This window comes from Cucumis melo, chromosome 12, assembly GCF_025177605.1.
Source record: "Cucumis melo cultivar AY chromosome 12, USDA_Cmelo_AY_1.0, whole genome shotgun sequence".
Classification (NCBI taxonomy): Eukaryota; Viridiplantae; Streptophyta; class Magnoliopsida; order Cucurbitales; family Cucurbitaceae; genus Cucumis; species Cucumis melo.
In genome coordinates this window covers 7,467,756-7,604,231 of record NC_066868.1, presented here as the reverse complement: position 1 = coordinate 7,604,231, position 136,476 = coordinate 7,467,756, and the positions used below count along the sequence as shown (strand labels likewise).

Below are 136,476 nucleotides of genomic sequence, written 5' to 3'. Positions count from 1 at the left end.
CATACTTTTTGAAGTACTAAAATACCCTCATTGTCACCAAGTGTAATTATTTCAATATTTGCACTTATGATATTGTAATTAATTGCTATAAGATGTGCCTCATTAGTACTGTAGTGTAATTAATTCAATTTATGCACTCATGAGACTATAATTAATTTTTAATTTTTATGACGTCTTCTATTAACTTTTTCCTAAGATCTCAAGAATTAACAATTTGTTTCAAGATCTAAACAAGCTTAGTAGTTCTTTTTAATTTTAAAATAACATGTTATATTAAGTATCATTTATATTTATTATGGATTCAATTAATATTAACAAGGGCTAAATCTCAAGAGTTAATATTTTGAAAATTAAAATGAGTTTTAGTAATAGATTTTAAGTTTTGAATTTTGAATTTTTAACTCGTAGTTTAGCTTTCTTCATTCCTTTACCGAACAATCTCTTGTCATGGATGTTAAACATTTTAAAGTTTTGTTTAGTGGTAGTTATGATGAAAACACTATAACCATTACTTCTATTTCACTAAGGCTTGTGTTCTTTCGTACACATCTTTCAAGCAATTTGTTGATCAAATCCAATATAAAGTTTTTCCCTCTCCTGAATATATAATTTATCGGTTGACATTGTATCGTAATTGTTGCAGCAATTCTAATGTTATTAGGATCGTCAAGGACCAAGATGTATTATGGTTATTGTCGTTTTTCTTAGATTCCTCATCTAATGATGTTTCTGTTGTTATCGACCATGTCAAATCTTGTTCATTAAATTCTACTATGCTACTATATTCTAGGTCCAAAAACAATTAAATGGGTTCCTCATCGAGAAGTTCTAATTGCCTCTGAGGTCATTGACTTAATAGATTTGGATTCGTGTGATGTAGACTTCAACATAAAAGAAGGTTCAATGTTTAACAACAAAGACGCCCTAAAGAAAGCTATGTGTTTGTTTGTTTTTAAATTTGAACTTTCTTGTAAAGACACTTATTGTAGATGGTTTTTTAGATCGTCTTTTATAAAAAGGGTGGTTTGTGGATTGTTAAGAAGTTTAAGAATGTTCATAAATGAGCTATTGACCTTGTTAAGGATGCTCATAGTTAAGCTACTTCGTGGATAATATATGCGTGTATAAAGTCATTCTTCGATATGAGTTCCACGACTCTATGTCGTCCATGTGATGTAATAAGTTTTATGAAAAGGAAACATGAGGTTTATGTCAGTTATGTTAACTTGGAGAGGTCATGAGCTTAGCTTGCATTAAATTCAGTTCATGGGTCTTTGAAGTCATCATATGTTTTGCTGCCTACCTTCTCTAATGCTTTGATTTAAAATAATTCAGGTAGGTTTTAAATTTTAATTACAGTGTACTAATTAAATCATACTTATATAGTCTATCATCCATTTTTTGACCAATGGTTACATTTGTATTTAACTTTTGATAAGTACATATTGGCATATTCAAGTACTATTTTATAGCTCTTGTTACTTCAATTCATACATGGAAGTATTGCTTTTCGATCATTTCAGTTGATGGTGCAACCTTAAAGAACAAATTTTGTGGTAGTATGCTTGTCATGCCCCGTCCTGCAACAGGTCCTAAACCTTACATTGTGGCACGTGACGCGACTTAAGCATCCCTGATGCCACACAATAAAATGTCAATATACTCGACTTAAGTCCTTGAACTTTAGTTTGGTCGCCTAATTCCAACTCAAATGACTAAACACAACTTGAAACTTAACTATTAGGCGATAGGAAATATATTCACAACACAACATAGAACAAACTTGTTTTTATTAACTTTACAATATGCATTCTATATAGATGTTACTCACTTCCTTAGTACATGAACTATAAACTAAAGCTTAAAACGCCTTGCACTGCTTCCCAACTTTAAACATCTAAGCTATTAGCAGCTTATCTTACCTTCCATACTTGGCCTCAACATCTGATCACTTGGAAAAAGAAAACTTAAAACCATAAGTCAAATACTTAGTGAGTGATATTTTGTGAAACCTTCTGGACAAAAAAATACTTGAAATCGTTTTCATAAAACAAGCTTCAATGTCTTATTTCAAGAAAACACAAACACACATTAGCCTTTTATATTCCTTTCACCAAGAACACGAACCATACCCACACATAGACTATAGTGATGGCCTTTTCATTAGCAGCATCCCTTGGATAATTTTCTGGTTCATTTCTCGTTGCTCTATCCGCTAAGCTTAATAGGCTGCTTTTACACATTGGCCAACTTCATTCCACCTTGCAGTCCTTTTCTACATGGTTGCCTTTACTCATTATGTGCACATAATAGCTAGCCCATTGATAGGAATAAGACTAATGATTTACTTACAAACATAACATACATTCATTCAAACGTCAACCGACGTGAACACAATACAAACATTAACGTAAATTACAACATTACAAGTCAACAAGAACTTTAGAAGAAGGCTTTAAAACAATTCATCTTTAGAAAATCACTCACAGACTAATTCCCTTCTCCAGAATGCCTAGTCCCTCAAGAATCTTCTTCTCGCCTAGTGTTTCTTCTTTTTAGCAGATCAATTTTCAAGAATTTAGCATAACATTTCTTCCCTATTTATACTACTCCAAAACGAAATTAGTTATCCTTAATTTCCTTTACATTCGTCAGCTTCTACTTGAAATAATACACGTTACACCTATCAATTTTTTCAAAACATGCTTAGCTTAAATTCTTACATGTGGCCCATTAATTAAACAAAATTGAAAAATTTCCCAGTATTTTCCTAACTCTCCTCGCTTGGCTTCATCTTGTGCTGACCCTCAAACGCTTACTTCATCTTGATCGCCCATTTCCTTCCTTGTGTGGCCTTCCTTAACACTTTCTTCTCAAAACGTCTTCTTCAAAATCCTTCAATCAAATTCCTTTTTTTTTGTCATAACAGGTCTCATAGTACTTGTTGCAAGTACATTGGTTGATAACTAAAAGATTATTCCCCTTGCATTTTCTATTGTTGATTCAATGAACGATGATTGATGGTGTTGGTTTTTCCAAAGTTTAAAAGTTACATTTAGTGAGTGTAATGATATTGTAATCATATATGCTGGCCACTAGAGTATTTCAAAGGCTATAAGTACTGTTGTGTATAATTCAGTTGATCATAGATTGTGATTTTTTCACATATTTAAGAATCTTAAAGAAACTTACAAGTCAACTTCAATTGAAGAACCATTCTATAGTTGTGCTAGGGCCTATATAACTATTGACTATGAATATTACATGAGACAGATGAATGGTATTTTCCCTTTGATTATGCTTGAATTAGAAGAATTACGCAAACATAAATCGTGCATGACATTTTGTACAAGAAAAAGGTACAATTTGATGATAGAAAATATATATCTAAAAGTTTGGTCTTCTTGAATTTATTTGAAGTTTGATTGAGGGATAGTTTTATGAACATCGTAAGTCATTCTAGTTTCCAACATTTAGAACTAACCTCATATGAAGAAGATGTGCTACAAAAAGCGTTAAAGAATAGTAGGTCGATGGATGTGAGTGATTAGTTGTTTGTATATTTAATTAATTTATCATGTGTATATTACACTGATTTTAATTTTAAAAACAACCAACATGAGTTTGAAGTCCATAATGGGACTAAATAGTTTTTAGTCAACATCTACACCTACAATTGTTCGTGTCACCATTAGGATCTAGACGATATAGCATGTTCTCATGTTGATAGTGCATTGTGTTTTTAGAGCCTTGGATTGGAATCATAAACACATAATGTTAATTGCATGTTGTATTGTTAGAAAAGCTAATTAAAATTGTCCTAAATAACATATTTGTTTAATTAAAAAAGATGAAGCAATGGATAGTTGAATTATCCAAATTGCATTAAAATTTAGGGCATGTTAAGCAGAATAATTAGCTTACAAGCACTTAGCTAATTATTCGATCGATTTAATCCTAAGTTGGTTAGATCAATAATACTTACCTAATTTAACTTGCAAACCAACCTAACTTATGGCTTCACAAATCATGTATTTCGCATATAATCAATCACAAATCATGAGTTAACCAAAGTTAACGACAAAACTTTTTATACTAAACTGAGGTCGTTACTAAAAAGAAATAATGACAAGAAACACTTTTTTTGAAAGAAGGGAAACTAAATTTTCATTAAAAAGGAAATATTGAAACACTAATACATAAACGTGGAAGCAAAACTGAGTCCCCATATGGCATGACACGGATCCTTCTCTGTCGCTCGCCAACTTTCCTCTACCTTTACCTTTGCCTGAAATATTAAACATAGAAAGAGTGAGTATAAACATATACTCAATAAGGGACCTACTACTAGTCCTAGGGTCCTGAAAAGTGGTATCCAATAATTGGCACGTTCCCGAACACGTGCAACATGTGATCCCGAAGGAACATAACTGATCTTCGGTGATCCCAAAGGAACACCTAGGACAAATTGGTCTGTAGTGTACTCGGAGGAAACACTAAGACAATCAGACTGCGAGCGATCCCGTCGAATCACTCGAATCATGTCTATGTCAATGCCAGACTGGCGGTTCCGTCGAACTACAAAGTCCTAAAAAGGTGGTGATCCCGAAGGACACCTATGTAGGTACGACTCTAATAGATAAAGTTAACAGAACACTCTATCCATAGCATGTAGCATAACATAACATTATAACATGGCATGAATATTAATCTTAACATCCTTAATCATGTGATTAATATATCATGCATCAACATCAACATCAACAATTGTCATCATCAACATACATATAATGACAGTCATCATCAATAGCATCAAGTTATACATTTTAGCTACCATCAATGCATAATCATAATTATATGGAGTCTCTTAAATTCAGTTCGAATGTCTAGTAGAAGAATCTCTTACCTTGAGATTTTAGCCAAACAAAGTACTCCCTAGCTGACGGTAAAAATTCTCCAATTAACTTGATCTTAATCATAAAAGGAAAACTCAGTATCTTTATTAATGAAATTAGCAATTGGCTAACATCCAAAAATTCTCCCAAATTAATTAACTTCTCAAACAAAACGGGTTGAAACCAATTCAACATTGATTGGGAAGAATCCAAGATTTAAATCTAAAAAAAATTTAGCCAATTGAACCCTTAAAAAAACCCAAATAGATCTAAATTCAATTAATAAAATATTAACATAATTTCATTGACTTACCAAGGTTACTTAGATGGAGGTTGAAAAATACTCTTATCCTTGATGGAAAAATGCATCACTTTAAATCCTTAAGCTTCCAAAGAGACCAATCTTAATTACAACTGATGAGGCGGCAACAGCAGAGAATTATCTTAGAAAAGAAGATGAAGAACCTTTTTCTTTTTCCTTTACTTTCTAACTTAAGCATTCCAATGTTATTTATAGACCCAAATAATAACAATAATATTTATTATTATTATTTCCTTTTCCTTTTAGGATATATAGATATAATACCAAAAAATATACATATATCTTTATTCTCATTATCTTTTCTCAGTAAATGTCTTAAATGCACAAAATCTTAGGCATTTATAACCATTAGTAATAATAATAATACTTCTTTATTATTATTATTTTTCTCTCACCAAAAATCTACAATAAACATATATATTTATTTAAACAATTATTCTCTCTTATAAATAAATATATATCTTTTTCGTCCAACCCAATCAACCATCTCTCTTCTCATGGATTATCTTCTTTTCCAAACAAATATAATTATATTCCATAACATAATTAACGACACTTTTCCAAATTATTAATTGAATATATATATCCATATTTATAAACTCAATTAAATCCAATTCCACCAAAACCAACTTTTCCCTCCAAAATCTCAAATTAACTTAAATCCTCAATTATTTTAATCAATCAATTCTTTTCCAATAAATCATAACTTATAACTTCCAATATGAATTATCTTAACTCAACCATAACAACTTCACTGCAAAATCAATATTTATCTTTCTGCAAAATAATTAATTATTATTTATCTTTCTCTAAAATAATTAATTATCTTCTACAATAATTAATTATTATTTATCTTTCTCCAAAATAATTAATTATCTTCCACAATAATTAATTATTATTTATCTTTATGTAAAATAATTAATTATCTTCCACAATAATTAATTATTATTTATCTTTCTCCGAAATAATTAATTATCTTTCACAATAATTAATTATTATTTATCTTTTTCCAAAATGATTAACCTTTTACAAATAATTATATTTTCCCAAAATATAATTATTTTACTTTTTCTCCCTTGCTAAATATTCTTTCTCCAAAACTACAATTATCTTTTCCTTAAATAATTATATTTCAACAAATATAATTATCTTCTCCTTTAACATAATAATTATATATATATTTCCACATATACATATAATTATTGAATCTCCAACGAACTTTCCACCCCACAGTTTAATTAAATAACGTCCATAATTATTTAATTAAATTCAAATTCCACGACACTAAAAATACACAACTTTACTTAATTCTCTTAACTTACCATTTAATCAAAAACTCAACAAACACCACATGCCAAAACCTCTAATTAATTAAATATTCATCCAACAAATATTTAATTAATTTCAATTCCCACATAAATCAAATAATTCTCATTAAATGAATTCAAAATAACCTCCAATAAATTAAACCTAATTAAACAAAATTAAGATAATTAACTCCAAAATTATCTTAATTTTGGGGGCGTTACAACAAAATCCTCAATCGTTCAATAATATAATAAAACATCTATTAAAAACATAATTGAATTAACAATACAACATATAACTTTCAAAGTCTCACAAATACATTGAAATAGGGAAAGAATTCTAAATACCCAAGCTAGCCAGAGATGATTACCTTACTCCCATTATCGACATATTCGACACGATTGTTTGATTACAGGACTATGATGGAAATAACTCTCAAATCTAATGTGGTAGTTGAATCATGGGTGAAAAAATGAAGAAAGTAAGTGGTAGTACGCTCAAAATAGCTACCTAGATCAAAAGTTATAACAGAAAAACCAAAGGTTATAGATTTATATTCGTGCAACGACGTCGCAAGGTACAGGGTGTTATCACAAAAACACATATTTTGCACCCATTTTAGTGTAATATTTTAGTCTTTTGGCCTAATTTCTTTGTCAGGACTCCAAAGTGGTCCATTTAAAATCTATTTTCTTCTTAATACTCGATTCTACCTCTGTGGCTCATAAGACCTATAAAATAATACAATTTAAATATAAAAATTACAAAACGATTCCGAATTAATCGGGATTAGATAACATATTTTCGATGCTATCAAATACTTGTACTAATTTTTTTTATTTTATATTACTACTATAAATTAAATAAAAACACAAAGTGTTAATACACTAACAAAGATTTCTTTTCCAATACATTAGAATCTTTATGTAAAGACCCAACTCTTTATACTAAGCTGAGGTCATTACTAAAAAGAAACAATGACAAGAGACACTTTTTGAAACGAGGGAAGACTAAATTTTCATTAAAAACGGAATACTGAAACACTGAAACATAAACGCAGAAGCAAAACTGAGTCCCCATATGGCATGTCACGGATCCTTTTTTGTCGCTCGCCAGCTTTCCTCTACCTTTACCTTCGCCTGAAATATTAAACATAGAAAGAGTGAGTATAAACAAATACTCAGTAAGGGACCTACTACTGGTCCCGCTAGGTGTCTGTTAACTTCCCATTAGAGTCTTGAAAAAGGTACCCAATAACTGGCACGTTTCCGAACACGTGCAACATGCGCTCCCGTAGGAACAATCTGGTCTTCGACGTCCCGAGGGAGCACCTAGGATATACTGGTCTGTAGCGAACCTGGAGGAAACACTAAGACAATCGGGCTATGAGGACCCCGTCGAATCACTCGAATCATATCTATGTCAATGCCATACTGGCGGTCCCGTCGGACTACGCAATCCTAAAAAGGTGGTGATCCCGAAGGACACCCATGCAGGTACGACTCTAATAGACAAAGTTAATAGAACACCCTATCGATTGCATGTAGCATAACATAACATCATAACATGGCATGAATATTAATCTTAACGTCCTTAATCATGTGATTAATATATCATGCATCAACAATCATCAACAGTCATCAACAACATACTACCGGTCATTAACATAACATGACATTAGTCATCAACATAATGTCAGTATAATGACAGTCATTATCAATAGCATCAATGTAACGCTCCGAAATTTAAGGTAAAAATTTTTTTCGTTTTATGTAAAGTGCAAGTTGATATAATAATAATATAATATTAATTATATTATTATTATTAATATTTATTTTATTTGTTATAATATTAATATTATAATTATTATTATTAATTAATATTATAGAAATATTATTATTCCTAAAACAATAAACATTATTATTACATAATAATAAATTATTATTTATTTAATATTAATATTATTAATATATTATTATTATTATTTTATTATTATTATTATTATTTATATTTAATATATATATTATTATTTAATTTAAATTATTAATATTATATATTTATTAAGAATTATATATATATATATAATAAATTTTTTTAAAACAAACCCTAATTTGCGCGCCGCCTACCCCCCCCCCCCCCCCGATTTTTCGTTCTTCGTTTTCGCTTCCTCCTTCTTCTCCACCGCGCGCCGCCCGTCCATTTCCTCTTCTTCCTCCATCCTTCGCCCGACCACCGCCGCCGCTTCTTCTTCTTCTTCGTCCGTCGTCTCCGCCACCATCTCTTTTCCTCTCCGTCTTCATCCGTGGGGTAGCCACCAGCCACCGACGTTCGCCGCGGCCTCCATCCATCTCCGTTTCGCTTCCATCCGCCGGCAGCCGATATCTCTTCCTCTTCCTCCGTTTCTGTCACCGTCGACGGCTCCACTTCAATCGGTGTTCCCGACGCAGCACTGAACGCCGAGGAGAGCCACCCACGTCCGCCGTCGACGTCTCTCACTCGAGCGTTGTCGGGCGGAGCAAAGAAAAAGGGAAGAAAACCCGACCCGAGCCACGGATCCGATTCGAGCAACCCGACCCGAGCCACGGATCCGATTCGAGCAAGCCGAGCCGAGCGAGCCGAGTGAGCCGAGCCGAGCGAGCCGAGTGAGCCGAGCCGCGAGCCGCACTGAGCCGAGCCGCGAGCCGAGCAAGCCGAGCCGAGCCGAGAACCAAGCCGAGCCGAGCCGAGCCGAGCCGAGAACCAAGCCGAGCCGAGCCGAGCCGAGTCCAAGCCGAGCCGAGCCGAGCCACCTAAGCCTTCCTTCCTCCACTTCGGTTCACGGTGAGTCTTCGGTAAGGATTGTTTTGATGAATTCCCTAATGTTACCTCGTCCGATTCGAGTTTGAATGTTGGATTAAGATATGGCCCTACTTTTCTCCCTTGAAGGTAGTACAGAGTTGACGCTTAAGTTCTCGGGTTCCGCGGCAGACCTAGTTGGAGATAGCTTCCTTTCCTTGGGTAAGTCAACGGATAACCTTTTAAAACAACTGCTACTAAAGTCACCAACTAAAACTTTCGTGTTTCGTTAGGTAGATCTGTCGAGCGTGGATTTCGATCGAGGGGCATAACCGAGTTTCAGGTAAGGGTTTTCCTACTACTGGACCCTGAATCCAGACTGAAAACGTAGTAATCCACAGGGGATTACACGTTAGTGACTGTACTGAATAACTGTATGCGTGTCGACTGTTAAGTACTGATATTATATTCTGTCTGATGTAAATATACTGTGACTGCTATTCGTGGATTGAGAATTTATGTTGATGGACCTTAAAGTTACGGTTCAGTATGTAGTAAAACACTGGTCTGGATGTGGTTCCTGGAGTTTGGACGAGGAAAGACAGTGAGACCGGTTTTTGGTTGGTTAGTCGATTGGATTTAGGGTTTTTCCCTAATGGTGTGCGAGTGGGTAATGCATATAGCAACTGAGGGTGTAGATGTTTAAACCTATACTATCTGACTGACAAAGCCTATGGCGGGACTGTGATATGAATGCCGTTGGGATGTGACTGATGTAGACGGTTTAGTTTGGACTGAGGGGTAACGGTTAACTTCATCTATGGGGTAGTGTGCCTTACGGATATGTGCGTCCTTCGGGAGCACTAGACTGATATGTGCATCCTTCGGGAGCACTAGACTGATATGTGCGTCCTTCGGGAGCACTAGACTGATATGTGCATCCTTCGGGAGCACTAGACTGATATGTGCGTCCTTCAGGAGCACTAGACTGATATGTGCATCCTTCGGGAGCACTAGACTGATATGTGCATCCTTCGGGAGCACTAGACTGATGTGTGCGTTCTACGGAACCACTAGACTGTTATGTAGGGTACCCCCGAATAGGAAGTTAACTATTGTCCCCTAACGGGCCCAGTAGTGGGTCCCTTACTGAGTATGTTTATACTCACCCTTTTCTCTTCTTTAACTTTTCAGGTAGGGGTACAGCGAGGGGCAGACCGACGAGAGGCAGGAAGGATGCGTGAAGGCCATATGGACGCGTCTGGTTTTCTTTTCGCTTCCGCTATGTATTTTGTTAGAATATTTTGACTTGTGATTTTGGACTGGTAACTTGACATTTTATTTTGTGACTTTTTTGAATTATTTAAAATAGGGCCCGAAATTGTCTTTTGTAAGGTTTATAATGTTTTAATGAATCATATCTGGTCCGTTTTAAATTTTATGTCGAATGGTCGAGTTTTGGTATTTTGGTAGTGACCTCAGCTTATTCCGGAAAAGTTGGGTCGTTACAGTTGGTATCAGAGCCTAAGTTTTAGGTTCTGTAGACTGACTTATAATGTGAGTCTGTGTTTTGTGTCCTTATGGCTGAAACGATCCTTGCCGCTCGTCAGGTACGCTCTCATGAAAGTATATGTATAACTCTACATGCATTACCTTACCTAAGTTAAACTGCAAATCCAATTACCATTTGTGACTAAAGGAATCGTTGGTGGTTGTTAGGGAAATGCCACCAAGGAGAGGTGCACGAAGGGGTGGCCGAGGAGGCCGAGGAAGGGGAGCAGGACGCGTTCAGCCTGAGGTGCAGCCTGTAGCCCAAGCCCCTGACCCGGCCGCGCCAGTTACTCATGCGGACCTAGCCGCCATGGAGCAGAGGTTTAGAGATATGATTATGCAGATGCGGGAGCAGCAGAAGCCTGCCTCGCCAACTCCGGCGCCAGCTCCAGCGCCAGCTCCAGCACCAGTTCCTGCTCCAGCTCCGGCTCCGGTACCAGTTGCGCCCCAGTTTGTGCCGGATCAGTTGTCAGCAGAGGCTAAGCACCTGAGGGATTTCAGGAAGTATAATCCCACGACGTTTGATGGGTCTTTGGAGGACCCCACTAGGGCTCAGATGTGGTTATCTTCCTTGGAGACCATATTCCGTTACATGAAATGCCCTGAGGATCAGAAGGTTCAGTGTGCTGTTTTTATGTTGACTGACAGAGGTACTGCATGGTGGGAGACTACAGAGAGGATGCTAGGTGGTGATGTGAGTCAAATCACGTGGCAGCAGTTCAAGGAGAGTTTCTATGCGAAATTCTTCTCTGCCAGTTTGAGAGATGCCAAGCGGTAGGAGTTCCTGAACTTAGAGCAGGGTGACATGACAGTGGAGCAGTATGATGCGGAGTTTGACATGTTATCCCGCTTCGCTTCCGAGATGATAGCGACCGAGGCGGCCAGAGCTGATAAGTTTGTTAGAGGCCTCAGACTGGACATTCAGGGTTTGGTCCGAGCTTTCAGACCCGCTACTCATGCCGATGCACTGCGCCTGGCAGTGGATCTCAGTTTACAGGAGAGGGCCAACTCGTCTAAGACCGCTGGTAGGGGTTCGACGTCGGGACAGAAGAGGAAGGCTGAGCAGCAGCCTGTTCCAGTGCCACAGCGGAATTTCAGACCAGGTGGTGAGTTTCGCAGCTTCCAGCAGAAACCTTTTGAGGCAGGGGAGGCTGCCAGAGGAAAGCCGTTGTGTACCACTTGTGGGAAGCACCATCTGGGCCGTTGCTTATTCGGGACCAGGACCTGCTTTAAGTGCAGGCAAGAGGGTCATACAGCTGATAGATGCCCGTTGAGACTCACGGGGATCGCGCAGAATCAGGGAGCAGGTGCTCCACATCAGGGTAGAGTCTTTGCTACCAACAGGACTGAGGCTGAGAAGGCAGGCACAGTAGTGACAGGTACGCTCCCAGTGTTGGGGCATTACGCCTTAGTTTTGTTTGATTCGGGTTCGTCACATTCTTTTATCTCTTCCGCATTTGTGTCGCATGCCCGCTTAGAGGTAGAGCCCTTACACCAAGTCCTGTCAGTATCTACTCCTTCCGGGGAATGTATGTTGTCGAAAGAAAAGGTGAAGGCATGCCAGATTGAGATAGCAGGCCATGTGATTGAAGTAACGCTGATAGTTCTGGATATGCTGGACTTTGATGTAATCCTGGGTATGGATTGGTTGGCCGCTAACCACGCCAGCATAGATTGTTCACGTAAGGAGGTAACGTTTAACCCTCCCTCGATGGCCAGTTTTAAATTTAAGGGAGGAGGGTCAAAGTCGTTGCCTCAGGTAATCTCAGCCATCAGGGCCAGTAAACTGCTCAGTCAGGGTACTTGGGGTATCTTAGCGAGTGTGGTGGATACTAGAGAGGCGGATGTATCCCTGTCATCAGAACCAGTAGTGAGGGACTATCCGGACGTTTTTCCTGAGGAACTTCCAGGGTTACCTCCGCACAGAGAGGTTGAGTTTGCCATAGAGTTGGAGCCGGGCACGGTTCCTATATCCAGAGCCCCTTACAGGATGGCCCCCGCAGAACTGAAAGAACTGAAGGTACAGTTACAGGAATTGCTTGATAAGGGATTCATTCGACCGAGCGTGTCGCCTTGGGGTTCGCCAGTTTTATTTGTTAAGAAGAAGGATGGATCGATGCGTCTATGCATTGACTATAGGGAATTGAATAAGGTAACCGTAAAGAACAGATATCCCTTGCCCAGGATTGACGATCTGTTTGACCAGTTACAGGGAGCCACAGTGTTCTCTAAGATTGATCTTCGGTCGGGATACTATCAGCTGAGGGTTAAGGATGAGGATGTACCGAAGACAGCATTTCGTTCCAGATATGGACACTACGAGTTTATTGTGATGTCTTTTGGTTTGACGAATGCTCCGGTAGTATTTATGGACTTGATGAACAGAGTGTTTAGGGAGTTCCTAGATACTTTTGTGATCGTGTTTATCGACGATATCTTGATATACTCCAAGACGGAGGCCGAACACGAGGAGCATTTACGTATGGTTTTGCAAACACTTTGGGATAATAAGTTGTATGCAAAGTTCTCGAAATGCGAGTTTTGGCTGAAGCAGGTGTCCTTTCTGGGCCACGTGGTTTCTAAGGCTGGAGTCTCTGTGGATCCAGCTAAGATAGAGGCAGTCACCGGTTGGACCCGACCTTCCACAGTTAGTGAGGTTCGTAGCTTTCTGGGTTTAGCAGGCTATTATCGACGGTTTGTGGAGAACTTTTCTCGTATAGCTACTCCTCTTACTCAGTTGACCAGAAAGGGAGTTCCTTTTGTTTGGAGCAAGGCATGTAAGGACAGTTTCCAGACCCTTAAACAGAAGCTAGTTACCGCACCGGTTCTTACTGTACCCGATGGTTCTGGCAGTTTTGTGATTTATAGTGATGCTTCCAAGAAAGGTTTAGGTTGCGTTTTGATGCAGCAGGGTAAGGTGGTCGCTTATGCGTCTCGTCAGTTGAAGAGTCATGAGCAGAACTACCCTACACATGACCTAGAGTAGGCAGCAGTGGTTTTCGCTTTGAAGATATGGAGGCATTATTTATATGGTGAAAAGATACAGATATTCACGGATCATAAGAGCTTGAAATACTTCTTTACTCAGAAAGAATTGAATATGAGACAGCGAAGGTGGCTTGAGTTAGTGAAGGATTACGATTGTGAAATACTGTATCATCCAGGCAAGGCAAATGTGGTAGCTGATGCTCTTAGTAGGAAGGTGTCACATTCAGCAGCACTTATTACCCGGCAGGCCCCATTGCATCGGGATCTCGAGCGGGCTGAGATTGCAGTGTCAGTAGGGGCAGTTACTATGCAGTTAGCCCAGTTGACGGTACAGCCGACTTTGAGGCAAAGGATCATCGATGCTCAGAGTAACGATCCTTATCTGGTTGAGAAACGTGGCCTAGCAGAGGCAGGGCAAGCGGCTGAGTTCTCGTTATCCTCTGACGGTGGACTATTGTTTGAAAGACGCCTCTGTGTTCCGTCAGATAGTGCGGTTAAGACAGAATTATTAGCTGAGGCTCACAGTTCCCCATTTTCCATGCACCCAGGTAGTACAAAGATGTATCAGGACCTGAAGCGGGTTTATTGGTGGCGTAACATGAAGAGGGAAGTAGCAGAATTTGTTAGTAAATGCTTGGTGTGTCAGCAGGTTAAGGCACCAAGACAGAAACCAGCGGGTTTATTACAACCCTTGAGCATACCGGAATGGAAGTGGGAGAACGTGTCCATGGATTTCATTACAGGGCTACCGAGAACTCTGAGGGGATTTACAGTGATTTGGGTTGTGGTAGACAGACTTACTAAATCAGCGCACTTCGTTTCGGGTAAATCCACCTATACTGCTAGTAAGTGGGCACAGTTGTACATGTCTGAGATAGTGAGATTACACGGAGTGCCAGTGTCGATTGTTTCTGATAGAGATGCCCGTTTCACTTCCAAATTTTGGAAGGGTTTGCAGACTGCTATGGGCACGAGGTTGGACTTTAGTACGGCTTTCCATCCACAGACTGACGGTCAGACTGAGCGTCTGAACCAGGTTTTAGAGGATATGTGGCGAGCGTGTGCATTGGAAATTCCAGGTAGCTGGGACTCCCACTTACATTTGATGGAATTTGCTTATAATAACAGTTATCAGGCTACTATTGGCATGGCACCGTTTGAGGCCCTGTACGGCAGATGTTGTAGATCCCCGGTTTGCTGGGGTGAGGTAGGTGAACAGAGATTGATGGGTCCTGAGTTAGTTCAGTCTACTAACGAAGCGATTCAGAAGATTAGATCACGCATGCATACCGCTCAGAGTAGACAGAAGAGTTATGCAGATGTGAGGCGGAAGGACCTTGAGTTTGAGATAGGGGATAAGGTGTTCTTAAAGGTAGCACCTATGAAAGGTGTCTTGCGTTTCGAAAGGAAGGGAAAGTTGAGTCCCCGTTTTGTTGGGCCGTTTGAGATTCTGGAGCGGATTGGCCCTGTAGCTTATCGCTTGGCGTTGCCTCCATCACTCTCGACAGTCCATGATGTGTTTCACGTTTCTATGTTGAGGAAGTACGTGCCAGATCCATCCCATGTAGTGGATTACGAGCCACTAGAGATTGATGAAAACTTGAGCTATGTTGAACAACCTGTTGAGGTGCTTGCTAGAGAGGTGAAGACGTTGAGAAATAAACAAATTCCCCTAGTTAAAGTCTTATGGCGGAATCACCGGGTAGAAGAGGCTACATGGGAGCGTGAAGACGACATGAGATCCCGTTATCCCGAGCTGTTCGAGAAATAAAACTTTCGAGGACGAAAGTTCCCTAAGGAGGGAAGAATGTAACGCTCCGAAAATTTAAGGTAAAAAATTTTTTCGTTTTATGTAAAGTGCAAGTTGATATAATAATAATATAATATTAATTATATTATTATTATTAATATTTATTTTATTTGTTATAATATTAATATTATAATTATTATTATTAATTAATATTATAGAAATATTATTATTCCTAAAACAATAAACATTATTATTACATAATAATAAATTATTATTTATTTAATATTAATATTATTAATATATTATTATTATTATTTTATTATTATTATTATTATTTATATTTAATATATATATTATTATTTAATTTAAATTATTAATATTATATATTTATTAAGAATTATATATATATATATATATATAATAAATGTTTTTTTAAAACAAACCCTAATTCGCGCGCCGCCTACCCCCCCCCCCCCCCCCCCCGATTTTTCGTTCTTCGTTTTCGCTTCCTCCTTCTTCTCCACCGCGCGCCGCCCGTCCATTTCCTCTTCTTCCTCCATCCTTCGCCCGACCACCGCCGCCGCTTCTTCTTCTTCTTCGTCCGTCGTCTCCGCCACCATCTCTTTTCCTCTCCGTCTTTACCCGTGGGGTAGCCACCAGCCACCGACGTTCGTCGCGGCCTCCATCCATCTCCGTTTCGCTTCCATCCGCCGGCAGCCGATATCTCTTCCTCTTCCTCCGTTTCTGTCACCGTCGACGGCTCCACTTCAATCGGTGTTCCCGACGCAGCACTGAACGCCGAGGAGAGCCACCCACGTCCGCCGTCGACGTCTCTCACTCGAGCGTTGTCGGGCGGAGCAAAGAAAAAGGGAAGAAAACCTGACCCGAGCCACGGATCCGATTCGAGCAACCCGACCCGAGCCACGGATCCGATTCGAGCAAGCCGAGCCGAGCGAGCCGAGTGAGCCGAGCCGCGAGCCGCACTGAGCCGAGCCGCGAGCCGAGCCGCGAGCCGAGCAAGCCGAGCCGAGCCGAGAACCAAGCCGAGCCGAGCCGAGCCGAGCCGAGAACCAAGCCGAGCCGAGCCGAGCCGAGCCGAGCCGAGTCCAAGCCGAGCCGAGCCGAGCCACCTAAGCCTTCCTTCCTCCACTTCGGTTCACGGTGAGTCTTCGGTAAGGATTGTTTTGATGAATTCTCTAATGTTACCTCGTCCGATTCGAGTTTGAATGTTGGATTAAGATATGACCCTACTTTTCTCCCTTGAAGGTAGTACAGAGTTGACGCTTAAGTTCTCGGGTTCCGCGGCAGACCTGGTTGGAGATAGCTTCCTTTCCTTGGGTAAGTCAACGGATAACCTTTTAAAACAACTGCTACTAAAGTCACCAACTAAAACTTTCGTGTTTCGTTAGGTAGATCTGTCGAGCGTGGATTTCGATCGAGGGGCATAACCGAGTTTCAGGTAAGGGTTTTCCTACTACTGGACCCTGAATCCAGACTGAAAACGTAGTAATCCACAGGGGATTACACGTTAGTGACTGTACTGAATAACTGTATGCGTGTCGACTGTTAAGTACTGATATTATACTCTGTCTGATGTAAATATACTGTGACTGCTATTCGTGGATTGAGAATTTATGTTGATGGACCTTAAAGACGGTTCAGTATGTAGTAAAACACTGGTCTGGATGTGGTTCCTGGAGTTTGGACGAGGAAAGACAGTGAGACCGGTTTTTGGTTGGTTAGTCGATTGGATTTAGGGTTTTTCCCTAATGGTGTGCGAGTGGGTAATGCATATAGCAACTGAGGGTGTAGATGTTTAAACCTATACTATCTGACTGACAAAGCCTATGGTGGGACTGTGATATGAATGCCGTTGGGATGTGACTGATGTAGACGGTTTAGTTTGGACTGAGGGGTAACGGTTAACTTCATCTATGGGGTAGTGTGCCTTACGGATATGTGCGTCCTTCGGGAGCACTAGACTGATATGTGCATCCTTCGGGAGCACTAGACTGATATGTGCGTCCTTCGGGAGCACTAGACTGATATGTGCATCCTTCGGGAGCACTAGACTGATATGTGCATCCTTCGGGAGCACTAGACTGATATGTGCATCCTTCGGGAGCACTAGACTGATATGTGCATCCTTCGGGAGCACTAGACTGATGTGTGCGTTCTACGGAACCACTAGACTGTTATGTAGGGTACCCCCGAATAGTAAGTTAACTATTGTCCCCTAACGGGCCCAGTAGTGGGTCCCTTACTGAGTATGTTTATACTCACCCTTTTCTCTTCTTTAACTTTTCAGGTAGGGGTACAGCGAGGGGCAGACTGACGAGAGGCAGGAAGGATGCGTGAAGGCCATATGGACGCGTCTGGTTTTCTTTTCGCTTCCGCTATGTATTTTGTCAGAATATTTTGACTTGTGATTTTGGACTGGTGACTTGACATTTTATTTTGTGACTTTTTTGAATTATTTAAAATAGGGCACGAAACTGTCTTTTGTAAGGTTTATAATGTTTTAATGAATCATATCTGGTCCGTTTTAAATTTTATGTTGAATGGTCGAGTTTTGGTATTTTGGTAGTGACCTCAGCTTATTCCGGAAAAGTTGGGTCGTTACAATCAAATTATGCATTTTAGCTACCATCAATGCATAATCATAATTACATGCGGTCTCTTAAATTCAATTCGAATGTCTAGTAGGAGAATCTCTTACCTGGAGATTTTAGCCAAACAAGGTACTCCCTAGTTGACAGTAAAAATTCTCCAATTAACTTGATCCTAATCATAAAGGAAAACTCATTATGTTAGTTAATAAAATTAGCAATTGGCTAACATCCAAAAATTCTCCCAAATTAATTAACTTCTCAAACAAAAGGGGTTGAAACCATTCAACCTTGATTGGGAAAAATCCAAGATTTAAATCTTAAAAACTTAGGCAATTGAACCTTTAAAGAAACCTCAAATAGATCCAAAATTAAATTAATAAAATATTAATTTAATTTCATTGGCTTACCAAGGTTACTCAAATGGAGGTTGGAAAATCCTCTTATCCTTGATGAAAAATTCTCTGAGAGACCAATCTTAACTTCCAAAGAGACCAATCTTAACTTCAACTGAGGCGGCAACAGCAGATGGTTATCTTAGAGAAGAAGATAAAGAACCTTTTTCTTTTTCCTTTACTTTCTAACTTAAGCATTCCAATGTTATTATAGACCCAAATAATAACAATAATATTTATTATTATTATTTCCTTTTCCTTTTCCTTTTAGGATATATATATATAATACCAAAAAATATACATATATCTTTATTCCATTATATTTCCTAAATAAATGTCTTAAATACACAAAATCTTAGGCATTTATAACCATTAATAATAATAATACTTCTTTATAATTATTATTTTTCTCTCATCAAAATCTACAATAAACATATATATTTATTTCAACCATTATTCTCCTTGATAAATAAATATATATCTTTTTCGTCCAATCAAATCAACCATCTCTCTCTTCAAGGATTATCTTCTTTTCCAAACAAATATAATTATATTCCATAATATAATTAACTTCACTTTTTCAAATTATTAATTAAATATATATATATATATCCATATATATATATACTCAATTAAATCCAATTCCACCCAAACTCAAACAATTTAATTAAATAACGTTCATAATTATTTAATTAAATTCAACTTCAACAACACTAAAAATCCACAACTTTACTTACTTCTCTTTAACTACCATTTAATCAGAAACTCAACAAACACCACATGTCAAAATTTCTAATTAATTAAATATTTATCCAACAAATATTTAATTAATTTCAATTCTCACATAAATCAAATAATTCTCATTAAATGAATTCAAAATAACGCTCAATAAATTATCTTAATTTTTAGGACGTTACATTTTAAGTCCACCAAAGCAAACATAGTTTTATTGATGTATTAGTATATGCTATCGATCAAGAGTTCTGCGATTTAACTCTTTAAGCACATATGACAATAAAAAAAATAAAATACATAATTAAAAAAAAAAAAAAAGTTGATCCACAAATTTTATAATGGCATAAATTCCTCTAATTGGATAGGTCCATAGTCTATTTGGATTCTCAATTATTTATGATTTATATTTTCAAATGGGAGGAGGCTTCATGGACATTACCTCTTATCTATGGAAGTTTCCATGAAATTTCTCTCTCAAACATAAATTCCATAATAATTCCCACAAATTTCAAATGCCAGAATATAGGTCATTTCCACCTAGACTCCTCTATTCGTTTTGTCAATTTTTTTTTCTATTTAAATAATAATAAATTAAATAAAATTTCATTTTATTTCATTTTGAAATTTAAATTGAAATATTCATTTGTTTCTATAGTTAAACAAAAAAATGAATTTTCTCTAAAAAAGACAACGAAATCAATTTTTTGTTCATTTTTCGTAATTTGTCTAAAAGAAATAGTAAATGTACATTTAAATATACAGATGTATTGAAATTATTGCCTCCTTTTGATAGTACTAATATTAATAAATAATGAAACAAAATTAAATTAATATTGCATATGGAATCTTTTTAAAATATCAAATTGACATAAATTTATATTCTACATGCTAACAAATGAAATAGTATAGTTAAATTGATAAAACAGTAGAATATACAAGGAATGCTTTTCTTTTCTTTTTTTTTCTTTTTTTTTTTAATAAAAATATTAAATGAATGTCGACATAATGTTTTATAAATTTAAATTATTCCAAACTTAATAATCCTAACAATTGATGAGGACATTTATGAGTGTAATACATAATCATGAGATTTTCTCATGCACAAATGGTGCAATACAAGTAGACCTTCTTAAATATAAAAAAAAACAAACGAAAAAATATTTATAAAATATTACAAATTTGATTGATGATAGATATTAATAGACATTTTTTATTAATTTTTTTTAATAATGTTATTGATAAAAAACTTATAGAAGTATATTAGTGTATATTTACAAATCTTTTGTAAATTTACATAGAAACTACTAAAATTTTGCTATATTTTACGACATCTACAAATATTTACGAATCAAATATTTACAAATATTTTCAATAATTTTATTATAGGGCAAAAAAAAAAAAAATATCATCATCGAACATTTCGGTTCATTTAATTCTTTTATCAATACATCACCTGCAAAGGGAAAAAAAACATATTTTACAGATTATTTATTCAAAACAAATATATTATCTAAAATGACATAATTTAGCTACATCAGATTACTTAAAATGTCGAACTTTAAAAATTTGTGAACATGAAATATATACTCTATTTGGAGAATATCTCATAATTATGTATTTCTTTTCCTAACAAACGTAAAAAACGGTATGTTTGTTTAAGTATAAAATAAAGAAGGGATTTTTTTTTTATAAAAATAACATTAAAATAAATAAACTATTTACCTTCAATTTTCTTGAAATTTATACTTGACTTTTCTGGTAAGAATAAATATTTTTTTTAATTTTGTTATTTTTTACAATTTCACGATACCAAGATAGTTAGTTTTCATAAATATAACAAAATATAATAAAAAAGGGTAATTATAATGGATAGCAATTTTTAGAATAATTATTAAGTATGCAGCAATAATTATTAAGTCTATCAATGATAGACTTCTATCATTGACAGACTCCTATAGTTTATCAGTGATAGACCAACATTTATTACATGTCTATCAGTGATAGACTTCTATCATTGATAGATTTTGACAAATTTTGCTATATTTGTAATTTTTTAAAAATGTTGCTATATACTTCATTATTTTAAATATAATTGTTACATTTGAAACTATCCCATAAAAAAGCCTACCAAGTCAGTCATTTTTGTAAATATTAAAAGTTTGACTTTTCTTTCCATCTTCTTTATTCTCTTCTTCTTTTGCAATTTTTCTTTTATATTTTTTTGAAATCATGATTTTTGTTTTCAATTAATCATAAATTTTGTATTATTTATTTCAAAGTGTTATTTGATTCAAGATCGTGCAACAACACACAATCTTGAACAAAAATCGTTGGAATATTGATACAAGATTGTTTAGATTTTGCTACAAACAAATACATAAAAGATTTTGAAAAACGATCATCTAATAAAGAATGTCAAATCTAAAAAGGAATCTTGAAAAAAAATTGTTGGGATATTGGTACGTGATCATTTAGATTTGGGTAGAATCTGTAGTCAATTCTAAATAAATAATCTTGAAAAAAAATTGTTGAGATATTGGTACATATTATTTAGATTTTGGTCCAAATCTAAACGATCGTATAACCAAATCTAAACAATCGTATACAAAATATAAAGAATATACATGATCATGTACCGATTATAAATCTTTTACATTAGAATATTGGTACACGATCGTTTAGATTTGAGTATCCAAATAGTCAAATCCAAGATTACGGTGTACAAAATCCAAGATTGTCGTGTACAAATGTATTACGGTGTGCGAGTGGCCAATTAATCACGTGTTAACGGAGACATCTTTGATATTTTCCATAATACACCTATTCGCTTTTTTCGTTTTCGAAATTGTTCTATAGAGTGTATATATTTTGTCGATTTGTTATATTTTTGAGAAAAACCTAAAAAAAATTTAAATAAATGAATTATGCCTGAGAAAGAAATTATAGTGCAAAGTATAAAGCTCAAATTTATCAAAACCACAGAAGCATAGAAGTAAATTGAATTTGTTTGCTTAGTAGAGAAATGAGAGAGGACACTATTTCTTCACTCCCATAAACAAAAAAGGAATTATGATTTATAATGTATTTGGAGTTTAACTTTAAAAAAAAAAAGGACTATTTTGAAAAATACATTTTTGATTTTTATTTTTTCCGTCAATGGGGATGCTTAATCACACAAAAACCAATCACAGGACAATGAAAAAGAAAAGCTGTGTGCCCCATGAGGAAATAAGGGGCGATGGAAACCTCCTTTCAAATTAAATAATTAAACAAAATTATGAATTCCAAAGTTCTCAAGACAACCTTAAGATATTCCATTCCTAAAGGAAACTACTGCAAATAAATCCCAGAGGTCACATACACTAAAATCACGTGGCGTCACAAAATTGGAGTGGCTCCTCAAAATTTATATCCTTTATTCGGTTTTAAAATACAATTTTCATTTAAATAAAATATTATATAGTTTTTGTAACTGGATGTACAAAAAAATATTTAAAATATTTTGTTCACGCTAATTTTAAAAACATAATATGTAAATATTACATATATTTTTTTCAAGGAGTCTTTTCATATATATAATAAAGCGGCAAAATGTAACGACCCAACTCCTTATACTGAATCGAAGTCATTACTAAATATAGAACAAGTGGTTTAAGTCATAAAATTTATTAAAACGCATACGGTTTAAGAAATTTCATTTATGAAAATTTAACAAGGTAGTCATGCAAAAAGTGTAAATGCGTTCTGAAGTCCTACTCGGGCCCTATCTACATAAAAGATGGTAAGTAATGAAAAGTACTCAAACTCAAATGCGAAAGTCTGAAATAAAGAGAAGCGGAAGCGGTAGTCCCTATGGCCCTCCACGGTCTCACTTCGGGTCGCTCGCCAGCTTGCCCTTGCCCTTGCCTCGTCCCCTACCTGAAAACGTAAAATGAAGGGAGTGAGTATAAAAATACTCAGTAAGGGACCCACTACTAGTCCCACTAGGTGCCTGTTAACTTCCTGTTAGAGTCCTGTAACTGGTACCCAATATCTGGCACGTTCCCGAACACGTGCAATCATGCGCTCCCGTAGGAACGTAACTCTGGTCTTCAGTGCCCCGGGGGTCACCTAGGACAGTCGGGATGCGAGGACCCCGTCGAGTCACTCGAGTCATATCTATATCCATGCTAGACTGGTGTCCTGTCGGACCACACAGTCCTCAATAGGTGGTGATCCCGAAGGACACCCATGCAGGTACGACTCTAACAGATTAAGCTAACAGGTACCCTATTTGCAGTACACATACACATGGCATCAGCATATAACATGTCACAGAAATCATCTCTACACTCCCCGTCCCGACATTCGCGTATAGCCATAACAGCTCTTGCCACACACAACAGGCTATAGTATAACTATATCGTCATTTGCATCATACTATCATTTATCTCAGGCAACGTACTGTCTAATCCTTAACATGAAAAGTCGGGGCATACATAGTCTCATACTTCTAAACATGAAGCTAGTAGTAGAATCTCTTACCCGGAGATCTACTTGTCGAGTCCTAACCGCGAAGCAGTACGCTTTCCAAGCGACGAAGTCCTAACTGTTTAATATGCCAAAATTTGTAATTAGGTCGCCAACGACTATCGGTTCAAGACTCATTTGAAATAACTTACCCTAGAGAGAGGTTGCAGTGCTCGAGCCCCCCTGCTGAAGAATTCCCGCGCTGCAGCAATTACTTGGTCCAAGACGTCCCTTAAGGAAAATAACTTAATTTTAGTCCCAAATTAATTTAATTAATGTCCGAAGCATGGAGTCTTACTGGGAAATGCCACAATAATTAATTAAATTACCAAAATTTAGGTGGATGGAGCCAATTTAGTCTTGGCGGCTCGGCTGGAAGAAGACAGGGACCGGCTCGGCTTGGCCCAGGCGCGGCTCGGCTCGGTACAGGAAGCTACGCGTGCGGCTCGGCTTGCAACAGGGAGGAGATGCGGCTCGGCTACGCGGAAACGCGTGGCGCGGCTTCCCACGCGGACGCGGCTCACACGCGGAGAGGGCTGGACGCGGCGCGGCTGCACGCGGAGAGGGCTGGACGCGGCGCGGCTTCGGCTTCGGCTTCGGGCTTGGGCGCGCGGATGAGGAGCGGCTCCGGGTTGGGGTTCGACGGCTGGAGGCACGCTCGGCGTTGGCTGCTGGGCTTCAGTCGATGCGACGGCGCGACGGCTGACGACGTTCCGGCTGCGCTGCGTCGGATCTACGCGGCGCGGCGTGGCTGGCTGCAGACACGGCGCTCGGCTGCGCGGATGAGGAGCGGCTCCGGATTCGGCTTGCAGACGCGGCTGATTGGCTTCGGCTGTCTCGGCGAGCTCCGGCTTAGAGGTTTGTGTTGAAGATGGCAGCGGCGTGCGGCGGCGTGCGGCGGCGGCGCGGAGAGTGGCGGCGGCTAGGGTTTTTTTTTCTTCTTCTTTGGGGAGATGAGGAGTCTCACGTCTTCCAATGACTCCTTTTTAAAAGAATTTCCAAAAATAATAAAAGAATTTAATAGCCCTCTTTTCTCTCTCCACCCTTGACCCTTTCCAAGGCAAATAATTAATTTGCCAACCCATTAATTGACTATTTTACCCCTAACTTCAAAAATTAATATATAAAAAAAAAATACAACTTTAGTTTAATAAGAATAATATTAACCACACTTAATATTAATATTAATGGTCAAAACAACAAAGGAAAACCGAAATGTTGGGCGTTACAATCTTCCCTCCTACAAAAACTTTCGTCCTCGAAAGTTCTAATCCTCGAACAGCTCGGGGTGCTGGGCTCTCATGTCCTCTTCTTTTTCCCACGTGGCCTCTTCCACTCCATGGTTCTGCCAAAGGATTTTGACCAGTGGAATTTCTCGACTGCGAAGCTTCTTGACCTCCCTTGCCAGGACCTCGACAGGCTGCTCCTCGTAGCTCAAGTTCTCGCTAATCTGCAGTGGCTCGAAGTCCACCACATGTGTTGGGTCTGCGACATATTTCCTCAGCATGGAGATATGGAATACGTCGTGCACTGCAGCAAAAGATGGGGGTAGCGCCAAGCGATAAGCCACGGGGCCAATCCGCTCCAATATCTCGAACGACCCTACGAAGCGTGGACTCAGCTTTCCCTTCTTCGCGAACCTCAGAACACCCTTCATGGGTGCTACCTTCAGGAAGACCATATCTCCCACTTCGAACTCGAGGTCCTTACGTCGTACATCAGCGTAACTCTTCTGTCTGCTCTGGGCTGTCAGCATACGAGCTCGGATCTTCTGTATGGCTGCGTTGGTAGTCTGTACTAACTCGGGGCCTAGCATCCTCTGCTCTCCAATCTCGCCCCAGCAGACAGGGGATCTACAGCACTTGCCATACAGAGCCTCGAACGGTGCCATACCGATAGTAGCCTGGTAGCTGTTGTTATAGGCAAACTCCATCAGATGCAGATGGGAGTCCCAACCTCCTGAAAACTCTAGTACGCAGGCTCGCAGCATGTCTTCCAAAATCTGGTTCAATCTCTCTGTCTGACCATCAGTCTGAGGGTGGAATGCCGTGCTGAAGTCCAACCTCGTACCTAATGCAAGTTGATGTCCTTTCCAGAACTTCGATGTGAAACGAGCGTCTCTGTCTGAAATGATGGATACGGGTACTCCATGTAATCTCACAATCTCTGTCATATATAACTGCCCCCACTTACTGGCAGTGTAAGTGGATTTCCCTGGCACGAAGTGGGCCGACTTCGTGAGTCTGTCGACCACAACCCAGATCACCGTGTAGCCCCTTAGGGTCTTGGGCAGTCCCGTAATAAAATCCATCGACACACTCTCCCACTTCCACCCTGGCACACTCAAGGGTTGCAGCAACCCTGCTGGATGCTGCCTAGGTGCCTTCACCTGCTGGCACACCAAGCATCTACTGACAAAGTCTGCCACATCCCTCTTCATGCCCCTCCACCAATAGACACTCCTTAAGTCCTGGTACATCTTCGTACTTCCAGGGTGCATGGTAAACGGGGAACTGTGAGCCTCGGTCAAAAGCTCCGTCTTAACTGCACTGTCTTCCGGCACACACAGGCGTCCCTCAAACATAAGGCCACCGTCAGAGGATATGGAGAAGTCTTCACCTTGCTCTGTCTCTACCACACGACGCTTCTCTACCAAGTAAGGATCATTCAGCTGAGCAGCGATGATCTGTTGCCTCAAGGTTGGCTGGACTGTCAACTGAGCCAACTGTGCGGTAACCTCACCTACTGAGACTGCAATCTCGGCTCTCTCAAAATCCCTGAGTAAGGGGGTCTGCTTGGTGATTAGCGCTGCTGAATGTACAACTTTCCTACTCAGCGCGTCAGCCACTACATTTGCTTTACCTGGGTGGTATAGGATCTCGCAGTCGTAGTCTTTCACCAACTCGAGCCACCTCCTCTGCCTCATGTTCAACTCCTTCTGAGTGAAGAAGTACTTCAGGCTCTTATGGTCGGTGTAAATCTGAATCTTCTCACCGTACAGATAGTGCCTCCATATCTTCAGTGCAAAGACTACAGCTGCCAACTCCAAGTCATGGGTAGGGTAGTTCTGCTCATGGATCTTCAACTGGCGGGAGGCATAAGCAACTACCTTACCTTGCTGCATCAGGACACAGCCCAGTCCCTTCTTGGAGGCGTCACTATAGATTACAAAGTTTCCCGAACCATCGGGCACTGTCAGGACCGGTGCAGTCACTAGCTTCTGTTTGAGCTCCTGAAAGCTCCTCTCGCATGCTGGGCTCCAGACAAAAGGGGTTCCCTTCCTGGTCAACTGGGTCAACGGGCTGGCTATACGTGAGAAGTCTTCCACGAACCTCCTGTAGTAACCTGCCAAACCCAGAAAACTTCGAATTTCACTAACCGTGGACGGTCGAGTCTAGTTGGTCACCACTTCAATCTTTGCGGGATCTACTGAAACTCCCTCACTGGAAACCACGTGGCCAAGAAACGTCACCTTCCTTAACCAGAATTCACACTTGGAGAACTTGGCATACAACTTGTTGGCTCGAAGGGTCTCCAAAACCTGGTGTAAGTGCTCCTCGTGCTCAGCCTCAGTTTTTGAGTAAATGAGGATGTCGTCAATGAAGACTATGACGAACGAGTCTAGAAAGTCCTTAAACACCCTGTTCATCAAATCCATGAATACTGCAGGAGCGTTAGTCAAGCCGAAAGACATCACAACGAATTCGTAATGTCCGTACCTCGATCGAAAGGCCGTCTTGGGAATGTCACCGTCCCTAATCCTCAACTGGTGGTAGCCTGATCGCAGGTCGATCTTGGAAAAGACAGTGGCTCCCTGCAACTGATCGAACAGGTCATCAATCCTGGGCAAGGGGTAGCGGTTTTTGACTGTCACCTTGTTCAGCTCTCGGTAGTCAATACAAAGGCGCATCGACCCATCCTTCTTCTTCACGAACAATACTGGGGCTCCCCAAGGCGACACACTGGGCCGGATGAAGCCTTTGTCCAGCAACTCCTGCAACTGGACCTTCAACTCCTTTAACTCGGCTGGAGCCATTCTGTAAGGGGCTCTCGAGATAGGGGCAGTGCCCGGCTCTAACTCGATGGCGAAGTCTACTTCTCTGGGAGGCGGAAGTCCTGGGAGTTCGTCTGGGAAAACGTCGGGGTACTCCCTTACCACTGGTTCGGAAGATAGGGAAACTTCCGGCTCTCTCATATCCACTACGCTTGCCAAGATGCCCCAAGTTCCCTGGCTGAGTAGTTTACTAGCCTTCATGGCTGAGATGACCTTGGGTATACATACCATGCCTGCCCCCCTGAATTTGAAGCTAGCCTCGGAGGGAGGGTTAAAGACAACTTCCTTGCCAAAACAGTCTATATTTGCATGGTTGGCTGACAGCCAATCCATGCCTAGTATCACGTCAAAGTCCTGCATGTCTAACACTAGTAAGGTCACGTCTAACATACGATTCGCTATCTCTACCCGACATGCCTTTATTTGTTCTTTGGACAACAAGACCTCCCCAGATGGAGTAGAAACCGACAAAACACTACCCAAAGGCTCTACCTCCAAACCCACATGCTGAACGAAAACAGAGGATATAAACGAGTGGGATGACCCAGAGTCAAATAGCACAAAAGCATAATGCCCCAAAATTGGGAGCGTACCTGTCACCACTGTGCCAGCTCGCTCGGCCTCCTGCCGGGTAGTGGCGAAAACTCTCCCCTGCTGGGACGCAGAAGGCTGGGGCGGTGTCGTCTCAAAGGGTTTCCGAGGACACACATCAGCAGTGTGCCCCGGCTGTCTGCACCTGAAGCAGACTCCACTTCCAGCCAAGCAACGACCTCCGTGAACTCTCCCACAGGTAGTACAAGCAGGTAGCTCTCTCAGAGTCCTCCCGGCTGCTGCAAGCTCCCTTCGGTGTCTCTGGAAGACACCTCCTGACCTCAGTGTTCGCTGCGGTGCTACGTCAGGCTGCGTCTCAACCTTTCTCTTCTGTCCCAAGGCTGACCCTCTGCCGGCAGCCTTAGACGAATCGGCTCTCTCAGGCAGGCTCAAATCCAGTGCTATACGTAGTGCATCAGCATGCGTGGCTGGGCGGAGAGCTCTAACAATGACCTAAAGTTCTAGCCTGAGTCCTCTAACGAATTTCTCCGTCCTGGCAGCCTCATCCCTCACCATATCGGGAGCAAAGCGGGACAGCATATCGAACTCGGCGTCGTACTGCTCCACCGTCATGTCGCCTTGCTCCAAGTTTAGGAACTCTTGCAGCTTGGCGTGCTTCACATTGGCAGAGAAGAACTTAGCATAGAAGTTCTCCTTGAACTGCTCCCAAGTTATCTTGCTGACATCGCCCCCCAGCATTCTCTCAGCGGTCTCCCACCAGGCGGTGCCCCTGTCCTCCAAGAAGAAGACTGCACACTGCACCTTCTGGTCTTCTGGGCACTTCATGTACTGGAAAATAGTCTCTATGGACGTCAACCACATTTGGGCCTTTGTGGGGTTGTCCATGGATCCGTCAAAGGTCTTAGGATTATACTTCCTAAAGTCCCGTAAGTGTTTCGCCTCGGCCGATAGTTGAACTGGTACTGGTTGAGCTTCCTCGGGGGCTGGAGGAGCGACGGCCTGGGCCTGAACAGGGGCGGCCTGGTTCTGCTGGGCGGCAAGGAAAGGCGCCAAAGCAGCTTGCAGCATGTCCTGATAACGCTGCTCCATCGCGGCGAGATCCGCCTGAGTGACCGGTGCGTTTAGGTCGACTGCCGGTGCAACAGGTGGCGCCTCCGGCTGGCCACGACCGGCTCCTCTGCCTCCCCTACCACCTCCTCGGCGAGCACCTCTACGTGGCGGCATTCTCCCTAAAATTCACCAACAAACTTTTCACCACAAGAACTTAACACCCTATATCTAGGTCTTAGACTATTCAGGCAAAATTGTAATCTTAACATTAGCAAGGCTTTAGACATACCTGGCGAGTGCCGAAGGACCGTATAGCCATAGGGTGAAGTAAAACCAAAACAAAAATGACTTACATCGTAGGTCAGTCTACAGAACCTAAAACACTGTGCTCTGATACCAACTGTAACGACCCAACTCCTTATACTGAATCGAAGTCATTACTAAATATAGAACAAGTGGTTTAAGTCATAAAATTTATTAAAACGCATACGGTTTAAGAAATTTCATTTATGAAAATTTAACAAGGTAGTCATGCAAAAAGTGTAAATGCGTTCTGAAGTCCTACTCGGGCCCTATCTACATAAAAGATGGTAAGTAATGAAAAGTACTCAAACTCAAATGCGAAAGTCTGAAATAAAGAGAAGCGGAAGCGATAGTCCCTATGGCCCTCCACGGTCTCACTTCGGGTCGCTCGCCAGCTTGCCCTTGCCCTTGCCTCGTCCCCTACCTGAAAACGTAAAATGAAGGGAGTGAGTATAAAAATACTCAGTAAGGGACCCACTACTAGTCCCACTAGGTGCCTGTTAACTTCCTGTTAGAGTCCTGTAACTGGTACCCAATATCTGGCACGTTCCCGAACACGTGCAATCATGCGCTCCCGTAGGAACTTAACTCTGGTCTTCGGTGCCCCGGGGGTCACCTAGAATAGTAGGGATGTGAGGACCCCGTCGAGTCACTCGAGTCATATCTATATCCATGCTAGACTGGTGTCCCGTCGGACCACACAGTCCTCAATAGGTGGTGATCCCGAAGGACACCCATGCAGGTACGACTCTAACAGATTAAGCTAACAGGTACCCTATTTGCAGTACACATACACATGGCATCAGTATATAACATGTCACAGAAATCATCTCTACACTCCCCGTCCCGACATTCGCGTATAGCCATAACAGCTCTTGCCACACACAACAGGCTATAGTATAACTATATCGTCATTTGCATCATACTATCATTTATCTCAGGCAACGTACTGTCTAATCCTTAACATGAAAAGTCGGGGCATACATAGTCTCATACTTCTAAACATGAAGCTAGTAGTAGAATCTCTTACCTGGAGATCTACTTGTCGAGTCCTAACCGCGAGGCAGTACGCTTTCCAAGCGACGAAGTCCTAACTGTTTAATATGCCAAAATTTGTAATTAGGTCGCCAACGACTATCGGTTCAAGACTCATTTGAAATAACTTACCCTAGAGAGAGGTTGCAGTGCTCGAGCCCCCCTGCTGAAGAATTCCCGCGCTGCAGCAATTACTTGGTCCAAGACGTCCCTTAAGGAAAATAACTTAATTTTAGTCCCAAATTAATTTAATTAATGTCCGAAGCATGCAGTCTTACTGGGAAATGCCACAATAATTAATTAAATTACCAAAATTTAGGTGGATGGAGCCAATTTAGTCTTGGCGGCTCGGCTGGAAGAAGACAGGGACCGGCTCGGCTTGGCGCAGGCGCGGCTCGGCTCGGTACAGGAAGCTACGCGTGCGGCTCGGCTTGCAACAGGGAGGAGATGCGGCTCGGCTACGCGGAAACGCGTGGCGCGGCTTCCCACGCGAACGCGGCTCACACGCGGAGAGGGCTGGACGCGGCGCGGCTTCGGCTTCGGCTTCGGGCTCGGGCGCGCGGATGAGGAGCGGCTCCGGGTTCGGGTTCGACGGCTGGAGGCACACTCGGCGTTGGCTGCTGGGCTTCAGTCGATGCGACGGCGCGACGGCTGACGACGTTCCGGCTGCGCTGCGTCGGATCTACGCGGCGCGGCGTGGCTGGCTGCAGACACGGCGCTCGGCTGCGCGGATGAGGAGCGAGTCCGGATTCGGCTTGCAGACGCGGCTGATTGGGTTCGGCTGTCTCGGCGAGCTCCGGCTTAGAGGTTTGTGTTGAAGATGGCGACGGCGTGCGGCGGCGGCTCGGAGAGTGGCGGCGGCTAGGGTTTTTTTTCTTCTTCTTTGGGGAGATGAGGAGTCTCACGTCTCCCAATGACTCCTTTTTAAAAGAATTTCCAAAAATAATAAAAGAATTTAATAGCCCTCTTTTCTCTCTCCACCCTTGACCCTTTCCAAGGCAAATAATTAATTTGCCAACCCATTAATTGACTATTTTACCCCTAACTTCAAAAATTAATATATAAAAAAAAATACAACTTTAGTTTAATAAGAATAATATTAACCACACTTAATATTAATATTAATGGTCAAAACAACAAAGGAAAACCGAAATGTTGGGCGTTACACAAAATATTTTCGGTATAAAACAATTCTAAAAACAAAAAAAACCCATCGGTCAACAATAGAAAACATAAAAGATATCCCGTCAACCACGCCATCAACAATGCGCTTAATATATTTGATATAGGATCGTTTAGATAGTATACGATCGTTTAGATTTGGATAGTCAAATCTAAACGATTTATTTTTTCAATTCTATCGTTTAATTTAGTTAAACGATCGTTTAGGTTTGATTATTTAGATTTGAGATTTTATTTTATTCAAAGTTTGGTACACAATCATTTAGATTTTGTTAAACGAATTTTTTCAAGATTCTTTTGATACATGATCGTTTAGAGAAAATAGACAATTGTTTATTTTTTCAAGATTATTTGTACACGATCGTTTAAATTTGGCTAAAAATGTTTTTATTTTTTATTTTTTTTGGTATACAATTGTTTATTATTTTGCCAATCTAAACGACCATAATCTAAACGAGTTTTTTCAAGATTTCTTATACATGATCTTTTAGATTTTACTATTTTTTGTATACGATCGTACGTAAAAAAAGGAAAAAAAGAAAGACAAAGAAAGAAATCGCAGCAAAGAAGAGAAGAAATACATAAAGGACGAACCTGAAATATTTAAAAAATAACTAACTTCATGTACTTTGTTTTACGTTAAGGGTAAATATTTGAGTGGTTTGTTACATTTATGAAAATTTTCTTTTTAATTCATATATCATAATTTTCGATGTCCATAAATAGAGTTGTGTCATGGTGTGTGTATATATAAATGGGCTGGTAAGGCAAAAAAAAGTCTACAATGTCGCACATTAAATGTCGGTTATCAGTTTATCACATTGGTATGCTTGCTAACTTATATGTTGGTCACAAAACGTCAATATAACCTAATTTTATCAATCGATCATTTTGTTATATATACATTTTCTTTTATTGACACAGAAGACCTAATTGGTAATGATGATTGCATTACCAATTAAAACATTTGAAGTAACGACAAATAAGTCATACGTATAAAAATAACTTATCACAAAAGTGTGATAATCTCGAACCATCGCGAGGTAGCTAGGCAGAATCTTTGAAGGACCACCTATATACGTAGTTGCATGTGAAAGAAATGGTACGGCAGCATTTTGTTTCTAATAACCATTAATTATTTATGTATATGTGATGACGATGTAGTTGCCGATTGCCTTATTTCTCCCTATTTTCAAACTTAGTTGAAATTGACTATGGAAGGAACTCAGAAGCTTCAAAATCTTTGCATTCACACTTCCAAGTTTTGGCATTATAAATACCAAATTTTTTGTTCTAAAAAACCTACAAACCAAAAGAGAAGATTGGCTTTGGTTGATTATACAAATAAATTATATACATAAAAGAAATCAAAGTCTTTAATTAGAAGATGGAGAAGAAGCAGAGTTTTGATCTGTTGTTTTGCTCATCTTTCTTTGCCTTTCTTTTGGTTTTATGGCCTGCAATGTCTCAAGAAGTTGGTAGGGATTCAAGCTTATTATTTTTAATATGAGTTCTTTTAGAATTAGTTTCTTTTCGGTTCAAAGTACATTAAAGATTCATCGAGTTTGATTTTTTTGTTTATCTCTAAAATTTGAAAATAAACACTTTCCATTTAAGATGTTTTAAAAAATAGTTTATAAAGGGTTAACCATATTTTTTATTTTCGAACTTTAAAGATCATATAGATATTAGTCCAAATTTGATAACGAATAATGTATTTTTGTCTCTTTTATTTTTATTTTTTACTTTTTACTTTTATGTAAGTTTCCTCAAAGAATAACATCTCTTTATATAATTTAAATGTTGCTATAGTGTGTTTTTATTTTTATCATTTTATCTAAGTTTCCTTTTGTAATAACATTTTTATATTTAATTTAAATATTGACGTTGTTTGTATGTGTGCATGTTATCTTGTTTTTTTGTTAGGTCAGTTTTTCGTAGGATTTGGTTTTAAAAAAATTATTTTAAAGGATAAAAGCTCTTGACAATATTTATAAATATAATAAAATAACATAGTCTATCTATAATAAATTACAATAGACCATTATCTATGTCTTATAAATAACAGTCTATAGAATACATATAATAATTTATCTTAGTATATCTTCAATATTTGTTATATTTGTAAATATTTGATATTTATAGCTATAAAATTATCTTAATTAAGTAGAAACAATGCACATTTATTTTTAAAGAAATTTATAAATTTGTTTTAAATGCATGTTTATTTTTAAATAAATAGAAACAATTTGTCACACAAGCTAAAAATACAAGCCGTCTGTGCTCATTTAAGAAAATTTTGTCAATATTTTTTATTTATAGTATATATGTAAGTATGGAAATTTTTAGCCCAATTTTACCCTTTCATTATAACTTCTTTTAGTTTGCTTTAGTGGTAATTTTATCACTCACATAGATTTAATGTTTGTGGTCATTTTTATTATAACTTAATGTTTGTGGTCATTTTCATTATAACTTTTAATGTTTGCTGTAGTGTAAATGATTTTTTCTTTTAACTTTTTTCAAAATTTAAAAATTTTCTCTCCAATTAATTATGTCATTTGATTTATCCAAATCCATTCATATTTCTCTCTTCCTTAATCAAATCTCCCAACTATTCATTCACATTTTCTTCTCTCGTATTAACTCTTTTGTATTCTTTCCAACCTTTCAATTTCTTCATTTGGGTGTAAATATCTCGTTCATTCATGTTCAAAAGTCACAACAAAATGTTAAGGGTGGAGAAGAAATCAATATCACGCTTTTCTATGTTTTTTCTAATTTTTTTCTTATTTTGTTTCTATTTTGTTTATATATATAAGTATGCTTGTGTATACTCCTTCATCCACCAACTTTAGACATATATATATATATATTTATGCTCTTTATGTTAAAATCATGTAATATTGAGAATTTTTTTTAATGTAACCATAGGAAACTTGCTCATGTTTTTTTCATCATTTAATTTTTTTATTAAAACTATTTTATTAGTGAAATAGTTGAGTGAGTTCTACAAAATCAAAGTAAATATTGTTGGAATTTATTAAGTATACGTAAAGATAATAAAATGTGCAAAGAAATAAATATTAAAGTCTTTCCTTTAATTTTTTTACCTACAAAATCATTAAAAATATAATAAGAATTAAGTTGTTCAGTACTAATTAATGATTTACCTAATGACATCTTTTAGCAAAAAAAATTATAATATAACTATAATATTTATTTTATTGAATTAATAGCCCATGTGTATATGGTTGAAATATTCCATTTCAAATTTGTATTAAAAAAGTACACTTTCATTTCTAATAGTAATTAAAAAAAAATATATATTTTGAGATAATATATTACGATATTTCTAAATTTACTATTCATTTTTCACTCAGTACGATGTGAGATATTACGATATTTTTAAATTTACTATTAATTTTTCACTCATTACAATATCAATATAAAAAAGATAAAAATATGAAAATATTGAAATGACTGTTTCAATTATATATAGTTATGGTAAAACTATAATTTTTCGTGTGTGATTTTCGTCGTGTGATGCACATGTTGTTTACTAGTAGAAATAAATTTATATAGGTAATTATAGTCAATCTTAATGAAATTAGGCAAAGATAGTTGTAACTAAAAGATCGAAATGGAGTCAAATTCGAAAGTTTAATGTTTAAGTTCCCAGCTATTAGTTTTTTTTTTTTTTTTTTTTTTTTCATTTTAATGAATACAGAACTCTATGTTTGAAATATAAATTGATTGTTTTCTAACAACCAAAATGAAAATTTCTTATATACGGAAAAATAAAAATAACTTTTTTTTTTTGGAAAAAGTCAAACGAAAAATATAAAAAACTGATTGGATGATTGCATTTAATTTGTAGATTTCGATCTTCCTCCAATGAAATAATGGTTAATTAGACTTCAATATTTGTGGAAGAATTTACTTACCAACCCATTTGTTTTTGTCTGGCATGTACGTAGAAAATCAAAGAGAGTTCGATTACAATACAAATGGAACGAGAGGACCTGCACATTGGGGAGATATTAGACCAGAATGGCATACCTGTAGGACTGGACAAATGCAATCTCCTATCGATTTGTTGAACCAAAGAGTTCGTATTGTGTCTCATTTTACGGACCTCAAAATCAACTATAGCTCTTCAAACGCAACTCTTAAGAATCGAGGACATGATATAATGGTAATCCAAATAACATCTCTTAGCGTTTTTATTTTCTTCAAAACGTATAGTTTTTGTGAGTTAAATTATGTAAGATACAAACTTTCAAAATTATTATATGAAACATGATGATAATATTTAGCTAGTATTATTAACATTTATTGTGATGAATCCATATGCAGTTACAATGGAGTGGTAGTGCTGGATATATGGAAGTAAATAGAAGTCGATATTTTCTAAGACAAATTCATTGGCATTCACCATCTGAACACACTATCAATGGAAGAAGGTTTGCTTTAGAAGCTCATTTAGTTCACCAAAGCCAAACAGGAAATATTGCTGTCATTGGAATTCTCTATAATATTGGACAACCTGACTACTTCTTGTCTACGGTAATGTTTTAAAACTTTTAACCACTAGCTCTTTTAAAGATTACGTTTTCTCTCTTCCACATCTTTCTATTAATAAAACATGGGTCTTTAAAATCAATTTTCTTTTTTTTTAGAATACTTTTGGTAAGGCAGAGTTTTCTTTGAAGTTGGATTGCATAAATGGGTACCATTCTGTGTTTATGACAATGATCGAAGCATTTATCATTCGAAATTTTTCAATAGTTTGTAAACATTTTCAATATTCCTGTCTTTTTCAATAATTTTTCTTCCATTTTTTCAAATTAGATTTATTAAAAATATATAATCTAATTCACAAAGTTCTAAAATTTGTACTATTTATTTCCCTTTTTTAGATGAGACAACATTTTATAGACATATCAACTACACAAAGAGATAAATTACTGAACGTGGTCAATCCATCGCGGTTAAGGATGCGAAGTAGTTTATATTATAGATACATCGGCTCTTTAACGGTTCCTCCATGTTCTCAAAATGTGCTTTGGACCATAGTAAGAAAGGTATTTTTCAATAACATCTCTATTTCAAATCTTATATATATAAGCTACTTAACTATTCTCTAATAACTTATCTTGTTTTCGTGCCTAAACAAGTCTTATGCATTTTTCAGGTTAGGACGGTTGCACCCGACCAAGTAAACTTACTTCGTGTGGCCGTCCACGATGTAAGTGAGATAACTTCATCTAAAACAATATTCTTTAGTTTTTAGTTAAATTACATAGTTCGAATCTAATCTTTTTTATCAAAACGATATGATACATAAAGCTAAAATTTCATAGTTTCAAGATATAATCTAATGAAGTTTAAAATTGATTTATATGTGTAGGACTCGAACACTAATGCAAGGCCTTTGCAACCTTTGAATAATCGAAATGTTCAACTTCGAATAAAAGCAAGCGTAGAGGGAGCAGAATGATTGATTCATAGACACACATACGGGAATTATTTCTTCATTTTTCTTTCTCAATATCATATGGTTATTATCATATATAACTTGTTTAATTTCTTTGTTTAATTTATATATGATATATGATATGTGTTATGATTTTTATAATATATACTCAATAAAAATGTTTTTCTTTATTTAATATATTGGATTTTCATCAATTTAGTTTGATGATTATGGTATAAATGGGTATATCACAATCTCAGACTTACGAGGGAAGTATTAAAGAATTAAACTTTAAAAATAGAAGCTTAGATGAAAACATCATTGCAAAGCTTAAATACAAGACAAATTGATCTTCCAATTTTAGATACATCACGTCTTTTTCTTATATTTAATCTCCTTAGTTTCTTCTCCTTTTATACGAAGATAAATGAATAACTATGTTTCCTATATCAAACTCAGTAATAATCAAATAAATTGTATTTGGAATATGAAAAGTTTTAGTGATGTGCAACCGAAGTAACTTCAGTTGTGTAAGGAGTAGTGAGCATTAGAGACAAACAGAAATACACAACACAACAAGGTTTGTTAACCTAGTTCGATGAAATTACATCTACATCTGGGGGCGGTTTGCCCGGGATAGAAGATTATATTAATCACAAATATAATGGTTGTTGAATACATAGTTATGACTATGAGAACAACACTTTGGACCTTTAGTTACTGTACTGTTCTAGGACTGTTTACAACAGAACTCAATTATGAAACAATATGATAATTATAACTAAATAGCTAATGGGTTGAAACTCCCCCTCAATGGTGGCACTAGTTGAGTGTGCATTCAACGTCAATTTTTGTTCAATGGTAGAACACTTCTATCCAACTTTCTTTTCTTTTTTATCTTTCATTAGCTACACAAGGAACTTACCAAACTTCGTTATTTATGCTTGATGAATCCCCGTGCACTTGACTTCCTCAAGAAGTAACTGATATATATAACAAATAATCTTAACAACTTGAGAACAACTGAACCCTATTTTTATGGAACGAATCTTAACCAGTTTGTTAAGAGAAATAGAAATAATCATGTGGGACCATTTTGCTAACACTATTCATACTTTAAAACAACAACTTCTTCATTACATCATATCTATGTATATAATATAAATAACTTATATAGAAAACACTACAATGTCTCTATTCCTTCGGTTAACAAAATTTCTAAGTTTCCACATAAACAAAATTTTGAAGGAAACAAAAAGTTGGGCTCGTTGTAGCTGTTTCTAAACATTGGTTGGTTGATATAAGTAATAATAGATACAGAAAAAGAAAAAACAACAAAAAAGATGCCTCATGAATTTAGATGACATTTTTACACCCTCTAATTACCTGCACAGAAGGCACGAGATGAGCTACCATTGACAAGGATAAACTGCATGAAATGTAAAATCTCCACATAAACAAAATAAAACCTAGAAGATAAATAGGCATCACTGCAAACCACATAAAAAGCAAGAACATAACCGATTTTAGGATATAAAGGATTTTTGGGAACAAATCTTAGGGCAAAATTTAAATTTAGCTTAAATAAATTACTTATCAAAAGAGATAAGGCCAACATCAATGGAGGCAACACTAACGGGGTAGGCGACAAAGACGGCGGTGGCGTGGTAGCAAGAGCGACGGTGGTGGGTTTCATTTCGTTCGTTCTTTTCAAATTTCCATTCTTCACAAATCTGTTAAATGCAGATTGGGGGAGGGATTTTAAAGGCAAACTCTTAACATAGCTTGATATGAGTCGGGAGTTTTCCTTAACTACTGATACTTTACTGGTGGCGGAAACAATTATCAAACAACTCTCGACATGTATTGTCAGGAGTTTGCTTCTATCTCCCAATGCCACAAAACATGATGTTGGGAGATGGCAACTAACTTCCAATGCAGATTTTAGGCGTCGGAAGATATAGTATCTCCCAATTGTTGAGCAAGGAGATGCCCTATCTCTCGGCATCATTTCTCTCGACGGTGTTAAGTTACGTTAGGAGATCTGGAATTTCTTCTCGTGGTGTCAAAAAAATTCATCTTCTTCTCCTATAAAGAAACCCAAGCACTACCACATACTTCTAGATTCGACAAGGTCATCGCCTCTAGCTGTTGCCTTTGTCGTCTGACGATCAAAGTCGCGCGACCACACACTTCAACTAAGCCACAAGCTCTCATTTACCATTCGTCGTTGAAAGCCAATTTTGAGGGTTGTTCCTTGTTTGTGTTATATTATATTCTTGTTCGCGTTATCTCTCCATTCATAGTTGAGCCAAACTTCTTGTACCGGTCTTTCATCTTCCATGCGCGAGTCTACCCAGGCGATCTTTTACGCTTAGGTGTTCCTTCTGTCCTAGCAAGTGAGCACACAAGCTAGTTCGAGTCTTCCTTCGTTCGAGCCGCACGAGCCACAGGTCTTCTCTTCTCCTAGCCTCACGAGTTTCCTTTCCTCCCAAGGCGAGTCATCTTTCCTCTCTGCTTGAGCCAACCCATGTTTTGCCTTTCTTTCTAACTAATTCCAGCCACGTTTTGGTTAGTTTGGTCGGTATTCGATTTTGGATATACCCAAAAAATTGTTGGGTTTTATGTTCTAAAACTCGTAGATAGTAAATGTAATTCATTAACAGTTATTAATAAAGTGTTATTATTATAATTTCAATAAGTGTTATTGATTATATTATTAGTTTTGTCTTAATAACTTAAATCCAATAAACTAACATCCTAAGCTGTTTGATTAGTTCTGAATAGTATGTAATGACACATAGGGATCAATGTTCGAGATCAACTTAAATGGTCTATTAATATTAGGGATAAGGCTGAAATCTTATTCTAATAACACCATGGATACAACTCACTTTATATTTGATAAAAACGCAATGATCCAAAGCATTTGTGCAGGTGACATACGAGTTGGGGTATCCTATGCAATGAGTTTGCATAAGACCGGACCACGAAATAGTAACCATTAGATGTAACTCCATTAACTAATTAGGTCTTCTATTTCATTAGGATGACTTCGATAACTTAATCTTAACTTGAGTGTATTATGAACTCCTATTTGAGAGGGATTTTCCTTTGATTTATACATGTGAAAGTGGCCAAATTGTCGACTCAATATGCTTATTATTTTAAGAACAAGACCGAGTAGAGAGCTAGGAACTTAATCACAAAAGAGATGGAATTCATTATTTTCAACTTTAGGGTAATTAGATGAGTGTTCCCTTAGATAGTGTCTCTAGGACTTGAACAAAGGGTCATATCCTCTCTATCGCACGAGAGGGGTTTCTATTTATTGGTTGGACCATAAACAAGTTGTTCATTAGAGGAGCACCGATATTTAAGGACTAGAAGTAACCCATGGATAAAACGATAATTTGACCTAGCTAGTGTTACGATCACTTGTGAAGAACTAACGTATTGTTATTGGTTTATATCAATGGACACAAAAATATATCTACAATGAAAAGAGTTCAATTGTGAGTTTTTAGTGGAGTGTACACGAAATTAATAAATATTGATTAATGTGGCTAATGAGTTTAGCCAATTAATCTCGTATTGTTGTAGCTTATGATTTGTAGGCCATTAGGTTCGCTTCCTAGCTCGTAAAAGGTAATGAGATTTATTTGTATTGATTGTAACTTTAAATGTTCAAATTTACTTTGGGAATTAATATAATGTATGGTAATATGTTATAGTATAAATTTATATTTTAATTAAACTTTATTATTTTAATTTTGGACATGATTCAAAATTAATGTATGAGAGAATAAAATATTTGGATGAGTTCATATATTAATTTAATGTGAATTAGATTCATATTAAAACTATAGGTTAAAATTTAATGTGTATATGATACACATTAAAACTATAGGTTATGGGAGAAATTTATATTTGAATATGATTCAAATTTGGATTAAATTAAATATAAGATATTTAATCTAAAAATTAGTTAATTGGAGAATTAATTAATAGTATAGTTTAATTTGATTTAATTAAATTAATTAAATTAAAACAATACATTAGGTGAGAGATATTCATTTAAATATGATTTAAATGAAATATTAATTAAAATGATTTAATTAATTATTATTTTAATTATTTATTTATTTATTTTAATATTTTTATCAATTTAATTAATAGGGAATGTGTGTGGTTTTTTTTTAAGGGATGAAAACCCTTTACAGCGGAAAAAATACAGAAACTCAATTTTAATTGGAACCTTAAAAATACCAATACATTGGCAAAAAAAAAAAAAAAAAAATAGAAAAACAATTTTTATGGTTAAACATGCTTTGAAAAAAATACAAAGAAGAAAAAAAAACTTACGCTCGTTGACGACTCTGAATCTACCAATCACCAAATTTTGGGGCACCACCACTTAGAAACCTTCCTATTCTCTGATTGAGATGATTTGTTGGAACCAAAATTGGAATAAGGGAATGGAGAGATTTTTTTAGAGAGAATGGATAGACTTCTTCGCATAACTCACTCCTGTAATTTTTTGTTACGCAAAAAAATTCTCTCTTCTTCAGTCAGAAGAAGAGGGAAGTTAGAGAGAATAACTGGTAACGTGGGAAAACCACCCACATTCCTTATTAATTTAATAAATTAATATTAAATTAATATATATTAAATTAATTAATTAATTAAATCATATTTAATTAATATTTCATTTAAATCATATTTAAATGAATATCTCTCACATAACCTATAGTTTTAATTTAATTAAATCAAATTAAACTAAACTATTAATTAATTCTCCAATTAATTAATTTCTAAATTAAATATCTTATATTTAATTTAATCCATAATTTGAATCATATTCAAATATAAATTTCTCTTATAACTTATAGTTTTAATATGTATCATATACACATTAAATTTTAACTTATAGTTTTAATATGAATCTAATTTACATTAAACTAATATTTGAACTTATTCAAATATTTTATTCTCTCATAATTTAATTTTGAATCATATCCAAAATTAAATTTATATAATAAAGTCTAATTAAAATATAAACTTTATATTATAATGTATCAATATAAATTATATTAAGTCCCAAAGTAAATTTGAACATTTCAAATTACAACCAATATAAATAAATCTCATTACTCTTTATGAGCTAGGAAGGGGACCTAATGGACCTGCAGATCAGAAGCTACAACGATATGAGATTAATTGGCTAAACTCATTAACCACATTAATCAATATTCGTTAACTGTGTGTACACTCCACTAAAGACTCACAGCTGAACTCTTCTCACTATAGATATATTTCTGTGTTCACGAATATAGACTAATACCAGTAAGTTAGTCTTTCACAAGTGTTTGTAACTCCAGCTGGATCAAATTACTATTTTACCCCTGGGTTACCTCTAGTCCTTAAATACCAGTGCTCCTCTAATGAACAACCTGTTTATGGTCCAACACAAAATAGAAACCCCTCTCGTGCCATAGCGAGGGTAAGGCCCTTTGTTCAAGTCCCTGAGACACCATTTTAAGGGAACACTTATCTACTTACCCTAAAGGTGGGAAAGAGTGAATTCCATCTTGTGTGATTATGTTCCCAACTCTCAACTCGGTCTTGTCCCCAAAATGATAAGAATATTGAGTCGACAATCTGGCCACTCTCACTCGTACAAATCAAAGGACAATCCCTTGCAAACAGGAGTTCATAATACACTCAGGATTAAGACTAATTTACCTAGGTCATCCTAATGAAATAACAATTCAACTAGTTAACGGAGTTACATCTAGTGATTACTATTCCGTGGTCCAGTCTTATGCAAACTCATTGCATAGGATACCCTCACTCGCATGTCACATACATGAACGCATTTGATCAATGTGTCTATATCAAATACAAAATGAGCCGTATCCATAGTGTTAACAGGATAAGGTACCCAACCTTAACCCTTTACTATAGACCCTTTAAGCTGATCTTGAACATTAATCCCTGTATGTCTCTACATACTGTTCAAGACTCATCAAACAGCTTAGGATGTTAGTTTATTGGATTTAGGTTATTAAGACAAAACTAATAAAATAATCAATAACACTTATTGAAATTAAATAATAAAACACTTTATTAATGACGATCAATTGATTATATTTACTATCTACGAGTTTTAGGACATAAAACCCAACATTTCCATGTTCCCATATTCTCTCTAACTTCCCTCTTCATCAGCTAAAGGGCTTATGTTACTCTAGCACTTTGCAATTCTCTCAAAAATTACTTCTTTGTAAAAAAAAAATTCCCTATCCAATTTTTGTTCACATAAACCAAAATCTCAACCTAGAAAATATGGAGGTCTCCAAGTGGTGGTGTCGCACTTTGGCATTTGGCAGATACAGAGTCGTCAACGAGAGTAAGTGCCTCTTCTTCCTCTTCTCTATAATCTCTATTTGTTTTATTGAAAGCATGCTTAGCTTTTAGGTTATAGAAAATTAGATTTTGTAATCTTTTTGGCAATGCACTGGTATTTTTTAGGTTCCCAATTAATTTGAGTTATGATTCTATTTAATTATTCTGCTGCATAGAGCTCTTCTCCTTTCAATTGGTATCTAAGCCATCTCCATTTTTAATTGAGAATTTTAAATATTTACATTTATTTGGTAGGATCCCTGCATTTTGAACGAGAGTTATACTTGCCTGTCCGTTCTTTAGAGCCTTGCAAGCACTTGACACAACGATGTAAACATTGGTGGGCCATGAAGCACAAGACTTATTTTGAGGATAACATACACCATTTGGTGAGTTGTGTCATTCTTCTCCGATCACAACCCAAACTACCCAATAACCGAGGGAGCAACTGGGGTGGTAAACAAATTTGCTTGGTTGAATAAATGACTCATATCCTCGAGATGGAGGTGAAGGAGCACAAATATGAGGTGATAGCAGCAAAAGCAATAGTCATTGGAAGAGACCATCAAAGAAAGGGAAGATATTATGTGATGATTCTTGCGGAAGGGGGCTCAAGTGCTACGGGAATCCCTAATGTTCTAGCACCTTTGGTTTGCACATTTTCCTTGCTTAATTTTTTTTTATTGTTCATCTTCTTGATGAGTGATTTATTTATTACTTATTACTGTAGTCACTTGTAACGACCCAACTTTTCCGGACTAAGCTGAGGTCACTACCAAATATCAAAACTCGACCATTCAACATAAAAGTTAAAACGGACCAGATACGATTCATTAAAACATTATAAACCTTACAAAAGACAGTTTCGGGCCCTATTTTAAATAATTCAAAAAGTCACAAAAATAAAATGTCAAGTCACCAGTCCAAAATCACAGTCAAAATATTCTGACAAAATACATAGCGGAAGCGAAAGAAAATCAGACGCGTCCATATGGCCTTCACGCATCCTTCCTGCCTCTCGTCGGTCTGCCCCTCGCTGTACCCCTACCTAAAAAGTTAAAGAAGAGAAAGGGTGAGTATAAACATACCCAGTAAGGGACCCACTACTGGGCCCGTTAGGGAACAACAGTTAACTTCCTAATCGGGGGTACCCTACATAACAGTCTAGTGGTTCCGTAGAACGCACATATCAGTCTAGTGCTCCCGAAGGATGCACATATCAGTCTAGTGCTCCCGAAGGATGCACATATCAGTCTAGTGCTCCCGAAGGATGCACATATCAGTCTAGTGCTCCCGAAGGATGCACATATCAGTCTAGGGCTCCCGAAGGATGCACATATCAGTCTAGTGCTCCCGAAGGACGCACATATCAGTCTAGTGCTCCCGAAGGACGCACATATCCGTAAAGCACACTACCCCATAGATGAAGTTAACCGTTACCCCTCAGTCCAAATTAAACTGTCTACATCAGCCACATCCCAACGACATTCATATTACAGTCCCGCCATAGGCTTTGTTAGTCAGATAGTATAGGTTTAGACATCTACACTCTCAGTTGCTATATGTATTACCAACTCGCACACCATTAGGGAAAACCCTAGATCCAATCGACTAACCAACCAAAAACCGGACTCACTGTCCTTCCCCGTCCAAACTCCATGAACCACATCCAGACCAGTGTTTTACTACATACTGAACCGTAACTTTAGGGTCCATCAACATAAAATCTCGATCCACAAATAACAGTCACAGTATATTTACATCAGACAAAATATAATATCAGTACTTAACAGTCAACACGCATACAGATATTCAGTACAGTCACTAACGTGTAATCCCCTGTGGATTACTACGGTTTTAGCCTGGACTCGGGGTCCAGTAGTAGGAAAAACCCTTACCTGATACTCGGTTATGCCCCTCGATCGAAATCTACGCTCGACAGATCCACCTAACGAAACACGAAAGTTTTAGTTGACGACTTTAGTAGGAGTCGTTTAAAAAGGTCGGAAGCGACATCCGTTGACTTACCCAAGGAAAGGAAGCTATCTCCAACCAGGCCTGCCGCGAGACCCGAGAACCCAAGTGTCAACTCTGAACTACCTTCAAGGGAGAAAAGTAGGGCCATATCTTAATTCAACATTCAAACTCGAATCGGACGAGGTAACATTAGGGAATTCATCAAAACAATCCTTACCGAAGACTCACCGTGAAACGAAGTGGAGGAAGGAAGGCTTAGTGGCTCGGCTCGGCTCGGCTTGGACTCGGCTCGGCTTGGTTCTCGGCTCGGCTCGGCTTGTTCGGCTCGCGGCTCGGCTCACTCGGCTCGCGGCTCGCTCGGCTTGGGGCTCGGCTCGGACAAGGATGGCGGCTCGGGTACGGCTTGGAACCGGGTCGGGTTGGACGAAAAAAGGCAGCACGGTTCTGGGGCTTCTTCCTTCCGGCGAACGACGGCGTGTCGGCGTCGGAAACACGAGCTGAAGACGGAGAGGTTGACGGTGGTGGCAGAAACGGAGAGAGAGAGGGAGTTATCGGCTGCCGGCGGTTGGTGGCGGAACGGAAATGGATGGAGGCCGCGGCAGACGAACGTCGGCTGTCGTCGGTGAGGGGCTGTAAGGAAGAAGAAGGAGAAGAAAAGAAGGAGAGATGGGCTGTGCGCGAACGGCGGCGGTGGTCGGGCGAAGGATGGAGGAAGAAGAGGAAATGGACGGGCGGCGCGCGGCGTGAGGAAGGAGGAAACGGGAGAGAAGAAGAAAATTTCGAGGGGGGGGTAGCGGCGCGAATTTAGGGTTTGATTTTAAAAAAAAAAATTATTATATATATATATATATATATATATATATATATATATATAATTCTTAATAATTATATAATATTAATAATTTAAATTAAATAATAATATATATATTAAATATAAATAATAATAATAATAATAATAATAAAGTAATAATAATAATATATTAATAATATCAATATTAAAATAAATAATAATTTATTATTATGTAATAATAATGTTTATTGTTTTAGAAATAATAATATTTCTATAATATTAATTAATAATAATAATTATAATATTAATATTATAACAAATAAAAATAAATATTAATAATAATAATATAATTAATATTATATTATTATTATATCAACTTGCACTTTACATAAAACGAGAAAAAATTTTACCTTAATTTTTCGGAGCGTTACATCACTTTTGGACAATCATCTTTAAAGACTTAAAGAGCTAGGAAGTGATGAATCTTTGATAGGGCTTCATGTTGTGGATTAGGCCATTGAAGAAATTGACACCTCAAAGACGCCAGTTGCCAAAACAACTGAACAATCCTTACGTACTTCTGATCTTTTCGAGGAGATTTGTCGAGGTTGTAATGCGCCAAAATTTGAGGAATTTAATTTTATTATCTTAAGTGTAATTTTGAAGTTTTGGGTGTTATTTAAATGTTGAAGTATTTTACTTTATGGAGATTTGATTCTATTGGATGTTTGAAAAATATCTAATTGTTGTTAAGTTGGATTTTATGTTTGTTTTAGTTGGTTAAATTAGTGAAGATTAATTACATTGATTGTATAATTATATTATGGGTAATATAATTATTTAAGATTTGTTTATTTCATTTTTGAAAAAAAATAATAAAAAGGTGATGTGATTGGTTGAGGAGAGAGAAAATTGATTTATTTTTGGTAAAAGGTAATGGTGATATTTTATTTGGTAAAAGATTAAGGAAAGAGGAAAAGAGGAAAAGGAAGGAAAAAAATATATACCCTTTTTGTATTTAACTGGCCTTGAAACCCGTGAGGCATTAATTGTATCTTCTTCCCCATCACAAACCTTAAAGGAACCCTAGGAAGTCTTCATAAGGAAACCCTCTCCGCTGCCACCATCGACAATCGTTTCCTTGCCAATCGTTGTCCTCGCCGCAAGCCGCCACCATCGTCGTGCAGTCCTCGCACGCCGCTTCTGTGAGTCGAGCCGTTCACGTGAATCCAAGTGCCGTCAACCATTCGAAAGCCAGCGAGCCAATCGTCTTCACGTCGTGCTCGCCAGTCATTCACGTGGACCCCCTCCGCATCGTTTCGTCGAGAAGCAGCCGCGGACGTTGTCAAACGTTAGCTGCAAACCGTGTGAACCACAGCCTCGCCGCCTCTACATGCGTTCGAGCCAAGTCGCCCTTCAAGCTGCTGACGTCATCCCTCCATTCAAGCCACGCGAGCCGCCTCTGCTTTTCAAGCCGCGACCTAGCCGAACCCTGGTACCCGAGCCGTACATGAGCCACCTTTGTTTTTCCGAGCCACACCTGAGTCGCACGCGAATCCCCTGTTTTCCAAGTCGTTTGAGCCGCCAAGGTCAATTTTTGGCCTTTTCCTCTAATTTTGGTAGGTATTTAATGGATTTTTTGTTATTTCCCCATCAAGGACTAATTTGGACCTTAAATATCTTAATTCTTGATTACTCCTTCATGAAGGATCAACTAACTTTAATTGGAAGGAACTGAGAACCTTTTTTCGTCATCAGTATGGGTTGAATTGGAATTCAACCTCAGCCTCGGGTAAGTTGAAATTAATGGGATTTGTGATCCTTAAATCGCAGTTTATTTAGTTACTGAATTTAGTATTTCCCTTCACATTTAGAACTTCAATATTCGGAAAAGCTCGACTACCGCTACCGGGATTAAACCTCCTTATTTAGGCTAATCTCCAGATAAGAGATTCTACTACTAGACCCTCGAGTTTAATTTAAAGAGAATGCATGTATGAATGGTTATGTACTGATGATAGCTAGCTGCAGAACTTGAGGTTACAGATAGAAACTGATATTGTAATTTTGACTGCGGGAAGATTATGTGTTAGAGCTGATAATGCATGATGTTATCACCTACGTTTTATTGATACAGTATTGTGATTGAGCATGATATGACATGATATGATAGAATAGGTATGGTATGGCATGTTATGGCATGATATGTTATGATGTGATTTGATGATGTGTTATATGCATGCTATGGATAGGGTGTATATTAGCTTTACCTATTAGAGTCGTACCCTCATGAGTGTCCTTTAGGATCACCACTCTTTTTGACGACTGTGTAGTCTGACGGGATCACTAGTCTGACATTGAAATTGACACGGACATGATTTGAGAGATCCAATAGAATCGCTCACATTTATGACTGTGTAGTCCGATGGGACCACCAGTCTGACATTGACATTAACATGGACATGATTTGAGTGATTCTACGGGATCACTTATAGTCCGATCGTCTTAGGTGTTCCCTTGGGTTCACCAAAGACCAGCATGTTCCTCGGGATCAAAGATTGCACGTGTTTAGGGACGTACCAGTTTAGGGGTACCACTCTTCAGGACTCTAATAGGAAGTTAACAAGCACCTAGCAGAACTGGTAGTGGGTCCCTTACTGAGTAATTTTATACTCACTCTTTCCATTTCTATTTTTCTGGCAGAGGCAGAGGTAAGAGCAAAGGCAAGCTGACGAATGACCAGAAGTGACCGTGGCAAGCCATAGGGATACGTTTGCTTCCACTTACATCATGTGTCGGGTTTCAAAGTTGATATTTCCTTTCATTTTATTCTATTTTATTTATTTCTTTGTTTTTCTTTCCCTTTAAAACTAGTAGGGCCCGAGATAGGATTTGTTTTAATGTATTTCCCTACATTCTATTTATGATTTTAACGACAATTCGCAGTTTTGTTTTAATTTCTATTTACTTTAAATAAATTTTAATTTTTTTCTTTTAAAGTAAGTCCTCAACTTAGTATAAGAGGTTGGGTCTTTACATAAGATGAAAGTGATTAGAAAAGACATTGAGAATCCTCTATCCAACGGCGATGTCTGCCTTAAAGTGCCTTCAGAGAAAATCATATCCATACATGCTCCTCTCAAGATTTTTGAGCCATCTTTAGACACTTTTAAGATGCAGATAGCAGGACACTTTGAAGCTTCTCAGTAGGTTGCTGAAAATGTAGTTTCAAACTTCTTTCAGAAAATAGCCTTATGCAAGTGGGAGGACATTCAAGACAAGATCATACACACTCCTTTTGAATATATCCCAAGACTTAGGCTAGAAATAGCAACAATCTTTTCGAAAATTACAAAGATCCATACAGATGGCTTGACTCCTCTTGAAGAGTAGTTGAATAGTTGCCTTAAGAGGGTAGACAGTTTCAACGACGTACAATCTTCATATTCTTCACAGTTGTTGTAGATAGATAAAGCTTGTCAATTAGACGAGAAGACATCTGCCATCAAAGAAGCCTTAACTTTAATGGACAAACTAAGAGGAGATGCCAAAGTCATTTAAGAGAGAGTCGCACAATTATCTTCGGAAAAGAAGGAGCTGGCGAGTTGACTTCAGAGTATCAACACCGAGTCTGAATAGTCATCGATCTTATCTTGTGAGAAAAATGAGACCATAAAAAGGAAAGAACTAGAAGTTGCCAACTCTAAGATGAAGTCAACACCTTTGAAAGCACCCTTGCTATTATCAAAGAAGCCATCGAGACCCTAGCTATGGTTCACAAGAGCATGGAGGCTGCAAGTGAAGAATTCAAGTACTTCAAATGGATGCTTTGATTTTGCCCCCTTTGGCCTTTTTTTTTTCTTCTTTCGTTCCTTTTTTATTACAATTCATATAAATGCCAGATTTTTGTTGAATGATAATGATCGTTTTTTTACTTTAGTGTGTATGCTTCTGAATTTCATTTTCTACTGCTTAGATATACTTTACTATGTGATTATATCATCATAATGATTTTTTTTTGGCATGGAACTAAACTTAAAATAAATTTTAAGCTGCATATGTACCTTTTTTATAATATAGGAATCAAGTCATAACGTAGATGAACTGAAACATATTTTTTCATGGAAAAATTAAGCATAAAATTTCTTAAGAAATTTGCTGTTGATTGGGCCAATTCGTAATCCATCTTGATCAATGGTTTTGTATGCCCCACTTGTGAAAACTTCCTTGACGATGTAGATGATAACTTGTAGAAATACAAGTTATTATGGTATTTCATGTAAAATAATGAAGTCTTATTGTATAAGAATAGAAGAAAACAATGCGTAAAGTAGACGATTTGATTAACATGTGAATCGCATTGTGCAAAAGAACCTCATCCCTATTTTATTACATTTTTAGTGTCTTTATTTCAGGATTATAGGTAAAAGAAGTAGAGCTTGGTGATAGAATGTCTACTTGAGGAGACGCGTCCAACAAACACATGGATAAACAATCAAGCTAGGTGATATGATGCACTAGTAGACAAATTTGGTTGGCGCAAATTTTAGACAAAGGACAAAAGGAAGTCTGCATGACGTTGATGCAGCTTTTCAGAGGCATTAATGAGGCGTGGGATGCCTTGTTAACATCATTCCCACCTATAAATAGAGCTCGTCACTTAAGAATTGATGGTGCACATTTGTCAATAGTGCAAGCTTCTATATCGTATATTTCTCTTCTTCGCCTGAGTTTTATGTGAGAGCTTAGAACAAAAGACAGAAAGATTTCATCCCCTACCAATTTTTTCCTCACATATAAGTAAAAATCAGAGTCAAGGAGTATGAGAAATCATACTCTATGGCGTAACACTCTTCTTTGTATTGTTTTGTAATATGTACATCATGGCTGAAAGGCCTAAAGTGTTTTTTATGAAACGAATACATTTCTTCTTTCATTCTCCCATCTTTCTTTTAATTGTAGCAATACAATTTTGTCACCAAGTTCGTCCTTCGTATACGTTGTAGAGATGCTAACATGTGAGGCAAAAACTCCAAGAGATTGACCCCCTTAATCAAGGATAAATGGAATATAAAGAAGAGTGTTATCTTCGCATACATTGTAGAAATGCATATATTGTAGAGATGCCAACGTTCTTCTAGGTATGGCGAGCAAGTATAGCAAAGACGCTAAGAGGTCGTTGCCCTAATTCAAAGTTAATATATGCTTTGTATCGCCTTGAACTATTAAAACACAATTCATTGGGATTAGATGATTAAAATTTCCTTCCTCGCCATGCCTAGAACTGAGTTCGCATTCCATTTCAAGTCATTGCGATGTTTACCTTGCATCGCCAAAGCACCATAATGAAAAAAGATAGTATAAGAATATACTGTTCATAACAATACTGTATAGAATACACCACATCATTTTAGTTGTGCAAGAAGACATTTAGGCAATTCCATGTGTTCGACCCTAGATTTACCATAAAATCTCTTTTCGCTTACACTTGGTCAATAAAGAGAAAAATTTATTCTACATGCATATCTTTAGAAGTTGTAACACATGAATAAGATTGCATCTTTTATCGTATAACCATGTTTAGTCGCTTAATACTCGCTTACTTAGAGATTTAACATGACATATCCATGAACAAAAACATAAGCATATAAAACAACAAGCAGTAGGGTCAGTCCCATTTAGGTGTGAACTTATTTTTCGTATGTCTCGTTTTGATGATAGGTCTTCTTATTGCAAATATTAAATCACCAACTTGAAATGATTGGGGCTTTACATGTTTGTCAAAACCCTTAGACATTTGTGCTTTATAACATTCCAATGCTTGTTGAGCTTCTAGTCTCTTTTTGCCAAGTGCTTCTGACTCTTGAAGGCGTAATTTAGCATTGTCTTCAGTTGTTATCCCCTTTTGAATTGCTACTCTCAAGAATGGAATTTAATTTCTCTCTCTAGTAAGAGAACGTCTTCTACTAAGTAAACCAAAGAATAGGGTGTAACACTTGTAGGAGTACGATAGGTCGTTCAATAGGCCCATAATGCTTTCCTAATCTTTTCTTGCTAATCTCTTTTTGTCTTGGAGATTACATTTTTTAGAAGATTGCACAAAGTTTTGTTGAATGCCTCTGTCAATACATTTGTTGCAACATTATACATAGAAGACTTGTACTGTTTAAAGTTAAATTTCTCACACAATTTGTTTATTAAGGTGTTAGCAAATTGTCTTCAATTATTAGTCACGATACGATGAGGAATACCATATCGGTAAATAATGTGTCTCCAAACAAAATTTACGATGTTTTCCTTCTTTACTTCTCTTAATGGCACAACTTTAGTCGATTTAGAAAAATAATCAGTTTCTGCAAGGATGTAAGAATGACCAACCGATGACTTAAGTATGATAGGTCCAACCAATCCAAGTCCCTAAGCTTTAAGAGACCATGAAGCTATTGTTGGATGAAGAGACGCTGGTGGTTGATGTATAAAATTTGAACGAAATTGACAGGATTCACAATGCTTCGCATTATGCATTGAGTCATGGATGATAGTGGACCAATAGTAACCCATTATTTTCGATTAGTAATGGAGTTTTGGACCAGATTAGTAAGCACCAAAGATACTTGAATGTGCTTCTACTAAGGCCTTTGCTGATTTCTCTTTTCCTTGGAACCACAGAAAAAGACCTTCATATGAGCGTTAATAAAGTGTGTCATTGTAATAAATAAATCTCGTAGCCTTTCTTCGTATTTCAGTTTGATATCGAAGATCAACGGAAAGTTTTCCAGGCTCCAGATAGTCTATAATAGGCTAATGCCAGTTTAACATGACATATCCATGTAGAGTGTGCATTCCTTACCCTTATTATTTTATAGTATGAGTAAGGTTCTGAGCAAACTTTCAAGAGCTACAATATCCAATCTCAATGATTTTCCAACTGCAGGCGCAGTTAAGACAGGCTGGTTGAGCAAATACTTCTTTATGCTATAAAATCTATTTTGGCTTGACTGATCCCAATCAAAGACTACATCCTTCCTCATCAATCTCTAGAATGGCTGACATCGGCTTGCGAGATTAGATATAAATCTTCATATGTAGGCTAAACGATCCTGTAGTCATCTCAACTCATGCAGGTTCTTCGACTTGGCATCTTCTTGATGGCGTCAATTTTAGAATGAGCAACTTCAATTCTACGGTGCCTCACAACAAATCCTAAAAACTTTCCTAAGGTCACGACAAATGCAAAGTTAATAGGGTTTATTCTAAGTTGGTATTTCCTTAGGCAATCAAGGACAAGTTTTCCTATAGCTTGGCTAAGTGTAAGCGGAACGATAGGTTTTCTGGGTAAGCCGGGGTCAACCAGAGGGAATTTCTATCAAATCTTAGTTACAAAGCTTACTTCTTATCTAGGCAGTATACAAACTCTATACAATATAAAGTAAAGTATGTATATGTACCAAATCTAGTATGTACCCTAGAGATTCTGTAAAGGTGGCAAGAAGTGGGATAAAAGTGGAAAGTGAACTAACTTATGTTAAAAATGTGTGAAGGAACGTCTCCACATTATACGCGATTAAGCTAAATGACATGCCTTTATGCGATAGAGAGCAATTAACTATCTTTTAATTAAGGCGAACACCTTTTAATCCCTTAAATGCCACACTTGTTCGCTTCTCAGGATGCAAATGATAAGGCTTAGTTAATTGATAGCTATCTAGAAGTTATTACTTAATAGGCTCATATTACCTCTCTTTTAAGGGTGGCAACCTCTCGGCACCAAGTCACCACACTTGTTATCCTTTCATAACAGAAATGATGGAGGTTTAATAGCCAAGGTGGAGTTTGTCTCCAAACTCCCACTTGCACGTGTTAGCTATGTCTTTGCTACTTACTCTCTCGAGTAGGCCAAGCTATGGGATTAAGTTCAACTATGACGATAAACCTTATAAGTTAAACTTCTTATCAAGAACTTATCACAAGCCCAAACTACCTATAACACTATGATAGATTGTAATGCCCCAAAAATTAAGATAATTTTAAATTTAACTATCTTAGTTTGGTTTGATTATGTTGGAATAATTGGGGTATTATTTTGAGTTATTTGTTGAGAATTGTTTGATTTTGTGGTAATTAGAATTTATTAAATATTCGTTGGAAGAATATTTAATTCCTTCTTTAAATTAGATTTTTGTGTATTTCAAAGAGTTAGTTTAAGTTGAATGTTGTTGTTTAACTAAATTGGTGGTGGAATTTAAGGAGTTATGAATAATTATGTATAAATATAATATATATATATATATATATATATATATAATTAATTAATTAATTTTTGGAATGAAAAATAATTAATTGTCATAATATAATTATTGAAGGAAAATATATTATTATTTTGAGAAATATAAAAGTTGGATGTGATGAAAAATTAATTAGGAAAGAGAATGATTTTGTTATTTGAAAAGGAAAAGGGGAAAAGGAAAAAGGAAGTAATTAGGAAAATAAAAAGTAGTAGTAATAATATAGTTATTATTATTATTTTATTATATTAAATAGAGCTCCTCGATCCTCAGACAATACTATTCATCTTCTTTCTCAAAGAAAACCTAGGTACCGCCGTCGTTCCTTCTTCGATCTTCTTCTCCATCCACTGTTCACACTGCGAAGTCTACCACCATCGAGCTTCTGCTAACGTCTCTTGTCGTCTCTCTATTGCAAAGTCTCCCTCTGTTTTGTTTGAAGTCCAGTTGACCCATTGCTCTTGGTTGATATTTCGGCTTGATATGGGTACACTCTACATTTCACTTTCTATAATGTGTCATTTGATTCAAGATCATTGCATGCAAAATGCTCCTTATGAATCTCTTGATTACATAGTTCTAAGTCCTTGTCGTGTGCAAGTTTTCCTATTGCATGCCCAAATATAAACGAAACAATAGGTTTATCTGGGTGATCCATAGTCAAATGCAGGGAATTGATATCAAAAACTAGGTCTAAGGTTCACTAGGTGTTTATACAGTATAAAAGAATAAGTTATACAGTGTAATAACTGTAAGTTTAAACTATATATACTTATCTACACTAGAGACTTTGCAATAGGGACATAGGATTGATGCGAGACGAAATTATAAACTAACTTGTATGAAAGAAGGGGTGAAGGAAAGTCTATGCATTACCAGGTGATTAAATTATCTAAGACTTTCGATACAATATAACTTAGTTAACGTGCTTATGATTTAGATGCGTTCCTCTCGGAGTCGTTAAATGCCACACATTGTCACCTTTCGGGTTTCAAATAACCAAGCTGCGTTAAGCACATTATATCTAGAATGCTTCACTTATAAGACTTATAGAGCTTCACGTTTAAGGGTGGCAACCCCTCGACGCCTAGTACCCATGCTTGTTCTCCTTTCGAGATAAAAATGATGGAAGTTATCTCATTAAGGTGGAGTTTGTTTCCAATCTCCTCCTTGCGCACATTAGCCATATCCTTGCTACTTGTCCGCTCAGGTAGTTGGAGATATACACTGGCCAAGAGATGAAACTAGCTGAGCTAGTGCGATAAGAAATATAAACTAACTTTCTTATCAAGAATTTATCATAAGACTTAAACTACTAATGACACAAAAATGGGTGAATAGTAAAGAAATGATTGAACTTAAGAGGTATAAATATACATTGTATTAAAGAATATAGGCCTTTGACCACTATATAATATGAATAAATACAATTTAAAGAATTCAAAAATGCAAAGAATAAAGATGCCACTACAAGTTAGGGAAAAGATAGGAATGAGATCTTCTTTACTCAGGCTCAAGCTCCCACTCGTAGACTAACTGAAAAAGATGAAGAAAGATATTACAGATGATGAAAAGGCTACTCCTTCCTACCACTCTCTAGGGTTCAACCCATTTAGGTTGACTTTCGCCTATACCGGCCTCATTTTCTTGATGGTGATGGATTCCTTTGTATAGACAAATTTAGACGAGAAATCTAGTCTTCTGAGCATGTCAGCGTCCAAAGCTGCTTTTATTCTAAGTCACATCAACTCCATCTGCCACTTTTAACTTCTAACGAACTTCTTCTCGCCTACTGATATGGCCTTCTCGCTTAATCTTCTTGTAAGTTTCCTTGCGATTCGCCATCTTCTTCTTTTATTCACAATCCTATGTGTAGAAACTAAAAGTAGGGTGAAACAGGCATGAAGGGTTATGTGAAGTGTATTTTATAATATTTATGAACTTACACCATAAGCTACGTGTTTTGACACATTTCTTACACATTTTGGCCACATTATTCTAACTAAAAGGCTACAATAACTTGTACTTCTACAAGTTATCATACCCCAAATTTAGAATAATGCTTGTCTTTAATCATCTGTTCGTATTATGTTTGTCCTCATGCACCATTCCTCCTAAAAGACTCATCTTCCTGCTTACATTTCTAAACTTCTCAAAATGCGATCAAGTTTTATTCGTTATTCACCGTCTACTCTCATCGCGTATTTCTTGCTATAAAAGCACTTCTAGGTTCAAAACGTTGCAAGCTTAATACTCAAAATACCCTTGTTCAAGCCCCACAAAAAAATTATTTTCAAATTTTTAGAAATGGCTAAATTTTTTGAAAACTTTTGAATCCTTTGTTTGGCGAAAGAATGCTTTTTATTTACTTATATACTTACTGTTTGGCATTAGGTGGGAATTTATAGGCACTCTATGAGTCCGTTCCTCTCCTCAACCATAACTCTTATTGCTTTTCATTACACAACTCTCTACTTTTACTTTTGATGTTTTGCTTAATGGTTTTGGCGAGAGGAGACAACATAGGCGTTTTTATTTTTGATTGAATGAAAGAATGACAAAAATTTATATTTTGAAACTTTTTACACGTTTTGGCTTTGCTTTAACTTTTGCTAAAACGTCTTATTTTCAAACACCTTGAAAGGATTTTCAAAAAGTTTCAAAAACTTTAGCTTGGACCTCTCACACCCCCAAATCTAGAGGTTAGCGATGTCCTCCTTGCAATAAATGAATGGTAAGATTATTCACAGAAATATCTTACAAAAGAGGTTTGAGGTAAAGCTTGCTCGCTTAATAAACTTTAAAATTGTTTCCTAGTGAGTTTCCTTAACAAGTTAAATGCCTAAATAACAAATGAAACTTTATTTCACATGCTTAATTTTACTGAAGTTATCATTGAGAAGCAAGAGAAAATTAAAGTACTAAAAGGCGATAAGCTAAGCTTGGGACAAGAAAAACTAGATGCATAATAATTGTGTCAATGTATGTACTCGTATTAGAAATGTCATAAATACAAGGAAATAAAATTTACATAAGTCAAAATTAAAAAAAAAAAAACACAAAAAGAAAAGATAACAAAAATACAGAACATCCCCTTTTTAAGGATCTGGTGGTGGAGGTGGTTGTTGTGGTTCTTCTAGTGGTGTTGGAGGCTGTTGATTTCTCCTAGCTCAAGTATGAATCAAAATGCATTAGGGGTCTTGCACAATTTTGCGGAGTCTGAGACACTGGAATGGTACTACAAAACAAAAGGTGCTGATATCTTAATGCTGTGTCGAATTGCGTATAACACCTCTTAGCCAACTGCTCTACCAAACTAGTCAATGTTTCAGTCTGTTCCCTCTTTGTCTCGCTTTGCTCCCTCATTGTAAGAAGTTGCCTTTGGAACTTCTGATTCTGCATTTTGAGTCCCGTCATTTTCCTTTTTAGTTGATGTAATTATGCCTCATTACTTGCATTTGCGTTGTCCATCTTTAACTCTAAATCGCTTAATTTTCTTTTGGCTTCGTAAATACATATCTTGTAGGTTGCTTTGGCACTGGATTATATCTTCAATTCCACTCTTCAAAGGTTTGCATATAAAATTGTCCATGAACTTGAAGATATAGTCCTCATCAACTTTGTCTTGTCCTCGTCTTATTGTTGGAATTTGTGTCCTAAACTCATACTTTGTTATTTTCAATAAAATTTATTATTGAATGCTATAATCTAAAAACCAATAAATTTAGGTCCTGAGGCTATTTTACTGAGTTTGTCAAATACACTTGAACTTTATGTATAGACATAAACATGGATTAAGTTCAAGTTAATAGCCCAAATAGTCTATAGTGTATGAATAAGGTTGGACACCTTATTCTGGACAAACACTATGGATGTGGCCCGCTTCGTAGTTAGTATAAACGATGTAATCCTGAATCGTTCATGTAGAGACATGGGAGTGGGGGCATCCTATGTAAATGGTTTGCATAAGACTGGAACCACGAAGTAGTCACTTTTAGTTATAACATCGTAAACTATAAACTGACTATTTCAATTATGATGACCTAGGTAACTTGATTTTAATCCTGGGCTAACTATGAACTTATGTTCATTCGATAGTTTCCTTAGATCTGTATAGGTGAGGGCAGCTCAACATCGCTGGCCCAATAAGCCTCCCATTTCAGAGGTAAGACCGAGTGGATACCTGGGGACATAGGATGCAAGATGAAATTCACTCCTACCTACTTGTGGGATAGTAGATAAGTTGTTCCTTTAAGAACTGAATCCAAGTCTTAAACAAGGGGCCCCACCTTCTCATTGGCCCGAGAAGGATTCAGCTTTATAGGTTGGACCTTAAACCAATTGTTCAATAGTGGATCAGTGGGTCTTAAGGAGCAAGATGTAATCTCAGGGGTAAAACGATATTTTGACCCAACCAAGGTTACGAACAACCTGTGAAGGATCAACTTACTCATTATGGTTATATCAGGTGGACAGAAATATATCTATAATGAGGGGAGTGCAACTAAGAGTCTTTAGTGGAATGACTATTTAGTTAACGAATGTTGATTAACTTTCGTCTAAAAGAGTTTAGCCAGTTAATCTCGAATCATTGGAGCCCATGATCTATAGATCCATTTGGTTCCCCTGCTTGCTCATATGGATTCAACTAAGAACAAATATGTTGAAGTAATTCGACTTGTTCGAATAAAGATAAGAGAGAGAAACCGACAAATATATAAGATATAAGTCGGTAGAAATAAACTTTAAGTTTTGTATTTAAATATGATTTAAATAAATATGAATATAAATTCATATTTAAAAGCTTGAAAAGTTTAGAAAATGGTCAAAAGTCAACATGTTTGATTTTGAACTTTGACTGGATTTATATTCAAATATGATTTGAATTTTAGAGACATGAATACGGATTCATACTCGGGAGGTTAGAATTAGTCAAAAAAGGAAAATTAGTAAAATGTAAAAAAAGTTGACTTTTGACTAAGAAAAGTTAAAGTTTGACTTTGACTTAAATTGGTCAAATGACCAAAATGCCCCTTTCACGGGAAGGGTCCTACTTCGCGAGGATGCTTAACCCAAGCTATTATATGCTTACTTATTATCTCGCCTATGTTCATCAAAGGATGCTCCATTATGCAGTAAACCAACATTATTTGCTCCATGGAGATAGTTCTAACATGGCGAGTAGGCATAATTTTCTTCTTTACAAAAGAACACCATATACTAGCTTCTATATTGAGGTCATGCAAGAAGAGCTGATACTTTTCTATTGGCACTATGTCCCATCTTGTCTCTGACCATGCTACTCTCTTCAACGCGTCTTCCAAATCTCACTCTTGTGGGTTCTTGAAAATCGCATGTCCTATCTCATTTGCCTCTAACCCAAAGAGTTCATTGATCGTGTTTGGCTCAAAATCAACCTTTTGCCCTTTGACCATGGCATAATGTTCTTCTTTATTAATGTATCCTTTATAGAACATCTTCACTACGTCAGGTCTTATTGTGATCACCCCTTAGAAAAATGTCTTCTAGATGAACGCTTGAATGAGTGTTGTGAGGAACCCTGGCATGACTCCTTGATATGGATAGAGCTCCTTCTCTATCTTCAATTGCTTACTAACTTCGACAAAGGAGAGTGGCCCTTATGAGTCATTTTCCTTGCCCTCTTCCCGTTCATTATTTTGAGGCTTTCTTTTCGCCTTCTCAGCTTGCCTCTTTCCTAATTGCGCCTTCAAGGTCTTTTTTTCATTGTGTTCTTTATTTTTTTATTTGGCCTTGGTGCTTCCTCATTCAAAGGACTTAGATTTTCTATCTCCTTCTCAAACTTCTCGTAGTGCTCTTTATGTGTCTTTTCCTTGTCCTTGTCCTTTTCTGCTATTGGGCCAACTTCTTCAACTCGCTTTATCGCTCATCTCGCTCATTTTTCTTTACTTCTTTATTTTCTTCCACTAAGGCTTGATGCCTTGTGCTTTTGCTTTTATTTTTAAAAGCCCAAACTTCACCTTCTCGATATTCTCCTGGGTCTTTTTCTCCAATCTCTCAAATTCGGTTTTAATGATAGGCGAGGAGGTACTCTCTGTTGCGTTTTGTGTCTCTTTCACACATCTTGCCTTCCTTTCTTGTCTCTTCTCATTTATTTTTCCTCTTATCTTCTGCCCTTTTCTTCTTTTGTTCTTCTTTCTTCTTTTCTTCTTCCTTCTTCTTTTCTTATTCTTTCTCAATTTTTTCTTTTCTTCTCATCCTCTTCCTTCTTCTTTTCTTCCTTTTCCTTTTCCACTCTATCTCTCTCCGCTTTTTCCTCTTTTTCTTTCTTTTCCCTCTCTTCTTTTTGTTTCTGTTCTTTCTCAGTCATCTGTTTTTCGACCTTTTCTTTTTCCCATCTCTCTCGCTCATCTTGCTCTTTCCGCTCTTATTCTTTTCGTGAAGTCTCCTTAGAGATGATGGCGAGTAATTCTCCTAATTTATCCTTTGGTAATCAAAATTTCAGTCTCTTGATCACAATTGTTCTAAGTTGTGTTTCTCCTTTTCGTTTATTCGACACAGGACTGTCGGATGGAGAATGCTCAACTACTACATTGGATGGACTTGCTTTTTCAATAGAGGCCTAGTATCTTTTTAGGGCTTTGGTAAGGGATTGTTCTCTAGACATGATTGGCAAGAGATAAAAGAAATATGATCTTAAGGTTCAAAATGGAAGAAGAAAAGGAGAAATACAACATAAAATGATGATGATCAATGAAGAAGGATGCTGGTAACTTAGTGATGAACTTGCTTGAAGCTTAAGTGAAGAAAGCGTTAGTATAAAAATTTAGAAGTTAGGGTTTTTGGTAGGTTTAAATAGGCATTCTTAACTATGGCTAGCGCTTGGGTTACCACATAGTTAACGCCACACGTCAATAAATGCGAAGTGACAACTTGACATGGACGGTTCGTTTCTCAAGGGCGATGTAATCATTACTTTTAAAATTTGACTTTTAAAAGCGATGAGACGGTTGAAATTTCCCATAAACCCTAATTATTTAAAATGAAATCCTAAGCTAAACCATCTTGCGAGAAGATTGGAACGCCTAATGCTTTCTGACACGAACCTCCTTACGAGATTGTTTCATCGTGCAAAAACATAAATCTCAATAGCCTAATGGTTCCGCGAGATGACTCGCACTCCCCAACTTGAAAATAATGAAAAACTAAAACTAAAAATACAAAATAATTTACAAGTATAAAAAAAAATTACAAGTATAATATACACATAAAAGAATACAAAATTTTGGGATGAAAATGTCGAGTAAAAGGAGGAAAAGGTTATACGTTACAGATGCATCCTTGCGCTTAGGATCTTTTGGCGAGAAAGAGTTGTGTCTCATCGCGTGTTGCTCCTCATAGCTTTCCTTGCTGCATTACCCTCTCCTGAGCTTCCCTTGATCATTTGCCACATGTCTCTTTGCATCTTGATTGCTCTTCACAATAATACTCAACTCCTAATCAATCATAGCAATGTTCAAATGGTATTTCTTGGTCCTTATTACATAGTTAGTAAATATATAGATCTTACTAATCTAACCATATGGACCCTTTCTCTGAAGTCTTCCTTTCAGTTATCAAATTTCAATAGATTAGACATTTAAGATCTCAGATGTTTGAGAATTTCGGCAGTTGCATGAATTTAATTCATTCTGACTTTTCTGTCTGTTGAAATGATAACTATCCGAAAGATAAACTTAACCTTAAGACCGATAAAAAGCAATCATAAATTACTCCTGGTACCTTAAACCTCTTCGCACGTTCTTTGCCTAATGGGTGATTCAACAAAGTTAAGTGTTTTGCCTAAAGTCAAAGTAAATGCCTACTTTAGAATTTGAAAAATCAATTCTGTTTTGCCCAAAGTCAAAGTAAAACCCTACTTTAGAATTTGAAAAATCAATTCCTCAGTAACGACACCAAAAACTTGCTCTTGGTTGAAATTTAGGCTTGATATGGGTGCACTTTAAATTTTACTTTCTATTGTGTGTCATTGATTCAAGATCATTGCATGCAAAATACTCTTTATGATTCTTTTCATTACATACTTTTGAGCCCTTGTCGTGTGCAAGTTTTTCTATTGTTTGCCCAAGATTAAGCGAAATAATAGGTTTATTTGGGTGATCCAGAGTCGAACACAATGAATTGATGTCAAAGCTTAGTTGTAAGGTTCACTAGTCGTTTAGGCAGTATAAAAGAATAAGTTATACAGTGTAATGAGTGTAAGTTTAAACTATATACTTATCTACACTAAAGGCTCCACAAAAGGGACATAGAATTGATGCGAGATGAAATTATGAACTAATTTGTATGAAAGAAGGGGTGAAGAAAAGTCTATGCATTACCAGGTGATTAAGCAGTCTATGACTTAGATAACGTGCTTATGATTTAGACGCACTCCTCTCAAAGTCGTTAAAAGCCACACATGGTCATTTTTTGGGATCAAAATGATCAAGTCGCCTTAAGCAAGTTATATTTAGAATGCTTCACTTATAAGACTTATAAAGCTTCACGTTTAAGGGTGGCAACCTCTCAACGCCTAATACCCACACTTGTTCTTCTTTCGGGATACAAAAGATGGAAGTTATGTCGCTAAGGTGGAGTTTGTTTCCAATCTCCTTATTGCGTGCATTATCCATATTCTTGCTAGTTGCCCTCTTCAGTAGTTGGTGATATAGACTAGCCAAGTGATGAAAATAGACAGCTAACGCGATAAGAAATATAAGCTAACTTTCTTATCAAGAACTTATCATAACACTTAAACTACAAATAATATAAAGATGGGTAAACAATAAAGAGATCAATGGATTGAAGAGGTATAAATTTTCATTGTATTAAAGAATATAGGTCTTTGGCCACTATATAATATGAATAAATACAATGTAAAGAAATACAAAAATGGAAAGAATAGGAATGCCATTCCAAGTTATAAGGAAGATGGGTATGAGATCTTCTTTACTCAGCCTCAAGCTCTCACTCATAGACTAACTGGAAAAGGTGAAGAAAGACTTTACAGACGGTTGAAAGGCTACTCCTTCCCACCACTAGGGTTCAACTGATTCAGACTGGCTGTTAGGACAAATATTGACTCGTTTACAAATAGCTTATTCTCAATCCATATCATGCATATGTTCATTATTTTGATATTTTTATGCAGGATATGAAAGAAGACTATGATAAAAACCCAAAGCAATCAAAGTCACTTTAAACGAAGTTCAAACGAAGGAGAACGGTCAAATTGAAAATCAGGAGAAAATTTATAAATATTTAAAAGTCGTTTTGACCCCTCTTTGTGCCCCGACGTTATAGGTTCGATCTCCAGCTGATGAGAAAATAAAATCAAAATTATTCAAAATGTTCGCACCCGCATTGATCCGTCTCTTTCGTCCGCCCTTATCAGCGTTCGCCATGTGTCGCCTCCTGAATCTGCTTGCCTCTCTATCCCAACCGAGTTCGAATCTCAGCCGACATAAACTCCTTTTTTTGCATTTTCTTCAAGGGAAAACACGTAATTTTTTACCAACTTTTCAAAATTTCTCCCCCTTTTCGTGAATTGAAAGGTTTTTCAGCCTAGAGGTCATGGTTTCGAGTCTATTTGACGGTTATTTCCATTATTTTCTATATAAACCCCTAAATTCTCATATTTTCATCATCAATTCACCATTTTATCTGAAATAAACCCCAAAATTCTCCCAAAACTCTCCTAATTTCCAAAATCCTATCCATCATTCTACCATTTGTTCTCTCTTCAATTTAATTTCCAGATTCTTGATGATGGAGTGGTAAATTCTTGAGGTAAATGGGCTTAGGATTAATCATTTCTTTGAGAATTTATCTTTTCTTTAGTTTTTCATGTAATTAGATTTTGATTCAATCTTGATTTTGATGTAATTTTTTGTTAGAGTCCCTAATTTTTTGTTGTATCAAGAATTAAACTCTTGTCTCAATTTCAATAATTCTTGTCAAATTCATTATTGATTTTAATCTTGATTCAATCTTTGTATGCAAGATACTTAGGTATGACAATTAATCCAAGATTAATTGGATTACTTTTCTCTACACAAAAATATGCTTGATGAATTTTCCTTGTTCTTGGCATTTTTCTTTGAAATTTATTGCATTTTTTTAGTGCACAATTAATTCCCGATTAATTCTTGATTTTCCAAAATTGTGAAGGAAATTTCACTTTTCTTTAAAGAAAAAGTTAAGTACTTTAGTTAATATTGCAAGAATTAAACTAATTCTTTATGGAAATCATCTCTTTTCTTGTCTTGATCAAAATTCTTCCAATATCAAACAAGTTGATCTTGTGAAGAATCTTTTATCAAGAACCCCTCTTAATTTAGCATGATTCAATTTTTAATCATCTTTGATTCAATGATAAGAATAGATTAATAGCCTAAGCTCATTCCTCATTTTTCTTATTGAGTTTCAATCTTTAATTTCTTTTTCTTGTGAATTGACTTGCAATTCAAAATTTCCTTTAATTCTAGGTCCTTATTAATTTCCCCCAAATTGTTTTCAATGGTTTTCTTTTCTTTTCGTTACTAATCTCATCTCTTTGAAGCTTTTATTCAAAAAATTTTACTTAGCCTCACTCTCTTGGGTACGACACCCGTGTTTGCACCTATCTACTTTAAAAGTAAGGGTACATTACAAATATTTTTTTTGTCAAAGTGAATCTAGGTAAGCACTCTTTTTTCAACAATTTTAATTTTCAAACTTACTTGTGTTTAATAACAACGTTACCTATATTGCATAATTCTTTACGAATACAAGTTTATCTTTGTAAAAAAAATGGCGATGTTGCCAGGGAGTGGCATGACATAGCATTTTTCTTGAATCATTGCTTACATATTTTTTGTTAGTATTTTTAGAAAATGATATTAGATTTTAAGTCTTTCTTTGATATATATATAAAAAAAATGCATTCTGTTTTCTTTTTCTTTGCTTTCTTTAAGTGCATGACTAGGTAGTCCAGTGTATCTAGATTAGAATTTGTTAAAGACATAACCTTGCATGAAAGAAGACTAAGTAAAGAAAAGAAAAAGTTAGTTAGTTCATCTTTAGAATCTCATATTTACACATTTGAACCATCCTATGAAGAACCTTTAGAGCCTTCCTTAGAGAACAATTTGAACAATCCAATGGGAGAAGAGGCACTCGAAAGAACCCTTACAGAACTATATGAGCCTGATGCCCATCAAAGGCCAATAGGTATAGTGATTCCACATACCACAATAACCTTTCACCTTAGGTCGGATTTGATCTCAAATTTACCTATCTTTAAAGGATCTAACGGAGAAGACCTACATAAACAAATTTGAGATTTTTCTTAGGCATGTGATCTCCTTATGCCTCATGGGGTAGTAGACCTTAGGGCATTTTCCGTTTCGCTTGCTGATAGTGCCAAAAGATGCTTATAAACATATAGGCCCAAACAATAACTTATTGAGAATAACTTAAGAAAAGGTTCTTAGAAAACTTTTTCCCAATTACTAGAGCTCAAACGGTTTTAAAAGAAATCTATGGTGCTAGACAATCTAATAATGAAACATTATTTGAATGTTGGGGGAGGTATAATGAACTTTGTGCTAGGTTGCCATATAATCAATTGACTGAAATTGAAATTGTGCAATATTTTTACTTAGGATTGTTGCCATCGGTTAAGGACTCAATAGATACCACTTCGGGAGGGACCTTGATAGATAAAACCCCCTCCAAAGAAAGGAAGTTGGTCTCTTGAATGGAAAAAAATTCTCTCAGTCTCTAGAATGGCCAAAAATTCTCAAAACTTTTCTAATAGAACACTTGATTCTAATTCTTCTTCATCTTGTGATAATTCTGCTAAAGAACAAGTGAATTTACTAACTAAACTTTTTGTGGAATTTGTGGAATTTGTGGCATTTTAGGCCATCATAATGATCAATGTTCTAAGATTAAAGAAGTAAGTGCCAAGGGAGGTTTCAAAAGAAATGACAGAGTAACACCTACAACTCTAATTAGAGGGACCATCCAACACTTCTTCCTCATCATCATCACAAGGTACGTATGAGGAGATCGTCTCCAAGTTAGCTCTTAGCTCAAATAGTTTTAAAACTGATTTTGTGAAAAACATAGTTAAGTTGAGTGAGCAAACTGTTAATTCAACTAGAGCTATGAAAAATGACATAGAAATCATGAAAGAATACATTTTTTAGTTAGGAGATAAGCTTAACCAATTATCAACACACGTTCTTAAAACGGAAGTGAAAGACAAACTTTCCCTGCAACCCAACCATGCAAATACAGTGAATGTTGATGCCTCTTTAAGAAGTGACAAAATTTTGAATAAGAATAATGATGTCTCTTTTTCTCAAAATGATCTTAACTTAGAGAATGTTGATTCAAATGCCAAAGAAGAAAAGAAGGTAAACTAACCCCTCTTTTTCTAATGTTTCTTCTTCTAATAATGATTCGAAGAATATTGTTAATAATCCTCTACCTTAAGTTATCTCAACCAAGGAAAGAATTCAAGAATGATGAAGAACTCCTTGGAGTTTTCAAGAAGATAGAAGTGAACCTACCTCTCTTGATAGCCATCAAAAGCATACCAAGGTACGCAAAATTTCTTAAGAAGTTATTTACTCATAAGAAGAGGAGTAGAAGCCAAGAAAAGGTAATGGTTAGTAAAAATGTCTCTTCACTCATAAAAAAGAATCTTCTAGAAAAATGTGTTGATCTTGGAATGTTTTCACTTCCTTGCACTATAGAAAATAGAGACATATCTAGCGCCATTCTTGATTTACGTGCTTCAATTAATGTCATGTTTGACCTTTGTAGGAAAATGGGATAGAGCTTAAGGTTTTTCCTTCTCAACTGAAACATGTGTTCTTGGAAGAAAATAACACATATCCTGTCATAATTTCGAAGGAACTTATCGAAGAACAAGAGCAAGGTTGCTTGAAACCTTGAAAAGACATAGGTAAGTCATTGGTTGGAGTCTTGAATACTTGAAAGGTATCGATCCATCCTTTTGCACATATCATATCCATCTTGAGATAGGGACAAAGAACAAGGTTCAACCATAAAGGTGCCTTAATCTTACCTTGAAGGAAGTTGTCAAGAAAGAGGTCTTGAAGCTTAAAAGACACCGGCATCATCTATTTGGTATTGCATAGCAGTTAGGTAAGTCCTATTCATGTAGTGCCCAAGAAGAACGCTATGACCATTGTAACGCCCCCCAAAATTAAAATAATTTTGGAGTTAACTATCTTAATTTTTTTAATTATATTTGAATTCATTTAATAAGAATTATTTGATTTTGTGCGGATTGAAACTAATTAAATATTTGTTGGATGAATATTTAATTAATTAGAGGTTTTGGCTTGTGGTGTTGTTGAGATTGAATTAAATTAAATTAAATAATTATAGATGTTATTTAATTAATTTGTAGAGTGGAAATAGATTTGTTAATTATATGTATATGTGAAAATATATATATACTTATTATGGGAAAGGAAAAGATAATTATATTTGTTGAAATATAATTATTTCAGGAAAAGATAATTTGTATTTTAGAGAAAATATATTTATTTAGGGAAAAAAAAGGAAACTAATTATATTTTGGGAAAATATAATTATTTATAAAAGGATATTTATTTTCGAGAAAGATAAATAATAATTAATTAGGGGCCTTTTAAAAAATATAACAAAATCATAAAGTATTTACACTGCATAGAACAATTTTGAAAATGGAAAAAGTCTAGAGGCCCACCGTCTAAAATACCAAAAATGCCCCGTCAACCATGTCGTCAACAACGCGCACATAATATATTTGCGATCGTTTAGATTTGGTTATTGTTTGGTACGTAATCGTTTAGATATGGCTACAATTTATCTTTACAATTCTATCATTTAATTTTATTACACAATCGTTTAATTTGGTTACGTTTAAATTTGGTTACATGATCATTTAGATTTGATCGTTTAGATTTGAGGACCCAAATCTATACGTTTTTTTTTTTCAAAATTTGGTACACGATTTTTAAATTTTTTTTGGTACACGATTGTTTAGATTTCTCTAAACAATAATTTATTTTTTTTACACGATCATTTACTTTTTTTACATGCTCATTTACATTTGGCTACTCCAATATAAATAATTTTTTTTCAAGATTCTATATACACGATTTTTTATTTTTTTCTACACGATCGTTTACATTTGGCTACTCCAATCTGAATGATCTTTTTTTAAGATTCTTTATACATGATATTTTTTTTACATAATCGTTTACTCTTTTTACACGATCGTTTACATTTGGCTACTCCAATCTAAATGATTTTTTTAAAAAAAAATTATACTCGATCTTTTAGATTTTGCTATTTTTTGTATACGGTCGTTTAGATTTGGTTACCCAAATCTAAATGACGTAAAAAAAAGAGGAAAAGAAGAAATAGGATGGGAAGATTAAATGACGTAAAAAAGAAATAGAAAAGAAGAAAGATGATGGAAAGAAACCGTAGCAGGAAAAAAGAAGAGGAAAAAAAAAGAAATACAATGGAAATAAATCACAATAGAAAAAAAGAACGAAAAGAAGAATGACAATGAAAGAAATCGAAAGAGGAAGACAATGAAAGAAATCACGAGGAAAAGAAGAAAGATGGAAGGACAAACCTGGAATATTTAAAAAACGGCTAATTTTATGGACTTTGTTACACGGGTCGTAAATAGTTTGGTGTTTTGTTACATTTATGAAAGTTTCCCAATTAATTATTACAGAAGATAATTAATTATTTTGAATAGAAGATAATTAATTATTTTGAAGAAAGATAATCAGAATAATAATATGGAAGTTTTTATGAAGGTAACAAAATACCAAACTATTTACGGCCTGTGTACAAAAGCCAATAAAATTAGCCATTTTTTAAATATTCCAGGTATGCTCTTTCGTCTTTCTTCTCCTCCTCGCCGCGATTTATTTTATCGTCTTCCTCCTCGCTACAATTTCTTTCGTCATCTTTCTTCTTTTGCTCTTCTTTTTTTTTTTTTCTGCTGCGATTTCTTTCCCTCGTCTTTTTTCTTTTCTTCTTTTTCTTCGTTGCGATTTCTTTCCATCTTCTTTCTTCTTTCCATCGTCTTTCTTCTTTTCCTTTTCTTTTTTTCCTCTGCGATTTCTTTCCATCGTCTTTCTTCTTTTCTTCTTCTTCTTTTTAACGTTGTTTAAATTTTGGTAACCAAATCTAAACTATCGTGTACAAAAAATAATAGAATCTAAAAGATCGTGTATAAAGAATCTTGAAAAAAATCATTTAGATTAGAGTAGCAAAATGTAAACAATCGTGTAAAAAACAAACCATCACGTAGATGAATCTAAACGATCGCATACCAAATTAATTAAAAAAAATTGCTTATCCAAATCTAAACGATCGTGTACTAAAGAATCTTGAAAAAAATAAATGATCATGTAAAAAAATAATCTAAACGATCGTGTAAAAAAGTAAATGATCGCGTACAAATTTTTTTAAAAAAATCGTTTAGTCAAATCTAAACGAGCGTGTAAAAAAAACGATTTGCCTACCCAAATCTAAATGATCGCGTAACCAATTTTAAACGTAACAAAATTAAACGATCGTGTAACCAAATTAAATGATAGAATTAAAAAAATAATTGTCAAATTAAATCACCAAATCTAAACGATCGTGTACCAAACAATAGCCAAATCTAAACGATCATGTACTAAATATATTACGCACGTGTTTTGTACCAAATATATACACGCACAGTGTTAACGGGCCACTTTTGGTATTTTACACGGTGGGGTTGTGGGCTTTTTTTCGTTTTCGAAATTATTCTACATAGTATAAATATTTTGCCGCTTTGTTCTATTTGTAAAAAAACCTCATAAAGATATATGTATATTTTGGTATGATATATATATATATCTTAAAAGGAAAAGAAAATAATAATAATAAATATTATTGTTATTATTTGGGTTTATAAATAGCATTGGAATGCTTAAGTTGAAAAGAAACGAAAAAAGAGAAAGGTTTTTCATCTTCTTCACTAAGATAACCTTCTGCCGCCGCCGCCTCACCAGTTTTAGTTATGATTGGTCCCTTTGGTAAAACTTGAAAATTTAAGTGATGAATTTTCTCGTCAAGGTTTAGATAATTTTTCAACCTCCATTTGATCAAGTTTTATAAACCAAAGTAATTAAATTAATAATTTGTTAATTTAATTTAGGATTTAATTGGGGTTTCTTTAAAGGTTCAATTGGATAATATTTTTAGATTTAATCTTGAATTTTTCCCAATCAAGGTTGAATTGGTTTCAACCTTAATTTTTTTATAAGTTAAATTGGAAAATTTTAAATACTAGGCATTGGTAAATTTTATTAATTAAGTTATTGATTTTTCCTTACTGTTTAGGATCTGCTTTAATTGGGAAATTACTGTCAGCAAATAAATATTTTTAGCTAATATCCAGGTAAGAGATTCTACTACTGGACCTTCGAATTGAATTTAAGAGGTTGTATGTATTTACAATTATGCATTGATGGTAGCTAAGATGCATAATGTGATGCTATAGATGATGATTGACATTATGTTGATGATGATGATTGATATTATAATTGATGATTATGACTGATATTATGATTGACGATGATGACTGGTATGTTTATGATGTTTATGATACATGATATATTAATCACATGAATAAGGACGTTATGATTAATATTCATGCCATGTTAAGATGTTTATGATGATGTTTCATGCTTTGGATTATGGTGTGTCTGTTAACTTTGTTTGTTGATCTTTTTACCCCACCTGTATTGTGATCTTATCTATGGGGTCACTCGCACGACTAGGGATGTTCCTACGGGATCACTCGCACGATTTAGAAGTGTACCTACATATCACATGCACGGTTAGGAGACAGTTATATTGTGTATACAGGGTCACTCGAACACTAGGGTGTTCCGATGGGACCACTCGCACGATTAGGGGTGCACCTACGTATTACATATATATTTATGGAGTGTGTACCTGCGATCACTCGCACGACTAAGGGTGTTCCCATGAGATCACTTGCACGATTTAGGGGTGTTCGTACGGTCTCACTCACTCAAGTGTGCTCCATTGGACACATGACGTTATAATTATGTTTCTAATGGAAAGTTAACAGATCACCTAATGGGACTAGTAGGGGGTCCCTTACTTAGTATATTATAAATACTCACTCTTTTCTATGTTTAATATTTTAGGCTAAGGTAGTGAACTTGAGAAGCTGACGAGCGACAGAAAGTGATCCGTGACATGCCATATAGGGACACAATTAGCTTCTGCGTCTATTTATATATTTTTCAGTATTTTAAATTTTTACCATTTTACTTAAGATTTTGTCCTATTTATTTGTTTTTTAGTTCTTTAAAATTGTTAGAACCCACAGGTCACGTTTTCAAATTATTTTTATTAATTTTGATAATCTTATGTTTTTGTAAACATCTTGATATTAATTTTATAAAGATTCTAGTTATCCTCTTTTCAAGAAAGTGTCGTTTGATATTTATCTTTTGAGTAATGACCTTAACATAATTTAAAAGTTTGGGTCGTACAACCATTGTGGAAAATAGCCAAGGTGAGTTCGTTCCTACTCATGTTTCAAATAATTGGTGCATCTGTATTGATTATAAAAAGCTAAATGAGGTAACTCTTAAAGATCACTCTATTTTACCTTTTCTAGATCAAATGATTGAACAACTAGAAGGGAAATCTTACTTTCTCTTTCTAGATGGATTCTCTGGATTTTATCAAATAATCATTGCATGTGTAGACCAACATAAGACCATCTTCTCATGTGAATTTGGACCATTTTCTTTTAAAAGAATGCCCTTTGGACTATGTAATGCTCTTGCAACATTTCAAAGATGCATGTTAAGCATATTCACTGATTTCATAAGAAAATGCATAGAAGTGTTTATGGATGATTTCACAGTTTATGGGAACGATTTTGATTCTTTCTTGAATAGTTTAAATTTGATTTTAAAGAGATGCATTGGTACTAACTTGGTGCTTAACTTTGAAAAGTGTCATTTCATGGCCTCTCACGGTATAATACTAGGACGCTTAGTATCATCTAAGGGAATAGAAGTTGACAAAGCTAAAATTAATGTAACTCAAAACTTACCCTACCCCATTTGCTTAAAAGATATTAGATCATTTTTTAGCAGTGCCGGATTTTATAGAAGGTTCATAAAAGACTTTTCTAAGATAGCTTTGTCTTTGACAAATTTACTTCAAAAAGATGTCTCTTTTGTAATTGATGATAAATGCATGCATGCTTTTGATACTTTGAAAGATAAATTGACTTCTGCATGCATGCTTTTGATACTTTGAAAGATAAATTGACTTCTTCTCCTATCTTGCAAACACCTTTTTGGAACTTACCCTTTGAAATATTGTGTGATGCAAGTGATTACGCATTAGGTGCAATGCTAGGACAAATAGTAGATAACAAATTCCATGCTATATATTTTGCATATCGAACTCTAAACTCTGCTCAAGCTAATTACCCCTCAACTGAAAAAGAGTTTTTGACTATAATCTTTTCTCTTGATAAGTTTCGTAGCTATATAATTGGATAAAAAATAACAGTGTATACTGATCATACAACTATAAATTATCTTTTAAACAAAAAAGAGAGTAAGACAAGGATTATTAGATGGGTACTCTTACTTTAAGAAATCAACTTGACAATCATAGATAGGAAAGATATGGACAATCCCGTTGCCAATCATCTAGGCATAATTGTTCAAAAACAAGATGAAAATCCGGTAAGGGAAAATCCGGTATGCTGACATTGTTAATTACATTGTAACTGGTAAACTTCATTCTCATTTCTCTTATAATCAAAAATACAAATTGAAAAGTGAGTCAAAACATTATGTTTGGGAGTCTCCTTATCTTTGAAAAATAGGAATAGACCAAGTAGTTAGAATGTGTGTTGCTGAAAATAAGTATGATTCTATTTTGTCTTTTCGCTATGAAAGAGCATGTGAAGGACATTTTGGTCCTAAACGTACTACTAGGAAGATTTTAGACTCTGGATTCTACTGGAAAACATTTTTTGTTAATTCTTATGCATATTGTAAAGCATGTGAAAAATGTCAAAAATTTGGCTCTATTTTCAAAAAGAATGAAATGCCATTGAAACTGATTCTCCTTTGTGAAGTTTTGGAAATTTGAGGAATTGATTTCATGGGTCCATTTTCTTCCACTTTTGGATATCTTTTACATAGTTCTTGTAGTAGATTATATTTCCAAGTGGGTTGAGGCAATCAAAACTATAACTAATTCTTCCTCTATTGTTTCATCTTTCTTTGTTGCAAACATTTTCTCTAGGTTCGGTACTTCCAAAGCCATAATAAGCGACCAAGAAACCCACTTTTGCAACCGGACCATCGAGACGTTGATGAAGAAATATGGGGTTCAACATCGAGTTTTAACTCCGTATCAGCCTCAAACAAATCGCAAAGCATAAATTTCCAATCGAGAGGTAAAGTTCATTCTTCAAAAATTTGTTGATCCCAATAGAAAATATTGGAGCATTAGACTGAATGATGCACTTTGGGCTTATAGGACAGCTTACAAAACACCCATAGGCACAACACCATTTAAATCAGTGTTTGGTAAAGCATGTCATCTTCCTGTAGAATTAGAACATAAAACTGTTTGGGCTATTTAAAAGTGCAACTTATCCCTTGATGAAGCCGATAAGAATAGATTGTTAGAACTTAGTGAGTTAGAAGAACATAGACTTGATTCTTATGAGAACTCTAAGATCTACAAGGAAAAAAACCAAACTTTACCATGATAGAAAGATCCTTAAAAAAGAGTTCGAAGTAGGGGATAAAGTCCTTCTACTCATCTTTAAATCCATGTGGATTGACCCATTTGTTGTTTCTAATGTCTTTGACTATGGTGCAGTTGAGATTATAAATGAGAAAATAGGAAAACTTGGCAAAGTAAATGGGCATAGACTCATAATCTTTATTGAAGGAGAACCCATATCTTCTCAAGTGTGTAAGAGCACACTCTTCCATCCCACCTACACTTGATTTGTGGAAAGAATAAACGGTCGAGCAACCAACCTAAAAAATTGGCGCTTCCTAGAGGCAGCCAAGTGTTAATTTTACTTACTTTCTTTAAATTTTGTCTTTTTCTTTTTTTTTTTTCATTTGCTTTCTAATTCCTAGTTTTTACCTTCCAATAAAACTAAGAAAGTTTTCTTTCTTTTTTTAAGAATGATCTTACCCAAAGAAAACTTTACACACAAATAAGGATTTAATACTTTCTCCATGCAAGCTTTCCACCGAGCAAACATCAAGATACATCCACGGAGTACATTATTTCCCTTTCCTCTCTCTTTCACTTTACTTTAATTTTTGAAAGCTTTGAAGACAAAGCAAATTTTTAAGTGGGGGGTGGATAGCATGTTTCTTGATAATTAGCTTAGCTTGCATGTGTATGAATATATGGGGTATATTTTTTATTCTGAATATTCTAAATAAATTGAAAATAATGAGTTGCTATCTTCCTTTTTTTTTTCATCCCTTTTTAACCATACCATATTAAGATATGAATGATTGAATGTATTATACAATGAGTGCATAGATACATTTCTAGCATTTTCTTCTTTGTTGCGTTATTATGATGTGTCTATGATACATTTAGTCCAAATCTAGCCTAGATAGAGTCAAAAGTATAAGAGCTTCTCTTTATAAGTTGAGAATGCCTTAACACTTTTTTTTTTGTCAACACGAAATAGGAACCTCTTATTTAGCCGCATAGAACTAGATCCCTTTAGAAAAGATTAGATGAAACGTGTTGTCACCTCGAAAGGAGCAATCATACTAGAAACTAAGTTTAGCTCCATAAAAAGGTAGTCCATTAGTTCTAGCAAGGCCTAGTTACCGCACTGCATACCAAAGAAAAAAGAAAGAGCAAATGCATAAAAAAAATGGTGAGGCAACCAAGAATTAAAAAACTAGACAACCTTCGGGTAGGTCAAGTAATTGTTTTGGCTTCTCTAACTATCAGAGCTTTTGGGGAAAAACTTCACTTTTGACCTAAGAAAAACTAGACAACCTTCTCTTAGTGTTCTAAACATAGCATCTAGTTTGACCAGGACTTTGAAAAGAGCAGGAATCCTTCCCGATCCATAAGTAGGGAGAAAACGAGTCTAAGGTGTTTTCAATCTTTTCATAGCATGTCTAGCATCCGAGTAACAAAACTTGAGCGTCTTTCTAAAACGTACTTATTCCGGACGAACTTAGTTAAACCCAAACCTTAATTGATAATTTGTAATCTTTTTGATAATTTGAACTAGGTTTAAGCATAGGTTTGGATAGACTGTTAAGTCATTGAGTAACGTCGCTTGGATGACTTGTTAGAAATGTATCACCTATATACTTACATGATAGTTTATTTTCATCTTAAGTTAATGTTTGTTTCCCGTGCATGCTGCTTGACTGCTTGATATTATATATTACTTTGCTTGGGATGAACAAAGTTTAAGTGGGGCATAATTTGTTGAGACAAGTATTGACTAGTTTAAAGATAGCTTATTCTCAATACATATCATGCATATGTTCATTATTTTGATATTTTTATGCAAAATATGGAAGCTGACTCCAATACAAACCCAACATAATGAAAATCATTAAAATGGAGTTCAAACGAAGGAGAACGATCAAATTGAACATCAGGGACAAATTCATAAATATTCAAAAGTTGTTTTGACCCCCTTCGCACGCCCTAGAGGTCACAGGTTCACTCTCTAGCTGACGTGAAAATAAAATCAAAATTATGTTCGTGCATGCGTTAATTTGTCTCTTCCGTCCACCCCGTATCAGCGTTCACCACTTGTCACCTCCCGAAGCCGCACATCTCTCCATCCCATTGGAGTTTTAATCTGAGTCGACGTAAACTCCTTTTTTTGCATTTTCTTCAATGGAAAACTCGTAATTTTTTTACCAACTTTTCAAAATTCTCCTCCTTTTCATTAATTGAAGTACTTTTTCGCCCTAGAGGTCATGGTTTCGAGCCCACTTGACGGTTATTTCCATTATTTTTAATATAAACCCCTAATTCCCATATTTTCATCATCAATTCTCCATTTTCTCTCAAATAAACTCCAAAATGTTCCCAAAACTGTCCCTATTTCCTAAATTCTATCCATTCTTCTACATTTTTTCTCTCTTCAAATAAAATTCCAGATTTATTGATTATGGAGGGGTAAATTTTTTAGGTAAGTAGGCTTAGGAAAATCCTTTCTTTGAAAATTTCTTTTCTTTAATTTTTCATGTAATTCAGTTTTGATTCAATCTTGATATTGATGTAAATTTTTGTTGGAATCTCTATTTTTTTTTTGTATGAAAAATTAAATCCATGTCTCAATTTCAATAATTCTAGTCAAATTCATTCTTGATTTTAATTTTGATTCAACCTTTGTATGCAAGATACTTAAATATGATAATTAATGCAAGATTAATTGGATTACTTTTCTCTACACAAAAATTTACTTGATTATTGATTATCTTTCACCCATTCTTGAAATTGAATAATGCTTAATGAATTTCCCTTGTTCTTGGCAATTTTATTTGAAATTAATTGCATATTTTTTAGTTCAGCTCATTCAGGCTGAATTTGGCCTATACAAGCCTCTTTTTCTTGATGGTGATGGAGTCCTATACAGGACTATGTAGGTAGATTTAGACGAAAAATCTAGTCTTCTGAGCATGTCAGCGTCGAAAGCTGCTTTTATGTTAAGTCACATCAACTCCATCTGCCACTTTTGTCTTCTAGCGAACTTCTCGTCTACTGATCTGGCCTTCTCACTTTATCTTCTTGCGAGTTCCTTTACGATTTGCCACCTTCTTCATTTATTCATAATCCTGCGTTTAGACACTAAAAACAAGGCGAAACAGACATGAAAGCTTATGTGAAATGTACTTCCAAATATTTATGAATTTACAACATAAGCTTCGAGTTTTGACACATTTCTTATACATTTTGGCCTCATTGTTCTAACTAAAAGGCTATAATAACTTGTGTTTCTACAAGCTATCACCCATTCCCTCCTTCTTCCGCTAAGCCTCCACGTGCAAGGTTCCGTCTCCTCCATTCTCCGTCGTGCGCTGGTGTCGTTAAAGATCCAAGCTATGTTCAGTCTTTCATGTGAAGTTCGGTCAATACCTCTTTGTTCAAGCCCCGTCCATTACCGCCCGAGCCACACATCCGTGTTATCCAGCCTACCTACTCATGCACGAGCGGCCTACCCATCTCTCCACAACATTTTCTTTTAAGCATAGCTACCTCTCCTTGCTCTTTATCTTAGTCGAGCAGCCCAACATCATCTTATTGTCCTTCAACCTATTTTGTGCAAGTTTGTTGAGTCTTTTTTTTTTTTTTTTTTTGGATTTTGGATATACACATCAAAGGTTAATTTTTGGGCTCTAAATAAACTAATGTTGGATTTAAATTGTAGTTCAAGTAATATTAATTTTTTATTAAGTTGGATTACCTTTCTTAAAATTCGATTATTTTCTTGAAGGATCACTTGGCTAAAATTTTGTTGGTATGTTTGGAAGCCCTAAATACATATTTGAATGATATTGGTTGACAAAATTATTAATTTAATTTTATCTATGTTTAGAATTAGGTTATTTAAATTTCGACTATCAGTCGGGATTTTAGCTAATCTCGAGGTAAGAAATTCTACTACTAGACCTCGAAAATGAAATTAAGAGCTTGCATGTATCTTTCGTTATGCATTGATGTAGCTAAGGTGCATCATATGTTGATGTTGATGGCTGCTATTGATGGTTGATATTAACGACTGCTATGTTTATGAAACGTGGTATACTAATCACATAATTAAGGACTGTATGATTGATATTCATGTCATGTTATGATATTTATGATATGCTACATGGTATGAACTGTGATGTTCTGTTAACTTTCGCTATTATGGTTGTACTTACATGGGTGTCCCTCAGGATCACCACCTTTCATAGATTTATGGCTGTGTGAGTTCGATGGGACCACCAGTCTGTCATACCATGTTTATGAGTAGTATGGTAGGATCACTTATCGTCCGATGTCTTAGATGTTCCTTCGTGTTCATCGATAGACTAGATGTATTCCTATGGGATCACTAGATTGTGTGTCTTTGAGAGCACTATAGTTTTGGGTACCTCCTTACGGGACCCTAATGGAAAGTTTACAGACACCTAACGAACTAGTAGTGGGTCCATTACTGAGTATATGTATATGTTCACTCTTTCTATGTTTAATGTTTCAAGTAAAGGTAGAGGCAGAGCAAAGCTGACGAATGACAAAAAAGATCCATGACTTGCCATAAGGAAATTATGTTGCTTCCACCTTTATGTGTTCAATATTTTGATTTTTAGTATCTTTATTTGAATTCATCGAAATTCATGAATTATTTCTATGTTATTTTTCTTTCAAAGTTGTATAGATCTCGAACTAGGATTTTATTTTCTAGCTTTGATTTCTTTTTACTAAATTATGATTTATGAAAGAATATTGAAATCATTTATTTAAGAATTTAATCTTCCTCTTATCTTTTAAATGCAAAACTTGTTTTTTTTTTTTTTTATTTTAATAGTAATGAAGCTTAGTATAAGGAGTTGGGTCATTATACAGATAAATAGTAAACACATGATGGATTAATTGAAAAGGAATAAACTTGGGATGTATTAAAGTATGTAGGCCTTCGACCATTGTACAACATGAATTCATACATTATGAAATACAAAAATGGTAGGTAAAGAGATGAAAGACAAGTCGCAGAATGCCTTATAAGTTAGGGGAAAGAATACAATGGACTCTCTTTCTAATCTCTCTCTAAGCTCACACTTACATGATTGACGGGACAATAGAACGAAAACTATTTACAGAAGGTGGAAAGGCTAGTCCTTTGTACTTGCTCTAATGGAGCTCTCTAGGTTTTGGTCCATTCAAACCGTTGTTTGCATGGTAGAGATGAAGCCCTTTCAAAGGCTACTTTCGACGAAAAACTTTGATTCTTCTGATTGTATCAGCACCGATTGCAGCTTTTGTCAAGTCACATCAACTCCAACTACCATTCTTGTCCTCTAGTGAATCTTCATTGTGTGATGATGTGGTTCATCACCTAGAGATGTTTTAGTTAGCAGACAAACTTCTTATCGTGTAGCATGAGCTCCTCTCTCATTCACTGTCTTTCTTATTTTCTTTATAAACTTGTGATAGAACACTCAAAACAGGGTAAAACAAGCATGAAAACTTATGCAAGTCGTATTCTCTTATATTTATGAGTTTACGATAGAATTTATGTGTTTTGACACTTTTATTCTGTATTTTGGCTTTATTGTTCTACCTAAAAGCTCATAATAACTTGTATTTCTACAAGTTGTTATGTCCAAGATTGACTTCCTTTAGCTCATTAATCGTTGATTGACCTCATCCTCGAGTTATAACAAAGTGGCTTTGACATCTTTAAAATTAACTAGATCAGTATACTTAGCTATTTCTCTCGTTATTTACTTTAGAATTAACTAAAGAACTTTATCGATTATCTCATAACATTTTTAGAGCGTAAATAGTTTGTCATTTTTATATTTTTTAACAAACCCCTAATTTTTAAGAAGTAATATTTTAATAATACAACATTATAGTTTGTCAAACTTATATATTATAATATCTAAGGTACACCAATATAAATGAGCTGGTAAGGAAAAAAAGTGTCGAACATTAAATGTCCGTTATTCATTGATCACTTTGGTACTCTTGGCAACAATGTCGGCCATAAGACATCATTATAATCTAAACCATGCATCACTAACCTTTTGTCGACCGTCATTGCTTGATTAAAAACACATGTTACGTGCATGAAAGTAGTCAATAAGTCACCTAGAATAAGAACAAATAAGTGGTACGGATGAAAATAACATGTCACAAAAGTGTACTGATCTCGAATCATCGTGAGGTAGAAAGAATCTTGAAGGACCACCTATATATGTTGTTGTAAAAGAAATCGCACGGCAGCATTTTGTTTCTAAGAACCATTAATTATTTACGTATATGTGATGATGTAGTTGCCCATGAATTTATTTCCTTATTTCTCTCTTTCTCAAACTTAGTTGAAATTGACTATGGAAGAAACTCAGAAGCTTCAAAATCTTCGCATTCACAATTCCAAGTTTTGGCAATATAAATAGCAAAATTTTTGTTCTAAGAAACCCACAAACGAAAGAAGATTGGGTTTGATTGGTTATGCAAAGAAGAAATCGAAGTCTTTAATTAGAAGTGATGGAGAAGAAGCTGAGTTTTGATCTGTTGTTTTGTTCATTTTTCTTTGCCTTTCTTTTGGTTTCATGGCCTGCAATGTCTCAAGAAGTTGGTAGGGATTCATGCTTATTATTTATAATATGATTTTTTCTAGAGTTAGTTTCTTTTCGGGCAATTACGTTAAAGATCAATCGGGTTTGGCCTTTTATTTGTCTCTGAAATTTGAAAATCAATTCACATGATGTTTAAAAAAATAGTTTAGCATGTTATTATTTTGTTATTATTTCTCTAAAATTGTCCTAACTATGTGGAAACAAATTATAATTTTTTGTTAGAAATTTATAATCTTCTGCACATATATTTATTTTCTTTTTCCTTTTCTTTATCACAAAATGATCAAATCAACGTGGGAATAGAAGGAATTCTGAGATTGATAGTACAAGCACTATACCAATTCACCTACTTGCATTTTAACGTAACCTTGCATGTAGTGTGTTAGTTTTCTTTAAAGTCAAATAGTCTAATATTAAAAACAATTGTTCAAATTAAATTAATAATATCATTTGTTTAAAAATTAATACAAGTAGTTTTCACATAAACTAATAACATAAGTAGTCCCTACTCATTTGAAGAAATTTTCATAATATTTTTTCGAAATATATTTTTTGGATAGAAATACTTATACATAGGAAATTTTAAGTTGAACCTTAATGCAATCAAATGAAAATAGTCATAAATCAATAGATCTAAACGGATTCAAATATGAAAATTTTAGCTGTGTTTAAATTTATTCCTCTAACTATTAGTTCTTTTTCATTTACATATATTTTTTATTTTAATGAATAGAGCTTTATGTATTGAAATATAAATTGATTGTTTTCTAAAAAACAAATGAAAATTTCTCATCTAGGGGAAAAAAGAATAATTTTTTTTAGAAAAGAAGTATATTATTAAATGGAGAATAAATGATGAGGAGTTTGTCAACTGGTAAAGGAAATAAAAAATTGATTGGATGATTGCATTTAATTTGAAGATTTCGATTTTGCTCCAATGAAATAATGTTTAATTTGACTTCAATCCTTGTGGAGGAATTTACTTACCGATCCATTTGTTTTTCTTTCGTATTCATGTAGAAAATCAAAGAGAGTTCGATTATAATACAAATGGAACGAGAGGACCTGCACATTGGGGAGATCTTAGACCAGAATGGCATAACTGTAATACTGGACGGATGCAATCTCCTATCGATTTGTTGAACCAAAGGGTTCGTATTGTGTCTCATTTTACGGACTTCCAAATCGACTATAGATCTTCCAATGCAACTCTTAAGAATCGAGGACACGATATGATGGTAACAAGAATAACATCTCTTACTTTTTTTATTTTCTTAAAAACATATATTTTCTTCAAGTTAAATCATGTTTGATACAAACTTTCAAAATTATTATACGATAAATTGACGATAATATTTAACTAGCATTACTAGCAGTCTTTTTTGCCAAATCTAAATAATATTTTTAAAAAAGTTCAAACATCTTTTAAAGTTCGCACATCTTTTAAAGTTCGCACCTCATTTAAAAAATTCAACTAAACTTCCAAAGTTACGATTTTTATTTCTTAATTGGTCAAAATTTGGATAAATATCCTTAATCTCTACGAACAAAAGCTGAGTTAAAAAATGTCAATGAGGTTAGTCTATATATCACCGATTATACCGTTTATCTATAACTTATTTCGGCTTCATATTTAAAAATCTTTAACGTTATCATGCATAGAATTAAAAGAAAAAAATGATTTTAACATATAGGTATATTATTGTGATGAATGCATGCAGTTACAATGGAGTGGTGCAGCCGGACATATGGAAGTAAATAGAAGTCGATATTTTCTAAGACAAATTCATTGGCATTCACCATCTGAACACACTCTCAATGGAAAAAGGTTTGCTTTAGAAGCTCATTTAGTTCACCAAAGCCAAACAGGAAATATTGCTGTCATTGGAATTCTCTATAACATTGGACAACCTGACTACTTCTTGTCTACGGTAATGTTTCAAAATATTTAACCATTCTTTTAAAGATTGTGATTTCTTGTTTTCCCCATATCTTTTTCTATAAATAAGACATGGGTAATCCAATTTTCCATTTTTTTTTAAAAAAAAAAATTGGTATGGCAGATTTCTTTACTGAAGTTTGATGGTATAAATTTATATCATATATGTCTATGGTCGGTACAGTCTAAAATTTTGTAATATTTTGTAAACATTTTTAACATTTTTGTCTTTTACGATAATTTTTTTTTCAATTTTTTCAAATTAGATATATTAAAATTATATAATCTAATTCACAAAGCTTTAAATTTTGTACTATTTATTTTCCTTTTTAGATGAGACAACATTTCGTAGAAATATCTGCTACACAAAGAGATAAATTACTGAACATGGTCAATCCATCTCTGTTGAAGATGCGAAGCAGTTTATATTATAGATATATTGGCTCTTTAACGGTTCCTCCATGTTCTCAAAATGTGCTTTGGACCATAGTAAGAAAGGTAATTTTTCAATAACATCTCTATTCCCAGTCTTACATATATAAGCTACTTGATTATTCTCATTAGATATCCTGTTTTTGTAGCTAAATTATTCTTATAAATTTTTCAGGTTAGAACTGTTGCACCCGAACAAGTAAACTTACTTCGTGTGGCCGTCCATGATGTAAGTGAGATACTCCATCTAAAATAATCTTCTTTAATTTGTAGTTAAATTACACATTTAGTTCCAAATCTAATATTTTTATCAAAAAGTCAAAGAGATATGATGCATAAAGCTAAAATTTCTTAGTTTAAGGATATAATTTAATGAAGTTTAAAATTGATTTATATGTGTAGGACTCAAACACTAACGCAAGGCCTTTGCAGCCTTTGAATAATCGAAATGTTCAACTTCGAATCAAAGCAAGCATAGAGGGAGCTGAATGATTGATTCATAGACACATACGAGAATTCTTTCATAATTTTTCGTTCTCAATATCATATGGTTATTATCATATATACCTTGTTTAATTTATACATGATATACACATGTGTTGTGATTTTTATAACATGTACTCAATAATGTTTTTTCTTTATTTAAAATATAGGAGAATTGTAAAAAAATGTAAAATGGACAAATTATATACACTTTATTTCATAAAGTGTCATGAGTTTTTGTCCTCGAGTGATTTTTTGTCATAGAGCGTAAATAGTTTATATTTTTTATTATTCTTGAAAGAAAGAAAACATCTTCAATATCTTGGATTTTCATCAATTTAGTTAGATAATTATGGTATAAATGGGTATATCACAATCTCAAACTTACAAGAAACTTATAAAAGAATTAAACTTTAAAATAGAAGGGTACCTGAATTCATTGCAAAGCTTAAATACAAGACAAATTGATCTTCCAATTTTAGATACATCACGTCTTTTTCTTATGTTTAGTCTCTTTAGTTTCCTCTCCTTTTATACGAAGATAAGTGAATAACCATTTCCCTTGTATCAAATTCAATAATAATCAAACAAGTTCTAGGTCATACATTCAAAGCAACACCTTCATTCAAAGCAACACCTTCTTCATATATATAAATAACTTATATAGAAAAAACTTTAATCTTTCTATTCCTTCACTCAACAAAATTTCTAAGTTTCCATGTAAACAACATTTCTAAGGAAACAAAAAGTTGGGCTTGTTGTAGCGGTTTCTAAACATTTGGTTGGCTGATCTAAGTAATAATAGATGCATTAAAAAAAAAAAAAAAGATGCCTCATGAATTTAGATGACCTTTTTACATCCTCATACATGCACAGAGAGCATGAGATGAGCTGCCCTCGATAAGGATAAACCACGTGAAAAATAAAATCTCCACATAAACAAAATCAAACCTAAAAGATAAATAATAGCCATCACAAGAAACCACAAAAAAAACAAGAACATAATCGATCTTAGGACACAAGATTTTTGGTAACAAATCTTAGGGCAAAATTTAAATCTACCTTAAATAAATTCCTTACCGAAAGAGATAAGGGCGACAACGGTGGAGGCGACAAACTAATCTCCTAAATTTAGATAGATCATGTTTTTTTTTTTCTTATGTTAAATCTCTCTAGTTTCTTCTCCTTTTAGAGGAATATAAATGAATTTTTCTTGATGGAGGAGAGAAAACAACGTAAATATCCATATTTTCCTCCTTTCTTAAGCTTTCTTCTATTTTTTCCATTGTTAAAAAGAACTATACGACCGTATATAATTTCCTACATGACTGTGTATCATTTCCTACATAATTGTGTATCATTTCCTACATAATTGTGTATCATGATCATTTAGAAGAAGAATTACACGAAATATTTTTTTCATCGTTACAAAGAACTACATGATCGTGTATCATTTCCTACACGATCGTGTGTATCATTTCCTATACGACCGCGTATCATGATTGTTCAGAAGAAGAATTACAGGAAGCATTTTTCTCCATTGTTAAAAAGAACTACACAATCGTGTATCATTTCCTACACGATAGCGTATCATGATCGTTTAGAAGAAGAATTACACGCGCGATTTTAGTCAATTAATCATGTGTTGACTAGGAAATTTTTTGTCATACACGATCATGTGTATCATTTCCTACACGACCGCGTACCATGATCGTTCAGAAGAATAATTACAGGAAGCATTTTTCTTCATCCTTAAAAAGAACTACACAATCGTGTATCATTTTTTACACGATAGCGTATCATGATCGTTTAGAAGAAGAATTACACGCGTGCGTGTGGTCAATTAATCACATGTTGATTGGGGAATTTTTGGTATTTCTCATTATTGTGGACTTATAGGTTGTTTCCGTTTTCAAAATTGTTATATAGAGAATAGTTGGCTCGATTTGTGTGCCACTACCTTTACATTACCGTGAACTATCGAGGTCGTGGTAAGGGTGAAATGTGTGGAATCGTGGTTGTTTTCATTGCCATTGTTTAAGTATTGATGTTGTTTTATTTGGTTGGCTTATTGTTTATATCCTTGAAGGTGTTGGAGCTCGAGTTCTTGGAATATACAACAAGTTGGTTTGAAGTTCGAGTCTCCATTTACTTGGGTAAGTTAGGGAATTCACGTTTGGATGAATTGAATGGATGAAAGTGTTTGAGTTTCTTAACTTTATGTTCATTGGTTTGGTTCATTGGACATTAATTTGATCAAGGAGTAGGTAAAGTTAAGGTAAGGGGTTTCTACTATCGAACCCTATATTGAATTTAGAATGGAAGCTGGAATGTATTGACTACAAGGACTTTACTGCTAGACGTATATTAGAATGTGTTGGTTGTTTATACTGAGCTGAGATGGTTTGACTGTTATGCGTAGTTTAAAATGTATTAATGGCTCATACTGTTGACAGAACTGTGATATGCATTAGTGTATTTGTATCTAGAAGGCTATATGTAGAGGAGGTGTATTGTTGATAGTTTTAATTGTACTTGATGTGATTGTCTTGAACTGTTTAGCATGGACTGAGGGAAAACTGTTGATAGTGTGCATTGCTGGACCGATGTCCTACGGGATCACCATATGTTATGTATCCTCTGGGATCACTAGACTATTATGTGCATCCTACAGGATCGCTAGACTGATATGTACCGGATCACTAGACTGATATGTGCATCCTACGGGATTGCTAGACTGATATTTGCATCCTATGGGATCACTAGACTGATATGTGTATCCTACAGGATCATAAGACTGTTGTGTTGCAAGGTACTTCCTAATAGGAAGCTAACATTTTTTCCCTAACGGGACCAATAGTGGGTCTCTTACTGGGCATATTATATACTCACTCTTTTTATGTTGAACTTTTTCAGGCAAAGGTAATACGAGAGGTAGACTGGCAAGGGACAAGAAGGACTCGTGATCGCCATATGAGAAATCTTTTTCAACCGGTTCTGCTTAACATTTTTTTTACTGTTTTCTTTTTTAGTTTTGAGTATTGGAATGAGTTTCATGTTTCGAACAACTGTTTGTTTCTTTGTGACTTTATAAACGATGTTTGTGAACTTTTATTTTATTTAAAATAGGGCTCAAAGACATTTTTTCTTGTTCTTGATGTCTATTTGATTTTAAACAGGCTTTACGAACTTTTATGTTTAAACGAAGGGTCTTTATGTTAAAATAATGACCTCAGCTTAGTCTGAAAAGTTAGGTCGTTACAGTTGATATCAGAGCTTAAGTTTTAGGTTTTCTAGACTACTTATAATGCAAGTCTATGTTTTGTGTCCCTATGGCTAAAACGATCTTTTGTCACTCGTCAGATACGCTTGCATGATTTATATGTATGGTTTTATTTGTATGAGCTTCCCTAAGTAAAACTGTTTAAAGTGATTTATTGTTTAAGACTAAAGAAGTTACTAGTGGATATTAAGAAAATGTTGCCAATAAGAGGTACACGTAGGCGTAGTCGAGGAGGTTGATGAAGAGAAGTAGGGCATAACCAACCTGAAGGTTAGCCTACAGTGCAAGTTGCCAACCCTGCTGCATTGGTCACTCAAGCGGACGTTGTTGCAATGGAGCAAAGGTTTAGAGACATATTAACACACGTGTTGGCACAACAGTAGCCTACCAAGCCAGCCCTTGTTCATGCTCTAGTTGCACCTATTTAGGCCCTAGTTGTACCTCAAAACGTACCATATTAGCTGTCAGCAGAGGCTAAACACTTGAGAGATTCCATGAGGTATAATCCTCAAACATTCGATGGATCATTGGAAGACCCCACCAAGGCACAAATGTGGTTTACTTCTGTGGAAACTATTTTTCGTTGTATGAGGTGCCTTAACAACCAGAAGGTACAGTGCGTCGTGTTCTTATTGAGGGAGAGAGACATAGCCTAGTGTGAGTTCATAAAAAGGATGTTAGGTGGGGATGTAAATCCAATTACTTGGGAACAGTTTTAGGAGAATTTTTAAGTCGGATTCTTCTCAACCAACCCGAAAGATGCCAAGCGTCAAGAATTCCCAGAACTCAAGTAAGGTCATATGACTGTGGAGCAGTATAACCAGGAAATGAATATGTTGTCCCATTTTACCCCAAAGTCAGTAGAGACTAAGGCTGCTATATCATATATATTTGTTGATTTCTCTCTTTTTACCTAATTTGAACAATTTGAATTATTCCAACATATTGTTCTAAGTTAATTCCATATGAGCTAGTAGAGGAACATAATGGAATATAGATCATGGGCTTCAACAATCCGAGACGAACTGGTTAAACTCTTTTAGACCAAGCTAATCAACATTCATTAACTAACGACTGGTCATTCCACTAAAATCCCATAATTGCACTTCCCTCACTATAGTTATACTTGTGTCCATTCGATATAACCATGATCACTAAGTTAATCCTTCATAGGTTGTTCGTAACTTCGACGACATCAAAATATTGTTTTACCCCCGAGACTACATCTTGTTTCTTAATCAGTTTTATACAGTTAATGGTGTTATAACTTAAAAGTGACTATTTTATGGTTCTAGTATTATGTAAACTCTTTACCTAGGATGCCCCCACTCCCATGTCTCTATATGAACGATTCATGATCACATCTTTTATACTAACTACAATGCGGGCCACATCCATACTGTTCCCCAAATAAGGCACCCAACCTTATTCATACACTATAGACTATTTGGCTTATATACTCAAACTAGATCCATGTTTACGTCTTTACATAAAGTTCAAGTCTACACTAGATAACCTCGAAACTTTAGTTTATTGGATTCATGATTATAGTATTCTAATTTCATTAATAAGTTTACAATAACTACTTCATTGAATAGAATAAAATTTAAACTACAAACTATGAGTTTTAGGACATAAATTCCAACGCGAAAGACATAAACCGACGAAACCAATAACAAAAATTTGAAAACATCACCAGCGGGGTTCTTACAATTTCGAAGAAAACTAAAATAAATAAATAAGACAAAATCTTAAATAAAATGTCTAAATTTTAAAATACTGAAAAACTTGTAAATAGATGCGGAAGCATAACTGAGTCCCTATATGGCATGTCATGGATCCTTCATCTCCTAACCAACTTTCCAGATCCTCCACCTATGCCTGAAATATTAAACATAGAAAATATTGAGTATATAAATATACCAAGTAACCCATTACTAGTCTTGCTATCTGATCTGTTAACTTCTCGTTATGGACATAATCATAACATCGTGTGTCCAATAGAACACACTTGAGTGAGTGAGACCGTATGAACACCCCTAAATTATGTGAGTGATCCCATAGGAACACCCCTTATTGTGCTAGTGATCCCAGGTTACACAATCCATAAATATATCTATGATATATAGGTACACCCCTAATTGTGCAAGTGGTCCCGTCGGAACATCCCTAATCGTGTGAGTGACCCTCTATACACAGTATAACTATCCTCTAACCGTGCATGTGATCTGTAGGTACACCCCTAAATCGTGTGAGTGGTCCAGTAGGAACACCCCTAGTCGTCCGAGTGACCCTATAGATAGGATCACAATACAGGTGGGGTAAAAAGTTTAATAAACAAAGTTAACAGATAGATGCACCACAGTTCAAAACATGTAACAATCAACATAACATGGCATAAATCAACAATAACGGTCCATAAAGCATGAAATCCATAAATCATGCTTAATCATATAACATCGTAACATCTACACAATATCGCATTATGTATTTTTAGCTATTAACAATGCATATTCCATAAACACATGCAATCTCTTAAATTTAGTTCGAAGGTCCAGTAGTAGAATCTCTTAACTCGAGATTATAACTCGAGATTAGCTAAAAAAGTTTAATCCATATCTGTCACAATCAAAGCTTTCCAATAGACTAATCCTAAGCAATACAGGAAAATTAAAATAGCTTAATTAATAAATATTAACAGTTGTTGGCTACGGTCTCCAAAATTCTCCAATTAATCAACTTACTCAATTTGAGGTTGAAACCAATTCAACCTTATTGGGAAAAATTTCCCAAAGTTAGTTCTTCCAATTTAGCCCATTAACCTTTAAGCGAAAAATCCAAAATAATTTATTTTAGCACCAATAATTACAACTTGATGGGTATACTAAAAACCCAAACAAAAATCACCACAAATTGACCAAAAAATACCAAAAACAACAACTTGACTTGGGAAAAGGTACGACTCTGCTAGGCAAGAGGAACACACGCACAATTGGAAGGAAACTAGGCACACGACTCACAACTTGAAGACGGAAGGAAACACAATGCATGGAATAGCGGAAGATAGCTCTCGAATGGAGGACGACGAAGAAACAACATGGGCATTCCAAACAGGGACTTTGCGTGCGACAAGCAGCTTGGACAGAGACTTCAAGCGGCATGGTCAAAACACAGATGACTGATGCAGACAAAGGAGGCACGAATGACTCGGAGCTTCGTCTAGAGAAAGAAAAACGATGCTGATGAAAACAACATATGATGAACACTTCGCCTAGGTAACTGGAAGGGGGAAACGCGACGTTCGTTGGCGAAAAGGAGAATCAGACAGACTGAAACTAGCACTGTTTAGGGTTTAAGAGAAAGAAGGAAAAAGATTAATAGTTGCATTGTTTTTTACTTCACTCAGATCGAGAGAGAAATTAAATCTATTATAATAATAATAATAATAATTATTATTATTATTATTATTATTATTATATATTTCTAAATAATTATATTATCTTTGTAATATAATTATTTTAACTTCAATTTAAATTAATTATATAACCATAACTATAATTAATCAAAATTCCTTTACATACAATTCTACCGACCACACTTTTACTTAAACGAACAATTCCAATCATTAATCCAAATTCAATTAATTACATATTTTCTCAAAGTATTTAATTAATTCTAATTTTTACAAGCGAAAGATTTCCAACAATTAAATCAATAATACCCAAAATTATTTCAACGATTGTCAAAATTAAATTTAAGATAATTAAGAATAAATGACCTTAATTTGGCACGTCAATAATTAATTATTATTTATGTTTCTGCAAATTAATTAATTATCTTCTACAATAATTAATTATTATTTATCTTTTTACAAATAATTATATTTTCCTTTTTCTCCCTTAATAAATATCATTTCTTCAAAATACATATTATATTTTCTTTAAATAATTATATTTTAACAAATGTAATTTTTTTTTCACATAATATATATATATATATATATTTCCACATATACATATAATTATCAAATCTCGAACCAACACTCTACAACTTAATTAAATAAGATCCATAATTATTTAATTTTATTCAACTTCAACAACACTAAAAAATCTCAACACACAACATGTCAAAACCACTAATTAATTAAATATTCATCCAATAAATATTTAATTAATTTTAATTTTCACATAAATCAAATAATTCTCGTTAAATGAATTCAAAATAACATCCAGTAAATTAAATTTAATTAAATAAAATTAAGATAATTAACTCCAAAATTATCTTAATTTGGGACATTACACAGACACCATTAAAACTTTTTTCACGCCCATTTTCGCGGTTGTTTGTGTTTCAATCCTTCTATGTGTTTATCTTTTCTAGGAGGTGCTTGTTGTTCTATTGAATGTGCCATGTTTCTCCGGTGCATGCCTGATGGACAATGTCTTTCATAGCACAAGGCTTGCTTCTTATGCTTCCCCTAGGTACTTGCCATGTGTAATGGTCCAAGATTTCCTTCATTTAAGCGCATTTAGTGATAAAAACAATCTTCATAGACCATCTTTAAACGTAACAACACATTACCAAGATGTTATTGAAAATTCAAATAATCTTCGTCTTTTCATTTAATATTTCTTGACATTGATTTTCTTCTCAATATAATATAATGGTTGATTATATTTGATTCGATTCCAAGTGGTTTTTTTCGAACTATTAATAGATTGCAAAGGCCTAGCATTGGTGTCAGAGTCCTTAACATGCATATTTAAATCAATTCACACTATGTATATAATAATAATAAAAAATAAATAAATAAACAATAAAGAAATTGTGATTTGTGATTTGTGACTGAGAATAAATTTTCAAACTAGTGACCCCCTCTTCTATTTTATAATACATGTCTTTATATATGCGTATATATAGATACATATATGCATATGTACCTATACATATACATGGGAATATATATATATGCACACACACATATACATGTGCTTCATAAATATATTCTTCCACCATTTATGCTTTACATCCTTTGCCAAATTAAATTTGAAACATAAAATTGAAATCAATCCTTTTTTAAAATTAAGGTTGATTAATAATCATTTCGTCTTTTTTATTTTTTGTTTTTAAAATTTATATTTATTTTCTTTTAATTTCTTATAATTATTTTTAATTTGTTGTCATTATTCTATTGACTTCTTGTTTTAAATATTTGAAAACATTGAAAGAAAATGAATCACAACATAAGAAATTTAGAGGAGAGAGATCTTTATAAGCTTAATTTTCAAAACCATTTTAATTTTTGTTTTGGTTTCTGGAAATTTAGTCATTTCATTTTCTTATCATAGTTTGATCAATCTAAAATAGAAGAGTTACCTTCTTAACAATTTTTTTTAAAAAAAGAAAATGTTTCTAAAAGATATTTTAAAAAATTGACTTAATTTTTAATAATATAAGTAAAAAAGTATATATCCAAAGTAAAAACTAAAAAGTAAAATAGTTACCGAAATATGTTCTAAGTGATTAACTACCAAACACATGTAAATTATCAATTACTTTGGTTATGAACAACAAAAGGTTTAAAATATTTATGATATTAGATTTTTTGCTTTATTATCTGCCATTTAAAATATATGATTTCAAAAACCGAATAAAAGTTAAGAAAAGAAAAGTGTGTTAATACATTGGATTTTTGTTTTCAAATTTTTGTTTAAAAAAAATTCAAATGTGATTGTGAGGAAAGTGAAAAACATACCATGAAATAATGTGAAAAGAAGCATAAGTTTGTTTATTTATTTATTATTATCATCATCATCAAATAACAAACAAATTCAACTGGAATTTTGAAAAATGAGATAGGAAAGGATTATTAATAAATCATTCAGAAACTGCGACCAGCAACAACTTCCCATGTCCAATGTTTATGTACAACATTGAGAACTAGAAAAACTTGTGAATTTCAAAACAAGTAAGAAGTATATATAGAGAGATTTTTGATTGAAAAGTGTCGATGTGGTCCAAAGTATATTTTGAGAACACAAAAGATTATAGACTATTTCGTATCTTCAACAATGATGAATCAATCAATATCAAATACTTTACCTTTATGTGTATCCATCTCAAATTTCCTCTGAATATTCCTTCATCTAAAAAAGGTATTGCATAAAAAGAGAGTTGAATTTTGGATAGGAACGAGAGGAAAAATGTTGAATTTTAAAAACCCAAAAGCACTACTCCCAAATAAATAAAATTAAACCAATTTTTTCATAAATTAGGATTTAGTGTTATTATAGGGTTCTCTTAGAAAAATATTTGTAAATTGAGTATGTAAGATTATTATTGAAATATTTTCTTGTGTGTTTACATCAAGGAGAAAATAACCTTTATGTTTTTTAAATAGTTTCTATACTACCTATTTTTACAAATAATATTTTTCAAAAGAATAATCCTCTAATAATATTTAATCCTATGAGTTATGAGCAAGCTTTGAATGTTTTCTTCCTAGTATATTATTTATAACTCAATTTCTTAACCTAAGTTGAGGTCCTTACTTTAATCTAAATAAATTGTTAAAACACAAAAGATATTAAAAATCTGTTTAAAAAAATGAACATCAAAGAAAAATTTAATTCGAAATCCATTTCAAACAAAAATAAAATTACAAAAGTATTTGTGTTTTAAGTCAAAATGAAACATTCAATAGTTCTGAACGTATGACTCATTTGAATCATCAAAACTTAAAAAAAGTAAAACGTTAAGTGAAATCATTTTCCCATATGCCATTCATGAGCCCTTGTCCCTCGCCAATCTGCCTCTCATATTACCTTTGCCTGAAAAAATTAAACATAAAAAGGACGAGTATAAAAGTATACCCAGTAAAAGACTCATTACTGGTCCCGTTAAGGGTAAAACCTATTAAGTTCCTACTAAGAGGTACCCTGGATCATAGCAATCTTGTGAACCTATAGGATACACTTCAATTAGTTTAGTGATCCCGTAGAATGGACATAATCAGTCTAGTGATCCCATAGGATGCACATAATCAATCTAGTGATCTCGTAGGAACACAATGTGTGGTGATCCCGTAGGAAACTATATCTACAAGGTACACACTATCTCATAGCTAGCTAACAGTTTCCCCTCAATCCAGATAAGTTAAATCCAATCTAAATAGTCCAAGACAGACACATCAAAACATAATTAAAACTATCAACAGTACTCCAGTTCAACACATAACTAGTCAAAGTAACAATGCTAGTACATATCTTAGTTCAGTCAACAACGCAATAAGCCATCAATACATTTTAATGCTATGCATAAACAGTTAGGTCATCTCATACAGTACATCTGAACTTCAATCTAAGGTTTGGTAGTAGAAATCCCTTATCTTAAATTAACCTTAATTCCATCAATTTCTTTAAGACTATTTGTCAACAACCAAAGAAAAATACTAAATGGCTCAACTAGCATAAAAGAAGGGCATGCGGCTCGACAGCTTAGTTAGGAAGAGGGGATTGGCTCACTCGACTAGCAGAGGCTTACATTTGGACGTCAACTCGGACACTAGTGATAGGCGCGTGCGTCACTCAGGATAGAGGATTCAACTCAGATCGAGGGAAATGACTTAGGACGTGCGAGGAGGAACGACTAGATGCTCGCCTCAGCAGAAGACGAAACGACAGTGAAGCTCGAACGAAATCAACGAAGAGACTCGACTGGGCTTAGGGTCCTTGTGGAATGGCTTGGAAATCTAGTGGAAAATGGATCAATGGCAAGAAGACCGACGTCCTCATATGATAGCGTGCGACGAAGGAAGATATCGAACGTTATGGTTATGCGTCGTTCGACTCGAGCGAAAGAGAGAGGCTTCACGAAAGGGACTCGATTGGCGTGGCAGACTGGTGCAGCGGATAGACACTTTGCAAACGTTGGCTTCGTCAGATAGGAGTGGCGGTCAGACATTGTTAGATGGTGAACATTAACGGATGGTGGTGGTGGGTTAGGTCACAAGGAAGGAGAGGAAGATGAAAAGATGGTGAATGGAGGAGCACGAAATTTGATGTTTAATTATTATAAAATAATAGTCATGATAATAATAATATCATTATTTCAATTATTATTTTTTCTTTTCCTTTTCCTTTTATTTTTCCTTATTGAATAAAATTTCTCTTTTCTTACCAAACTTAAATAAACTAACACCTAAAAATTTAAAATCTTAATAAAATAAGACAAATAGGTTGAGAAAAAAACTACCTCAAATTTTAGGGTGTTACATTATTTATATATGGTTTTATATGTTTAAAATCATATGCTTGTTTGAAAACAAGAGCTTATTTTGCATTAGTTTTTTCATGCTAATTTGTACTAAGAAAAATCCTAATTTTTCATAGCTTAAATCAATGTATGTTGAGGATTAAGAGGTCTGTGGTTCAAACTTTTCCACTCCAATTTGTACTAAGAAAAATCACACCACTACAAGACTCACATCATACCTAGCGAGTGACGAAGCACTGTATAGCCATAGGGACAAAAATCAAAGACGCACATCATAAGTCAGTCTACAAAACCTAAAAACTTAGACTCTAATATCAACTAAAACAACCCAAACTCTAAACGTAAGTGACGTCATTAATCAAAAGATAAAATAGCATTTGACATTTTCTTGAAAAGAGATAAACCTTAATAAGAATAATATCAAATATATGTTTGAAAAAACATATAGCTGAAAAATCAGTAAAAATAATGTGAAAACATAACTCGCAGATTTTACAAATTTTAAAGAAAATAAAGATAAATAATATAAAACTTTAAATAAAATGTCTAAAAATTAAAATACTAAAAACTAATGTGAAAAATGCAGAAGCAAGATGAGGTCCCCATATGACATGTCAGGAGCCCTTTATGTCGCTCACCAGCTTTCTAGATCCTCCACCTTTAGCATGGAATATTAAACATAAAAAAGAGTGAGTATATAAAAATATACCTAGCAAGGGACCAACTACTGGTCCTGCTAAGTGATCTGTTAACTTTCCGTTAGGAACTACTAATAATGTTGTGTGTCCAATGAAACACACCTAGATGAGTGAGGTCGTATAAACACCCCTAATCGTGCGAGTGATCTTGTAGGTACACCTCTAGTCGTATGAGTGATTCGTAGGTACACGCTTCTAATCATGTATGTGATCGTAAGTACACCCCTAATCATAAAACTTATAGTTTATAGTTTAAAATTATATTCTATTCAATAAAATGGTTATTGAGGACTTATTAAGTGAAAATAGAATACTATAATCTTGAATCCAATAAATTAAGGTCTCGAGGTTATCTAGTGTAGATTTGAACATTATGTATGAGATATAAACATGGATCATGTTCGTGTATATAGCCCAAACGATCTATAGTGTATGAATAAGATTGGGCGCCTTATTCTAGGAATCTTATGGATGCGGCTCGCTTTGTAGTTAGTACAAACGATGTGATCCTGAATCGTTCATGTAAAGACATGGAAGTGGGGGTATCCTATGTAAAGAGTTTACATAAGACTAGAACCATGAAATAATTACTGTTAAGTTATAACAATGTTAGCTATATAAAATTGACTATTTTGATTATGATAACCTAGGTAACTTAATCTTAATCCTGAACTAACTATAAACTTATGTTCACACGAAATTATCTTTAGATTTGCATAGTTGAGGGCAGCTCAATGGTAGTAGTCCAATAAGCCTTCCATTTTATGGGTAAGATTGGGTGGATGGCTAGGGACATAGGGTGCAAGACGAAATTCACTCATCCCCGCTTTTGGGTTAGTGGATAGGTTGTTGTCATAAAGTCTGAATCAATTCTTGAACAAGGGGCCTTACCCTCCCATTGACCCGAGAGGGATTCAATTTATAGGTTAGACCTTAAACTAATAGTTCAATAGTGAATTAGTGAGACTTAAAGAGCAAGATGTAATCTAGGGGATAAAACAATGTTTTGACCTAGTTGAGATTACGAACAACCTATGAAGAATTAACTTATTGATCATGGTTATATCAAATGGATAAAAATATAACTATAATGAGAGGAGTCAACTACAAGACTTTAGTGGAATGACCCATTAGTTAACGAATGTTGATTAGCTCGATCTGAAAGGTTTAGTTAGTTAATCTTAGATTGTTGAAGCCCATGATCTATAGGTCCATTAGATTCCCCTACTAGCTCATATGGTAACTTAGAACAATATGTTGGAATAATTCAAATGGTTCGAATAAGGTAAAGAGAGAGAAACCGATGAATATATGTGATATAGGCATTGGTTATAAGTTTGAGATAGAACTTTATGCTTAAATGTGATGTAAATATTAAAAATATGAATACAGATCATATTCGGAAGCTCGAAGTTTATGGAAATGGTCAAAGTTATAAAAAGTAAAAATGTTGACTTTTGACTTTGAAATGTCAAACTTTGACCAGCTTCATATTCAAATGTGATTTGAATTTCAGAAAAATGAATACGAATTAATACTCGAGAGGTCGGAATTAGTCAAGACGGACAAATTGGTAAAAAGTGAAAATGTTGACTTTTTAACTTGAAAAGTTAAAGTTTGACTTTGACTAGAATGATCAAATGACCATTTTGCCCCTTGACTAATGTTAGTGGAAAAAATCCACATTTTGTTGAACAATCCCACTAACTCTTAGTGGGCTAAATGAAAGCTCATGTTGGTGATACCAAACCTGCTAAGAGAAATTGGAATAGTGATTAATTCCACTAATTGTAAGTGGAAAGTGAGATGTTGAATTTGGGTGAACTAATTACATGCAATAGTTGAAATTTGAATTTGGGTTATTTAAAGACAATTTTTCAAATATTGAAAAACTTTAGAAATTTTGGTAATTTTTATTTTTACAAAATTTTACCAAAGTAATTTTTTCTCTCTCATATCAAAATCTCACCTCCATTTTTCATGTCTCTCTTCTAAGCTCGAAGAATAGCGAGTCAATACTAGTAGTGGTCTCGAGTTCGTGTTCCTGAAGAGATTTTGAGATTTCAAGAAGTTACAAAGGTATGATTTCTATAATCCATAATTTAATTTAATTAAGGTATGTTTTTGCACGTTAATTTCTAAAATAGTTTAGATGCAATTATAGTAGAATTTTGATTTGTATTGTCACAGTGTTTGTATGCTTTCCATCACGTAGGAATACCCCTAGTTGTGACAGTGATCCTATAGATAGGAACACAATACATGTAGGGTATAAAGGCCTAATAGACAATGTCAACAGACACAACATAGTCAAAAAGCATGTAAAAATGAACTTAAACATGACACAAATCAACAATCGTATCAGTCCATAATCATGCAATCCATAAAACATGCATAATCACCACAATACATCAACCAACATCTACACAACTCAACTATGTATTTTAGCTACCATTAATGCATATTTCATAAACAATTCAACTTTGATGGGAAAAATGTCCAAATTACTCGTCCAAAAATTTATCCAATTGTCCCTTCAAGCAAAAACTTAAATTAAATCTAAAGTTATTTATTTTCAAGCCAAAAATTAGATTTGATTGGTATGTCCAAAACCAATCAAAAATTACATTTGGGTAGAAGACGGAACGATGGGAGGTGGCTCGACTTCATCTGAACGTGCAACTGGTGACAAGGCGAACAAAGATGCTTCCCGAAGTGCTGCATGGGACGGAGAGGGGTTGACGGCGACAGTGGGCTAAGGCTTGAAAGGAATGAAGAAGAAGAATTTTTCGAAGTTCTTTTTTCTTTTCTTTTGAACCTCACGTAAACGTAGGCACTATTTAATAATAATAATAATTAAAAAAAAACTTTCCATGCTTTTAGTTTTAGAATATTATTTATATCTTAGTAATGAATTCAACTTAATTTGAAAAAATTTAATCGTTACAGTTTTAAAATGAACGTGTGATTTATATAATTTATTTTAGTAGGTTTAATATATTTTACCAAACACAACACTTGGTTAAGATTCTTCTTAAATAACTTGTATGCATGTCTTCAAATCAATTCAAACGTGCCATTAATTAGATAAATGAACAACTTCACTCACTCTACATTAATTTTGAAATAAATCCTACGTTGTTTAAATTGATATTAGAGTCTATGAAGCCCAATTAAGCATTTGTTTTGTAAAATAGGATGATTGCAATTGATAACATTTTTATGGCTATAATAATCAAATGTGTAGTCACAATTTAAAAGAATTGCAAAGATAGCAAAACTTATCAGGGATAAGCTTTATCCACAAACTTTTGTCAATAATAGACTCCTATCAGTTAGATGATTTAACATTGATAAACTTGGAAAGTTGAATCTAAATTTTGCTATATTTGTAATTTATTTTTCATTGTACTATATGTGCAAATATTTTGAGTTTGATTTCCATATTTGCAAGTTTCACTTAAAAAATAAATTTTAGCATATGTTCCAATAATGGTGAATTCAAAGAGACGTCATCTTGAGAGAGTATATGGAAAAACCAAGAGACCTCATTGATAAAAAATAATTGGTAATGAATAGGCTTTATAATTCTTTTGAAAGCTCGAGACAATGATTACAAATTTGCTCTACAAAGAGACCCTTAAGATTCGAGGACGAATATTCTCGAAGAACGAAAGAATGATATAAACAAACTATAATTGTTAATGATTACGTCAAGCATTAAATGAGTAGCTTTCTAGCTAAACTTCACAATAGAGTTGAAGAGTTGTCTCATTTTTCATGCATCAAAAGGCAACTTTTCATCTAAAAGTTAGAATAATGAATCTAAAAATTTAGATTAATTCACATCTTTCATGAATTATGTACCAATTTAATTTAAGGCATTTATATTACTAGTTGGTAACACGTGCTATGCACGTTAATTTATCATTTTATTTAACTAAATAAAAAAGAGTAGTTAATTATACAAATAGTATGAAGTTATATTTATTTACTCATGAATAATTAAATTTAAATGAAAATATATTATTGAAATAATGCAAATAGATAAGACAATTTTTTTCCTTTGATCCCTTAATTATAAGATCCACAATATACTATACTACCGTGGTAAGCACATGCTACATCTTTACATCGAAAACATACTTAATTACAAAGTAGTAATTAAAAATTAAAAAACCTAGTTATTTGACGTCCTCATGGCACTTTGTTATTGTTTGAAAAGGATGCTTTTCTCCCACTTTTACATTTTTCATGTTTGAATCATCATCCATTTCCCTGCATCTTTTTTACTTAATTGACTGCTTGCGCCAAAAATATGATGAAAGTTTGTGGGGTTTTGTAGCCTTGCATGATTGGCTAACAAATCTTAATTTAAACTTGTTGATAGGCTAATTGAAAAATGATTGATTCAATTGTATAGTATGTATTGAATATGGTGCATGGACTTGAAAATGGATCTAGTTGAATGTGGATGAAAATGTATGGAACATAATTTTTTATTGATAAAATATAAATTAAGAATGATATAGTTTTTATTGAGTCTTACTTAAATTTTTTAAAAGTTGTAGAGGAGGAAAAAGAAAACTAAAAGATTGAATAAATTTTGGGACTAAATTAAAATTAGAATATAAAATAAGTGCATAAATTGTCAAATTTTAATCTTATTTCTCTATTTCAAAGAAGCCCAGCCTACTGGACGTAGTAAAATGAAATAAAAATAGATAGAAAAGAAAATGAAACCCTTTTTCCATCTTCTTCTCAACCTCGCTGGTTCTACTTTTTTATTTTCTTATCATTACGCTACTTCTTCCATTTCTGCATCCTCACAATCATTTATCTGTCATAATACAAAAATTAAAAATCGCAACCCTCTTGGGTTGGCTATTGTATTGTTTGTTTATTTTTATTTTTTTCACGTGCAATGCTTGCAAAATTTCAGGGAACAAAATAAAAATAAGAGAAAAGAAGTAGAAGAGAATAAAATGTATTATTTGATTTTTTTCTTCACATCCTTTAACTTTTTATTAGAACTTGTGAATATAAATAGAAAAGAAAAAGAATGGAATATTTATACTCAAACATATGAAAAGGGAAAAAAATTGAAAGATTAAAATAGATACAAAATAGTTAATACAAAGAAGAGAACGTGAATAGAGAGGTAAAGGGATCCGAATGATTTTAAAGAAATTTTAATAATATAATTAATTGGTGAGAAAAAAATAAAATTATTATTTTTTAAGTATCTATTAATAATTAATTTCAAATTTAAAAATAAATGAAAAACAAATTACAACAAAATGAGAGTAAAAAACAAATAAATCTACTAGGATCGAGGATAAAATTGGAAACAAGAAGTTTCTCCTCATCTTTACTTTAGTTAAAAAGATGTTAACATGAATTTAGATAATTAGGAGAAAAGAATAATGTGCCATTTGAAAGCCTGTAATTTTGACATTTTAAAAGAAGACTTTGAATTTGAATAATCTTTTCTCGTAGTTTATTATTTGTCACTTTGAGTTTTTCTTTGTATTCTTACTTTTAGAATGCATATTTTAAGATTTTTAATATAATTTTATCAACTAGATTGGGGAGAGTTTGAAATCTTAAAGTTAGGTACAAGTTCTCATATCTTCCAGATTTATGATGTCAATTTTAATTTCCAAGTTAAAATTGTTTTAATTGACTTTCTTGGAGATTATTATTCAATTTGTTTAATCAAGGTTGTTCTTATTATTATTGGTGTGAGAATCCACATGAAAGAATAGACGTTCTCACACGTGATCGAGGTAGTTTCTTTTATCCATCATAATTCTAATAAGAATAGAAGTGTGTGGAATGGTATATAAATTAAGTTGGAAGAAAAAGAGAAAGTCAATGTGAGTTATTGGCAAGTTACACATATGAAATAGAAATACATACATATTTAATGGACATTGGAAAAAAAATGCTGCCGTGCAGTTTGTTTTGTGAAAATAGAGAGGGTGGTCCGTAGTTGAGAAAACTCTACAATTTTGAATAAAAGTTATCATTTCCTTTTTCTATTCTTGTTTTATAGATACGGTGTTGAAATTTTGTGCAATCAAATTGAGAAAAGCTATCAAATGAAGAGGACAAAATATAATTAAGGATCCCTCAAACATTCACATTCAAATTTAAACAACACAAAAAGCAGATTATCATTGATGTGAGAAGTGAGAACGACACTTTCGAAAAACAAGATTGCAAAATAAATTAAATGGTCAATGTTTGAAGAAAGTCAAATTTTAGTTTATATAGTCTTTAGATAATTTCATAAAAATAATTGTAAATGGTCTTATCATTAATTTAATGAAAGCTTCCTGAATAGTTTTTAATACTATATTTGGAATACATTTATAAGTTTTTAATTCAAAAATTAGTCATTTTAGAGAAAAAAAAAATTGGAGGGTACAACAACCATTCAAAATATATGTTAGAAGTTTATTTTAAATAACTTTCTATTAGAAAAGATTAAACAAAATGAGTTTTTTTAAAAATGTACTTTTTCTTAAATCAATCTCAACTTACCCAAAATTTTAACTAATTATAAGAACTAAAGAGGATTATTTTCAAATATTGCAAAATGAACTAAAATATTTACAAAATATAACAAAATATCACATTCTATTTATGATGGGTCACGATAGGCCACTAGCTTTATCATCATATATATAGTAGTTTATCTTTGTCCATTATGACCTATCACTACAAATAGATTGTGATATTTTACCATATTTGTAAATATTTTTAGAACTTCTCTCATTTAAAACAGTTTTCCAACTAAGTAAGCATTTTAATTTTTTTTTTATATATAAATCTCTATTTTACCCTAAACTTTAATAATTTTTGTATTAATATACATTACTACAAATTTTATGTTACATGGGACTTGCAACTTTTAATAACTTCAACACTTTTATGGAAAAGTTTTTAGAATAAAATTGATAACTTGTAGAAATAAAAATTATTATGGCCTCTCAGGTAGAACAATGGAGCTACAATGCATGCTAAATGTGCCAAAACGCTTAGCTTCTATCGCAAATTCATAACTATTAGAGAATACAACCTACATAAATCTCCACGCTTGTTTTACCCTGATTTTCAGTGTTTTATCGCTGGATTATAAAGAAAGAAGAAGTCAGTGAATCACAGAAGAGCACATGTTATGCGATAAGAAGCTCGTCTAGCTACTAAACATCTCTAGGTAAGAATACACATCAACCCGCGAGGAAGTTGTGATCACTAGAAGACAAGAACGGTAGTTGGAGTGATGTGACTTGACAAAAGGCTACAATCAGTATTGACATGATTAGAAAAATAGAAGTTTTTCACCAAAAGTAGCCTATAAAAGGACTCCATCTCTACCAAGTGAAATGTTCGGCCTAAATGGGCCAAACTCCAGAGAGCTCCACTAAAGCTGGCGAAAAGGCTCCTCTGTAAAAGTTCTTCTTCTCTGATCTGTCTTGTAAATGAGAACTTCGAGAGAGATTAGAGAGATTCCACCAATTTCATTTCCCTAACTTGTAATATTCTTCATTCTCTTTACTTTCCATTCTTATATGGGGCTTTTGCCAAAATAGCAAAAAAATTTATGAAAATAGAGCCCATTTCACTACATTTTCTAAACTGTAAAAGTAGTAAATTTAAAAGCGGTAACCCTCTGATAACTCTTCAATAACCCTCTGATAACCGTCTGATAGCCATCATATTTGTCATATTCGCAATATGCAAAAACAATGTGCAATGGCTGTTTTTTTCTAAAAAATTTTTGTCATCTCATGCAATTTCTCTTTTTATATTTCATTGTAATATATAGTGTTCTTATTGTACAATGGCTTAAGGCCTACATTCCTTAATACATTACATGTTTATATCTTTATCTGTAACGACCCAACTCTTTATACTAAGCTAAGGTCATTACTAAAAGAAACAATGACAAGAGACACTTTTTTGAAACGAGGGAAGACTAAATTTTCATTAAAAACGAAATATTAAAACACTGAAACATAGGCGCGGAAGCAAAACTAAGTCCCCATATGGCATGTCACGGATCCTTCTCTGTTGCTCGCCAGCTTTCCTCTACCTTTACCTTCGCCTGAAATGTTAAACATAGAAAGAGTGAGTATAAACAAATACTCAGTAAGGGACCCACTACTAGTCCCGCTAGGTGTCTGTTAACTTCCCATTAGAGTCCTGAAAAAGGTACCCAATAACTGGCACGTTCCCGAACACGTGTAACATGCTCTCCCGTAGGAACAAAATCTGGTGTTCGGCGTCCCGAGGGAGCACCTAGGACATACTGGTCTATAGCGAACCCGGAGGAAACACTAAGACAATCGGGCTGCGAGGATCCCGTCGAATCACTCGAATCATATTTATATCCATGCTAGACTGGCGGTCCCGTCAGACTACGCAGTCCTAAATAGGTGATGATCCCGAAGGACACCCATGCAGGTACAACTCTAACAGATAAAGTTAACAGAACACCCTATCCATAGCATGTAGCACAACATAACATCATAACATGGCATGAATATTAATCTTAACGTCCTTAATCATGTGATTAATATATCATGCATCAACATCAGCATCAACAATCATCAACATCAATCCACCAGTCATTAACATAACGTCAGTCATCAACATCAATCATCAAGTTATGCATTTTAGCTACCATCAATGTATAATCACAATTACATGTAGTCTCTTGAATTCAGTTCGAAGGTCTAGTAGGAGAATCTCTTACCTGGAGATTTTAGCCAAACAAAGGTACTCCCTAGTTGACAGTAAAAATTCTCCAATTAACTTAATCCTAATCATAAAAGGAAAACTCAGTATCTTAATTAATGAAATTAGCAATTGGCTAACATCCATAAATTCTCCCAAATTAATTAACTTCTCAAACAAAAGGGGTTGAAACCAATTCAACCTTGATTGGGAAAAATCCAAGATTTAAATCTTAAAAATTTAGCCAATTGAACCTTTAAAGAAACTTCAAATAGATCCAAAATTAAATTAATAAAATATTAATTTAATTTTATTGGCTTACCAAGGTTAGTCAAATGAAGGTTGAAAAATCCTCTTATCCTTGATGGAACAATTCATCACTTTAAATCCTCAAGCTTCCAAAGAGACCAATATTAACTTCAATTGAGGTGGCGACAGCAAAAGGTTATCTTAGAGAATAAGATAAAGAACCTTTTTCTTTTTTCTTTACTTTCTAACTTAAGCATTCCAATGCTATTTATAGACCCAAATAATAACAATAATATTTATTATTATTACTTTCTTTTCCTTTTCCTTTTAGGATATATATATATAATACCAAAAAATATACATATATCTTTATTCCATTATCTTTCCTAAATAAATGCCTTAAATGCACAAAATCTTAGGCATTTATAATCATTAGTAATAATAATAATACTTCTTTATTATTATTACTTTTCTCTCACCAAAATCTACAATAAACATATATATTTATTTAAACCATTATTCTCTCTTATCAATAAATATATATCTTTTTCGTCCAATCAAATCAATCATCTCTCCTAATGGATTATCTTCTTTTCTAAACAAATATAATTATATTCCATAATATAATTAACTTCATTTATCCAAATTATTAATTATATATATATATATATATATATATATACTCAATTAAATCCAATTCCACAAAAACCAATTTTTCCCTCTAAAATCTCAAATTAACTTAAATTCTCAATTATTTAATCAAACAAATCTTTTCCAATAAATCACTAACTTCCAATATGAATTATCTTAACCCAACTATAACAACTTCACTCCATAAACAAGATTTATTTTTTTGCAGAATAATTAATTATTTCCCACAATAATTAATTATTATTTATCTTTCTCCAAAATAATTAATTATCTTCCATATTAATTAACTATTATTTATCTTTCTCCAAAATAATTAATTATCTTCCACAATAATTAATTATTATTTATCTTTCTCCAAAATAATTAATTATCTTTTACAATAATTAATTATTATTTATCTTTCTCCACAATAATTAATTATTGTTTAGCTTTCTCCAAAGATAATTATCCTTTTATAAATAATTATATTTTCTCAAAATATAATTATTTTACTTTTTCTCCCTTACTAAATATCCTTTCTCCAAAATACAATTATCTTTTCCTTAAATAATTATATTTCAACAAATATAATTATCTTTTCCTTTAACATAATAATTATATATATATTTCCACATATACATATAATTATTAAATCTCCAACAAACTTTTCACCCTACAATTTAATTAAATAACATCCATAATTATTTAATTAAATTCAACTTCAACAACACTATAAATCCACAACTTTACTTAATTCTCTTAACTTACCATTTAATCAATAACTCAACAAACACCACATACCAAAACCTTTTATTAATTAAATATTCATCCAAGAAATATTTAATTAATTTCAATTCCCACATAAATCAAATAATTCTCATTAAATGAATTCAAAATAACGCTCAATAAATTAAATCTAATTAAACAAAATTAAGATAACTAACTCCAAAACTATCTTAATTTTTGGGGCGTTACATTATCAATCTGTCATTTCTTTATTGTTCATCTATATCAATGTGATAAGTAGTTTAGGCTTATAATATGTTCTTGATAAGAAGCTTAGCTTCTAAGGTTTATTGCATTAGTTGAGCTATAATCATCGCTTGGCCACCGTTTTTCGCAAACTATTCGAGAGAGTAAGTAGAAAGGATATAGCTAACACGAGCAAGAGGAAATTTGGAGACAAACTCCACCTTGCCGATTAAACCTCCATCTTTTGTGTTCCGAAAAGAGAACAAGTGTGGTGACTTGACGCCAAGACGTTGCCACCCTTAAAAGAGAAATAATATAAGTCTTATAAGTAAACACTTCTAGATAGATATCCCTTAACCAAGCTTTATCATTTGCATCTCGAGAGGCAAGCAAGTGTGGCGTTTAAGGCACTAAGAGATGCTCACCTTAATCAGAAGCTAGTTGATTGATCTCTATCGCATCATGGTTGCTGCATGGCTTAATTGTTTAGCAATGCGGAGACATTCATCCACTCTATCTTAATACAGGTTAGTTCATTTTCTAGCTCTCTACTGTTCTTATTATCTTTTACAGATTCTCTGGTGTTGGTAATTAGGTTAGCTTAGACACATTTACTTTATACCGCCTAGATGAAGAAGTAATTCTTATAACTAAGATTTGATATCAATTCCCTATGTTCGATCTTGGACTTTCCATAAAACTTATCGTTTTACTTACACTTGGGCAAGCGATAAAAAAATTAGTAATTAACGAGGATTTAGTAACTACCACGAGGATTAGAGACATAATGAGTATCTCGCATGCAATGACCATGACTCGCCACATAGAGATTAAGACTATAAATAAAATAAACTGAACCTAAATCCGACAACAACGAAAAATGTAGAGGGTTCAAATATGACGAGTGTCATTTCAACTTGACATCTTGTTTTTACTTACAACTTTTAATTAACTAAGCATTTTTAACCATAATTGTTTTTTAAAAAAATTTACCCCAAGTTACCTGTAACGCCCTAGTAGATTGGAGTTCCATTGTTCATCTCAAGAGTATTATATTTCTTTTTTTAATTCAAGAGTGGTTATGGAATGAGATTATTTTTGACTTACACTTAATTAAGGTTAAAAATTTTCCTTGGTTGGTTATTTAATTGTTGAGGTTTAAGGGTGAAATAAATTAATTAATTGTGAAGCAACAAATTAATTAATACCTTGGAAAGGGTCAATTGTGGCTTTAATGAAGAGAGAGAGAGGAGAGTTGCCATTGGATTAAAGTAGAAAAGAAATTATTAATAAAAGAAGAAAAGAAAGTAATTTTTGTGTGGGTTTTATTTTATCTTGTTAATTATTTTTATTCTTTTAAAAAGGGGGCATTGGGAGGCGTGAAATCATCACCTGCCCAAGAAAACCCTAGCCCCACTTTGCTCCCACCATAGCCGCCGCCACTCTCCACGCCGCCGTCGAACGACCGCCGCACGCCACCGGGCCGACGCCATCCTCCCAGCCGCGTCGGAGATCCGTCCAAGTCGATCCGCGCACGCCAGGCGTCCATCGCACAGCCGTCTCTCGCAGCCGCCGCCCGAAGCCGATCCATCGCGCGTCTGCAAGCCGAAGCCGTGTCGGCCAGCCGAAGCCGAAACTCGTCGCGTCGCTTCGATCTAAGGTAGAACAGTCGAGCCGCATCGCGCCGCTTCGATCTAAGGAGAGTAGCCGAGCCGCGTCGCGTCGCTCCGATCAAGCGCTGAGGAGCCGCTTAGATCCGACGCAGCGCAGCCAGAACGTCCGTCAGCCAGCCGTCGCGCCGTCGCGCCGACTAAAGTCCAGCAGCCAACGCCTCGCGCGCCTCCAGCCGTCGAACCCGAACCCGGAACCGCTCCACGCCCGCTCGCCCGAAGCCGAAAGCGAACCCGCGTCCGTGCCCACACTCTCCGTGTGCAAGCCGCGCCGCGCCGCCTGCACTGCAAGCCGAGCCGCGCCTCTTGGCTGCTGCAAGCCGAGCCGCGCCTCTAGGCTGTCGCAAGCCGAGCCGCACGCGCAAGATCCCTGCGCCAAGCCGAGCCGAGCCGATCCCTGTTCTCTTTCCAGCCGAGCCGCCAAGCCTAATTTGGCTCCTTCCACCTAATTTTTGGTAACTAAATTAATTATTTTGGCATTACCCAGTAAGACTCAATGTTTTGGACACTAATTAATTTAATTTGGGACTAAATTAAATTATTTTCCTTAAGGGACGTCTTGGACCAAGTAACTGCTGCAGCGAGGGATTTCTTCGGTAGGGGCTCGAGCACTGCAACCTCTTCCTAGGGTAAGTCATTTCAAATGAGTCTTGAACCGTTGGTCGTTGGTGACCTAATTACGAATTTTGGCGTATTAAACAGTTAGGACCTCGTCGCTTGGAAAGCATACTGCCTCGCGGTTAGGACTCGTCAAGTAAATCTCCAGGTAAGAGATTCTACTACTAGCTCCATGTTTAGAATTATGAGATTACGTATACTTCAATTGTACATGTTGAGGACTAGACAGTACGATGCATGAAATCAATGATAGTATGATGCAAATGACGATATGGTTATATTATAGCATGTTGTGTGGTGACGAGAGCTGTTATGGCTGTACGACGGATGTCGAGATGGAGAGTGTAATGATGATTTATCTGTTATGTTATATGCTGATGCCATGTGTATGTATACTGCGATTAAGGTACCTGTTAGCTTAACCTGTTAGAGTCGTACCTTCATGGGTGTCCTTCGGGATCACCACCTATTGAGGACTGTGTGGTCCGACGGGACACCAGTCTAGCATGGATATAGATATGACTCGAGTGACTCGATGGGGTCCTCGCATCCCGATTGTCCTAGGTGTCCCCCGGGGCACCGAAGACCAGAGTTACGTTCCTACGGGAGCGAATGTTGCACGTGTTCGGGAACGTGCCAGAGATTGGGTACCAGTTACAGGACTCTGACAGGAAGTTAACAGGCACCTAGTGGGACTAGTAGTGGGTCCCTTACTGAGTATTTTATACTCACTCTGTTCATGTCATGTTTTCAGGTAGAGGACGAGGCAAGGGCAAAGGCAAGCTGGCGAGCGACCCGAGTGACCGTGGCGGGCCATAGGGACTTCTGCTTCCGCTTATCCTTGTTTTAGACTTTAGTACCTAAGTTTGAGTATTCTTCATTACTTATCATCTTTTTATGTAGATAGGGCCCGAGTAGGACTTTAGAACGCATTTCATTTTTTTTGCATAACTACCTTGTTTGAATTTTCATAAATTAAATTTCTCAAACCTTATGCGTTTTAATAAATTTTATGACTTAAACCACTTGTTCCATATTTAGTAATGACTTCGATTCAGTATAAGGAGTTGGGTCGTTACAGTTGGTATCAGAGCACAGTGTTTTAGGTTCTGTAGACTGACCTACGATGTAAGTCATTGTTTTGTTTTGGTTTACTTTCCCCTATGGCTATACGGTCCTTCGGCACTCGCCAGGTATGTCTAAATCCTTGCTAATGTTAAGATTACAATTTTGCCTGAATAGACTAGACCTAGAGATAGGTGTGTTAAGTTCTTGTGGTGAAAAGTTTGTTGGTGAATTTTAGGGAGAATGCCGCCACGTAGAGGTGCACGTCGAGGAGGTGGTAGGGGAGGCAGAGGAGTCGGTCGTGGCCAGCCGGAGGCACAACCTGCTGCACCGGCGGTCGACCCTAACGCACCGGTCACCCAGGCAGATCTCGCCGCGATGGAGCAGCGTTATCAGGACATGCTGCAAGCTGCTTTGGCGCCTTTCCTCGCCGCCCAGCAGAACCAGGCCGCCCCTGTTCAGGCCCAGGCCGTCGTTCCTCCAACCCCTGAGGAAGCTCAACCCGTACCAATTCAACTGTCGGCCGAGGCTAAACACTTACGGGACTTTAGGAAGTATAATCCTAAGACCTTTGACGGATCCATGGACAACCCCACAAAAGCCCAAATGTGGTTGACGTCCATAGAGACTATATTCCGGTACATGAAGTGCCCAGAAGACCAGAAGGTGCAGTATGCAGTCTTCTTCTTGGAGGATAGGGGCACCGCCTGGTGGGAGACTGCTGAGAGAATGCTGGGGGCGACGTCAGCAAGATAACTTGGGAGCAATTCAAGGAGAACTTCTATGCCAAGTTCTTCTCTGCCAATGTGAAGCACGCCAAGCTGCAAGAGTTCCTAAACTTTGAGCAAGGCGATATGACGGTGGAGCAGTACGACGCCGAGTTCGATATGCTGTCCCGCTTTGCTCCCGATGTGGTAAGGGATGAGGCTGCCAGGATGGAGAAATTCGTTAGAGGACTCAGGCTAGACCTTCAAGGCATTGTCCGAGCTCTCCGGCCAGCCACGCATGCTGATGCACTACGTATAGCACTGGATTTGAGCCTGCCTGAGAGAGCCGATTCGTCTAAGGCTACCGGCAGAGGTTCAGATTTGGGACAGAAGAGAAAGGTGGAGACGCAGCCTGACGTAGTACCGCAGCGAACTCTGAGGTCAGGAGGTGTCTTTCAGAGACACCGACGGGAGCTTGCAGCAGCCGGGAGGACTCTAAGAGAGCTACCCGCTTGTACTACCTGTGGGAGAGTCCACGGAGGTCGTTGCTTGGCTGGAAGTGGAGTCTGCTTCAGGTGCAGACTGCCGGGGCACACTGCTGATGTGTGTCCTCGGAAACCCTTTGAGACGACACCGCCCCAGCCTTCTGCTTCACAGCAGGGGAGAGTTTTTGCCACTACCCGGCAGGAGGCCGAGCGAGCTGGTACAGTGGTGACAGGTACGCTCCCAATTTTGGGGCATTATGCTTTTGTGCTATTTGACTCTGGGTCATCCCACTCGTTTATATCCTCTGTTTTCGTTCAGCATGTGGGTTTGGAGGTAGAACCTTTGGGTAGTGTTTTGTCGGTTTCTACTCCATCTGGGGAAGTCCTGTTGTCCAAAGAACAAATAAAGGCATGTTGGGTAGAGATAGCGAATCATATGTTAGACGTGACCTTACTAGTGTTAGACATGCAGGATTTCGACGTGATTCTAGGCATGGATTGGCTGTCAGCTAACCATGCAAATATAGACTGTTTTGGCAAGGAAGTTGTCTTTAACCCTCCCTCTTGGGCTAGTTTCAAATTCAGAGGGGCAGGCATGGTATGTATACCCAAGGTTATCTCAGCCATGAAGGCTAGTAAACTACTCAGCCAGGGTACTTGGGGCATCTTGGCAAGCGTAGTGGATATTAGAGAGCCAGAAGTTTCCCTATCTTCCGAACCAGTAGTAAGGGAGTACCCTGACGTTTTCCCTGACGAACTCCCAGGACTTCCGCCTCCCAGGGAGGTAGACTTCGCCATCGAGTTAGAGCCGGGCACTGCCCCTATCTCGAGGGCCCCTTACAGAATGGCTCCAGCCGAGCTAAAAGAGTTGAAGGTCCAGTTACAAGAGTTGCTGGACAAAGGCTTCATCCGGCCCAGTGTGTCACCTTGGGGAGCCCCAGTGTTGTTTGTGAAGAAGAAGGATGGGTCGATGCGCCTTTGTATTGACTACCGAGAGCTGAATAAGGTGACAGTTAAAAACCGCTACCCCTTGCCCAGGATTGATGACTTGTTCGATCAGTTGCAGGGAGCTACTGTCTTTTCCAAGATCGACCTGCGATCAGGCTATCACCAGTTGAGGATTAGGGACGGTGACATTCCCAAGACGGCCTTTCGTTTGAGGTACGGACATTACGAGTTCGTTGTGATGTCTTTCGGCTTGACTAACACTCCTGCAGTGTTCATGGATTTGATGAACAGGGTGTTTAAGGATTTTCTAGACTCGTTCGTCATAGTCTTCATTGATGACATCTTGATTTACTCCAAGACTGAGGCTGAGCACGAGGAGCACTTGCACCAGGTTTTGGAGACTCTTCGAGCCAACAAGTTGTATGCCAAGTTCTCCAAGTGTGAATTCTGGTTAAGGAAGGTGACGTTTCTTGGCCACGTGGTTTCCAGTGAGGGAGTTTCAGTGGATCCAGCAAAGATTGAAGCGGTGACCAACTGGCCTCGACCGTCCACGGTTAGTGAAATTCGAAGTTTTCTGGGCTTGGCAGGTTACTACAGGAGGTTCGTGGAGGACTTCTCACGTATAGCCAGCCCGTTGACCCAGTTGACCAGGAAGGGAACCCCTTTTGTCTGGAGCCCAGCATGCGAGAGTAGCTTTCAGGAGCTCAAGCAGAAGCTAGTGACTGCACCAGTCCTGACAGTGCCCGACGGGTCGGAAAACTTTGTGATCTATAGTGATGCCTCCAAGAAGGGATTGGGTTGTGTCCTGATGCAGCAAGGTAAGGTAGTTGCTTATGCCTCCCGCCAGTTGAAGATTCATGAGCAGAACTACCTTACCCACGACTTGGAGTTGGCAGCTGTAGTCTTTGCACTGAAGATGTGGAGGCACTACCTGTACGGTGAGAAGATACAGATTTACACCGACCATAAGAGCCTGAAGTACTTCTTCACTCAGAAGGAGTTGAACATGAGGCAGAGGAGGTGGCTCGAGTTGGTGAAAGACTACGACTGCGAGATCCTGTACCACCCAGGTAAAGCAAATGTAGTGGCTGACGCGCTGAGTAGGAAGGTTTCACATTCAGCAGCGCTAATCACCAAGCAGACCCCCTTACTCAGGGATTTTGAGAGAGCCGAGATTGCAGTCTCAGTAGGTGAGGTTACCGCACAGTTGGCTCAGTTGTCAGTTCAGCCAACTTTGAGGCAAAAGATCATTACTGCTCAGCTGAATGATCCTTACTTGGTCGAGAAGCGTCGTATGGTAGAGACAGGGCAAGGTGAGGACTTCTCCATATCCTCTGACGATGGCCTTATGTTTGAGGGACGCTTGTGTGTGCCGGAAGACAGCGCAATTAAGACGGAGCTTTTGACTGAGGCTCACAGTTCCCCGTTTACCATGCACCCTGGGAGTACGAAGATGTACCAGGACTTAAGGAGTGTCTATTGGTGGAGGGGCATGAAGAGGGAAGTGGCAGACTTTGTCAGCAGGTGCTTGGTGTGCCAGCAGGTGAAGGCACCTAGATAGTGTCCAGCCGGGTTGTTGCAACCCTTGAGTGTGCCAGGGTGGAAGTGGGAGAGTGTGTCGATGGATTTTATTACAGGACTGCCCAAGACCCTAAAGGGCTATACGGTGATCTGGGTTGTGGTCGACAGACTCACGAAGTCGGCCCATTTCGTGCCAGGGAAATCCACTTACACTGCCAGTAAGTGGGGGCAATTATATATGACAGAGATTGTGAGACTACATGGAGTACCCGTATCCATCATTTCAGACAGAGACGCTCGTTTCACATCGAAGTTCTGGAAAGGACTTCAACTTGCATTAGGTACGAGGTTGGACTTCAGCACGGCATTCCACCCTCAGACTGATGGTCAGACAGAGAGATTGAACCAGATTTTGGAAGATATGCTGCGGGCCTGCGTGCTGGAGTTTTCAGGAAGTTGGGACTCTCATCTGCATCTGATGGAGTTTGCCTATAATAACAGCTACCAGGCTACTATCGGTATGGCACCGTTCGAGGATCTGTATGGCAAGTGTTGTAGATCCCCTGTCTGCTGGGGCGAGGTTGGAGAACAGAGGATGCTAGGCCCGAGTTAGTGCAAACTACCAACGCAGCCATACGGAAGATCCAAGCTCGTATGCTGACAACACAGAGCAGACAGAAGAGTTATGCTGATGTACGACGTAAGGATCTCGAGTTTGAAGTGGGAGACATGGTCTTTCTGAAGGTAGCACCTATGAAGGGTGTTCTGAGGTTCGTGAAGAAGGGGAAGCTGAGTCCACGCTTCGTAGGGCCGTTTGAGATACTGGAGCGGATTGGCCCCGTGGCTTATCGCTTGGCGTTACCCCCATCCTTTGCTGCAGTGCATGACGTATTCCATATCTCCATGCTGAGGAAATATGTCGCAGACCCAACACATGTGGTGGACTTCGAGCCACTACAGATTAGCGAGAACTTGAGCTACGAGGAGCAGCCTGTCGAGGTCTTGGCAAGGGAGGTCAAGAAACTTCGTAGTCGAGAAATTCCACTGGTCAAAGTCCTTTGGCAGAACCATGGAGTGGAAGAGGCCACGTGGGAGAAAGAAGAGGACATGAGGGCTCAGTACCCCGAGCTGTTCGAGTATTAGAACTTTCGAGGACGAAAGTTCCCTAAGGAGGGAAGGTTGTAACACCCTAGTAGATTGGAGTTCCATTGTTCATCTCAAGAGTATTATATTTCTTTTTTTAATTCAAGAGTGGTTATGGAATGAGATTATTTTTGACTTACACTTAATTAAGGTTAAAAATTTTCCTTGGTTGGTTATTTAATTGTTGAGGTTTAAGGGTGAAATAAATTAATTAATTGTGAAGCAACAAATTAATTAATACCTTGGAAAGGGTCAATTGTGGCTTTAATGAAGAGAGAGAGAGGAGAGTTGCCATTGGATTAAAGTAGAAAAGAAATTATTAATAAAAGAAGAAAAGAAAGTAATTTTTGTGTGGGTTTTATTTTATCTTGTTAATTATTTTTATTCTTTTAAAAAGGGGGCATTGGGAGGCGTGAAATCATCACCTTCCCAAGAAAACCCTAGCCCCACTTTGCTCCCACCATAGCCGCTGCCACTCTCCACGCCGCCGTCGAACAACCGCCGCACGCCACCGGGCCGACGCCATCCTCCCAGCCGCGCCGGAGATCCGTTAGAGTCGATCCGCGCACGCCGGGCGTCCATCGCACAACCGTCTCTCGCAGCCGCCGCCCGAAGCCGATCCACCGCGCGTCTGCAAGTCGAAGTCGTGTCGGCCAGCCGAAGCCGGAACTCGTCGCGCCGCTTCGATCTAAGGTAGAACAGCCGAGCCGCGTCGCGCCACTTCGATCTAAGGAGAGCAGCCGAGCCGCGTCGCGTCACTCTGATCAAGCGCTGAGGAGCCGCTTAGATCCGACGCACCGCAGCCGGAACGTCCGTCAGCCAGCCGTCGCGCCGTCGCGCCGACTGAAGTCCAGCAGCCAACGCCTCGCGCGCCTCCAGCCGTCGAACCCGAACCCGGAACCGCTCCACGCCCGCTCGCTCGAACCCGAAACCGAACCCGCGTTCGTGCCCACACTCTCCGCGTGCAAGCCGCGCCGCGCCGCCTGCACTGCCAGCCGAGCCGCGCCTCTTGGCTGCTGCAAGCCGAGCCGCGCCTCTAGGCTGTCGCAAGCCGAGCCGCATGCGCAAGATCCTTGCGCCAAGCCGAGCCGAGCCGATCCCTGTTCTCTTTCCAGCCGAGCCGCCAAGCCTAATTTGGCTCCTTCCACCTAATTTTTGGTAACTAAATTTATTATTTTGGCATTACCCAGTAAGACTCAATGTTTTGGACACTAATTAATTTAATTTGGGACTAAATTAAATTATTTTCCTTAAGGGACGTCTTGGACCAAGTAACTGCTGCAGCGAGGGATTTCTTCAGTAGGGGCTCGAGCACTGCAACCTCTTCCTAGGGTAAGTCATTTCAAATGAGTCTTGAACCGTTGGTCGTTGGTGACCTAATTACGAATTTTGGCGTATTAAACAGTTAGGACCTCGTCGCTTGGAAAGCATACTGCCTCGCGGTTAGGACTCGTCAAGTAAATCTCCAGGTAAGAGATTCTACTACTAGCTTCATGTTTAGAATTATGAGATTACGTATACTTCAATTGTACATGTTGAGGACTAGACAGTACGATGCATGAAATCAATGATAGTATGATGCAAATGACGATATGGTTATATTATAACATGTTGTGTGGTGACGAGAGCTGTTATGGCTGTACGACGGATGTCGAGATGGAGAGTGTAATGATGATTTATCTGTTATGTTATATGCTGATGCCATGTGTATGTATACTGCGATTAAGGTACCTGTTAGCTTAACCTGTTAGAGTCGTACCTGCATGGGTGTCCTTCGGGATCACCACCTATTGAGGACTGTGTGGTCCGACGGGACACCAGTCTAGCATGGATATAGATATGACTCGAGTGACTCGACGGGGTCCTCGCATCCCGATTGTCCTAGGTGTCCCCCGGGGCACCGAAGACCAGAGTTACGTTCCTTCGGGAGCGCATGTTGCACGTGTTCGGGAACGTGCCAGAGATTGGGTACCAGTTACAGGACTCTGACAGGAAGTTAACAGGCACCTAGTGGGACTAGTAGTGGGTCCCTTACTGAGTATTTTATACTCACTCTCTTCATGTCATGTTTTCAGGTAGAGGACGAGGCAAGGGCAAAGGCAAGCTGGCGAGCGACCCGAAGTGACCGTGGCGGGCCATAGGGACTTCTGCTTCCGCTTATCCTTGTTTTAGACTTTAGTACCTGAGTTTGAGTATTCTTCATTACTTATCATCTTTTTATGTAGATAGGGCCCGAGTAGGACTTTAGAACGCATTTCATTTTTTTTTGCATAACTACCTTGTTTGAATTTTCATAAATAAAATTTCTCAAACCTTATGCGTTTTAATAAATTTTATGACTTAAACCACTTGTTCTATATTTAGTAATGACTTCGATTCAGTATAAGGAGTTGGGTCGTTACATGACCACACAAATTAAAACTTATTTTTAATTGGCATATTCATTAAAATATTTGATGATATTTTGTTACTTTACTTCCAATTTTATATACATTGAGAAACTTTTCATATAAGTTAAATTGTCTTTCTGAATTTTGTTCATTTTGAAATCAATTTTACATATTGAAGCCTTATAAGTTGATTAATTATTATAATACCAATTTTGAGGCATACCCAAATATATGAGCATATTCGATATAATAAATACAATTTTTCATATTGAAGCCTTCCTAACAAGACTAAAAATATAAAGCAAAATAAATCATAGAAAAAAATGTTTCTAAAAAAGCCGTCAACCACTTCTTCAAAAACAGTTTCCCATTTGATCTAATTATTATATTATAATTAGGATGTTCGCAAAAACAGTAAAAGAATTTATGATAATAAACTTCATGTATTACATTTTCTAAATTGTAAAAATAGCAATTTTAAAAGTTGATAACCCTTCGACAGCTTTCTGATAGTCGTCTGATAGCATCTCATAACATCTGATATCATTATTACTTGTCATATTTGCAATATGCAAAAAAATAAATAAATAAATAAATAAAGGTTTTATGAGTTGTTCTCTAAACTTTGTTGTTATTTGATGTGATTTCCCTTATAATTAACCCAATCCAATTATACAACTAATATTGAATAAAAAATAAAAATAAAAATTATTATTGAGATATCATACCTTCGTAACGAAAATGTAATATGTAACACCCCATAAATTTAAGAAACTTATTACGGGTATTACATTAAGTAGAATCGAAGGTTAAGGAATTTATTTGGTGTTTTGTATTGGATTAATTAAATATATATACATGGGTGCGTATATTTAATTAAAGATTATGGAGTTTGGTAGAAATTGTTATTAATTAAGACATGAGAGTCCAATATTGCAAGTTCTTCAAAGATTAGAACTTTCGAGGACCAAAGTTTCTTAAAGGAGGGAAGATTGTAACGCCCCAAAATTAAGATAATTTTTTAGTTAATTATCTTAATTTTGTTTAATTAGATTTAATTTATTGGGCGTTATTTTGAATTCATTTAATAATAATTATTTGATTTACGTGGGAATTGAAATTAACTAAATATTTATTGGATGAATATTTAATTAATTAGAGATTTTGACATGTTCATGTTTGTTGAGTTTTTGATTAAATGGTAGGTTAAGAGGATTAAGTAAAGTTGTAGGATTTTAATGTTCTTGAAGTTGAATTAAATTAAATAATTATGGATGTTATTTAATTAAATTGTACGGTAAAAGGTTTGTTAGATATTTGATAATTATATGTATATGTGGATATATATATATATATATATATATATATAATTATTATGTTAAAGAAAAAGATAATTATATTTGTCGAAATATAATTATTTAAGGAAAAGATAATATGTATTTTGGAGAAAAAATATTTATTAAGATAGAGAAAGAAAAATAATTATATTTTGGGAAAATATATTTATTACAAAATATAATTATTTGTAAAAAGATATTTTTTTTAGAAAGATAAATAATAATTAATTATTGTGGAAGTTAATTAATTATTTTGGAGAAAGATAAATGATAATTAATTATTGTGGAAGATAATTAATTACTTTAAAGAAGATAAATGATAATTAATTATTGTGAAAAATAATTAATTATTTTGAAGAAAGATAAATGATAATTAATTATTGTGGAAGATAATTAATTAGTTTGAAGAAAGTTAAATATTAATTAATTATTGTAGAAGATAATTAATTATTCTGCAAAAAGATAAATATTGATTTTGGAGAGAAGTTGTTATGATTGGGTAAATAAAGAATGAGAAGAAATTGGATTTATTTAAAAGAAAATTAATAATTATATATTGAAATATAATTATTGGGAAAAAGGAATATAACATCTCAAATCTTTAAGAAATTTTTATTAATAATGTTAAATTTTTTGGGTGTTATATTAAGGATTGGAACTAGAGTTAAGATAATTCATGTTAGATTTTTATAAGTGATTTATTTGAAAAAGGTTTGATTGATTCAAAGAATTAAGGATTTAAGTTAAATTGAGATTTTGGGAGGAAAAGTTGATTTTGGTGAAATTGGATTTAATTGAGTACATATATGGATATATATATATATTTAATTAATAATTAGGATTCTTGTGGAATATGATATTAATTATTTGGTTTTGTGTAAATAATTAATATGAGAAAGTAAAGTTAATTATATGATAGAATATAATTCTATTTATTTGAAAAAAATATAATCCATGAGGAGGGAGATGATTGATTTGATTGGATGAGAAAAAAGATATTTATTTAGAAGAGAGAATGATTGTTTAAATAAATATGTATTTATTATAGATTTTGGTGAGAGTAATAATAATAATAAATAAGTATTATTATTATTATTATTATTAATGGTTATAAATGCTTAAGATTTTGTGTATTTAATAATTTATTGAATAAAAATAATGGAAATAAAGATATATGTATATTTTGGATATTATATATATATATATACTAAAAGGAAAGAGAAATAACAATAATAATAATAATAAATATTATTGTTATTATTTGGATCTATAAAAAGCATTGAAATGTTTAAGTTGGAAAGAAAATGAAAAAGAAAAAAAAAAAGTTCTTCATCTTCTTCTCGATAACCCTCTACTGCTGCTGCCTCACCAATTTGTTTTAGTTGTGATTTGTCTCTTTGTAAAGCTTGAGGATTTAAAGTGATGAATTTTCCCAATAAGAGAATTTTTCAACCTCTATTTGAGTAACCTGGTAAGCTAATGATAATTTAATTTTGGATCTATTTGGGGTTTCTTTAAACGTTCGATTGGCTAATTTTTTTTATATTTAAATCTTGGATTTTTTTCCTAATCAAGGTTAAATTGGTTTCAACCTCAATTTTTTTTTTTAAAAAAATTGTCTCTTATTATTGTTTTTTTTAGTAATGACTTCAGCTTAGTATAAGAGTTGAGTCGTTACATAATAAATATAAAATAAAAATAAGGTGTGATAGCCACTACCCACGATATTGCAAAAGAAAAGTAGAAGAAATATTTCTCTATGCATCTATTATATATCTTGACTCTCCTCGCTGTATGGTTCATTTAATTTCAAGTTGAATCTTTCGATCTTGATGGGTTGCCAAAGGCCTAGCATTGGTATCTTCATAAACCAATTACCACCCTGTTATATACTTCTAAATATTATAATCTAATAAAATATTTATATTACGTCAGAAATAATAGAAGATTTTCAAGTATAATGAATTAAAATAATCTTTAAAGCTCTGGTAACACTTTGTGTAGCTATAATTATGTAAAAAATACTTGTATTATAGTTGTATCTATTTTTCAGCTTTTATATGCATGGATACAATTGAAAGAAATAATTGAGTCTAAGAATAAATTGAGAAAGTCTATAAAAAAAAGAAAAAAAAAAGGTCGCTCCCACCTTTATTGAAGACAAATAAAAAGCATATCATTATTTTAATGAGAAAGATGACACTTTTTTTCTCTCTTTCTTCTATCTCTCTTTTTACTTTAACTTTTAAAAACATGTTGCAAAAATAAACTCACATAGATGATCCTATACGATAGATATCAAATACAATATAACTCAATTGATATAAATTAAATTTGTGTTGATAACCATAAACCAATCCTTCTACTCCATTTATACTAAGAAGAAGAGCTATAACCGATCATCTTCACATATCTAGTTTATACCTTCAATTTTTTAATAGCCAAATTATAAATTGGATTTTATTTCTATGATTAAAAAAATTAGAATTTTGTTCCAATTGAGTGGTTAAAGCTTCATGACTATGGTTTTGATTAAGTTCTATAATTTAAAGATTTAAGAGGGGAGAATTTTTAACGTCAATCTTTGCCCTTAACTTTTTCAATAATGATTATTTTGTCTTCAAATTCACATTTGTTATATTTTTGTACGGACTTGTAAAAACTCGAAATTTTTACAACAAAGTTGAGGTCATTACTAATTTAATTATCTTAACTTTAATTTCTAAAATCAATAGTGGAAGAACAACTTGCCTTTTCCCTTACCTTTGTCTAAAAAGTTACACATGGAAAGGGTGAGTATAAACTATATACCCAGTAAGGGACTATGAGACACTGATCACATTCTTAGACTAAGCGTTAAGACCCTACGCGACAAAAATTGTATGTGTTAGGATCGTACGCGGTGGGAGCTGGCGATCGGAAGTGTTGTGAAACAACTATAAGGCGTTTTCAGTTATGTAATAAGAAGGAGCTACACGATGAGATAGGAGCCTATATGATCTTCCTTCACTATGAAGAAGTTGATGTCATCCTAGTGTAAAAAGGTTGGTGAGCTGATTTGGCATTGCCACCTAACTCAATTCAGAAAAAGCGGTGGTAGTAACACATGGCGTTTTGATATTGTTTGAATCTCACTGCCTGGCAGAAGCAATCATTTTGGCATAAGGAAATTCATAAAAAAGAGCCTTATAAATAGGAGAAATTCGACAAGTTAAGGGGTTATTTTCTATCTTATGTCCACTTAAGATAATTGAAAGAGTTACAAAGATTTTGGTGAACTATCAGGAGCATGAGATTCACTAAGAACATTCAAGGGAATACAAGGGATTCTCGACCAAGGACTCCATGAGGAGCTTACTTGTTTCTGAGTGGTTTCTCCTTAAAATGATTTCAAAACAAACGAATTTCCTTTATGGTAAAATCTTTATAAATTTCTCTTGTGAATTTTTGAGTTCACTGATTTCTATTAAGTTTCTCAACATCTTAAAAGTAAATTTGACTTACAAATGAATTGGATTTGAAAATGAATTTGAGTAGTTGTTGCAAAATGATTTCGCTATCCTTTGCGATGAGATTCCTCACACTTGTTTTGTGTTTTGGTATGGGATGCTCTATTCTTGTTGTGTACATGTTTTGGAATAGGATGTCTCATACTTCCTTTGTGTTATGGTATGAGATGCCTTATACTTACTTTGTGTTATGCTATAGGATGCCCTTTGCTTGCTGTGTGTTCTGACATTAGAAGACGCATTATGCATAATGGAAATGCAGAAAATAATTATTGTTGCATTGAGACTACTCAACATGGTCGCAACTTGGTAAAAGAGTGGTAAATGATTGAGCAGAGGAGGGTACGAAAGATGAAATTTAATATGGAATGGTTTGGAATTATAAATCGTAAAATGCATTATGCAAAATGCATTTCTATGCTATATGATTTATAATGAATGATTTGTGAAAAATAGTTTCTATATGTTTTATAAACATGGGCCGAAGAAATTGTACATACAAATCGTCTAGCACATTGAAACTTGTTTTTGACTTGAACTCTTATTTCTATCGAAATATATGTTTACCTACATCATATGAGTATTATGAAAAGAACTTACAACGCTTGTTTATTAAGTGTGTTGATGAAAACCCCACTCACTTGATTCTTCTGGTTTAATCCTTCAAATGTTTTAATTTATTTTATCCCTCCTTCTCCCAAGGTAGCGAAGGACATCTAGTGTTTGACTTGTCGTCTTGATACCCTGCCATGCCATACATACATCGCATCATCTTGTCAGTAATCACTGTCAGCTTGTATAACATATAGAGTTAGGGGAGCAGAGCAAGTTGTTTTTTAGACATGTATATTTTACTTGTGAAAACTCTTTTGTACATATCACGTTGAGTGTTTAGACGATCACGACTTTACATGGTTGCATAAAAGTAACTTTTAGGGCGGAGCGTAACAACGACCCACTTCTAGTCCCGCTAGGTGAATTGTTAACTTCCTATTAGAAGGTACCCTGAGTCATATCTATGAGGCCCTGATCGCACATGAGGCCTTGACCCAAAGAAATGAGGTTCGAGTGAAGAGGAGTATAGGACATCTTGCGGGAAAGTATGAAAAAGGAAGGTGATGCGAGAATAAGTGCTTATATCTAAGTTCCATCGCAAGAAAGAAAGCGGCGTGGTGAGAATAAGCTGCCAAGGAAGAAGTGTGCATTGAATGCCAAAAATTAGGCATTTAGTAAACTAATAAGGAAAAGAAGTGCCTACACTTAAGAAAAGAAGCCAGGAAGTGTCTTGTCAAGATTACTTCATTACTCGCTGAGAAGAAATAAATGTCTGTCGCTTTTCGAGAAGATAGGAGGGTCAAGCGATTTCAGAGTTTAACTTCCAAAAAAAATAAGGTGTGCATCTCGAGGGAAAAGTGCAATCGCCGCTGACAGATAGCCTACATGTTAAGTTTGGATTGGCTGCATGGTTTGCATCTCGTGGGAAAAGTGCAATCGCCGCTGACAGATAGCCTACATGTTGAGTTTGGCTTGGCTGCATGGTACGACGAATCAATAAGAAGACACGTCTCAAGTGTTGAAACGACCCTTGGATGTGAGACATTACTATAAAAAAGGCCAAAGGCCCTAGAGGAAAAAGGGAGTTTTCAGAAGTGTTAGACTTTCTGATAACAGTGACAAGGAAAATTCGAAGAGCTGAATGGCAGATGAAGGAACTAATAGGCGAGAAGAGGAATCCAACGACAGAAAAGGAAGGGATTAAGATTATGGTATATGAGTGAGTGATAAACAAGAATCTAGGCTGATTTCAAAAATTGTCTTTTTATGTTTAAATCTTTCTTTGCTTATATATGAGATACGAATAAATGTTTGTGGGTGATTCTTCCTAATTCAAGTGAGTATCTTTGTAGCTATTGTTGTCTTTGAGTAATTATTGTGAGAGGAATATCTATGAATCCTTACCAAGGGAGGAATCGGTTACGAATGTCTTCCATAAATAATTACTATATGTGAATCCTTTGTTAATGGAAGAAATGTTTGCGAATATCTTCCATAATAAGTTAGTGACATATTATAAACGTGACACATGAGAAGAATGTTCTATTTACGAGAATAGTCTAATGTTGTTTCTTATTGTTTGATTCTGGTGACTACTGAAATACTATGTAAGGAAAGTAAGTGTCCTAACCCTTTTGTGTACTGTTTATAGTGGTTGTTGTCAAAGAAAAATGCGATCTACCACTAGATGCTGGTGGGAATCCCAAGTAACTCTCGTGACGCTGGTTGGGTGTGAATCCTAGGTCCAGACAACGAGAGAATCCAAGGTCTAGGTAAGTCATAATGAGACACAGGTTGAATGGAAAAGGATGAATTTGTCACGACATTGGTAGAAATCCCAAGTAACTTGCACGACGCTGACTGAATGTGGATTCCAGGTCTAGACGAGGGAAGAATCCCAGGCCCCAATAATGAGTTGGAACGCGTGATGACTTGAGCACATAGAAATTAATTATGCTTATGAAGACGGTTGTAGTGGTTGATACAAACATGTGATGGCTTGAATATATGGAAATCGATTGTACTTAGGATGAAGGTTGTTATGGTTTTGAACGTGCGAAATTTCTTTGTGCTCATAGAAAAGATGGTTGTGGTTTGATGCGATGAAAATTGTTTGTCTGTCATCTAATCTTATTGATATTTATTATCTAAATATTATTGTTTTCCTTAAAACAGTATTTCTCAATTCATCACTCACTAAGTTCGTTTGACATATGTTTTAAAGTTTTCCCTCCCAAGGTTGTCAGGCATTGAAGCCAAGCGAAGGATGGACTTTAGGCATTGTAACATAGTTAAAGAGGGAAGACAAAATTATTCAGTAACCTTACATGGCGCGTTAGCCATAAAAATTTCTCTTACACCTAAGAAGTCGATAGGTAAGCGAGGTGCTTCTTAGTACGGATGACCCGGCTTGGAGGAAGGCAAAAGCGATATTCAGGTTAGTGGGGCCTAATTTGGTGAGCCAGAGAGCAAAGGAGTTGAAGAACAGAGCAAGGGGATGTGAGGCTTCAAACCTTTAAGTACATTGTCTTAAAAAGCAGCATTAGATGGCAGGCAAGGAAAATGGTATCTATGGCGAGCAATTGAAGAAGTAGAGAAGGGAAAGGACAATAATTAGAACCGAGGCTAGGTATCAATGCCAAGAGAGTTTCACTAAGCCTCTCCTACCATGGTGCCAAGAGTTATACCTTGGTGGCAAAGAAGGGAACAAGGTGCATTACTACACGATGAGGTGAGTAAACCAGACGCGAAGTTTGAAAAGCTGAGTTAGGCAAAGGGGAGCCGTAAGATTTTGTTTTAAGTCTTGTTGCAAGGAAAAATTTAAGTTGTATTTGAACTTTGTGAAAGTGTTAAGTTAATAAAGGAAAGTTTTGTATTCATTCCACTGTATTATCTTGCTTCTGTCGCGTAATGGTGTAAAAGTGATAGTGAACAAATCCTAAAACAAAGTTCATGAATTTTAAATTGAGGTTTTCCGCTGATGCGTTAAGGAAGCTTGATGCTTAAAGCCTTGTGTTGATGATGAAAAAGAGAAGTTGTTCTGTTTATTGGATGTTCGACATTTACAATGCAGTGTGGTAAGCATCGAAGGTCTAGGCGGCACGCCTCCACAGAGTTGTAGAAGCGACTTTTGGGGCGAGGCGTGACAATATCAATCTTGTGATTTTGTAGAAACACACATCAATCATAAAGTGAACCTAAAGGTATATTTAGCAATCAATTAGTCATCAATATCAATCTAAAAATGGTGATTTTGAGGGACATCGTACATGCAGAGCATACTAGCTCAATAGCTAAAGCTAATAGCTACCATCAGTCCAAATAAGTCTATTACAGTCAAACTCATCCGAACAATAGACATAAACATACATGCAAACGTCATCCAACAAACTCCATAATTACATTACCATTAAAATAAGTAAAGTAACACAATTTCAAACTCTCACATAAGCCTATCAATGCATTTTAATTATGTGCATAACCACTAATCTATCCATACAGCACAATTTTTATCTTAAATCAAAGGTCTGTGAAATCTCTTATCTTAAAATAGAATTGAAATTCTTTGCAAAATTTCTTGATGAAAATTAAACCACAAATTAACCAAATCATAATAAAAATAATTCATAATTTTACTCAATAAAATTATCAATTATGCCCAAACAATAATCCATGATAGACATGCAAACAATCATCATAGTTTTCATTGTAAGCATTCTCGGGTAACCATAGGTTACACAAAATCATCACCGTTTACACATTTCACAGTAACCTTAGACCAAACCAATGACTACCCTTTATAAATTATCAGTAACTCATAACTAAGCCAATAGTTATCCACCACAATTATTATAGTAACCCATAGGCAATGCAAATAACTCCCTATAACAGTTATCATAGTAACTCATAAGCTAATCAAATAATTCATTAGTAATGGACTCATAGTAAACCATCACAGTGTAATTCACAATATAACATATCAGTAATCCATAATAGGCATGTAAACAATCATCATACTTTCACAGCAAGCATAGGCAAGATGCAAATAATTATTCTTTTACACCTGAGCCTAATCCATTGGCTACCCTCCACAATTTAACAATAACGTTAGGCTATACAGATAATTCATCGTCACAAACATATCACGGGCTATGCTTATAGTTGTATCACCATTAACATACAATAATCCAACACTCAATAGGAGTCTAGTAATAGAACTTTTACCGTAGTTTATGCTAAGTTCCTTGCTGCAAACAAAACCACAATTTCACCTATACATAACAAAAATTAAATTAACAATTTTTGCCAAAAATTACTAAGTTAATTATCTTAGCTTAACAAACTTACACAAATGAAGGTTGAAAAATTATCTAAACCTTGATGGAAAAATTCACCGTTTAAATCTTCAAGCTTTAACAAAGGAACCTTTTAAAGCCATGCAACCAAAATCAATTCCAATAGTAAACTTAATTTAGAGTCTTAATTAACCTTTAATGGGTTTAAAATCCCATGATGAAGACCCAAAACACTCATCTAATTCACTAATATTCTTAACTAAAATCGGTGAGCGATGATGAAAAAGGCCAGTGGCTGAGGACAACATTGAATTGGCCCGAACAATGTTGGAAGAAGAAGAAAGCGACATCGAAGAACAACATAAAAGAAGTGAGGGAGAGAGATTGAATGGCTGGATGCCTTGGGAAAGAAGATTAATAGTTTTTATCCTGTCATACACAATTAATGCACAAACTCTAATTTATAACGAAATAATAATAAAAGTAATAATACTTTATTATTAATTAATTCGTAGTCTTTAAATAAACATATATAATAAACATATATATTTATCTAAATGTCCATTCTCTTCACTAATTAATTTCAATATCTTTTCCCAATAATTATATTAATTCCAATATATAATTATCAATTTTCCACTTATTAGTTTTATAACCAAAATATATAATTAATAACATTCTCCACCAAATCCTAAAATCTTTAATTAAATCTACATACCCATATATATATACTTAATTAATCAACACTTTACACCAAATAATTTCCTTAACTTCCAATTAATTCCAATTAATCTAACACCCACAATAATCTGATTATTCAAGATAATTGAGTAACAAAATTACCTTGAAGTTTTCGGTGTAACACATGGGTTTTTTGAACATGCTTTGCCCTCACACTCACATGCTTCCTAAGAAAATTCCTAAAGGTCACCCAATGACATAGGATTGCTTCAAGCTAAGCATGCTAACTTTTGAGTTTCTATGATTGAATTACAAAAAATATGAAGGTGAACCTTATTGATATAAGCATAAACTTTCAATTCTTTTAAGAATTTCTTAACCATACTTTCACGGTCTTAGGATTTCCTCATTCAAATGTGATTTTAGTTCATTTATGTCCTCTTCTTAGGAGCATTACATAGTTTAATTGTGGAGTAGTGTTGAAAATGGACAAGAAACTTCCTTATTTTTGGTGTACTTTTTACAGAAAAATCATTGAAGTCAAATTGCAACAAAATTCCACAAAATTAACTGGATTGTTGTAGTAATCAAGCCCAACAGAAAATTAATTTTTCAGATTCTATATTGGGTTTTATTAGTGGAAGAATTAAAATAAATCATCTCACTGTTATGGATACCAAAGGACATATTTATACAGTTGAGACATTTGTTGAAGATTTTGTCTAAAAGATATTATTAGATTATTCTTTTAAAAGATAAGATAATTAAAAGATAAAAAAGATTCTCCTTTATTTACTATTCTTGCACTACTACAGAAATTGACTTTCTTGACGGTTTTAAACTGTCAAGAACGATTATTCTTGACGGTTTAAAAACCGTCGTTGAATCCAGTGTCAAGAAAGGCAATTTTCTTGACAGTTGTAAAAAACGTCAAGAATTGTTAACGTTGACAGTTTATAACTGTCAAGTATTCCATTATTCATGACAGTTTAGAACCGTCAAGATTATAAGTTTTAATGACAGTTTAAAACCGTCAAGAATGTAACTATGAATGACAAAAACCGTCAACAATACGAATATTCATGACATTTTAAAACCATCAAGAGTGCATTTTTCATGACATTTAATAACCGTCAAGAAAGTGATTGTTTATGACATTTTGTACCCGTCAAGAGTATTCTTTTTCTTGACATTTTGGAACTGTCAAGAATTTCGTTGTTTATGACATTTGCGAACCGTCAAGAAATTTATTGTTCATGACATTTCAAACATAAATATGCACTAGAACAATTCCAAAACTTTCACATATATTAGCATTTTACCATATATGTATCAACATTTCAAAACATTTACATATTTGTTCGGTATTGTCATATACAAAACATTACTTCTATCAACCCAACTCAATGACCTTGAATGAAACTTAGCTTCAAATAAACTTGCATTCTGCATCCTCTACTACCTCCAATTCATGAGCCAAAATAAGTACCACCAACTACAGAGCCAATCTACAAAAAGTAGATAACATCACAACAACAAAGTATGTTCAAAATTTATTCAGTCAAAGAAATCAACTAGCAACAATTAAGAGTAACATGATCATACTACACAAATAAAATCACAGTTTCTATTCTCCAACAACCATAATGAATTTAATGCCTAGAGTTGCTTCCAGACCACCAGAATCATCAACACAGCTGATCATTAATACTTTACATTGTTTTTTTAATAGACCAAACGGTGCCCGTCAGAAACTAACCACAAAAATAGTCCTTAATTCAAGACAAAGACAAATAAAATCTAAAATACCTTCACAACATTATTGATATTTGCATCAGAAGGCAAGCAACTCTCAACCTCTTTTGTATATGCATTTGTGCATTGCAAGTCTGCTTTTGTATATGCATTTATTTTGTAATTCTGCATTAGAAAATCACCAACTCAAGTAAATGAACAACTAATTTCTTGAGGCTCAAATTAAACATCAAAAGAAAAACAAGCTAAAGAAACATCCAAAGCAACAAAGCATAAACAGGCTATGGAACCCCAAAGATTGTCATCCTCTTTAGTTGGTCGAGCTTTACTTCTTGAACCTGAAAGAACTAAAATGCTCTTCTCCAAATTACTAACAATAACACCCGAATTTCCCTCTTCCCCACTCTGTAACTCTCCTTTCTCCTTCAGTTCCTCAATATACAGTCTCAAATAAAAAAAAAAAAAGCCCAAAAAATCAGACTACAATAAACAAAAAAGAATAACCAAAGAACAATAATTATCTCGAATACATAAACAAAAAGCCAGCAAACTACACCCATTTCACCCCAAATAGACAAAATTTAAACATGATTATACACAAAAAATTAACACCCACATCGTGAAAACCTAACATTCATTCCTAAACAAAAACCCCATTAATTAAAGAAAAACAAAAAAAGTCGGAGAAGATCTCGATGGAAGAAATACAGACAACAAAATTCTCATAGAAGTCGCCACCGTCCCGGTAGCCGAAAAAAAAAAGAAACCAACAGAAGAGAGAATTAACCTGGAAAAAAAGCCAGAACTCCTCAGCTCCAGAACTTCCTTCTTCTTCAGATTCTATGGTGTATGATAATTCAACAAAGATGCAGTTGAAATCTATACATCATTAAAAAAGAAAATTACAAAAAACTTTAAAATAAAGAAAAATATACGTAGTGTGTGATGTTTAAGCAGTTTCTTTTTCTTCACTACTACTTCTATAACTTTCATTAGGTGCAGCGGCGGGTTTGTAAAACAGAGTACATAGAATTATCCTTCCCTCTTATAACAAAAAATTGAATCCTTGTTCTTTTCTTATTTAATACAAGTTAAAAATTAGGTTGGGCGAGAACCATTATCTAGTCACTTTTGTTCTTCAATACAAACAACAAACATTAGCATGTACTCTAGTTAAAAAGGAGTCCAAATAGAAGAAAACCTCTTAGAATTTGAGGCTTATTGGTATTATTAATGAGAACGATATATATGTTATGATCTGACCGTGGGTCGGAGTTAGTGTGTGAGCGGTCAGACTGCAGTGGGTCGCCATCGAAAGGTCGTGGGTCACCGTCGGAAGTCTGTGGGCCGTCGTCGGAAGACCGTGGTTCACAGTCCAAAGCCCATCGAGGTCGCCATCTGAAGCCCATCGCGTCTGGAGATGCCGCCTGATGAAGACCGTCGTCTCGAGATGTCGTCTGACGAAGCCCGTCGCATTTGGAGATGTCGTCTGAAACCCATCGCGTCTATGATGGCTGACGGTGGATCATTTGCGTGGGTTGTAATGGGCGGCTGCTGAAGATAGAGTGACTGAAGATGGAGATAGAGATGGAGAGATTGAGGGTTTTGGGAAAGAAAGGGGGAGATGAAAGGTTTGAAGCCAAATTTTTAATAAATTTGTTTTTAATAAAATAATTTAATTATTTTAATAAATTTCTTTTAATAATTAATTTTTAATAAGTTTCTTTTTACTAAATTTATTTTACTAAATTTATTTTATTAAATTAATTTTAATAAGTATTTTTAATAAATTTATTTTAATAGGTTTGTATTAATATCTTTATTTTAATAGGTTTGTATTAATAACTTTATTTTATTTTAGTAAGTTTATTTGATAACTTTATTTTAATAAATTTATCTTAATAAGTTTATTTAATAGAATGAGAGAAATAAAAAAAATATTTTTGTATTTTATATTTTTATTTAAAAAGTTAAAAGAATTTAGTTTTTTTTTAAAAAAATTATTTTTTATTTTTTAAAATTAATTTAGTAATTATTGACGTTTTTGAAACATCAAGTAAAATTCTCTTACTTGACGTTTTAAAAATCTCAAGAAATTTTAAAATTTCTCAGTCTCCGCCTTTGCATTAAAATTCTTGACGTTTGAAAACGTCAAAAATTTAATCAAACGTCATTTTAATCGATATTTCTTAACGTTTATAAACGTCAAGAAATGTAATCAATATTTCTTAACGTTTTTAAAACGTCAAGTATAATTACTTATTATTTGACGTTTGAAAAACACTTGACGTTTTAAAAACGTCAAGAATGTCAATTTTATAATAAATCTTGACTTTTTAAAAACGTCAAGAATTTAGAAGATAGTCCTTGACAGTTTATAACAGTCAAGAAAACGTTCATATTGCTTGACGGTTTAAAACCGTCAAGAATTCTGAAAATTACCTCCCCTCCGCCTTTTCATCAAAATTCTTGACGGTTTTCCTATTAAACCACCCATTTCTTGACGTTTTTATCAAAAACCGTCAAGAAAAGAAAAAACCAACCGTCAAGAAAGGGTTTTTTTTCTAGTAGTGTTGCTAATTATCTTTGAAGAAATAAGATTTACATATATAGATCTTATATGTATAAATAGGCTTTTTCGAAGATAGAAAAGTGAGCGTAAAAATATTAAAAAGATTATTCACGGCTGAAGGTTAACGAAGAACTGATATTGATGATGAGTAAGGTATACGAAATAGTAATGATTCGAGTGGTCACAGAAAACTTTAGAAGATGATGAAGATATTGTCGAAGAGATTCACTTATGCATTCAGGTGGAGTCTGAAGTCAGACATTATTGAGAAGGATTACTCATGCATTTAGGGGGAGCCTGAAGTTTGAAGCTATTAAGCATGTTAAATAGTCATATAGTAAAACAAAGCTCATATGTTGTTTCTATGTATTTTGACTGAAAGTGAATCTTAATAAAATTATTCATCAGGGCTATGTGCAACTCCCCAGACGTAGGCATCATTGGCCGAACTGGCATATCAATGTTCTTCGTGTCATTTTTATCTGCTTTCCCTCTAGTCATTAGCTTTAGTATTAACTAAAGGTTATTTGATTATCTCACATTGTTTTTCAATTGGTATCAGAGCGGGTTGCAAGATCATAGAGATAATATGATAGGGACCATCAGCTTCACGTCTTCTTATACTGGATGGTAAAAATTATTCGTATTGGAAGCCTCGTATGATATTCTTTATTAAAACATTAGATGAGAGAGCTTGAAGAGCTCTAGTGGCAAGTTATGAACCTTCGATGATTACTGTGGATGGTGTATCAGCTCCGAAACCTGAGGTTGACTTGACTGATGTTGAAAAACAAGCATCAGTTAGGAATGCTAGAGCTTTAAATGCAATATTCAAAGTACAACTAAAGAAGCATGGAGAATATTGGAAGTCACTTATGAAGGGACTACTAAAGTCAAGATATCTAAAGTGCAGTTGATAACATCGAAATTGGAAGCCTTGAAAATGTCTGGAGATGAATTTGTTTCAGATTACAATGAGAGAGTTCTGGAAATTACTAATGAATCATTGTTGCTTGGCGAAAAAATTCTTGATTCTAAGATAGTGCAGTTGATAACATCGAAATTGGAAGCCTTGAAAATGTCTGGAGATGAATTTGTTTCATATTACAATGAGAGAGTTCTGGAAATTACTAATGAATCATTGTTGCTTGGCGAAAAGATTCTTGATTCTAAGATAGTGCGCAAGGTACTACGATCATTACCAAGAAAATTTGACATGAAGGTCACTGCCATAGAGGAAGCACATGATATAACTACATTAAAACTAGATGAGTTATTTGGGTCTCTACTTACGTTCGAGATGACTATATCTGACAGAGAGAACAAGAAAGTAAGGGAATCGCTTTTAAATCTATATATGAAGAAGAGACAACAGCAAATCAGTCTGATAACGAAGCCAACATGGATGAGTCAATAGCTCTACTGACAAAGCAGTCCTCTAAAGTTGTCAGGAGATTAAAAAATATGAATACTACAAGATTGAATGCTCAAACTTCAAATCAATATCGAAGAAAAGATGGTGAGAACACTACAAGAAGGTATAATGAAGTCTTAAACAGGAGGGGTGGTGATTATGGAAAGGAAAAGAAGGGAGAAGGAAGGTTTTTCAGATGTAAAGAATGTAGGGGAGTTGGTCATTACCAAGCTGAATGTCCCATATTTTTAAAAAGACAAAAGAAAAATTATCATGCTACCTTGTCAGATGAGGATACTGATGATACTGAAGAAGATAGTAGCATGAATGCCTTGACAACATGCTTTACCGAAATTGATCTCGGAGACAATAGTGGATGCTCTGATGAAGATGGTGATGAAGATCTAACTGTTGAAGAACTCAAGATGTTGAGGAAAGAAATCACTGAAGCCAAAACAATTCAAAAAGAGACAATTCAAGATCTAATGGAAGAAAATGAACGATTAATGTCAGTCATATCATCTCTAAAGCTAAAATTGAAAGAGGTTCAGAATGATTATGATAAGACAATTAAATCTGTAAAGATGTTAAACTCAGGAACTGAAAACTTAGACTCAATACTAAAATAAGGACAAAACTGTTCAAGTAAATATGGTATTGGTTTTGATGCCTCAGTAAGTAGTCTTAAATCTACATTTGAAGTAAAGTTTGTTCCTGCTTTAGTGAAAGCCGAAACTGAAACAACTCTTACAACTACTGTTGGTAACCCTCCTGCTAAATCTCCCAGAAGGATTTGTTATTACTGTGATAGAAAAGACCATATCTGACCTTTTTGCTATAAATTACAAAGAGACACATGCTATTAAGAGAAGATAGTTTATGGAAGCCGAAAACATAGTTCTATGTTCTCAAAATGAAACAAAAGTAAAAGAAGTCGTATGGTTTGGAGAGTTAAATCATCTAAAAAGTGCAATATTGCATTTACAACTGTTAAAATCATGAGTGATGCTTGGTACTTTGATAGTGGATGTTCTAGACATATGACGGGTAACAGGTCGTTCTTCTCTGAGTTAAAGGAATGTGTCTCGGGTCATGTTCCTTTTGGTGATGGTGCAAGAGGAAGAATCATAGCTAAAGGAAACATTGATAAAAACAATCTACCCTATCTAAATGATGTTAGATATGTGGATGGATTAAAGAAAATTTTTATTAGTATAAGTCAGCTATGCGAACAAGGCTACAGTATAAATTTTAGCAAAACTGGTTGTGTTGTTACTGACAAAAATAATCAGGTTCTTATGAGTGGTAGACGATAGGTAGGTAACTGTTATCATTGGATCAAACTTGATTGTGGCATAGAAAGTTTGGGCATATTAGTTTAAGAAGTATAGATAAAGCTATAAGAAACGAAGCTGTTGAAGGAATTCTTTCTATAGACATCAATAGTAAATTCTTTTGTGGTGACTGTCTAATTGGAAAGCAAACTAAAACTTCTCACAAAATTCTAAAGGAATGCTCCAAAAATAGAGTACTTAAACTTCTACGTCTGGATCTTATGGGTCCTATGTAAACTGAAAGTCATGGTGGAAAGAAGTATGTATTTGTTGTTGTGGATGAAAGGAAAATCAGATACTGTTAAAATTTGTATCAGTCTATGCTTGAATTTGCAACCTGAAAAAGAAAAAAAGATAATGAAGATTAGAAGAGATCATGGTAAGAAGTTTGATAATAAAGATCTGAATAATTTCTGTCAGTCGGAAGGTATACATCATGAATTTTCTGTTCCCATAACTCCTTAGCAAAATGGAGTAGTGGAACAGAAAAATAGAACTCTACAAGAAATGGCTCAAGTCATGATACATACCAAAAATTTACCTTTGAATTTTTGTGTAGAAGCTGTTAACACAGCGTGTCATATTCATAACAGAATTACTGCTCGATCTGGAACGACTGTCACTTTATATGAACTTTAGAAGGGAAGCAAGCCAAATGTAAAATAATTTCATGTATTTGGAACTACTTGTTATATTCTAGCTGATAGAGAATATCATCGAATGTGGGATGTGAAATCAGAACAAGGAATCTTTCTTGGATATTCTTAGAATAGCTTAGCTTATAGAGTCTTTAATAATAGATCTGGTACAATTATGGAATCAATGTCGTGGTAAATGATTTCGAATCAACTGTCAAACGAACTTATGATGAGACTCCAAATATGCCTGTGGACTCTTTTACGCTTCCTGTGAAAGTACCTAAACCTGATGCTCAGGTAGATGGTACTAATATAAACTCAAAAACAATATCTAATGAAGTTATACCGATAACTCTGAACTTGTAACATTGGCACATGTGAGAAAGAATTATCCATTAAGTTCTATAATAGGTGATCCTTCAGCTGGAGTTATCACCAGAAAGAAAGAGAAAGTAGATTATCCGAAGATGATCGTTGATTTATGATATACATCTGCCATTGAACCCTCGACTGTTGATGTTGCTCTTAAAGATGAATATTGGATAAATGCAATGCAAGAAGAACTACTTCAATTCAAGCGTAACAATGTTTGGACATTAGTTTCTAAGCCAGAAGAAGTGAATATTATAGGTACAAAATGGATCTTCAAAAATAAGACTGATGAAACAGGGTGTGTGACAAAGAATAAAGCTCGTTTAGTTGCTTAGGGTTATG

General features: G+C 35.2%; 1 protein-coding gene across 5 annotated transcripts; it reads left to right on the top strand.

The window, feature by feature from the left end:
• The first annotated feature begins 33,313 nt into the window (after positions 1-33,313).
• LOC103501096 (alpha carbonic anhydrase 7-like) lies at positions 33,314-84,495 on the top strand. Of its 5 annotated transcripts, none has more exons than XM_008464595.2 (6): positions 33,314-33,491; positions 35,994-36,211; positions 36,373-36,582; positions 36,936-37,100; positions 37,211-37,264; positions 37,427-37,688. In XM_008464595.2, exons 1-6 carry the CDS (start codon positions 33,401-33,403, stop codon positions 37,514-37,516), a joined length of 828 nt encoding a protein of 275 aa, XP_008462817.1. In that variant the 5' UTR covers positions 33,314-33,400; the 3' UTR covers positions 37,517-37,688. The 5 variants fall into 5 exon arrangements, with proteins under 5 accessions (XP_008462817.1, XP_050935741.1, XP_050935743.1 ...); XM_051079784.1 differs by lacking the exons at positions 35,994-36,211; positions 36,373-36,582; positions 36,936-37,100; positions 37,211-37,264; positions 37,427-37,688 and adding exons at positions 82,438-82,655; positions 83,139-83,348; positions 83,690-83,854; positions 83,964-84,017; positions 84,191-84,495 and having other exon boundaries at positions 33,329-33,491; XM_051079786.1 differs by lacking the exons at positions 33,314-33,491; positions 35,994-36,211; positions 36,373-36,582; ... (1 more) ...; positions 37,211-37,264; positions 37,427-37,688 and adding exons at positions 81,241-81,416; positions 82,438-82,655; positions 83,139-83,348; ... (1 more) ...; positions 83,964-84,017; positions 84,191-84,495.
• Positions 84,496-136,476: the final 51,981 nt, after the last annotated feature.

Coding starts and splice junctions, on each gene's coding strand:
- LOC103501096 (XM_051079784.1), top strand. CDS start 33,401: ATGGAGAAGAAGCAGAGTTTTGATCTGTTGTTTTGCTCATCTTTCTTT. Junction 33,492..82,437: donor TGCAATGTCTCAAGAAGTTG/GTAGGGATTCAA, acceptor GTATTCATGTAG/AAAATCAAAGAGAGTTCGAT. Junction 83,349..83,689: donor CTGACTACTTCTTGTCTACG/GTAATGTTTCAA, acceptor TTTCCTTTTTAG/ATGAGACAACATTTCGTAGA.